Below are 139346 nucleotides of genomic sequence, written 5' to 3'. Positions count from 1 at the left end.
TGCAGCTCAGAGGAGAAGCTTGGCCTGGCCAGCAGCCAGGGGAAAAATCTGGGAGTCCTGGAAAGTAAAAGGGATGAGAAGAAAGTCCTTTTCCTGCTGCAGGCATCTGCCCTTAGCTCCCAGAACACGACATAAACAGAGCTTGTGCTCACCTCACCCTCGAGGCTGTTGATTTATGGAGGGGAAACTCTTCTGTTTAATGCATTGCCCAGAGTCCAGCCTGAAACAATGGGATAGCTGCAATTCCGGAATATCCGGACCACACGGAGCACATCAGAGGAGATTTAGCAATTCCTGGTTTGTGTGTTGTGTCAGGAAGGTTTTCCTGCTGGGGGCTGAAGGTGTCAGGGGGTGGAAGGGCCACATTAGCATTCGGTGATAAATTTCATTATTTCCAATAATGGCATTTATTATTCCTGTAGTAATCCTGTAGTAATTCCTTATAATGGCTCTGTGTGAGTGGAATCAGCGCTGCAGCTGTTTCCTCTTCCCTGAGAACTGGGAACAGCTTTGCCCTTTGAATCCCTGTCACCTCCATGGTCCATCACTCCATTTCACAGCTGAGTGCCTGGAGAGCTCCGGGAGCTCTGCAAAAGCCCAACCAACCTGTGCTGGGTTTGTGTTAAACACCACGGGGGATTAGTTCCAGCTGCAGTTTTGCTGAGATAGCCCAACTTCCACTTTAGCAGGGACACTGAATCAGAAATCCTCACACAGAAGCCTCTGACTCACAATTTTGGGATTATGGCTGAGGCAGTTGGAGATGTTGCCATCCCCAGCTGGTTTTTGCCATGATTGCCCCTCCTGTGGCAGAGTAACTCTGCAGCAGGGTTGTTGCTCCAGCTGCATTCCCAGTTTGGCATCGCAGTCTCTGGAATTACCTAATTCAGGGGGCACTGAACCCTGACAGTCTGAGCAGCCCAGCACAGCAGCTTTCAACACACAGGGAAGATTCACAGAATCCCGGAATTTCCTGAGCTGGATCCCACAGGGATCATCAGCCCAGCCCTGTCCCTGCACAGGCACCCCACCAAGCCCACCCTGAGCATCCCTGAGAGCGCTGGCCAAACGCTCCTGGAGCTCTGGCAGCCTCGGGGCCGGGACCATTCCCTGGGGAGCCTGGGCAGTGCCAGCAGCCTCGGGGGAAGAACCTTTCCCTGAGCTCCATGCCAAGCCCTGGCACAGCTCCAGCCCTTCCTGGGCTCCTGTCCCTGGCCCAGAGCAGAGCTCAGCCCCTGCCCCTCTGCCTCCCCTCGGGAGGAGCTGCAGCCCCCGAGGAGCCTCCCCTCAGTCTCCTGTGCTGCAGCTGAACGAGCCAAGTGCCCTCAGCCGCTCCTCAGACCCTTCCCCAGCTCCGTGTCCCTCCTTGGGACACTCTCCAACAGCTTTGGATCCTTCTTTATTTCTTTATTACATTGCATTTTTACAACCATTGCAAACAGAGACTCTCATCCGTCATGTTCATCCCAAATCCTGTGCAGGTGTCCTCCAACACACAAAGTCCTCCTCATTCCAGCTACCACAGCCTTCCCCTCTCCAACAACTGCATTTCCAAGGACTCTGCTAGTCCCACAGCCAGGAGCTGGTGTCAGCTCTCAGCTGCTGAGGAGCTCTCCAGAGAGCCCCAGCAGGTCCCAGTTGCTCTGTGCTCTTACCCCAAGCAGGTCACAGCAACTGGGCTGCTTGAAACCTCCTGGGAAAGAAGAATCTTGTACAGCCTGAGTTACTCAATAACCAGAGCAGTTACTGAGGAAAGGACAGCAGCACCAACAAACTGATCTCTGTTAGGGATCTAAGTTGAAATTGTTTCAGGCTGAGAAAAGCCAAGGTGTTGATTTTCCCAGATTTTCCTTTCTTAGTTTGTTTCCTTCTGCTTTTAACCCTCTTTTCACAAAAGAGGTCTCAAACAATAGTTCAGATCACCAGTCGTAATTCTTTGTCAAGCTTTTATGGGTTTTACTTTCTGAAATAGTCTGAAAGACGAGTTTATGGCAGCACAGGAAGAAAATCAGATTTAAAACTGTTGTTTTTATTAGAGCCAGAAATGGGTGTGGGATAAGTAACTGTCTTCCCTCTTCCCTGTGTTTTCAGGTGTGCAAGTGTTTGTGATCAGATAACACAAGATCAGTGCTTAGAAAGATGTTCAGGAGCTGAAACACTCATAAATCTCCCAAGGTTCTGAAATCCTGCATGTTGGAACCACAGCTCTGTAACATCATTTATTCCAAGAAGGAAAGATAAACCCTTCTGTCACTCAGGTGATTAAAGCAGGATTAAACCACACAGCTGCAAGAACTGCTGCTTCTGCCTGGTTTTCTGCCACTGGTGGAGCTGAGGCTGCTCCTGCATCCGTGTTCTAGAGGAGCAGCAAAGCTCCAGGGAGGGGGAATGGGACAAAAATCCTTTGTGACGAGTAGCAGAAAGCCCTGTGTGTTTTGTGCTTTGCTGCATCGCGCTCTCAGGGCTCTCCTGGAAGGTGGAAATGGATGTTTGTGGCATTTAGCAGCATCAGGGGAATTCATCCTGCTCCGATTTGCTGACGAGGAAAGAACATGAGAGAAAAACATGAGCTCCCTTCAAAGCATGTGCACTCCATGCATAGCATTGCCCATTTAATATCTCCCCCAAAATGGGAATAAAATACATTGATTTATTGATTTATTGGAGCAGGCTTTAAAATCAAGTAGATCTGATTGCCTTTTCTCTCCATTCCACTGCAAGAAAACTCTGCTTATTCTTCCAGTTTTGAGACGTGTCTAGAGATGCAGCCAAGCACCAAAACAGGACAGAAGCTGAGGCAGAGATGTCCATCAGGACAGGTTTTCATAGAAATCATTGTCTGTGATGACTTCACCCTCTCATTTAGCTGATTTTAGTCATGGAATAATTTAAATGTTTAATGTTGGTCAGCTCTCTGTGGAGACAAAGGACAGCAAAAACTTGTGAGGCACTGGAGAGTAATATTTCTACACTTATCAGACCTATATTTTATAAGTCTTAGTAAAAAAAAATGGCTCTTAAATCTGGCCCTCTCCTTCCTTAATACTTCTGGTTCATCTCCTCACAGGTAACAGTTAAGTACCAGTTATCTAATTTTAAATACTCCCCCACTAAATCACTATTTAGTGTGTCAGAATCTATTCTGATCTTTGTGGGACAAGTAATTAGAACACCTTTTCTAGCTGGAAAAACTCTCATTTTCATTGTCATCCCTGTGAGAATGATTTCATTTGAAGGTCAGGCTTTCTGCAGACCCACTTGTGCTGGAAGGAGACTCTGCAAAATGAAGCCAAAATTTTTAGGTGTTTACCAGCACAGGGAAGAATTTATTTTTCCAAGATCTTTGTGAGATACTGAACTAGAAGAAAACAGTCATTAGGCCAACAAAAAAAGTCTGTGCTCTCACAAAAAAAAAAAAAAAAAAAAAACCTTTGAATCTCTGTTTTTCCACTTCAAAACAGCTGGCATAGAGAGGGATTGAATGCAGATGAAGTAATAGATGTTTAAAATGCTGTAGATTCTCATTTATCTGAATTAAAGGGTGGAATCCAACATCACCTGGGCACCTGGGAAAGGCTGAGTTGTTCTTTTTGAGTTTGCAGGATCCAATGGACTAGCTTCCACATAAAAATAATGTGGAGGGAGAGGGGGGAGGTTGAAGTGGGAACAGGAAATCAGCTGGAAAGGGGCTTGGCCAAGAGCAGGAGCCACAGGGAACACTCAGAGGGCGGCACCTTATGATTTCTGGGAAGTGTGCTGGGGCACATTGATGTTATGGGTCTGCAATTTAGGGATAATGTTCCACACCACTGATTCCTGTATTGATTTTTCTCTGGCTGTTGCTGCCAGTTATGAACAAATGGCTCTGAGGAATTTGGAGGTGGTTGCAACACAATTGAGTGAAAGACGTTGCAACAGCCTCCCTTCCCCACCCCATTTTCTGTTTCGTTTCTGCTGGGCCAGAGGCAGCTCATCTCCAACCCCTCTCCCAAGTTACCCAGAGGTGATGGATGTTGGATTATGCCCTTTTCTGAGATTTTTCAGATTTTTCTGAGATTTTTCATGCCCTTTTCTCAGTTGCCCCATCTCTGGGCAACTGAGAAAAGGGCATGAAAAATCTCAGAAAAAAGTCACCCCAGAGATGGGGCAACTGAGAGGCGTTTTAAAAACTTTTATTCCATTTTCAATCTCATGAGAAGGGTGAGACAATACAGATGTTATCATTCACACCATCACAATCAGAAGCCAGCTATTTCCTAATTACAATACACTTATAAGCATTTCTTGGCCTATCAGCTTTAGGCACACCATGCTGTAAATGCCTTAAAGCCAATCATCTAAAATTACCCCTTGTGGGTAAATTTCTTCGTTTTAAGAATTTTCTACAAATCCATTTCCCACATTGGAGCTCTGGTTCTTGCTGAGGAGTCACAGAGGGGAGATAATTTGGGGAGAGGGTGAAGCCCTGTCCCTCCTGTTTGCATGGAGAGGGCATTGGGGTCCTGAGCAAACCCTTTGCAAACCCCTCACAATCAATCCCATCATAATCAGCATTTCAGCCTCCCTGGAATTCCTCCATGAACATTTTCCTTCCTCTCTCTTGCTTGCTGGAGCCTGTGTGGTGGATTTAGGAGTTTGTTTTTTGTTTCCATTCCCCTCTCCCAGAATCCAGCACCATCCCAGGTTTCCCTGCAGGACAATCCCCTTGCCCAGCCTGTGCTGGGAAGGGGAAGGGGAGTGGGACAGCCTGGCTTGTTTTCCTCCAGTTCCTCTTGTGCTTGGCTCAGACAGCCTCAGGGATGAGGAAGTGCACGGTGCAGCTCTGCTTTTGTAACCCCTAATTTCGTTTGGAAATGTTATCCAAACAAACAGCTGCCAGCAGGATGAGAGTTAAGACCTGTGCAGAGGCTGCTCTGTCAGAGCTCAGAGTGAGCTTTGCCTGCTGAAACATCTCGCACAGCAGCTCATTAACGGGGAGATACTCAGAGGAGACTTTCCCCCCCGATTAGATCCTGCCCGTGATAAGAGCATTAACGAGCATATTTTCCCATAAATAAAATGAGCAGGCCTGGAGGGCAGGGAAGGTTATTTTGCCTGGAATCAGTTCTGTCCCACACTCACCCCTTGGAGAGTTGGGGCTGAGGGAACCAGTTCACCCTGAGAGCCAGCCAGAGGCCAACGGGCAAAGGTGGATTTCTTCCAGCTCTGTGTGCTCCACACTGCTTTATTTTGGGGATAATCCACGTGGATTCTGTCACTGGCCAGAAATCCCTGTGCTCAAGGCCAAGGCAGCCCTTGGGATGCTGCAGGAGGAAGAGGAAGGTCCAGCTTTGGTGAAAAGTTTCTTTTGCCAGGCTGGTTTTTGAGCTGCAGGAGGGACAGGAAGATGCAGCCTGGGGAAAGCTGCTTTGGCCGGGCTGTTTGTTGAGCTGCAGGCGGCCTCGTGCTCTCTGCATCCATGTCTGAACCAATATTTACTCAGGGCTCTGTGTACTGGGATTGTCAGCAATCCCTGCAGTGAGAGCAGGGCTGGAACCTGCCCAACTGAGCAGCTTCTTTTGTTTACATCTTTTTTTAAAAATACTCCTGACTTCCAGGCTGGGGAGAGGTGGCAGCGTGACAGCTCTGGTGAGCACAAGCCCTCCCTGCAGCAACCTGCCCACCCCAGAGCCTCTGCAGCCAAAAATCCCCTCGGGCAGGGGGTGGGCAGCAGACCCCCAGCCTGGGCAGGCCTTGGCATCTCCCCAGGAAGTGACAAACCTGCTCTGGAAGTGACAAACCAAAGTCCAAAAACTTGGTGCTCCCTAAGGGACTGGCAGCAAACTGCCATCAAAGGAGCCCCCAGGCTGCCCCCACACTCAGGAGTGGAGGCTTTAAAATGAAAGCAGCTCTAGTTCAGTGCCAGAATTTTCCAGTTTTATTTATGGAGCTGTTCTAGATACAGATTAACTTCCCCTGCCTCCTGTTGGTCATTAAATCTGGGAGAAGCTGAGGTTTGAAGGGTTCATTGCTCAAGGAGAGGGGTGAGCAGTGCAGCGTCACAGCCACGCTCCCGTGGTGCCTGTCCTGGTGTTTCCAGAGAAACCAGACTTTAGGGAGCTGTTTATTCCCACGTGTCCTGCTCTGTGTGTCACACACAGACACCCTGACTCCTCTTTGGGAGGGCAAACCCCACTTCCAGCAGAGCTGAGCATGTGCCCCGAGCTCTTCATGAGACCAGCAGATTTCCCGAGGTGCTGGAAGATAAAGAGGTGGCATAAGGAAGGTAAAGACCCTTGAAATTATTGCTCAGGCTTGGAGCTGTGACCTACTTAGTTTGATTTCCTGCTCACAGTGACTTTTGCCAGCTACATCAGGTGATGAGCTGAAAATCTCCCTCCTCAGAGGTGTGTGGAAGACTGGGAACGGCTGTGAGTACTGGAAATAAATTGGACAGGAGCTGAGATTTCGTTGTGAAATCTTTTCATTTTCTGGGGTATTTAGCACATATCTGATTCCCCTTATAAATGTTTGTCTGGTTTTGGGTCAGAGTTTCCCTGTTGGATTGTCCAGTGAGTAAATCCTTTCAGATTCCAGTGGTGCTCTGCCTTCCTGCTCTTTTGTCCTACAGCACTTTCATTTCTCAGTTCCTTGTTCCCCTCAACATTCCTGTGTTTGTTTGGCTTCACACACAGCCTCATCCCAGGTCCAGAACCATGGATTGGGTACTCTCAGCCCATCTTCAGCCTCGTTGGCCTCTTTGGGGAGGAAAATGTTACCAGGAATCCTTGAAGGAACAGGATGTGACAGGAAGCCATGGGAGCCAGCAGGTCAGGCCTTAGCAATGTGCCCAGGGCCACCACTCTGCAGCTCTGCTAAACCCAGGATTGGGCTTAGTGTTAAACCTGATCCCTGCAGGGTGGGTCCCACAGCATCTCTGGGGCCACGGGTATTTTGTTGTTGTTGTTTGGGTTTGTTTTTTTTTTTGTTGTTTTGTTTGGGTTTTTTGTTTGTTTTCTGTGTTTTTTGGTTTTTTTTGGTTTTTTTTTTTTTTTTTTTGAAGTTGGAAGAGAATTTAAAGATCATCGAGTCCAAGGTGAGCCAGGGAGCCCAGGTTTGTGTGTTTAGGCTCCCCCTGTGGCCCCCTGCCGCCCCTTTGGAGCTGTCACTCCAGCAGGAACCGCCCCGTGTCCCTGGGGATTGGGAAGCTGAGGGTGGGAGAAGGCAGAGCTGAGGTGGGAGCTGATCTCACTCTGCTGCTCCCTCCCTTCTCTGTGGAAGATGGACCAGGGGCAGTTCAGGTCGTTTTGAAAAGTCTCCTTTGTAAGCAATGTTCCAAAGCAAAATGTTCCTTTTAACATAAATTATCTGTCCTAATCCTACCTCAACTCCCCCTTTTTTTTTTTTTTTTTTAATTGATCTCCTTGTCACCTTTAAAAGTATGGGAGATCACTTTGGCAGTGATAATCATGTTTAATTCACTTTTCTATCATACTTGGCTTATTTTCCCATGGTTTCTCTGCTGTTTGGCCTTGTCAGGTTTATGTTCTGCAATTTTAAGGTTTTAACTGTGATCAGGAATATTGCTGCTGGGGGCAACTGGATGCTTTTCCCCATGTTATGGATGTGGCTGCAGGATATCAGTTTATAGAAAACTGGATTTATTTTATCATTCTCAGGGTGATGGTGATAGACAAGAGCCACCCCTGTCATTGCCACATGACACAATGGCACCAAAATTCTGGTTATTTGTATCATTGCTCTCAGTGTCCCTGGGATTTAGAAAACTGAATTTTAACAACAAGCCTTTCCTGAGGCTTCCATGCAAAGCAATGCAAATAAAGCTAATTAATGTGATTAAGCCTTTATCATTCTGGTCCAAACTGTAATCCCAAGGCTGGGAGCAGGGTGTTCCAGCTGCTTCAGGAATGGTGTTTCCAGGTCACTGTGGGATGTGGAGGGTCCCTGCTGGCAGCCAGCAGCAGTTCTGTGTCCAGCTTTGGACAGAGGGGATCAGAGGAGCCCATTTTGGGTCACAGTTGGTGTAGTTGCCATTGTAGGATAAATAACCCAGATCCTGCCCTAAAAAAGGAAGGGATTTTCAGGAACCCTTCCTGACAAAGCTGTTCAGAAAACCCTTCAGAGAGAGGGAGGCCAACCTTTCCCTACACAATCCCTTCCAATACTTTGCTGTTTTTACTAGTACAAAGCATTTGGGGTTTTCCCCTTCAATCCATGGCTGCTGTTCGTTCATCCCTCACTTCCCACGGGCAGGAACAGTTTCTCTCCAGTCTGTCCTCACTGGATTCAGGCAGGACACATCCAAAGTCTTTTCTTTTATCCAAAATACTTACTAGTTCCAATGAGGCCTTTTTCTCCATGACTCTTTTTTTTTCCCCTGACCTCCAGGTATGACAGCTCTGACGCATTGGGAGGAAACTGGGATTTGGGAAACAAGTTGTCTTTCATTTTCCTTGGAAATCAGCTATTGTTGCAGCTCTCCCAGATCCCTGCTTGTTAGAATGTTTTGAAAAGCTCCCATTCCCAGGGCATTCCCAATCCTTGGATTGACTTTTCATCTGAGAAGGTTTCAAGAGCTCTTGCTGCAGCTTTATGAGGACATTGAGCATTCTCCACCTGCAAGGTTTGGCTTCCCAGTTTGGAGACCTGGATGTAGAATGAGTTTGCTGTTGGAGGGAGAGGGCAGGAGGGACCTCTGAGCCCAGTCCTGCTGTCCACGTGTGGTCCAAGGATTCATAAAGGCACAGAGCTCCCCCTTCAGCCCCCAGTGTGTCCCTTGCACACGCTGGGAGCTCTCAGAGTAACAAAGCTCCTTTTTAATTCCAGTTTTATTTATTTTAGCCAATTTTTTTTGCCAGTTGGTTTCATGCCAGCATTGTCCTTATGCTTAAATTGGCATCTTGGCTCTCTCTTGGTGCTTTTGTGTGTAGCAATCCAGCCCTTTTGTTTTGGTAGGCAAAGCAAACTGAGACTTTCCTCTGTAAATCTTCCTTTCTCCTTTCCCTGCTTCTTGTCAAGGAAGCCTCTCAGCCATCCAGAAGCATTCCCACACAAGTTATTTACAGAAAGCATCTCTCCACGACCACCTAAGTGCCATCACCTCTTAGGTAAAACTCAAATGTTTCTAAATTCATTTGCTGGATGTTGGAACAGAGCTAAATAAGCACAAACACCCAAGCAGAGCAAGGAGGGAAGAATTTGGCACAGCTACGTGGCAGGGAAATGATTTGACAAGGATCATGGAATCATGGAATGCTTTGAGTTGGAGGGACCTTAAAGCCCATCCAGTGCCACCCCTGCCATGGCAGGGACACCTCCCACTGTCCCAGGCTGCTCCAAGCCCGGTCCAGCCTGGCCTTGGGCACTGCCAGGGATCCAGGGGCAGCCACAGCTGCTCTGGGCACCCTGGGCCAGGGCCTGCCCACCCTGACAGCCAGGAATTCCTGCCCAATATCCCATCTAAATGTTGCTGTTGGATCTTCACACTGGATCCTGTGATCCCTGTGCATCTCTGCTTTGATGTTCTGTTGGAAGCTCCTCCAATGCTCTGGCAAAGGGATCCAAACCAGCCCTGGCTGAGCCCCTGGCTCGGGAGGATGGAGGTGGAAGGAGTTTGGTGGAAGGAAAACCAAACTCTGCACCACAAAAATGTTGCTTGGAGATCTCCCAGCAGGAGTCTGGGTCTGTTTAGCTCCTCTGCACTGATCTTTGATAAGGAACTAAGAATTCTTGTGGGGTTTTTTGTGGAAACTGAGTGCTTTTCATATTTCTTCACAGCCAGCGATAAGGGTCCTCTCAACAGGATGCCCACAAGACCAGAGGTGTTGTTCCTTCAGCCCTGAGTGCTCCCAGAGTGTTTAGCAGGCACACCCCAGGGAAGAGGAGCCAAAAAGGGCTCAGAAATGGTGCCATGATTTGATGTGCAAGAGCAGCAAAGCTGCCACACCAAGCCATGCCTCCTGCTGTCCTGCAGGCCCCAGAGATGGACATTTCAAAGTTCTTTTCGGTTCAGAAGTCTGAAGCTCTTACTTGGGGCAGGTCTGGGCTATAAAAGTTGATCTTTTCATAGGTTTGACATGTGGAGAGGGGATTTCTGAGGACCCTTCCTCTTGGGGGAGCTGGGGTGCTGCTTGGAGCCAGAGATGAAATTCCTCCCTCTGAAGAGAGACTCTTGACAAAGGCTGGAGGGACAGGGCAAGGGGGAATGGCTTTCATTGCCAGAGGGCAGGGATAGACAGGATATCAGATGGGTGAGGGTGGGCAGGCCCTGGCACAGAGTGCCCAGAGCAGCTGTGGCTGCCCCTGGATCCCTGGCAGTGCCCAAGGCCAGGCTGGACAGGGCTTGGAGCAGCTGGGACAGTGGGAGGTGTCCCTGCCAGGGCAGTGGTGGCACTGGATGGGCTTTAAGGTCCCTTCCAACACAGACCATTCCAGGATTCTTTGAAAGGAATCAGGATGAGAAGGGAATCAGGGACCAAGGGGAAAAAAGGATCCTGGCATGGCTTTGCTTGACTTGGAGTTCACCCCACTGTCCTTCAGGACTTGACCCCACTCCCAGGTCCTGCCTGCACCCCGCCATTGTCCAGCCCCCTTTGGGCTGTCAGGGGATGGTGCTGAGGCTGCCCAGGGCTCCTTGCTCCCCTCTAAAGCCTCTCCCCAGGTGGTGCCAGGATCCATCCTCAGCACCAGCACACCCTGTCCCCAGGGAGCAACCCTTGCATGGGGCAGGGGTTCTCGGTGTGAGTGGAGGGGCTGGATCCCAGGAGAAATCGGGCACAAGGCTGAAACAAAAACTGCTGTGAAGTCACAGTGGCCTCCTTCCTCCCCCAGATTCTCTCTGCATCAAAAAGATGCCTACAAACCCCAAACCCTAAACCCACGAGTGCCTTCTCGGTGTGCCAAAGCCGCCCCGTCCCCTCTCCCGTCCCTGGGCAGGGCAGGGGCCGTGCCCGGGCTGCCTGAGGCTGACTCAGAGCCGGCTTCAGCCATCCCCTGCCCGGGGAGCGGAGCTGGAGCATCTCCCCCGATCCTCCCGTCCCCCGCACCTCGGCACCGGAGGCTGGAGCAAGACGCGACCGGTCCCTGCATGTGCATCGCCTTTGTGTGCCGGGGATGAGCACGAACTGCTGCAGGGAAGCATTTGAACCAGAAAAACCATGCGGGGCTCGATTGTTCCCTGCATCCGTGGAAAATTACTCCTGTTCGCTCTCCCCTTTGCTCCAGCAGCTCCAAAACACGCGGGAAGGGGAGGGGGAGGAGGAGGAGGGAGGTGTCTGTGCCTTTGGGGTCGGAGCTGCTGCTTCTTTCTCTCTCTGCCCCTAAATGATTTATTCTGAAAGGCTCCTGCCTTGGTGTCACTGGGGCAAGCAGAGCAATCAGAAAGCGTTTAGGGCCAGCCGCTTAAATGGCACTGGGAAAAGAATGGGAAGAAATGAATCCCCGCCATCCCAGCGATGCGGCTCCATCCCCCATCCCTCCCTCCCCCCCTCCCTCCCCTGCCCATCTGGCACAAGGAAAAGCAGATGGGAGCGGTGCCCGTGGCGGAGTGTGCTGGTCCCACTCCATCCCTGAGCTGCTCTGGAGCTTCGGGGACACTTCCCTGCGCAGGGGAAGTCAGGAATGGACAGGGATAGGGACAGGGACAGGGACAGGGACACACTCCAGTTCCCAGTCGCCATCCTGCAGACTGTGGGTCCGTCCCTATTCCCCTGACTCCCGTCCTCCAAGGCTGCCCGGGCTGCCTCTTCCCCAGAGTTTTTTTTCTGGGCTGTTCCGTTTTCCGTTCATTGCCTTTTGCAGACCCTGTTTTTTTAACCCGAATTTTTGGCTCGTTTGCTCGCCCACGTCCCCGATACTTTTCCTTCTTCCTTTTGCATTCCCTCCTCCCTCTGCTCTCAGTGCTGCCCAGCTTTTCTCTTTACCTCCCGCTCTCACTCTCGTTGTATTTTCTTGGTGGTCCTGCCAACAACCTTCTGGGATGTAAGAAAAGGAAAATCTCAGGTCTACAGAGCTGAGAAGCTTCCTTAGGAATTGAGGCTGGCTGGGATGACTTTTTAGCTTCCTTTTCTTAAATTCTTTTTAAACCGTGCCTTCCCTCGCCCCTGCATTCCCAGCTCGGTCCCTGGTGCTGTGGACACACCCCGACCCCAGCTGCACTGCAGGGATGGAGGTGGGAAAGCTCAGGGCAGAAACAGGAGCTGGCTCTGTGCTGGAACTGCTTTTGTCCCTAAAAAAACAGGGAAAATCAGATATTGAAGTTTTTACTGAGCAGTTGTTGCCAAAGCCAGGCACTTCCAAAGGAGGAAGGCAGAGGCTTGGCTGGAGTGCTGTGAAAGGGATGAAGGTAAAGGAATGGAGTTACAGGCTGGGTGGATCAAGGATGATTCCTGGTTGTGGGAATGTGAAAGTGGATCACAGATGATTCCTGGTTGTGGGAATATGAAAATGGATCATGCTCAGTCTGGCTCCTGCAAGATTTTTGCACCTGAGGGACTTGGGTTGGGCTTTTTTCCTTGTATTTTTGCCTTTCTGATTTGTTTTCTTCTGCTTTGAAATCCCTCTTGTGCCCCTGGTATCTCTGAAACTTGGTGAGAACCTCTTCCCAAGGAGGTGGAACATCCCAGGCCCTCAGCTGGAGCTGCCTGTGGGATGCTCCAGGGATGTGACAGGAGCCATCTGACTGCCATGGCAATTCCCTTCACTCAAAGCTTTGTTGCAAAATCCTGACTCTGACAGTGACCAAAGGAAGGAGGAATTGTAGAATCATGGAATGTCCTGAGCTGGAAGAGACCCACAAGAATCATCCAAGGAGCTGGAAGCATCTCCTTGTACAATCAGGGAGCTGCTCCTGACATTCTTCTGTATTTGTTCACCTTTTTTTCCCAAAACCTTGAGCTTTGAGCTTCCCCTGCAGTGCCCAGGCCTGGTCAGGCCTGGTCAGGGAGTGGTGTTGAAAGTGTTTTATTTCAAGTTCTTTAAAGCATTTGTGAAACTGCTGCTGAGCTGGAGGAGCTCTGCAGTGACCTCCTCTCCCTCCTGGCCTTTGAATTGCTCACTTCCCTCTTTTTCCTGGTAGTGGGGAGCTGCTCTATTTAGTGGCTGGTGAATTCCTCATCAGAGGCATCCCCAGCAGTGGATTTCTGTGGCTCTTGGGGTCCCAATTCCTTGGTTTGCTCTGGAATGATGGTGTGGGGAGCCAGGCTCAGCTGAGCTCTCTCCAAGTCAATCTCTTTTCCCTGCAGTCTCTCACTGCAGCCTCCCTGCTCCCTTCTGCACAAACCCAGCAGCCTCTCCCTCCTCCCTTTTGGAAATTCTTCCACTCAGGGATCAAGAATCATGAGCTGAGTTCGTGGGACCAGTTAGTTCCGGGATTGAAGCAATCCCACAGCATTTTTTCCATGTGAATAACACGAGAATCCCTTTCTGGGCACACGTTGCCTCCCACCATGGGCACTGTTACACTGAGGGGCATGAGCAGGGCAGGGAAACCTCAGCAAAACTGGAGAAAGGTTCCCCTGACAATGGGTGGGGTGGAAGTGTGTCAATCCAGAGTCATCCTGTCAGTTCCACCAGAGTCAGAGCAGTGTCTGTGTCACCAACATCGCAGCCTTGACACTTTTCCATGTGGGATTCCAGCCTGAAGGACACAGGTCATTCAAGCAATGGGGAATTTCATGGCAGTGACCTTCATGCCAAGAGGCAGAACTCAGGGTAGGGGCAAAGAGCAGCTGGAGGCTGGATCTAGGCTGGATCCTCCCATCCTATGCCCAGAAGTTTATTCCCTGTTTTCTTGCTGCACTTTCACCTTTGCCTCACTTAGTTTGTAAATCCCCTTCCCTTTGCACATCTCTCTATCCCAAATTGGCAGAAGTTCCTCGACTTTACCACTTACACCATTTTCTAGTCTGTTTATGTCCCATAAATCAAGTCAGTGATGAGCTTGGCATGGGGTCAGGAAGATTTTCACAGCGAGATCAGTTTCTCCCCTTTAATTAAACATTACAGGTTCCTCATGAATCCTCCCCCTGTGAAACTTTTATGAAAAGCCTTAACAGAGTAATTTATGGGGAATCTGTTTTGATGTGCAGATCTGGGCCCCAGTTCTAACCCTGCACACAATTCCAGAGCTCCTGTAAACCTTCTGCCTTTGCTGGATCTGCCCTGAAACTGGGAGTCAGGGGTAAGGCTGGGCTGGGCAGAAGAGTGACCAACTTGCCCAGCTTTGGGCTCTGGAGTCTGAATTTTTGCTCTCAAGTATACGAATTTGGTGGTGGCTTGATGGTTGGACTTGATCTTAAAAATCTTCTCCCACCTTAATGATTCCATGCTTCTCTGGTCCTGGTTGCTGTGGGACTGAAGATCCCAATGCTGAAGGTCCCAGCAATCTGCAGACCAGATCCCAGAGTCTGATTTCACAGAGCATTTCTCCAGGTGTGTTTTTAACACTTTCCCACAGTATGGAACACTTGGCTCCAGCCACATCCCACAGCAATGAGATCCAGGAGTCCCTTCTGCAGGCACTGAACTCTCTGGGCCAGGGACAGGAGGCCAGGAAGGGCTGGAGCTGTGCCAGGGCTTGGCATGGAGCTCAGGGAAAGGTTCTTCCCCCGAGGCTGCTGGCACTGCCCAGGCTCCCCAGGGAATGGTCCCGGCCCCGAGGCTGCCAGAGCTCCAGGAGCGTTTGGCCAGCGCTCTCAGGGATGCTCAGGGTGGGCTTGGTGGGGTGCCTGTGCAGGGACAGGGCTGGGCTGATGATCCCTTCCCACTCAGGATACTCCAGGATTCTATGAAGAGACCTTTGCTGATTTCAGCCTGTGGCTTTCCAGTTACATCTGGACCCAAATTTCTGTGGATTAGAGGGAAACTGCTCCTTCTCAAGAGCTCCCTGGGGTTGTTGTTTCTCTTCCAAGTTGATTTTCCCTCTCTTCAGCCTTTCATCCTGGGGAAGTTTTGCCATTTACCCCATTTGCTCCCACACCCATCTCTTTTTCTTCCTTTTCTGTCCCTTTCTGAGGTGACCAAGAGCTGCTGGCAGAGATGTGAGGGTGCAGGGGCTTCCTGCAAACACAGCATGATCTTTCCAAGCATCAGCCCTGCACCACAGCAATTCCCTGGCAAGGCTTTTTGCTGCCTTAAGCCTCGAGCTGACATTTGCACAGTGACATCCTCTGAGGCCTCTGAGCAGCTTTGGCTCCTTTACAGCCCAGTTCTGCAGAAACTTAGTATTTTTTAAAGAACTAGGGTTTGCTTATAAATTGTGCTGTGACTTCACCCTTCCTTCTGATAACTGTAGCAGGTAAACTGGAAGGAAGGATAAAAATCCCTGGGAGGGGTGATTTTCCCATGGGAGTGGAAGAGGGAGATGCCAAGGCCTGTGCCACATTGGCAGCAAGGCTGTCCCTGCAGCCCCTTGTCCCACCCAGAGACATGGGAATGGAGGACAAAAATAGGAAAGGAAACTCCTCCAGTTCCCTTGGGCACAGCAGAAGTTGTCCCATGTGATGGAAACCCCAAATTTCACCTTCTGTCCTGCTGCTGCCTTGTCCCAGCCACAACATCCGGGGACAAATCCCACATTGCTGGGGCAGGATGGTTCCAGGCAGCTCCCAACAGGCACAAGATGCCCTCTGAGGGGTGCCCAGAAGGTGTTTTTTGATAAAACCCCAAAATGCTAACACATGTATAGGATCTGTTCTGCAGAGCCAGCCCATGTCCAATCCCACCATGGGTGTCAGATCCTTCCCAGCCCTTTTCCACGTCAAGTTTTTTCCCTGTTATTCCCACTGCTCTGCCCACTTCATCCTATTTATAGAACATCTTTCATTGGAGTCTCCAGGCTTTTAACCTTTATTCTTGGAATATTATTCACTTCTTGGACTTGCCACGGAGCAATTACTCACCCAGGCTCCTCCCCAGCCTGAGTTTAAAAGGAATTCCCACAGGGCAGCTCAGGGTGTCGAGCTCCCCACAGCCAAAATGCCAGTTCTTCCTTGTGCCACGGCCTGTCCTGGCATGTCCCAGCCTGGCTCTGTTGCTCATTCACCTGCAGAGAGGCTTTGGTGCTTCTCTGGTGAGATCATTCACCTCCCAGTGCAGGAGCAAAACACTCCCAGGGGGATTCTGGCACCGCTTTCTCCAAGTTTCTTCCTCATTCTCTTCTGTCTTGGTTTGAAAAGACAGGTGTCTGCTAAGGAAGGCAGGATCCTTCCTTGAAATGGAAAATGCAAACCCCCTCCCACCAAATTATTATAATTTTGAAATTAAGGGGCTCTCAGGCAAAGATATGGGAATAGGAATAACAGATCTTTAATAGGAAAATTAAAAATACAAATGCAATAGTACAAACAAAACCAAACCACTGCCAGGGTCAGAGCAGGCCCTGGCACCCTGTGGGTCAGGGTGTGGCAGCAGTGCCATTCCATGGGGGCTCAGCCCTCCTGCAGTGCCAGCTGTGCTTCTGCTGGAGCAGGATCCTGGACAAGGCTGGAGTTTTCCTCTGGAGCTCCAGGGCTGGTGTGGATGGGCCTGGGCTCCCTCTGGGAATGCAGTGGGCAGAAAGCTGCTCCTCTGGGAATGCAGTGGGGCAGAAAGCTGCTCCTCTGGGAATGCAGTGGGGCAGAAAGCTGCTCCTCTGGGAATGCAGTGGGGCAGAAAGCTGCTCCTCTGGGAGAGCAGTGGGGCAGAAAGCTGCTCCTCTGGGAGAGCAGTGGGCAAAGGCTGCTGTGCTGTTCCAAGGTCAGATTGGATCCAGGTAGGAATGCTTGGCTCCTCCCCTGGGTGGAGCATCTCCCATGGGATGATGGAATTTTCTCAGCCATGCAGGGGCACTTACTGGCCCATGAACAGAAGATAATTAATAATTAATGACCCATGAACAAAGGAGATCTCCTGGAGGGAGGATTGGTTGTGGGAGAGATAAAGAAAATTGCCCAATGAACAGAAGTTAACTGCCCCACCTCTGACAGACAGGGATAGAATACACACCCCCATTTCCAACCTAAGACATCTTCTTCATCACCTGCTGGGCCAGCACAGTGTCCATCTGGGAGTGTTCCAATAATGTGTGGATGTGGCATTTGGGGACATGGCTCAGTGGTGGTCATGGTGGTGGCTTGATGGTTGGACTTGATCTTAAAAATCTTCTCCCACCTTAATGATTCCATGCTTCTCTGGTCCTGGTCGCTGTGGGACAGAAGATCCCAATGCTGAAGATCCCAGCAATCTACAGACCAGATCCCGGCAATTTGTGGGGATTTTGTCCCCCAGCTGGATTTGGATTTTGTCCCAGCCATCTGGGGATGGCTTCTGTGAGTATGAAAAGGGAGAATTGCCCCTTTCCCCCCAGAATTCCTGCAGCACCTTCCTGGCATTGTGGAGGGTGGCAATAACCCACAGGCTGTTGGAGATGGGTGGTGTTTGGTATCCACCAACACCACGAGGGGCTGGTGGGGATGAAGAGATCTCATCTTCCACTTCTCTGCAGGGCAGAGGGGGGTGGGGGGAGGTGATTTCTCCTCTCCTTACTTTTGCTGTTGAAATCCTCGGATATCTAGACCAGGAAATCACCTGCTGCACTGCAGGGATCCAAGGCTGGCTCAGGGACCGTGTCCTGCAGGACCTGGCTCCTCCCTGAGCCTGGCAGATGTGGTGTTTGGATTTGGGGGATGCTGATGCCTGAGACTCCTGCTGCATTTCCTATGAAAAAGGCTCCTCGTGGATTTCAGTGTCTCATCTGGGGCCTGGCTTGGGCCTCAAGGAGGGAATTCTTTCAGGCTGTGGTGGATATTTCAGTGAAACAGTCAAAGAAAACAGCAGAAGGATCCAACTGGTTTTGGTTTGCTTCCCACCAGCTGAGGCAGGCTGGGCACAGGTGGGGAGGGGAGGGAATGGGGGAAGTGTGGGGAGTGGTGCCTAAACACTGGCCTTGGAGCTGTGATGGAGACTTAATGTCCCTTAATGTCCCCTAAAGAGCTTCACTGGAGCCCAGAGGCACCAATCAAGGGCAGCTGAGCCAAAGTGGGGCTGGGAGAGGACACAGAGCTCCTGCCACAGCCCTGCCAAAGCCCCTCCAGCTGCTCTGCCTCCATTTCCTTCCCAGGATGGAGCCTACAGCCGGATCCAGGTCCCTGCTCCTCTTGTTGGGATCTAAAAAGTCATGGAATCTTCACTGGTCACTTGAGGAGTCCGAAGACAAGAGATCACAGCAACCAAAATGGTTTGGGCTGGAAGGGACCTTAAATCCCATCTCATTCTACCCCAGCCATGGCAGGGACACCTTCCACCATCCCAGGCTGCTCCAAGCCCTGTCCAGCCTGGCCTTGGGCACTGCCAGGGATCCAGGGGCAGCCACAGCTGCTCTGGGCACCCTGGGCCAGGGCCTGCCCACCCTGCCAGGGAACAATTCCTGCCCAAGATCCCATCCAGCCCTGCCCTCTGGCACTGGGAGCCATTCCCTGGGTCCTGTCCCTCCAGGCCTTGTCCCCAGTCCCTCTCCAGCTCTCCTGGAGCCCCTTCAGGCCCTGCCAGGGGCTCTGAGCTCTCCCTGGAGCTTCTCCTCTCCAGGTGAGCACCCCCAGCTCTCCCAGCCTGGCTCCCCATGGATGTGAGGGTACACTCAGATGCTGGCAGGGACACTGAGCACCTTTCTGCTGGGAGAAGCCTTGGCAGCAGCAGCTCCTCTCCTGCTCTCCTGCCCACTCCTACACCCATGTTGCCATATTTTAATAACTCCATCATCACTTTCAGGATTGTTACCACCAGAGCCTGCAGGCTCCTGCCTCAGCTCCTGGGCACGCTGCCCTTCCCCTGCATGTCTCTGCACCTTCCTGCCCCATCCCAGGGCACATTTCATTCCTTTGTGCCTTTTTGCCAACAAATACCAGACTGGTGTCGTATCTGATCATGGGAACCACTTCAGTCTGTGTTGAACTCTGTGATCCAAGGTGTGATCACAGCCCTGCCCAAAGTGCAGCACAGGCTGTGTGGGAGTGAGGGTGTTTGGGCAGGAGGGAGAAGAGAAGGCTCAGTCCTCACTTCTCCATGTGGTGTTGGTGAGAACACAGCCTAAAAACCAGGGCAGTGCTCCAGGCTGGATGATTCCTGAACTTGGGAGCTGCCTGGGTGGAGGTGCTTGTCCCAATCCTTTGGATCACCTTCCCCCAGCCAGGTGGGCAGAGCCACTCGAGGTTCATTCCTGAAACCTCTTCTCTGTCACTCAGTGAACGATTCCACTTGATTTTGTATTAATCACAAGTTGGTGGATACAGCGTGTCTTTTGTAGGACATTTGCTTTCTCCTGGTGCTGGCAGGGAACTGAGGAGGAGGAACAGTCCTAAAGCTGGGCCTTTTTGATGCCTGTGAGCTCTGTGATTCCCTTCTAAATCTCCTGTAACCCCCTGGAGAGCTGGGGGTGCTCACCTGGCGAGGAGAAGCTCCAGGGAGAGCTCAGAGCCCCTGGCAGGGCCTGAAGGGGCTCCAGGAGAGCTGGAGAGGGACTGGGGACAAGGCCTGGAGGGACAGGACCCAGGGAATGGCTCCCACTGCCAGAGGGCAGGGCTGGATGGGATATTGGCAGGAATTGTTCCCTGGCAGGGTGGGCAGGCCCTGGCCCAGGGTGCCCAGAGCAGCTGTGGCTGCCCCTGGATCCCTGGCAGTGCCCAAGGCCAGGCTGGACAGGGCTTGGAGCTGCCTGGGACAGTGGAAGGTGTCCCTGCCATGGCAGGGCTGGAATGGGATGAGCTTTAATGTCCCTTCCAACCCAAACTTTGACTCCCTGACTCAGTGGAGCTGCCTCAGATGTACCCAGCACCAATCCAGCACCCAGAGCACAGCCCTGGCAGCTGTGGGTGTTAGAGTGACCATGACATCAGCCACAGCCACATCCCTGCCCTCAGTGCCACACGGATGGCCCTGCCCAGCTCTCCCAAGGGCTTTGTGTTTGTGCTCCAGGGTGGAGGAGACATTTCATTGCCTGGCTGCTGCTCCAGCCAAACCGTGCTGTCTCTGGTGTGCTGGAGCTGGGTCCTGATGTGGGGCCAGGCTGATGGCAATCCAGGATCCAGGGTCATGGCAAGGAGGGGTGAACCTCTGTCCATCTCTCCCTTCCCTTCCAGTCATACCCTGGCTTTCCTGCAGGTTGGTGATGCTTTGAGGAGGCTCAAACTTTATTTGAAACAAAATCTTGTTATTTGAGCAGGACGTGTCTTAGGAAGAGATGTCCAGCAAGGACATATTGGGGAAGAACTGAAAAACATTAAAGATCCTGAGCTTTGACATCTCCTTATTGCACTGGAATGGCCAGCACCGGACAAAGCCTGGTCTGCAAGGGTGGTGAGCAAAAATGAGAGAAAAATGATTCATTAGGAATGTGGCTTTGGAAGGGGAGTTTCCTGCTGTTTGGAGTCCTTACTGGTTTGGTTCTTGCTTGTTCCCATTACATAATATATTGCATTTGGCATTGCTGTGTGAAAGTAGGAAGAGGGAAAGCTGGAGCAGAAGGGGCTTCAGTGAAAAACCTCATCCCCAGGACCCAGCCCTTTCTGTCCTGCTATAAATCAGAGGAGTTTGGACGCCAGCTACAATTTTGGAGAGGTAAAGTCGTCATCAAAGTTTCCAGACCTCAGAGAGATGACAAAGCCCCCCCATGAGGACCCCAGCAAGTGCCTTAGAGGGACAAAGAGCCCCAGAGCACAGTCCTGGTCTTAGCAAGGGGATAAAGAAGGAACCCAAACCCCTCCAGCCTTCAGCCTTCCTAGACTGTCCCAAAGGAACAGAGAAATCCGTGGTGTGAGGCAGGGAGGGGACAGCAGAGGGGCCTGGCAGGGTGAAACCTCTGCTCTTGGTTTCTGGAGGCTGCTAAGTTTTAATTTGGGAATTTCTGGTCTGGTTACAGAGAGAGAAATGGGGAACAGTGTTGGAGGCACAGAGAAACTGAGAAACCCCAGCTGAGGTCTGGAGGTGGGTAGGAAATTCCTGCTATTTCTGCTGTCCCTGCAAGACTTTCTGCTGTACTTTGTAGTGGATTTTGTATTTTTATGACCCTTTTAAGACCTGAAGCCTACCTGGAACATCTCCTCCCTCCCCATGTCCCACGGCCCAGCAGCTCCCAGCACAGGGAGCATCCCTATGGCACAGAGATGTTTCTCTGGACATGGATTTGTTGCTTCAGAACTGGCTCCTCAGGCCTGTGGGGCCAACCTGGAGCCCTGGGAAAGGTGTTAAATCCACCAGGACCTGCTCTCCGGTGGGTGCCATCATCCCAAAGAGGCTGGTGGCTCTGTGGGAGGAGCTGAGGAACAGCTCCTTGTTCCCACAGGAGGCAGAGCCCTCTCATTCCTGCTGCCCTGGGTTGTTTCCAGGTCTGTTCAGAGCAGAGGGAAGCAGCTCCTTCACTGGGAATTATTTGGGATCTGCAGCCCCCAGTGCCAGAATCCATCTGGGTAAATGCACCAACAGGAAAGCCATAAAAGGGGAGGATTTGTGATCACTGGGATGTTAAATATTGCCAGGCTGTTCCACCCAAAGCTTCACTTCCCCTACATCTCCCCTTGCCTCAGTTTCCCGTGGCATGCCTGTTCCAGACTGAGTGTGCCACAGCCCCCAGCCCTTGGTGGGACAAATATCATGGCCACTTTCCCAATCCCAAATGGCACTTCCAGGAGTAATTCCTTGGAGTGGAGTCATGTCCTCCTGTTCTCCTGGGAGTGACAAACAGCTGAAAATCTTTAAAGAGAGCAGCGATCAGCCCTGAGTGGTGCTGAGCTGTGAGAAAAGGGATCATGGAACAATTACGGAAAGGAGTTGAGACTAAAAGTAGGATTTAACAGGATCTGGATCTTCTGTCCCCGCTGACCTGAATGAGCTCCTTCTGCCAGGGAAAAGGAGCGAAACCTCTGAGATTTGTGAATTGGAGTTTTTAGGGCACACGTGGATTCCAGGGTGGGCAGAGTGGCTTTAATGTGGAGCTGCTCCAGATAGCTGTGGGTCATTCCAGGGGGTGATGGGATGAGCCCATGGAAGGCTCTCCCTCCACTGTCACTGTGGTGTTCTGCCCTGGCTGGTGGCTTGGGGGTGTCCCTCACCCCTGTGTGGTCCCAGTGACATCCACAAGTTGCAGGAGATCCTGGAGCCACCCCCAGGGCAGGGTCCTGTGCTGTGCTCAGGCTCAGACACCGATGCCACAGCAGGATGTCCCTCTCTGTTGCCTCTCTGCTCTTCACAGAGCCCTGCCAAGCTCATTTCACCCAACAGCACATCCACAGCTCCTGACCGGTGACAAAGGTGTTCCATGTGTGTTTTGTGTCCCTGCCAACCCGATCTTGTCACCATGCTGGGTGCCTGAGCTCCAGCCAGTCCTGGCACTGAGATCTGCAACTGGACCACCGTGACCTTCAGGGACCAGGACCAGGGAGCAGGACCTTGTCTGCTCCTTGTCCTGCTCAGCTCTGCCAAACCTGTCCCCAGCAGGATTCCTCCATCACGGGGCGTGATTGTGAGACAGCCCCAACCCTGAAGGTGACCAGCACACCGCTGTCAGGGGTGGGTGTGTGTCCAGCAGCACTGCTCCAAGGATGGATGGAGGGAGGGATGGATGATGGATGGATTGATGGATGGATGGATGGATGATGGATGGATGGATGGATGGATGGATGGGGGATGGATGGATGGATGGATGGATGGATGGATGATGGATGGATGGGGGATGGATGGATGGATGGATGGATGGATGGATGGATGGATGGATGGATGGATGATGGATGGATGGATGATGGATGGATGGATGATGGATGATGGATGGATGGATGATGGATGGATGGATGATGGATGGATGGATGGATGGATGATGGATGGATGGATGGATGGATGGATGGATGATGGATGATGGATGGATGGATGATGGATGGATGGATGATGGATGGATGGATGGATGGATGATGGATGGATGGATGGATGGATGGATGGATGGATGATGGATGGATGGATGGATGGATGGATGATGGATGGATGATGGATGGATGGATGGATGGATGATGGATGGATGGATGGATCCATGGATGGATCCATGGATGGATCCATGGATGGATGGATTGATGATGGATGGATGGATGATGGATGGATGGATGATGGATGGATGATGGATGGATGGATGGATGGATGGATGGATGGATGGATGGATGATGGATGGATGGATGGATGGATGGATGGATGATGGATGGATGGATGGATGGATGGATGGATGATGGATGGATGGATGGATGGATGATGGATGGATGATGGATGGATGGATGGATGGATGGATGGATGGATGGATGGATGGATGGATGATGGATGGATGATGGATGGATGGATGGATGGATGATGGATGGATGATGGATGGATGGATGGATGGATGGATGGATGGATGGATGGATGGATGATGGATAGGGATGGATGGATGGATGATGGATGGATGGATGGATGGATGGATGGATGGATGGATGGATGGATGGATGGATGGATGGATGGATGGATGATGGATGGATCCAGCTTGGGGCTGGGAAGCCAGAGGTGGCATGGGAGAGTTTTTCTAAGAGATGTTTCCCCTTCTCCATGCTCAGCTGGAGGAGTGTGTTAAGCTGCAGCATCTGATCCCAAAATCCTATGGTGGGGTGTCCTCCCTGCCTGGGCCCCTTCCCTTTGAACAAAGAGCCATCATTTTTCTGGCTTGCATTCCCTCCAGGCTATAAGGATAAGAGGAAGAAGATCCTCCAAGATCCCAGAATGCCAGACTCATTTAGGTTGGAAAAGACCTCTGAGACCATTGAGTCCAACCTGTGCCCAATCCCCGCCTTGTCACCAGCCCAGAGCACTGAGCACCACCTCCAGTTGTTCCTTGGTGACTCTACCACCTCCCTGGACATCCCCTTCCAATGCCTGACCACTCTTTCCATGAAGAAATTCCTCCTAATGTCCAGCCTGAACCTCACCTGGAGCATTTTGAGGCCATTTCCTCTTGTCCCGTTGATGCTCCAAGGTGTGGTTCATTAAACCAAGGTGGTACCAGCCCAGAGAGCTCCCATCTTCCCTCACCAGCTCCACACCATCTCAAACCCAGGAGAGGAGACAGAAGATCCCCTTGGCTGTGTTTTCCAGCTTAACCAAATCCCTGAAGCCACGAGGAAGGGCCCAGGTCTGAGTTCTTGAGCAGAACTGACATCAGAAGCTTTGCAGGCCCATGATGTGCAGTCAGCTCTCCTGGGCACGTGGAGCCTGTCCAGGTATCAGCTGTGGGAATCAGCTCATGCAGAGGATGCTCCATCTCCTGCTGGCTCCCTCCAGCCCTGCTGCAACACCTGGGGATGTGGAGCCACAGGAACACCCAGCATGCAAACTGCTCCAGGCCTTCCATTATCCACACCTCTGCAAGGAGATGGCTCAGCTTGGCAGATCGGAAATCTCCATGCTGACAGATGGGATCTGACAGGAGCAGCACAGCTGCCAGAGAGGAGACATTCCTTCCCTTCCTGAAACCTCCCAAGTGCTCCTCAATAACCCCAGTGCTCAGAAAGCTCTGTGGTTCCTGCAGGAATCATCTCCCAGGTGGATGTTTGGTTCCTCAGGGGAAGGAGGCAGCAGCTGTGCATCAGCACGGCCATCACACAGCCCCCACAGCTAGAGCTGATGGATCCAGCTGAAAGAGGAATTTTGGGTCAGTGGAATATTGCTGTCAGCACTGGGCTGTGCCCTGGTTGCCATGGGGACACCTGTGCCTTTGGGGTTTGGGTTGTGCAGGGAATCAAGGTGCTCCTTCACCCCATTTCCTGGAGAATTTTGGTGTTTCTGTGATCCTCTCTCCCACCAGCCCTGCTCTGAATGCATCCCCAACCACATCTGAGGGAAGGGTGGAGGGCTGGGAGACACCAAGCTCCTCCAACAAGCCTGTGCAGCACCTGGGTGAACTCCACGTGCATCTCCAGCAGGTCTTTGGTGCCAGCAGAGGACCTGCTCTGTGCAGCTTCAGACCTGTGGCCCCCAAGGGACAATGCCAGTGTTGGGGTGACACAGCTGGAGCTGGGCATTACCTGCAGAGCTGTGCTGTGCCCAGGGCACTTGGCTTGGCAGAAAACATCCAAATTCCCATCTCTGAAATCAGGCCAAGAGCCCAACCCTGCCCAGGTTAGAGGGTAAAGACTCCAAAGGCTGGGAAGTGTTTTGGAGTCCCAAGCCTTGGAAACATGGTCAGGCAGGTTCTGATGGAGCCAGGGATGAAATCCAAGGGGAAAGCCTGCAGCCAGCCTGGTGAGCAGTGGGAAAGTCACCCGAGCAGCCAGCTCGAGCATCTGCCACCCCGTGTACCTGTGGCAGGAGGAGACAGAGTCAGGCAGGGGCTGGGAGCTCTGGGGGGGGAGGGAATTGTGAGAATTGAGAGAAGATTCATCCCCAGAACCAACCTGTGCCGAAAATACTCAGTGACTAATTTTATGCCTTTCTGATTGCCTTTTAACTGCGAGTTATTAAAAACGGGGAGAAGGGAGATGATGTCCTGGTGGGAGGAGAAGTGAGCGTTGCCATGGCAGTGAGGGGATGCTGCAGCACAGCCCGGATCACAATTCATGAGGACAGAGGCTGGGGGACAGCCCGGGAAGCCAGGGAAGAGGGGCTGTGTCATCCAGCCGAATCCAAAGTCACTGTTTGGCCTGGACGCTGCTCCACTGCCCTCCCCTGCTCTCCCACCTGGCTCTCTCCTCTGCTCTCCCAGCCGGATCGGGTTTCCCCCTCCCTAAGCTCACCCCTTCCCAGAGACACTTTTATCAGGCTCCGGGCACGAAAGAAGTCAGGATTTGGGGGGGTTCAAGAGATTAGGAAAGAATTTGCCTCCGGGAATCTCCTTCCTCCATCTGTCCGGGATAAATTGTGCGATGGAGGTGGAGGCTTTGCAGCTCCACGGGGAACTGCTCCGAGCTACACGTGTGGAGGCAAAAACGCTGCCGGTCCCTCCCCGCTGCGGGAACCGGGTGTTGAAAGGTCCTAGGAAGGGTGAGGAGAGAGCCCTCTATCCCGTGGCTCCATGTAGGGATGAAGTGGGAGGGTGTTTTGCCGGAGCTCTGCGAGTGCAGACGGTGCCTGTTCAGCCCCTGGCATCTTTCCTGGAAGGACCAGCTCACCCACGGGAGGCAGGAGCAGGGAAAAAACCCAGAGGCAGCATGGGAAACGTGATTAACTGGGAGGAAAAGGGATTTTATTTGGCCTCTTTATGATTTTCTTCTTTCATCACCTCCCTATAAAGCAAATGCCATGCCAGTGAACAACTCTTACCCTGCTGGAATGGGAATACAACCGGGAAAACTCTCCTGAGGGTGTGCCCACCGCTCTGGCCGGTGTGGGGGCTGCGTGCAGCCCCATCCCTCCTCCATCCATCCGGCTTCCACAGCACATTGTTTTTCCCTCCGTGTGCTCAGTCCTGCCCCTGCCAGAGAGGGCAAATCCCCGCCCTGGGGAGCAGCTCCATGTGCTGAGAGCTCCTAAAGCAGGACCTGGCTCCAGCCTCACCTGGGAAAGGCAGTGCCTGCTTTATTCCTCCTTTAGGTCTTGCTAAAGAAAAATGTCAACACCGCAGGTGTGGAATGTTACAATTTCAGGGACTTGGGGGGGTTTGAGCCTGAAGCCTCTCCATAAGAGCAATGTCCTCAAAGTGGGATGTGCCAGACTGGTCCCAGGCACTGTGGCACCACATCCCTGGCACAGGAGCTTCTGCCTCAGGCTGTTCCTGCCCGTGCTGAGCTGGGGGTTCGGGATAACCCCCACAGGCAGGGCCAGAGCCCGAGGGTCTTTTGCTGCTCCCCAGATGGGATTCTTCATCTGCTCCCTGTATGCTGGGAGTGGGTGGGATGGGACATCTCCTCTCCCACCTGCCCAGGAGGTGCCTGTGGCTGTGACAGGGCTCCTGGGGACAGGAACGGGGACATCAGAGGCGTGGGAGGGCAATGGACCTCTCCAAACACTGCAAATCGGGGTTTTCACTGGGGTTGTCTGAGCACTGCTGCCCCCAGGGGGATTTCTCGTCCTCTCTCTTTAACCTGTGGCTTGTTCCACCTCTGCACCCCCAGCACCCACATCCATCCATCCATCCATCCATCCATCCATCCATCCCTCCCTCCCTCCCACAGCTGGCTCAAACACCCGGGGCCGGGGGCCTGTCCCCTCCCCGTGCTCTCCGGGAGTGTCACAGAGGGACAAACCCCCTCGCAGGTGCCCCGAGAGCCGCACCCGAGCCCGGGGCAGCCCCTGCGCTCGGGGCCGGGGCTGAGCTGCCTTTTGTGGTGCTCGGGCCCCGGTGATTGGGCGCTATTTTGCTCCGGCTCCCTCCGACAGCTGTTGCTGTTCTTTACCCGGGAGAGCCGGGGCCGCCCGGGGGCTGCAGCCGAGGAGGAGGCGGCGGCCGACCCCAGGTAGGGATTTCTGTGACTTTTAAGCCCTGGTGTGGGGCAGCCCCTGGCCAGCCCTGGCCACAGCCCGGCTCTCCGTGGCCGCGAGGGAGCGGGAGCCACGGGGCTCATCCCGGGGCGAGGGTGACAGGGAGAGCGGGGCAGACGAGGGGACTATTTTGGAAGTTTCTTTGATGTGAGTCAGCGGTGAAAGCGACCTCGGGAGCCCGTGCAGGAGAGGTCCCAGCGGCAGCAGAGCGGAGCTGATTATTTGTTAAGTGCCTGCGATTTTGAGCCTTTACGGGCGGATCTGGCGTGCGGGGTGTGAGTCTCCGAGCGGGATGGGCGGGCAGGAGGGACGGATGGATGGATGGATGGATGGATGGATGGATGGATGGATGGATGGATGGATGGATGGGAGCGTTCCTGGGCAGGGGCGCTGCGAGCAAGGACTTGGGGACTGCGGGTGACCAGCCCTGCCATGGGCAAAGTGTCCCTGGCATTGGTGGCCATCCCTGGCATTGACAGCTACCCCTGGCACTGTGGCCACCCCTGCCCTGCTTGGCCAGGGCAGTGGCAGTGCCTGGATCACCAGCCCAGGACGGCTGTTCCTGCAGGTGACACGGCCCATCCTGCCTGGGGACAAGGATCCTGAGTGGGCTGTGGAGCCCTGGAGTGCATCCACCTCCTGCCAGGGCACGGAGCCCCATCTCCTGCCCAGAGGGGACAGACCTGGACATGGATCTGGTCAGCTCTGGGGCCGAGTTAATGCCTTTGGGGCACATGGCAGGGAAGGGCACCTGCCTGACCCCAGGTCTGGAGGCTCTTTGAGCTCCTCCATCAGGGTGAAGCCCAAGGGGTGGAGACGTGGAAAGAGCCTGGCACTCTGTGACAGGGCACTGGGCCCAGCTGAGGACTGGGGAGCCCAGCAGGGGTGTGCTGTGGGCACCAGTGTTTGATCCCTCTCCATTTAGTGAGGGTCCCTCGAGGAGACATGGTCCCTCTGCGGCATTGGAGAAAGACTTGGGATGCCCTGAGGCCACCAAAGGGCTGTCCAGGTGGGCAGGGAGAGCTCAGAGGTGGCCAAGGAAGGACAGGTGAAGAGGTTCCTTGTTCTCACTGTGAGCCATGGCCACTGGTGAGGTGTGTGAGAGTCTACAGGACACAGCTCAGCCTGGCAGAGATGGTTCTTCGTGGTGGTGTCCCTTCACAGGTGACCTCGGGCACTGAGGGACACCTGTGTGACACCAGCTCCATGGGAATGCGGATCATGGCCAGGGAGAAGAGGAACAGAGGCTCAGGCCCTCCTCCACCTTCCTGGTGCTCATTTGTGCCCAAAACCAGGGTGAATGATTGAGAAGCTCAAAAACAGGGCAAGCACGTGTGGGGAAAACACGTTGAGGAAAAGTTCTCCACCTTTGTGCTTCCCCTGGTCTGGAACCCCCCCAGGCACCACGAGAGTCCTGGGGCAGCTCCGTCCCTTCCCAGCACAGAAAGGACCAGACTTACATCACTTAAACAAACCAAATACTCATTTTATTTCCCCTTGAAAGCAAAGATCTTTCAGATCATGGCCAAAAGGTTTCCTCTTATTTGTGTGTTCTGCTTCCAACATTGACTTGTAGGTTTCATCCTGGGTACTGGTATCTTTTTCTCAGTGTTCCACATGGGGGAAATATGCTAAATCTGGCTCAAAGGGGGCAAAAATTCTTCCTTCTGGGGAGGATGTGGCACCTGAGGCACTGGACTCAGAGATGCCAAGAGGGCTGAGGCCAGTGCTGCTGGGACCTTGTGGTGCCTTCCCACCCCTGGAGCTCTCCCAGGGCAGAGAAACCCCAGGACCCCGAGAGCCCAAGTCCCTCCCCAGCCCTTCCTGGTGTCAGAGCCCTGGGGACCCTCAGTTTGCTCTCTCACTTCCCAGCTGGGAAAAGGCCTGGGAGTACTCCCTGAGCTCCCTTGAGCTCCTTTTGGAGGTCTGGTTGCTCCATGGTAGCTGGGACTTCTCCTGCTGCCAGGCTCTGGCCTTCCACTGTCCAGCCTTGTGTTTTCAGGGTGCCCGAGCATGCCCTGGGCTGTTGCCCCCCCACTTGCCTTGGCAGGGAGGTCACTGTCCCTTTGGCTGCCACTCCCCTGGGATATCCAGGCTGGTGACATTTTGGGGCCCAGAGCTCCCATTGCACCCCCTCGATGCCTGGGGGGTTTTGCCTGACTTGGGACACCTCTCTCCATCCACGGGTGACACAGCAACACCAACGGGGGAACCACGGCCAGATGTCCCCTCTCTGCAGGCTGGGGGTGTCACTGAGGGCCCCCCAGTCCCTGTGATTCCCACCTCCCCAGATTTGTCACCTAAGGAGCTGTGCTGTGCTTGTCTGTGACAGATGCCAACGCTCCGGTGAGCAGCGACAGCCACGGGGAGAGCAGTGGAGCCCATGTGAGTGCCCAGGGTCAGGGTGGGGGCGCCTGGGGGGATCCCTGTGCCAGGGCAGGGGGTGCTGGGGATGGATCCCTGTGCCAGGGCAGGGGGTGCTGGGGATGGATCCCTGTGCCAGGGCAGAGCAGGGGGGTGCCTGGGGGGATCCCTGTGCCAAGGGAGGGCAGGGGGGTGCCAGGGATGGATCCCTGTGCCAGAGCAGGAGATGTCAGGGATGGATCCCTGTTCAGGGCAGGGGGGTGCCAGGGATGGATCTCTGTGCCAAGGGAGGGCAGGGGGGTGCCAGGGATGGATCCCTGTGCCAAGGGAGGGCAGGGGGGTGCCAGGGATGGATCTCTGTGCCGGGTCAGGTCAGGGGGCCGGGCTGGGGCTGTCCCGCAGTGACATTCCGCCGGGCAGTGTTGCAGCACGTCCATGCCGGGCAGCCCAAGGTCCCGCAGCTGTCGCTGTCACTGATCCGTGCCGGTGGGCAGCTCTCTCTGGTGGCACTGACCAACGCCCAGCCCGGCCACCAAAGCCCCGCTCAGCACCGAGCCCGGCGCACAGCGCGGCTCCCTCCGCTCCCCACACATCGAGCCTGCGCTCAGTGGATGCTGCAGCCCCAGCCCAGCCCCGAGGGCTGCTCCGGGGGGATCCCAAGCACAGCCTGGGGGCTCTCAATCGCCAGCCCACCCGCGTGTGCCGGGGCTAACTCGTGGCTAAATCCAGCTTAAATAATGTAAAATACACCCCAGTTTTAAGGCTGTTGAGGTGAATACTCACCCCAGGTGCTGCAGGAGCCGGGTTGGTGCCTCTCACTGTGGCAGCACCGGCTCAGCCCCGGGGACCCCCGGAGCAGCGTGTCCCTGTGCCCCCAGCCACGCTCTGTGCCCTCCCGGCAGGGAATAGAGGAGGAGAGTCCCCGGCGCGGTGTCTCCGAGCAGGACCCGGACCAGCCCGAGGCAGAGACAGGAGCCGGACATGCCAGAGCCAGCCCCGCTCGGCGGGGACAGGAAAGCGGCGGAGAAGAAGCGGGTGGAGAAGGTGGGAGCCAAGGGCAGCGCTGCCGGGCCGCCAGGTGGGTGTGTGGGAAAGCCCTTCCCTGCCCCAGAATGGCCACCCTGGCCCCAGGTGGCCACAGAGGCACAATCCCGTGTTTTCGGGAGGGGCTGTCTGGCCGTGGAGCAGTGACAGGAGGAGCTGTAGGGAAATCAGTGACACGGGGATGGAGATGGGGCTCCTCAGCCGCCTGCCAGATCCCCCACCTCCTCCTCCTCCTCCTCTCCACCCTGCCCAGATTTGCTGCTGGAGGAGGAGCACGGGCAGAACTTTTCCCAGCTTGATCGCCAGGATACTCTAATGCCACCATGGCCCAAACCCCCGGGTCTCAGCCCCCGGGACACTCCTGTCCCCACTCCTGCAGTGCAAACACGTGGCAGGAGCAGCTCCTGTCCCTGTCCCTGTCCCTGTCCCTGTTTCTGTCCCTGTCCCTGTCCCTGTCCCTGTCCCTGTCCCGAGCAGGCTGTGCAGGAGGATGTTAAGAGCTCTTCCCACCCCCCAGCTCAGAGCCCTTTGCCTCTTCCCAGTTCCCTCCAGTAACATTTTTCCGTGGGGGCCCCAGTCCCCAGGACCCTCCCCGTGCAGAGCAAGGTGGAGCCGCCCAGCCTGGACCCTGCGGAGGAGCCGCTGCTCTGGGAAGGGCTCACCCTCAACAAGTGCATCCTGGTGGCCTCCGTGGTCGCCCTGCTCAGCGTCACCTTCCAGGTGCTCCAAGGTGAGTCGGGAGGCGGACGGAGCGGGAAGGGGTGGCCAGACCGTGCTGCCACCTCCTGGCTCCTGTCCCCTCCTCTCTTGCAGCGCCATGCTCCAAGGAGGGACTCGCCCGCGGCCGGCAGGAGCCTCCGCCCCCTCCCATTCCCGGTGGGTCCGACCCTCTGTCCCTCCCCGGTCCCCCGGGTCCAGCCTGAGACAGGGCCACATCCCAGGGTGGGGTGGCCCTGGGAGCCCCTGGCTGGGATATCCCACCCAAGCAGCCTCAGCTTGGCCTGTCCCTCTCCCCTCCCAGAGGCCGTGAGCCCCAAGGCGGAGATCCCAGAGGCGGTGACCGCCCAGCCTGCGCCGCCACCGGAGAGCAGCGCGGTGGAGGATGATGATGATGATGAAGAGGGTGACGATGACGATGACAGCGAAGCTGACAGCAACCTGGTACGGGTCAGGGTGGCACCTGCCGGGGCAGGGAGCATCTTGTCCCCAGGGGGAGGGATGGAGAGGGGTGCCGGTCCCCTGGGCTGCACCATCAGCTCCTGGTCCCCTCTGTCCCCACAGGCAGAACCCTGGATCTTCAAGAAGTGGTTTGGCCGCACAACACCAGAGGATGAGGACAAGGATGAGGACAAGGATGGGGACATGGATGAGGACAAGGATGAGGATGAGGACAAGGATGAAGAACCTGCAGATGTCCCCGAGGTGCCAGTGGCTGTGATGGAGGGGAAGAAGAGCCAGGAGAAGCAGGAGAAGAAAATGGAGAAGGAGGAGGAGGAGGAGGAGGAGGAAGAAAAGGAGGAGAAGGAGGAAGAAAAAGAGGAGAATGAGGAGGAGGAGGATGAGGAGGAGGAGAAGGAGGACAAGAAGAAGGAGAAGAAGGAGAAAGCCCGGGAAGGCCGTGCTGTCCATGTGGAGCGGAGCAGCCGGAGGGAGGCACGAGCCAAGGACAGGACAGCAGGGGACAAACCTGGCAGAGCCCCCAGGGCCCCCAGGGACCCCGAGCAGCAGCCCCAGAAGAAGCGAGACCGGGAGAGGAAGGAGAGGAAGGAGAGACGGCGGGAGAGGGATGAGCCCAGGAGGGAGGGGTGGAGGGGCCGTCCCGGCAGGGCTGACGGCGGCCGGGAGAGCCCGAGGCGGGACTGGAAGCAGCAGAAGGGCAGGAAGCCCTGGGAGCCGGCGCCGGGCAGGGACAGCAGGGCCAGGGAGGGCAAGCGGCGCGACTGAGGCCAGGGTGGGCGTGGGGCTCGATGGCGCTGGATCCAGGGGGATCCAATCCCATCACCGCCCCCGGCAAGGGACCCCCGGCCCTGCCAGCCCTCCAGAGACACCCCCGGGCAGGACAGCATGCCAGGACCCCCGAGCAGCAGCAGAGCAGCCCAGGAGCCTGGCACGAGCCTCCCTGGGGACTTTGGGCCACCCTGGATCAAAGGTGACCTGAAAGGACTCATGGAAGGAGCTTCTTTGAGCCTCCTTACTTCTCCATCCCCACCCAAAACCCCTCTGCAGCTCCCCTCCACTCGTGGTTCCGGGGTGAACAGAGTTGTGTCCAGACTGTGCAGCTCTTGGGTTAATGGTTTTATTGAAAGCAAATCAAGAGAGAAGAATATTCTGGGTTACGGAACCAGGCTGCAGCCATCCTCAGAGGGACATCAGGGACAGACCCCCGACCTCACCCAGCCCAGTGCCATCGCTGCAGGGTGGCCCAGAAGGTGCTGGTGACAGAGCAGGGCTGGAGCCTTTCACCCAGGGATCCCTGCGGGCCTCGCCTTCTCCGAGTCGCTTTTAGGAAGGAAACACAAGAGCAATATCACACAGCCAGAGATGCTCACAGCCCTGACCCATGGCAGGTTTCAGTATTTGCTAAATCAACAGTGGTTAAAATAAACTATTTTCATTTTTAATATGGCATTTAACTGGATGTTTTTTAAAAAATGGGGGTGGCAGGGGGAAGGAAAACGAGAAAAGCCCTTGTCCCTGGTTATGTGTTTTGTCCCTGGTTATGTGTGTGTGTTTTCAGGGTTTATCCTGCAGGGCTGTGAGATGGAACTGGTGGGTACCAACCTCCAGCCGTGCCTCCCCGTGGGGACACTGTAAAACCCGAGGAGGTGTAGCCAGGACAAGCCCAGGAGCTGCTCCCAAGGGTTTGGCTCCCCGGCTGAGGGCTGGGCTCAGCTGGAAGATGATCTGGGGCAGGCGGCCCGAGCTGACGCCGGCAGGGACGCGGAGCAGGTGCTCTGGCAGCCGTTTGCTCCCGCTCCCATTAATGGTGTGAGCAGCCCGGGAGGTGTAACGGGATCGCTCCCTCCCTCCTCCCCTCGCCCTGGCAGCGGGGTCAGCGCGGGGTGACGCAGATGTGACCTGGCCAGGAGCCCCAGGCCACGGCCAGCGGCTCCTCACAGCCACAGCTCACACAGACACGTGTCCCCAGGGCGAGGCTGGTCTCTGCGAGGGGATTTGGCCTCTCGCTCTGCTGTCACAGGTGGAGCCTTGTGGCCAGGGGGATCCCGTGATGGGCCATGGGTTGGGGAATGGCCAGAGGATGCTGCAAGGCTTGGAGGAAGCAGCAGCTGCCCTTTCCAGCCACTACAGGAGCAGAGAGTGAGGGATAAATAAGAATGGTCCTGCCTGGATCTGCCAAACTTTGTCCTCCCCCCACGGCCCTGCCGTGCCCGTACCCAGCAGAGCCAGAGCCCGCGGGCACCTCGGGCACCCTCAGCAGCGGGAGCGGCACATCCCCAGAGGAACACGGAGCAGCCCCGGGGACAGGCATGGATGAACCCAGGACCAGAGCGATGCTAACGAGCCAAACCATGGGGAAAGGACACACGGGAGCTCCCGTCTCGGGAGAAGCACCAGATCCCGAGCCGGGAGGGCAGACCGGGAGAGGGGCCGGGGTGGGGCGAGCGGGGAGGCCGGCGGGAGCCTCACCGGCAGCCGCACTCCTCTGCCACCATGTTGGGGAACTTGCGGATCTCCAGCCCGTCCGAGGAGAGGCTGATGATGAGCTGGTCCGAGTAGCGCACGGGCACGCAGCAGGGAGCCCTGCGCAGCGGCGAGCCCTGGTCCTGCATGCCCAGCAGCAGCACCGTGTGCGAGAAGTAGCTGGGGATGCGTGCGGAGAGCGGCAGCCGGCAGGGCCCCTCGCAGTTGTTGGCCGCGTACATGGTGGGCATGATGATGAAGTGGCGGTCGCGCAGGTCGATGGTGAGCTCCTGCAGCCGGCAGTGCGCCTGGTGCCGGGCGCTGCGGTTCTGCCGCTGCACCTTCCTGCGCTCCTGCCAGCGCGCCCGCACCGACTGCAGCGCCTTCAGCAGCAGCAGCGTGCGCAGCTTCCGAGAGCCCGGCCCCCGCTCGGCCGCCTCGGCCTGCCCCGGCTCTGCGGGGTAGTAGCAGAAGGTCAGGAGGTGCTGGAAAAGCGCCGCGTTGGCTTGGAAAGCCGGGATGTCCCTGAGCTCGTGGATGACCACCTGCAGTTTGCCCATCAGCAGCTGCAGCACGGTGCCCTCCGGCTGCCAGTCCCCCAGGTGCTGCTCCAGCACGGCCCCGCTGTCCTGGGGCAGCAGCAGCACCGAGGGCTCCTCCGACTGCACCAGGCGCTCCAGCGCCGCCTCCTCCGACAGGTTGAGCAGCTGGTGAGGGAGGGTCTCCATCACCTCGAAGTCCAGCCAGTGGTGGGCACTGGGCTGGGGGGGCGGCTCGCTGGAGGAGCTCAGGAGCTGCCGGATGAACCGGGTCAGGGCTGCCAGGAACTGGGCGCTGCCACCGGGCACTGGGGACGAGGCATTGCCTTGGCTCGGGGCAGTGGGGGTCGGCAGCTCCTCGGTGCCAGCCTGGGGTGGGCTGTAAGGAGAACACAGGGAGAGTCACGGGGCCCCCGTGTAGCCCGAGGGTCCCACGAGGCTGTGCCCTACAGCCATCCATGGTCCCACAGCTGGGGCTGCCCCGTCCCACTTCATCTCCCAGCCCCTGTGTTTTCCCGTGCCCACAGCGACGGCCACGGACCTGAGCTGTGGGTACGGAGCCGTGTCCACTACCCCCTCAGCAGACAGGTAGGAGGATGGGGCCAAAGCCTCCTCTTCTTCCTCTTCCTCCTCCTGCTGCCGTGACTTGGCCAGCAGCAGCAGCACCGGCGTCATCCGGGTGAAACATTTGTCATCGGAGCCGAACAGGAGCTGCTGCACCTCCGTGCGGGGCAGGGGGGCACCTGCTGCGGCCACGAGAGGGGAGAACGTCGGTCTGGGGTTTCCTGCACGTCCCCACCACCTCTCGTGGGCCTGAGAGGACCCCAAACGCCCAAGCGAGGAGACGAGGGCAGGGATGCTGCTGTCCCCAGGGTGTCCCCCCGTCCCTACCTCCCGCGCCGCCGTGGATGGCCAGGGAAGCCGAGAAGCGGAACCGCTCCGCGCTGCGGGTGACCGAGGCTGCGGCGGCTGCCAGGGCCAGGTACTGCGTGTCCCTGGAGAGGCAGAGCCTCTGCACCGAGGCAGAAACCACAGAAGCCCCGAGGGCGTGGGTAAGACATCAGTGGGGGACACACTCACCTGAGCCCCCGCTGTGGTCCCTGCGGGCTCCGGGTCACCCAGCCCGCGGTGGCCCAGGGAGCAGCGACAGGGAGGGTGGGACCGCTGTGAGCTTCGCCCTCAGCCCCAGAGCTGCTCCGGGGGCCGCGGGGTGCTGGGAACCCAGTGAACCCCCGAGGGCAGGCGGGGGATCAGGGCCCCAGACCGGGTACCCTGCGGCAGCTGCGGACAGGGTGAGAGCTCCATCTTGCGGGAGCGGGACACGGGGCGGAGCTGCTGGGAGGGGACGGCAAAAGGACTGGAGGGGTAACAAAGGGGCTGGGAGGGGATGCTGAATGGACTGGGAGGGGATTGTGAATGGACTGGGAGGAACGATGAATTAATTGGGAGGAGTTAGCAAAGGGAGCTGGAGGGGCTGTTGAATGGCCTGGGAGGGATGACAGTGGCACTGGGCAGCAGAGCCGGGACATCCCCTCCCGCCCCCTGCTCCCACCAAGGCCCGGACCCACCTGGTCCCGCGCCAGCCCCGGGCCGGTGGCCAGCAGCTCCTGCGGGTGCCCGGAGCCCCGGCCCTCCCGGCGGCCCAGGTAGAAGAGCATCACGGCCGCCTGCAGCTCTCCCACAGCCCGTCCCACCTCCGCCTGGAAAACCAGCTGGAACCGCAGCTTCACCTGCGCCTCCCACTGCACTGGAACGGGGGAGACACGGCCGTGAATCCCCCCGGGCGCCGCGGGGCTCCGGGGGGTGAGGAAGGGGCTTTGGGCCAAGCACTGTCCCCATGAAGGGAACCAGAGCACCGGGACAGGAGCCGGGGGGAGAAGGACACAGCAAATCCCCGGCTCCAGGGAGATGGCGAGCAGGACACACCCTGCACCCGGCGAGCAGGGAGATGCCTCCCCCCAGACCCCATGGAAATCTGCTCTCCAGTGGCTCGGGGAAAAGCCACTTCCCTGCTGCCCGGCACTGCTGAGTCCAGCTGAAAATACAAACCCCAGGAGAGGCGGAGGATTTCAGAATGAAAGAAACAATGACCACCCTCTCGTTATGGATTAAATTGGAGAGTGTAACTCCCTCTCCAGGACCGGGATCACAGCCCCAAGAGTGGAGATAGCACATGCCAGGCTCCTGGCACAGCAGGAGCAGCTGGGTCCGAGACCCTCCTTTCTCCCCAGAGCTGGGATGGGACCCAAACCCATCTGCCGTGTTAAGGCAGAAAGTGAGAAACACTGATGAGAACGGAGCAGAAGCCACCAAGAATCATAGAATGTCCTGAGCTGGAAGGGACCCTCAAGAATCACCAGTCCCACCCCTGGCCCTGCACAGGCACCCCAACAATCCCACCCTGTGCACCCTGAGAGCGTTGCCCAAACGCTGCTGGAATGTGGCACCTGGGTGTTGGTCAGAGGTGGGGACAGATGGCAGAGCCACGCTGCCATCCTCATCTCCTTAAAAACATGCCCAGAAACATTTCACTCCATCACTTCGCTGTTTTAAAGGGAACCCAACCTCCACATTTAATTCTGTGTTTAAATCCCGGACTTCGGGCCAGCAAACAGCATCACCACCCCAAGCCCTGCATCCTTCCCCTCCCTGTTCCACCTCGGAGCCCCCAGGGCTCTCCCACCAACCTTCCTCCAGGTGCAGGACGAGGAATCTCTCCAGCCCCGGCTCCAGCACGTGCTCGTGGATCCTCTGCAGGGGATGGGGAGCAGCCCCTGCCTCCCCGGGCCGGCACAGCCCGAAGGTCCCCGGGAAGGTCCCGTCCCAGCTCCGGCGCCGTCTCAGCAGTTTGATGAAGCTGCTCTCGTAGTGGCTGAGCACACCCACCACCTCCAGCTGCCTCGGGGTGGCCCCGTCCTGCTCCATCCTCACCCTGCACACGGGCCCTTCCAGGCCTCCGAGGGGCCAGGGCTGCGGGCTAGAGCGGGACCAGCCCGGGCCCCCCTCCTCAGCCACCCCCTGCGGGCATTTGGCTCCCGGCTCAGGTGTGGAGAAGAGGCGAGTGGCAGCAGCCCTCCTGGACCTGAGTGTCTCCTGTAAACTTCCATTTCCCACCCTTCTCCCTTCTGCTTCCAGCAGGCTCAGCTCTATCCGGGCATCCCTTCCCTCTTTCCTGGGCAGAGCTGCAGAGGGGAGCAGCAGCACCAGGCACAGCAGGAGCCCCCTGAGAGCGCTCATGGTCCCACCTCAGCTCTTCCCTGGAGCAGCTCAGGCATGCCAAGCCCTCGGCAGGAAGAGGGAGGACAGCTCTCCCTTTTAACCACGGGTGGCCTTGAGTGGCCGAGGCACAACCACCTCCCCTGAGCCGCCCTGGGGCTGTCGCGCTGCAGAGGAGGAGGGAGGTGGCAAAGAAACTTTTTTTGTTCTATTTTTGGGTCTGCAGCTCGTTTTGGAAACGTGCAAAGATCGAAGCTGTTGCACTCGCTCGTAGGGATGCACGGCCTTGACTTTGGATGTTTTCTAAAGGAGGATGAGTGTCTGGAATGGGATCCTCATGGGGACTGGCACGTACGACCCCATCAGCACTGAAACACCGGGAGGGGAGAGCGAGCCAGAGCAGGAGGAGGGGGACAGGGGCAGATAATGGGCTGAAAGAAGGAAACGTATGGAAAGCATTCCTTCTTCTGGCTGGAAAACCTTCACCCTGCAGCTCAACAGGCTGCCCTGGAATAGGGCTTCATTCTGGGAATGAGAATCATGAGGGGCAGCAGCAGCCTGAGGACTTTGAGCACTCAGTACCTCCCTTAGACAGTCCCACACACAGCATTGTAAAGACTTTTCCCTCCATGAGATGCCTGCACTCACTGGAACAGCTGGAATTGCCAGTGCCACCTGCCTAAACCATCCTGGAAACCCATCCCAAGAGAGTTCCTGATTTTGGAAAAGGGAAAGGTCCCGACAAAAAAGTTCCAGACCCTTCCCTGAGTCTCCAAGTATTTGCAGCCTGGAGCTCAGGATCATCAGAAAAGGATGGAGCACCCAAACTGGAGCAGGACATGGACACCACTGCAAGGGCTGGAGGAACCTGAGGTCACTTCTACAGGAGCTGACAGAGGCCACAGAGCTGCTCCAGGGCTGGAGCCAGGCTGGGAGAGCTGGGGGTGCTCACCTGGAGAGGAGAAGGCTCCAGGGAGAGCTCAGAGCCCCTGGCAGGGCCTGAAGGGGCTCCAGGAGAGCTGGAGAGGGACTGGGGACAAGGCCTGGAGGGACAGGACCCAGGGAATGGCTCCCACTGCCAGAGGGCAGGGCTGGATGGGATATTGGGCAGGAATTGTTCCCTTTGAGGGTGGGCAGGCCCTGGCCCAGGATGCCCAGAGCAGCTGTGGCTGCCCCTGGATCCCTGGCAGTGCCCAAGGCCAGGCTGGACATTGGGGCTTGGAGCAGTGGAAGGTGTCCCTGCCATGGCAGGGTGGCACAAGATGGGATTTCATATCCCTCCCAAGCAAACCAGTCTGGGATTCTGTGACTGAGTGGGACCATCTCAACCCAGCAGCAGAGAGGAAGGCTTTGATTCCCCCATCAAGGGGGTGCAGCTGCAGGGCTCCCATGGCCCCTCAAACAACCAGAACAGGAACCCCAGCCCTGGCCATGCCCTCACCCACTGAGCCCCCCAGGATCACCCACTGACCCCCCAGTTCAGGGACAGGAACCTGGGAAAGGACGGAGAAATGGTAGAACTGGTGCTGCTTTTTTATGGGAACCAAGTGATGGCTGGAAGGAAACATTCAGGATAAACAAACCCAGAGAACTCAAAACTTGCCTGACCAGAGCTCTCAGTGGGAGGAGGGCACACAATAAAATCATGTGACAGCAGGTGCTACTCCATGGTACTGACACTTAATGAATTATAATAATAAACTAAGATTTAATATCAGTAACAGGAGCCTTTCCATGTCCCCCCTCAGTGAATGAACAGAGATGAAGGGCTTTGGTTGAATCAAAACTGATTAATGAGGGGTAATTAATGGGACACTCATCAGGCAGCCTGAGGGGGATAAGCAAGCCAGCTGATGGAGATACCCAGTCAGGAGGGGGTGCCTTGAGATTCCCAATCCTTTGCCTGCTATTTGGAGCATTTCCAAAATATAACCAACCTGGGAATGTTTCCTGTATCTAAGGGGTAGAGGAAAGTGAACCCCTTAGAAACAGCACAGGGAAACTGAGGGAAAGGAGAATCAAAAGCCTTTTAATGAACCTCCAGAATTCAGTCAGGTTTCCAGACATACAAAAAGGATCTGTTCCCTGAATCGGGGGTGAGCTGCAGTTAAAAAGACACAAATCCCACGGGATGGAGTCCAGGAGGGGCTTCAGTTGGAGGGAGGGGGAGGGGGGATGGTGCCCGGCCCCTCCGTGGGGAGCGGTGGCCTCATCATGGGGGGCAGGGGAGCAGGGGGGGGCACCCCGGGTGCCGGGGGCAGCTGGGGGGGCACTGGCGGGGGTGGCACCGGCCCGGAGGGGGGCATGGGGGGCAGGGCCATGCCCCCAGGGGGAGGAGGGGGCATGGAGTCGGGCAGGGGGGGCCGCGGGGGCAGCCCGTTCATCAGGGGAGGGGGCGGCGGCCGCTTGACGGTCGGGGGCCCTGGGGGGAGGTTGGGGGGGGCCGGGGGCTTCTCCATCTTGAAGTGGAATTGAAGGAAGAACTGGGAATGGGAGGAAAGCAGAGAAAAGGGAACAATTAATCAGAGATTGGCAGAATCCTGGAGTATCCTGAGCTGGGAGGGACCCTCAGGGACCATCAGCCCAGCCCTGTCCCTGCACAGGCACCCCAACAACCCCACCCTGAGCATCCCTGAGAGCTCCTGGAGCTCTGGCAGCCTTGGGGCTGGGACCATTCCCTGGGGAGCCTGGGCAGTGCCAGCAGCCTGGTGACAGCTCTGCCAGCACACAAGAGCTGCTCTCAGCCCCAGAGCACAGCTCAGGCCCCTCCTGTTACCTTCAGATGTCCCAGCCCTGGCAGCATCTGTGACTGGCACCAGCCTTGCCCCAGATTTTAACTCCTCTGGACTCTGAGCACTGAGGTTCCTGTGAGGGGTGGGAACCCCCCCCAGGCACTGTCCCCTGGATACAGGGGAGCACTCCCAGCCCCAGGCTCCCTCAGCCAGGTGTGTGCAGGAAACACAAGGCACAGAGCCGTGGAGAGGACACGGTGCTGCACATTTATCATGGAATCATTAGGGTGGGAAAAGCCAAACCTAACCCTAAGATCAACAAGTCCAACCATCAGCCCAGCAGCACCACCACATTCACCACTAAATCATGTCCACAAATGCCACATCCACATGTTTTTGAACACTTCCAGAGGTGGTCACTTCACCACTGCCCTGGGCAGTCTGTTCCAATGCCTGACAATGTTTCAGTAAAGGAGTTTTCCCAATATCCAACCTAAACCTCCCCTAGCACAGCTTGAGGCTGTTCCCTCTTTTCTCCTGTTCTCTAGGAGCAGAGCCTGACCCCCCTCTGGCTGCACACTCCTGTCAGGGCAAGAAGGTTCCCCCTGAGCCTCCTTTTCTCTGGGTATTTATGCCCCATCCTGCTGCTGCTGCCAGAAACTGAATCCTCTCCAAGATCCCACACAGGAGGATCTCTGTCAGGAGCTCTCACTGCACAGGTGCATTGAGGGAATGGAGATTTGAACAGCAGAGGCAGCAGGACAGAACTGATGTCACTGTCTCAAGTTGCTCTGCTCTCCTTAAGGACAGACATTACAAAACCTCAGTTACCTGTTTGGTTTCTCTGTTCCAGTGAGTCCAAAACTTTCCCTCTGCTTTATCAATTTCCCTGCTTGGCACCTGCACCAAAAGAGAACATAGAGCTATTCTCAGCAGCACCAGATTAGCTCAAAGGCCCTTTTTAGCCCCAGAGCCTGTGAGATAAGCACAGTTATTCCAGGCCTTGCAGGGTTGTTATTAGACAGAGGTGGGGGCAGGAAAGAATTAAGTTACTTCCCTATCGGTCAAGGACAACCAGCAAAAATCCCTCCCTGAACATCTGCACAGAGGCTGAGGAGTGAAGCCCAGGAGGCTCCTGTCTGTGCCAGACACTGGGAATTCACAGCTCCCCAGAGCTCAGCAGTCTGGTTTTCATGCCAGAGTCCTCCACCAAACCTCAGTGGGGTTTAATGACTTCCAGCCATGGCTTCCTGACCCCCCTTCCACTCCATTAACCCATGAGGGTTAGCAGAGACATCAGAGAGTTCATTAGAAATTAATTACAAAATGTCCTGAGTTGGAAGGGACCCTCAGGGATCATCAGTGCAGCCCCTGTCCCTGCACAGGCACCCCACCAAGCCCACCCTGAGCATCCCTGAGAGCTCCTGGAGCTCTGGCAGCCTTGGGGCCAGGACCATTCCCTGGGGAGCCTGGGTAGTGCCAGCAGCCTCGGGGGGAAGAACCTTTCCCTGAGCTCCATGCCAACCATGTCAGTGATTTGGTTTTGTTTGTACTATTGCATTTGTATTTTCAGTTTTCCTATTAAAGAACTGTTAGTCCTATTCCCATATCTTTGCCTGAGAGCCCCTTAATTTCAAAGTTATAATAATTCAGAGGGAGGGGGTTTGCATTTTCCATTTCAGAGGAGGCTGCTGCCTTCCTTAGCAGACACCTGGCTTTCCAAACCAAGACACTCTGCCAGGTTTCTTGTCCCAGGGGTTTGCCAGGTCTCACCTTGAAGGCGATGGTCTCGTAGGGCTCTGCTGCCATCAGCAGGTACTGCCAGCGCCGGTCCGGGGGCTCGATGCGCTGCTCGTAGGCCGACATGAAGCGGTGCCGGGGCATGATGCTCTCAGCTATCTCAGGGTAATCGATCTGGGGGGGCAGGGCAGCATTTACAACCCCCTCTCTGCACCCCCACCACTGCTCCAAACACATCCCCCAGTGTGGAGCACTCCCAGAGCAATCCACAATACAAAGGAAACAAACAGCGGAGGAAAGGGCTGAGAATCCCAGAATGGTGTGGGATTAAAATCCCAAAGTGAAATAGGGGAAATTTAGGAGAGATGTTGGGAAGGAATTGTTCCCTGTGAGGGTGGGGAGGCCATGGCAGAGGTTGTCCAGAGAAGTTGTGGCTACTCCATCCCTGCAAGTGTTCCAGGCCAGGTTAGAGCAACCTGGTCTCATGGAAGGTGTCCCTGCCCATCACAGGGCGTTGGAGATAGATAATTTTTAAGGTCCCTTCCAGCCCAAACTATCCTGTGATTCTCATCTTATTCCACCTCAGACTCCACATTCCTCTCCCACTACACAGCCTGATAGCTGAGCTCAGGGATTTGCTCAACACAATCAGCTGCAGCAATTAGGAAGATAAGGCCTCCTTATTATCACTGATTTCATGGATCCTGCAAAGAACTGCTCATTTAGCAGCAGTGTTACCTGGAAAACCCTGACAAGGAGAGTTTTAACCCTGCCCTTACCTGGAAGAGAAGGCTCTGCTGGCCTGTTTCTGGGTCTCTCTGTTTGGTCACTGTAAAAAGAAATAAGAAATCTGAGAACATGCCCCAGCAGGGTGAAAGCAGCATTAATCTGCCCTGGGAAATGCACAAAGTTTCCAGGAATTAAATATTACAAGCCTTTTCTTCTATTTATCAAACAAAATGTCATATTATCTTTAACCAAAGCTACTTCTGTGAGGGTGGGCAGGCCCTGGCACAGGGTGCCCAGAGCAGCTGTGGCTGCCCCTGGATCCCTGGAAGTGTCCAAGGCCAGGCTGGGCAGGGCTTGGAGTGACCTGGGATGGTGGAAGGTGTCCCTGCCATGGCAGGGGTGAGATGGGATGGGAGTTAAGGTCCCTCCCAACCCAAACCGTTCTGGGATTGTGTCACTGCCATGGGCAGGTTTGAGCTCCTCACCCCAAGAAGGACACTGAGGGGCTGGAGTGTGTCCAGAGAAGGGATCAGAGCTGGATCTGAAGCACCAGGAGCAGCTGAGGGAGCTGGAAAGGGGCTCAGCCTGGAGAAAAGGAGGCTCAGGGGGGACCTTGTGGCTCTGCACAACTCCTGACAGGAGGGGACAGCCGGGGGGGTCGGGCTCTGCTCCAGGGAACAGGGACAGGAGGAGAGGGAAGGGCCTCAGGCTGGGCCAGATTTAGGTTGGATATTGGGAAAATTCCTTCCCTGAAAGGGCTGTAAAGCATTGGAAGAGGCTGTCCAGGAATCACCATCCCTGGAAGTGTTAAAACACCTGTGGATGTGGCACCTGGGGACATGGTTTAGTTATGGCCTTGTCAGTGCTAAGTTTACTGTTAGACTCAATGATTTTAGAGGTATTTTCCAACCTAAAGTATTCCATGATTCTCCTCTACTGAAGTTCAGCTGCTGTGGGGCAAAGCACTGGTGAGATTAAAAAGCCAAATTTTGCACTGAAGGCCAAAAAAACATTAAAAACAGAAAAAAAACCCCTTGAGTTCTGCATGGAGTGAGTGATTTACAGCATCAATGAAAGGTGCTGCAGCATAAGAGAAGGAGGAGAGATGAAATGCCATCATCTTCCTGGCAGCCTGAGACACACCCATCTATTATTGAAGTGGCTCTCCCTGCCTGTCAGCCATGAAGAGATGTTCCATGAGCAATTTAAACAATAAAAAGACTCCAGGAGAGAGCCCTTATCTTATTCATGGGCAGAGCTGTGGTATTCACATGCCCTCTGAACAGAGACTTGGCTTTCTCAGGATTTCTCCTGAGAAGCTGTGAGAGAAGCAGAAAAAAGAGAATCAAAACAATTCTTATCTCATTTGCTACTCTTGTGTTTATGCACATGTAGAATGTGTTAAAAAATTGTTACCCAATGTGATTTCTTCATTAAATACTAGTAATACTGTTTTAAATTAATTAACCAATTAAAACACAGCTGTGTCAGGACTCAACAGAGTCACAAGTTTTCTAGTTAGTTAGTTAGTAATAGTTCTTATTAGTGTAATGCAGTGTAATATAGTTTTAGTATAATATAGTATCATAAAGTAATTAATTAACCTTCTAATATCATTAAGTGCTACACATCATTCTTCCTGCACTGGGGATCACAACACCGATTCAGAGCTGCTCAAAAGATTAATGAATAATTCACATCCCAGCCAGGCAGGCACTGCCCATCAGGGCCCCCTGACTCACCTTTGTAGCCTGGGCGCCCAATTTTCACAAATTTCTTCACTTCCACTTTGACCTTCTCTGGGGCAGGCTGGGCAGGGGCTTCCTTGGCTTCCTTGGCAGCTCGTCGGGCCCTGGGGATTAATTTAGAATGTAAGGGTTACCTGCCCTTGCTTCTGAAGAAAAGCCAGCAGCAGTTTGGATCCCTCAGCACAGCATTCCACAGGAATCATGCCAGGAAGTCCTATTTCCCTTCCCCAGCTGCATCCATCCTCCCCCCAGCTAAAGGCTGCCACTCAACCATCTGATCCACCCTCACGATGACCTTGAGGCCAGGCTCCACAGATGGATTTGAAAAGACTTTAATTCTTGAAATCAAAATGAAAAAAAAAAAAAGAAGAAAAAGGAAAAAAAAAAAAAAGAAGGCCAAACCCATAGATCAAGCAAAGCAAACTGGATCCCTTAAAACTTACAAACTTCTCCAAACCTGTACTGACAAATCCAGATCACAGAATTTTGGAATCTCCTGAGTTGGAAGGACCCAGAGGGATCATCAAATCCAACCCCTGGCCCTGGACAGAGACCCCAACAATCCCACCCTGAGCATTCCTGAGAGCATTGTCCAAATGCTCCTGCAGCTCTGGCAGGCAGAGGTCCTTCTAATTAGACTCAGACAATTTGCTTTTAAAACTCTCTCTCTCTCTTCCTTCAGCAATTTCACAACTGGATTTGAACTTTAGCTTAAAATGGAGATCTTCAGCACCATTTTTCAAGCAGATCCAGGCTGTGCATCCTGGCTGCATGAGGAACCACAGTAAAATAACAATCAAGCAGAGTGCAATAGAGTTAAAGGACTACAGACACCCAACATCATAATATTAAAGTGCTTCAGTAATGGAGAACAAAGTTATGGTAGAGGATAACTTACAAATTGGTCTGATGCTTCTTCCCCTGGGTATGTGCTAAGTAACTCCCCTGAAATAAAAACCAAGGTAGAAGTTAAATAAATCTGTGACTGAAACATTCCTGTCACAGGGAGACTGCATCACTCCCTGACAAGGGTGTTTTAATCCCCAGCACAGAGGAATCTCACTCCAAAAGTGCAGATTGCTCTCAGCTGCTGAGCTGTCATCATGTCTTGGGTTATAAGATATGTGTTTATTGTATTTCTTATATGGGGCAGTTATTTTTTGTTAATTGGGCAGTTGACTTTACCTCTTCTACAACTAATCTTCTCTCTGGGGAGATATTTTTGTTAATGGGCTATTGAATCTCACTACATAACTGATAAATTTACATCATCTCATTGTGAGAGGTTCTGCTCAGGGGGAGGAGCCAAGTATTCTTACTTAGATATAATCTGAGATTTATAACACTAGAAGCAGTGTTTCTCTACTAGATTCTAAGAAGAACAGCTTTCTTTTTTACTAGATTCTCAGAAGAAGATTAAGCTCTGAACCTTCAAAAGAAAACTACACTCTTCAACAAGATCACAGTGCACACTGTCAGGTTTAACCACCCTTCACGTCTCAGCAGTCACTGCCCAGCTGCTGAAGCTCCTGTTATTCCCAAATTGCTGCTGCTGGGGTCAGGACAGGCAGGTGCTCCCCTCACCTCATTGTTGTGGAGCGTCAGGCAAAGCTTGCACTCGTAGGAGCCCAAATGGTTTTTCATAAAATAGGGGTCCTGGGAAAAGAATGATGGACAAGTTATCAGCAAAATCCATTGGCAAAGTAAGAGAATAACCAAAATACTGCAGAGTTCTGCACTGGAGGAAAGGTTCTTCCCCCCGAGGCTGCTGGCACTGCCCAGGCTCCCCAGGGAATGGTCCCGGCCCCGAGGCTGCCAGAGCTCCAGGAGCTCTCAGGGCTGCTCAGGGTGGGGTTGTTGGGGTGGCTGTGCAGGGACAGGGGCTGGACTGATGATCCCCGAGGGTCTCTCCCAGCTCAGGATACCCTAGGATCCTGTAGCTGAGTTCAGATTTTAAATTAACAGTACAAGAGAGGTTTAGGAGGAGGAAACAGAGAGGACCAACAGCAGCTGTGTGCATTGGTGACAGAATTCCCAACTTCAGCAGGAAACACCACAACCCAAACCAGCCCTGGGGAGACTGGAAATAGATGGACACACAAGAGCTGGCACTTCCCTGTCACTCTGTCCCAAATATTCCTTATTCAACCCCCACATCCCCACAAACAGAAGTATTTAAACCCAATGCACACCTCAGCCTGGGCACAAGGAGGCTCTGGGGTGACCATGGAGCCTAAAGGGGCTCCAAGAGAACTGGAGGATAACTTTGGAAAAGGGCCTGGGGGGACAGGACAAGGGTGAATGGCTTCAAATAGACCAAGAGTAGGTTTAGATGGGAAAGAAATTCTTGGCTGGGAGGGTGGGGAGGCCCTGGCATGGATTTCCCAGAGCAGCTGTGGCTCTCCCTGGATCCCTGGAAGTGTCCAAGGCCAGGTTGGACGGGGCTTGGAGCAGCCTGCGATAGCGGCACGTGTCCCTGGATGAGCTTTAATGCTCCTTTCAACCCAAACCACTCATGATGCCACGGATGTGATGTGCCCTGTGTCCCCGGGGGCTGTGGGAGGTGCCCTGTACCTTGTTGATGTCGATGGTCTCCAGGGCCAGCTGCCGCAGCCGCTCCCGCCGGTCCCGGTTGCTCTCGGAGGCCGAGGCCACGCCCCCGCTGCCCGTTTTACCCCCGGGGCGGTGCTGGAAATCCATGGCGGCGATTCCTGGGCTTCAGCTCCTCCTGGAGAAACGCAGAGCCTGGCAAAAGAATCACAGAATAATGAGGTTGGAAGAGACCTCCAAGATCATCAAGTCCAACCTGTGCCCTAACACCTCAACTAGACAACAGCACCAAGTGCCATGTCCAGTCTTTTTTTAAACACATCCAGAGATGGTGATTCCACCACCTCCCTGGGAAGACAATTCCAGTACTTTATTATTCTTTCGGTGAAAATTTTTTCCTAATATCCAACCTGTACCTCCCCTGATGTAGCTTGAGGCTGTGTCCTCTTGTGTCAGTGCTGCCCTCCCTTCAGGGAGTTGTAGAGAGCAATGAGGTCACCTCTAAGCCTCCTTTTCTCCAGGCTAAACAACCCCAGCTCCTTCAAATGTTCCTCACAGGGTTTGTGTTCCCAGCCCCTCACCAGCCTTGTTGTCCTTCTCTGGACACGCTCAAGCATCTCAATGTCCTTCCTTCCCAAACCGAGGGGCCCAGAACTGGGCACAGCACTCAAAAGGAAGGAGTGTCAGTGATAATGAGCCACAGGAACCCTTCAGCCCCGGCAGTGAGGATGGGGGTGACACCCCAGACATGCCCTGGGCACACCTCACGGGATGCAATCCCACATGGAGCACATCTGGTACCCCCAACTCGGGAAAGCCGAGTAAACGGATCCGGAAAATCCCCCCGGAGCCCTTCCCATCTCCTCAGCCACTCCCAAGCCCAGCTGGGCCCCAGCGAGGCCAAGCAGCCCCTCCAGAGGGGCTTTTCCCCCTCACCTGAGGCACCAAGAGCCCCAGAGCTCCTCCCTGTCCACCACCAGGTCTGCTGCTCCCCACCACCCCAACGCCCCCCAAAGCCCCAGGGCCACCCCCACCAGCCCCAACTCTGAGGGAGGGTCAGAGCCCCCCACGCCCCCCAACAAGGTCAGGCGCTCTGAGCAGTGTCCCCAAGCCCCAGGTGAGGTCCTGGAGTCCCCCCTGCCCTCAGCAAGGTCAGAGGCCCCCCTAGACCTCCCCACAGGGAGCCCAAACACTGGAAAGACCTTTGAGAAACGCCAAATCCTTCCCCACAGAGCACCCAGTTCTCCCAGTGTCTCTCCCCCAGTCCCTCTCCAGCCACATCCCCCAGTAGCTCCAGTCCTGATTCAGTCAAGGCCCACTGACTCCCACTCAGGTGCTCTTCCCCATCCTCCCCACACTCCCAGTCCTCCCCTGGCCCTACCCCAGCTTCCCACTCGTGATTCTCCAGTTCCCCCAGCCCCAGATTTCCCAGTCCCTCCTCACTCAGTACTCCCAGTCCTGTCCTGATCCTACCCCTGGCTTCCCAGCCTGGATTCCTCCGAGTGCCCAGCTCTCCCAATGCCTCTTCCCCAGTCCCTCTGCTCTAACTAATCCTCATTCTGCCGTCAAAGCCCCCCAGATACCCCCAGTCCTGCTTCTGCTGATCCTCCCAGTCCTACCCCCATTTTCCCTGTCCTGATTCTTCAGTACCCCCAGTCCTCCCACCCAGTTCTCCCAGTCCCCCTCCAGCAACTCCAGTCCTGATTCTGCAGCCAGGGGCCCCAGGTACCCCCAGTCCTGCTCTGCTCCTACCCCAGTTTCTCACTCGTCATTCTCCAGTTCCCCCAGCCCCACCACCCCAGTTCTCCTAGTCCCTCCTTTTCCAGCACCCTCAGTTTCTCCAGCACCCCCAGTCCTCCCACCCAGGGCAATCAGTACTTTTCCAGTAACTCCATCCCAGTTCTGCACTCGGGGACCCCCAGGTACCCCCGCTCCTGCTCCGCTGATCTTCCCAGTAGCCCAAATCCTGCCCTGGTCCTACCCCAGTTTCCCACTCGTGGTTCTCCAGTTCCCCCAGCCCCACCACGCAGACCGCCCAGCACTCCCAGTCCCTCTTTCCCAGTCCCTCCATACCCAGCACTCCCAATCCCTCCTTTCCCAGCTCTCCCAGCCCCTCCTTCCCAGTTATCCCAGTCCTTCCTTCCCAGTTATCCCAGCCCTCCTCACCCAGCTCTCCCAGTTCCTCCTTCCCAGTTCTCCCAGTCTCTCCATACCCAGCATTCCCAGTCCCTCCTTTCCCAGTTCTCCCAGTCTCTCCGTACCCAGCATTCCCAGTCCCTCCTCACCCAGCTCTCCCAGTTTCCCAGCTCCGACTCCCCAGTTCCCCCAGTCCTGCCCATTCCCCCTCTCCCCTCAGGGCCCCCTCCCCCCGCTCCGTACCTGCGCGCGGCCCCGCTCCCGCCCCGGCGCCTGCGCGCTCCCGCCGCCCCGCGAGCGCTTCCGGGCCCGCTGAGGGCGTTTCCGGGCCCGCTGAGGGCATTTCCGGGCCCGCTGAGGGCGTTTCCGGGCCCGCTGAGGGCATTTCCGGGCCCGCTGAGGGCGCTTCCGGCGGCGCTGGCGGCGGCCCGGGCGGGGCCATGGGCCGGGGCGGGCCCGCCATGCGCTACAACGAGCGGGAGCTGCTGTCCCTGGCCCGGCAGCCCGCCGAGAAAGCGGCCGAGATCCGCATGAGCGTCCCCAAGAAGGGCAGCGGTGAGGGGGGGTCCGCGGAGGGGCCTGAGTGGAGAGTCGGGCTGGGGTTAGTGGGGTGGGAGCAGGGCAGGACCGGGAGTGCCGGGAGGATCGGGGGGCAGGACCGGGGGTGCCGGGGGGATCGGGGGGCAGGACCGGGAGTGCCGGGGGGATCGGGGGGCAGGACCGGGAGTGCCCCGAGGTGGGGAATCAGGGCTGGGGTTACTGGGACTGGGAGTGCCGGGGGTACTGGAGAATCCGGGCTGGGAAAGTGGGAGTAGAGTGCGAGGAGGGACTGGGAGAGCCGGGGGGTGGGACTGAGGATACTGGAGAGCCGCGAGGGAGAAACTGGGGTAGGGCCGAGTCGGGACTGGGCGAACTGGGAGTGCTGGGGGAGCAAGGTTGGAGGGCAGTGTGGGGAGGCAGGGGAAGGTGGGTCAGGACCGGGGGTACCTGGGGGGCCCCGGCTGCAGAGTCGGGACTGGGGATACTGGGGAGGGACTGGGAGGGTGCCGTGGGTGGCGGGGCTGGGGGAACTGGAGAATCACAAGTGGGAAACTGGGGGTAGGACCAGGGAAGGACTGGGGGTACTTGAGGGGCCCCGACTGCAGAATCAGAACTGGAGCTGCTGGGGGAAAAGGCTGGAGAGGGTCTGGGGGAGCTGGGTGGGAGGATTGAGGGTACTGGAGAATCCAGGCTGGGAAACCAGGGCAGGACTGGGAGCACTGGGCAGAGGGGGAGGGTGGGTCTGGCTGTTTTGGTGGGCAGCACTGGGAGTGCTGGGAGGCAGGACTGGGGACAGGCAGACTGGGAGGGCTGGAGTGTGGGAATGGGGAGCATGAGTGGTGGGATCCAGTCTGGGCATGGAGGGAGGTTCTGGGGCCAGGGAGATCCCCAGCTTCCAGGGGATCTGGGGAAGAAGCTCTTCCCTGAAATCTCCCAACAAATTCCCTTGCAAACCAGCACTGGAGTGTTGTGCTCACTCCCTTGTCCCGAGCCTTTCCTCCTCTGAGGTCCTGCTGGACTTTGTCCCGTGGAGGTGACGCCCGTGCTGGCAGCTCCAGGCAGGGCTCCCGGGATGTGGAGCTTTTCCTGGAGTGCCTGAGGCCCTGTGGTGCTGCTGTTGTGAGCTCTGACTGCCCGGGAGCTGCTCGGGGGCTTTGTCACCCTGAGGCCACTCAGACACTGTCACCCCGAGGCAGCTGTTTGGGGGAGCAGCCTCGGGGTGTGTGCAGGGGGTGCCTTGGTGGGGTCGGTGCCATGGCAGGGCTCCCCTGCTCGCCGTGCCCTGCCTCAGCCCTGCCCTGCTCCCTCGTGTCCCTGCAGTGCTCAAGAAGCGCCTGGTGAAGCTCGTGGTGAACTTTCTCTTCTACTTCCGCACCGATGAGGCCGAGGTAGGGATTGGGCCTCTGGGTGGGGTTTGTTCCCTTCCTCCTTTCTTCTTTTTCTGTGCCTGGATTGTGTGGGCTGGGAAATGGTGCAGGGACGGAGCTGGAGCAGGGTCCACCTTCCCTCTTCCACCAGCTCAGCTCAGCAGGGCTCCAGGAGAGCTGGAGAGGGACTGGGGACAAGGCCTGGAGGGACAGGACCCAGGGAATGGCTCCCACTGCCAGAGGGCAGGGCTGGATGGGATCTTGGGCAGGAATTGTTCCCTGGCAGGGTGGGCAGGCCCTGGCCCAGGGTGCCCAGAGCAGCTGTGGCTGCCCCTGGATCCCTGGCAGTGCCCAAGGCCAGGCTGGATGATCTTGGAGCAGCCTGGGACAGTGGAAGGTGTCCAGGAATGAGATGGGCTTTGAGGTCCCTTCCAACCCAAAGAGTTCTATGAAATGCAAGATAAATCAGGTTTGCAATCCCTTCCCTGCTGCCTGATTTGCTTCTGACACATTGGTTCACTTGGACAAGCACTTCTTGTGGTTGCTCTTGTTCGTGGCCAATGTCACCTGCTGTCCCCACGTCCCTGAGTAGTACCAGGTGGTTTTTTGTCCATCCTGAGCTGCTGCAGCTCTGCTCACACTGTTGAACCCCTTGCAAAGCTCCAGGACAGCCCTTTGCACAGCTCAGTGTCGATTATTCCGGGTGTCACAGGAAATGTTTCATCTTTGATTTTAAAATAAATGTTCTTCTCTGGTATCACAGAGAAGAGACCAGGCTGAATCTAAGCCAATAGAGCTGATTAACACCTAATTAACAAATGCAAAGTGCTACAGGTGAGACTGGCATGGAAAGGTTGATTAAAGGAACATGAAATGTGGTGCAATCAGACTGAATTATTTAAAAGCAGCACCAGCTTGTGAAAGTTGCTAAAAGGGCTCCAAGGAAGCACTGTGGGTTCAGCCCTCGTGGTGTTGGGGGCACTGTGGGTTAAACCCTCTCTCCATGTGTTTTCCAGCCCATTGGAGCTCTGCTGCTGGAGCACTGCAAGATCACCAAAGAGGAGGAGAACGTTTTCTCCATCAGTGAGTGCTGCCTGTGCACCCCTTTGCCTTCCCACGTGGCACGTGGGAAAGGGAATGTTGAATGCTCAGTTCCTGCTTTCCCCTGTTTCCCTGGTGGCAGTGGGCTCAGCTCAGCCCTTCCCCTCCTCAGTGGGGTCACTGCCCCCAGCCCTTCTCCTCTCCCTCAGTGGGGTCAGGGCCCTTCAGGTGGGGGTCAGGCTCTGCTCCCAGGGAACAGAGGACAAGACAAGAGGCAATGACCTCCACTTGTGCCCAGGAGAGGTTTAGGTTGGCTGTTGGGGAAAATTTACTCAGCAAAAAGGATTGGAAGTACTGGCACAGGCTGCCCAGGGCAGTGGTGGAGTCACCATCCCTGGGAGTGTTCAGAAGATCTGTGGGTGTGGCACCTGGGACAGGGGTGAGTGGTGAACCTGGTGGTGCTGAGCTGATGGTTGGACTTGATGATCTTAAAGGCCTTTTCCAATTTCACCAATTCCTCAGCCTTTCCCCTCCTCAGCTGCCAGCTGTTCCTCACTCTTCCTGTGGCCATCCCAAGGAGATCTCAGGGATATTCCATGGCACAGCCTGTGGGATTTGCACAGCTGCACGTGCAGAGCAGCACTAAGAGCAGCCAGGCCTCGCTGGCTGCCTGTGGAATCTCTGGCAGGGGGAGCTTGGTTATTGACAGATCTGCTCTGTGCTGCTACATTTTATCCAAAAACAGCCTGGAGAGGCTCAGATAAAGCTGCTCCAGCCCCATCCTCCCCTCTGTGTGTCCTTGTGCAGCGGCAGCTGGGCCAGCTCCCCTGGGAGCAGCCTTTCATCCCACAGCTCTCCCCTGTGCCAGAGGTATGTGGCCACAATAACAGGATGTTTCTCCAAGGCCATCCCTGTATCTTTTGGCCTGGCTGCCAGGCACAGCTGTGGCTCTGCTCTGTGCTTCCAAAGGACCCTCAGAGTGCCTGAACACACTGAGCCTGGAGCACCACGTGCTGGATTTTGGGGCTTTGGGGATGTTGGGAGCTCTGGTGGGGGAGGATTCCTGAGCAGGGTTAAACCCAGCAGTACCTGGTGCTGGGATGTGTCCACAGCACGTCCCGAGGTGCTGGTGCAGCCTGACCCAGGTGTTTGGCAGCAGCAGCCCTGAAGGTCTGCTCAGCAGAGCTCTGGGGACAGGAACTGGTGGCATGTCCTGGTCAAGAACTGGAGTGGCACCAGGACCTGCTCTCCATGGTGGGAGTACCATGTGAGTACCACATTCCCAAAAGCCTCCAGCAAAGGCAGCTCAGGGCCTTCTCCCAGTGCAGTTTAACTCGGTTGGCTGCTCCCTGCAGGTATCCCAGTTCCCCTCTCAGGGCTGTTTCCCACTTGGATTTAAATCTCTGGTGTCTTTGCAAGAGGCCTCAGGGAGTCAGTCCTGGATCTGGCCATGCTGGTCCAGTTCAGTTCACCCTCAGCTTGGGAAGCTGCTCTTCCCAAGGTCTCTGGCTGCTGTAAGCTGGGAAATGCTGTGGGCAGCTGCCCCAGGCACCCAGAGCCACCCAGGCAATGGGAGAGGGGCTGGAGGTGGGGGCTGCAGACTCATTCCCAGCTCATCTTCGTTAACAGAGCTGCTACTTTTGGCCTGGCAGAGTCTGGGGCGGGAGTCAGGAGAGCATCAGCAGCTCTGCCAGGACCTGCCTGGAGCCTTTTCCTTGTCCCTGGCAGGTTTCATCGAGGAGCCAGAGAGGAAATACTGCTTCGAGTGTGCCACGGAGGAGCAGTGCCAGGAGTGGGTCGAGGCACTCAGGAGAGCCAGGTGGGCTGAGCCCTCGGAGCCAGGGCAGTGCTGGGGGCTCTGGGCTGTGTTCTGGGATCAGGAACTGGGAGGGCAGTGCTTGTCTCCTCCCAGACAAGCTTCCCTCCAGCTCTAAATAGCATCTGAAACTTCCCCACATCCTTCTCTGCTCAGCCCTTCCCGTGCTCTGTTCCTGTCTTGCAGCTACGAGTTCCTGAGGAGGAGCCTGATTTTCTACAGGAACGAGATCCAGAAGATGACAGGGAAGGTGAGTGAGTCCCTGCAGGGCACTGCTCAGGTGTGACTGATGGCTTTGGGTGGCAGCAGGGGCTGTTGCTGCCAGTCCTGCCCAGGCTGTGTGTGGGAAGGAGATCCCAGATCCCATAGGGAGCCATGGTCTCCACAGCCAGACCTGAGCACCTTCTCCTGGGTGCTCACTCCAACCCTGATGCACACAGTCCGGTGCTGGAGTGGCCCAAGGTTTGGAGCTGGGCAGGTCCAGAGCTGGCCTGGCCTCCCAGGGGGTCTCTGGAACAGTTCACACCAGCCCTGGGCAGATCCATGGGTGGAGATGCTGCTCACCCTCTGCCAGGTGCCAGGAGCATCCCTGCTCCAGGGAGGGAGGTGGCTGTGGCTCCCCTGGACCTTGGCTCTGTGCTGTGTCCTGTGTGTCCCAGGGGCTGCTGGGCTTTGTCTGCATCTCACTGGTGCCTCCCTGTGCTCCCCCACAGGACCCCCTGGAGCAGTATGGAATCTCTGAGGAAGCTCGTTTCCAGCTGGGAGCACACAGGCAGTAACCCTCACCTGGCTGCAACTGGCTCCTGGCTCCACCCCAGCTCCCCACAGTGACCACGTGACTTTTTTATTTATTACCAATGTTTTGTATTTTTTTTTTAAGGGAATTCATTGCACATTCCCAGTGCCCCAGCTGGGGGGGCTGAGCTGCTCCAAGGATGCTGCAGTGGGAGCAGAGCCCCCAGCCCTGGCATGGGCAGAGGCAGGGGCTGACAGAGCTCCCAGCACCTGCTCTCCTCCAGGCCATGCTGGGGCCCCCCGGGCCAGCTCCACCCTTCTGCTCAGCTTCCCTGGCTCAGGATCCTCCTGCAGTCTCCCAGGAGCCATCCCAGGCTCATCCCTGGCTGTAGGAGAATGTAACTGATGCATTTCTGGGCTCCAAATTAACCCCCTCCTGCCTCTCCAGAGAGGAGTGGGAATTCCTCCAGCCCAGCCACAGCTCCAGCTGATGGAGAGGGACATCAGCCCTGTGCAGCCACGGCCTTTTGGGCTCTTCTTTTCCCTCCCCTGGGCAGGTGCTGTCATTCCTGGGGGCTGGATAAGCCCATCCAAAAGAACAAAGCTGCAGAGCACAAGGGAACAAAGACAGGGAGAGATCCCTGTGTGATCCTGCCTGTCTGCAGAGCTCTGCAGTGATCCAGCTTCCCAGGGAGGAGAGGCAGATGGAGAAGCTGGCAAAGGCAGGAGCTGCTCCCTTTGGCTGGAGGATGGAGCTGCAGGACATGCACCAGCTCAGCCAGGCATTAACCCTTCCTTCCCTGAGCCACTGCTGCAGCTTTTCTCCTCTCTGTGTCCCCTTTGTCCAAAGGGACAGACCAAAAAACTCTGCCAAGGTCACAGTGAGCTGCCAGGGAACCAGGGCTGCCTGTCCTGGAGCTCCTGCAGGGAAGAGATAAGGATTAGGAACAACACCCCCATAGGATCAGCCCTGGCTCTGGCTGCACCGAGGAAAACTGCCCAGACATGAGGGATGGAGGACACTCCCCACACCCAGGGCTGCAGCAGACCCAGATTCTTGACTGCCAGAGCAGCTTCCTTGGAACCAGCCTGGGAGAACTCCCAGGAAAGGCCTCTGGGAAGGTCCCAGGAGTCACTGTCAGAGGCTGCTGGCAGCAGGAACAGGGCTGGGGCTGGGGCAGGGCAGGGGCTTGGCCCAGGCTTTGGGGGCTGAAGCTCTGGGTGTTGTTCCCCTCCAGCTGCCCAGCCCAAGGAGGGGGTGGAGCAGCCTCTGAGCTGGGTTTGAAGGGAATTTTGGGGTCTTTTCCTCCTTGGCTGGGAACTAATGCCCAGACCAGAGGCTACACTGCAGCCTTTGGTATCCTGGTGTTCCCTCTTTACCTCATGCAGCTGAGTAGCAGGAGTGACACCTGTCACTGATGCTTTAGTTTTTATCTCAAAGCTGAGATTTTCCCCTTTTCCCTCCCCAGATACTCCCTTTCCCTTTAAACATTCCAGGTGCTTGCTCCAGAAATTACCAAAATCAGCTGCCCTGGGGGATCAGCTGGGGGCAGCAGGGAGGGAGCAGAATCCAGGGGGGGTTGCAGACAGATGGCAGCTCCAGGGGAAGCAGTAGCAAGGGATCAAGAGCAGGAACACATGGGAACTGTGCTTGAGGGAATCAGTATCCTTAGATGACTCCAAAGGGCATTTTAATCCTGCCCAGCCTGCAATTTTACAAACCAGAGTTCTCAGCTGGGCCTGCCACCACTGTAGCAAATGTGTCACCTGTGCCTTGCAGGACTCGGTGGCCTCCTCACTGGACACCTTTCCCCAGGTGGAGCTGCCACCCTCCAGTGTCACTGTGCAGAAAATGGTGTTTTATTTGCTGTTCCAGGGAACAGTTGGGTGAGCAAGAGCAAAGCCCAACACTGATTTGAATGTTCATCACCAATGACATTTCTTAACTGAATGTACAACAAAAGCTGTGAAGAGTTGCCAGGGCCAGGCCAGGCCCAGGGACTCAGATCCGTTGTAGGGCAGGGCTGGGACACGGGGTGGGATTTAGGGAGGGAGGATGGTACTTTGTAGATACTTTGAAATTTGCATCAACTGCTGGTGATTTACAGACAATTGCTCATTTTTCACATTCTGATGACTTTGCTTGTTGTGTTTCAGCTAGAGCCAGCTCCAGGCTCCCTGGGAGCCATTTCTGTGTTGTACAGTGAACATTCCCAATAAATCCTGTTTTAATCTTTGTCATGGTCAGAACTGTTCTACAACACCAAAACCTCCCTGGGAGGGGTGGCTGGAGCCAGCTCAGGGCCTGCCCAGGGGCCCCAGGTGTGGTTCCTGCTCAGGACCCAGCTGGGGATGGCTCCACCAGAAGCTTTGGAGAGGCTTTTTCAGACAATCAGAGAATAATCTGGGTTGGAAGGAACCTTTAAAGGTCAGCTAATCCAACTGGTGCTGGAGCCAGGCCAGTGGCAGGTGACAAACCTGTGTAGTTAGAGGAGCTGGGTCAGGCTGTGGCTGTGGCCCAGCAGAGCCAGGGGCTGGGGGCTCTGGGTGAACCTGGGGCTGTGTCTCGTTTTAAACCCAGCAGGGAATTGGCTCAGGAAGTGTTTGTGGCCTCCAGCTCCGAGGTTTAAACACATCCCTGGCTTCCTGTGGGGTTGTTGCACTGGTGCCACTGCTGGCTAAAAGGGAACAAAGCTTGGATGGGTTGGGAATCATGGAAGGGTTTAGGTTGGAAAAGATCTCTAAAAAAACCACGTCTGACCATGACCCAGCACTGCCATGGCCACCACTGCCCTTGTCCCCAAGTGCCACATCCACACTTTGCTCCAACACTCCCAGGGCTGGTGACTCCATCACTGCCCTGGGCAGCCCCTTCCAATGCCCCACAACCCTTTCTGTGAGGAAATTTTCCCATTATCCATCTAAACCTCCCCTGGCCCAGCCTGAGGCTGTTCCCTCTCCTCCTGTCCCTGTTCCCTGGAGCAGAGCCCGACCCCCCCGGCTGTCCCCTCCTGTCAGGAGTTGTGCAGAGACACAAGGTCCCCCCTGAGCCTCCTTTTCTCCAGACTGAGCCCCTTCCCAGCTCCCTCAGCTGCTCCTGGTGCTCCAAACCCTTCCCCAGCTCTGCTCCCTTCCCTGGACACGCTCCAGCCCCTCAGTGTCCCTTGATGGGCCCAGAGCTGTCCCCAGGCCCTGCTGTCCCCCCCAGTGCCCAGCACAGGATCCCCAAACCCTCAGGTGCTGCCTGGTTCAGGGATCTCTGTTCCTCTGTGCCCCCACGAAATCCCCAAATCCCATTTCCCTCCTGATTCCCGCTGAGGCAGTGAAAGTCCACACGAGCTCGGTGTATTAAAATACAGACACTTTAATATAAAGACAAAACTTCAAAGCATCGTTTCAATTACAAATCAAGGGAGACACAAGAAATTAAGTGGAGGGAGGGGAGCAAAAACTAACTCTTACATTGTGGAGAATTAGAAAGGCCGGGTGGAAATATATATATTATACATACATATATACACACCAGAATTCACACTACTGCTAGGCAGGAATGAAAGGAATGACAGAACAACTTACCAGTATATATATAAAAAAAAAAGAAACCAAAAACAAACCAACCAAAAACAAACAAACAAAAAAAAAAGATAAATTAGGGGAAGTTTGAATTTTAAATAATTCAGTTTAATAGGCTAAACTATATAAACTAATTCCTATTCACTAGGAAACATCCCATATCACTGTCCTAAGAAAATGGGTTTTTCTAAAAATCCATTGAAAAATGGATTTTTATTAGTAGTTAAAAGTTTACTAATCAATTCCTGAGCAACAGCAACCTCATCATCTACTGCTTTCCCCATCCAAGTCCCACTCAGCGAGGGCAGGCTCTCACTCCTAAAAAGTTTAAGTAGAACAGAGACCTAAAAAGTTGGGTTTTAATTGGAAATCGATCACTTCAAATATTAATAGATTAAAAAAGCCAAGCAGGATGGATCAACCCATTCCACCTTTTCCTCAATAACTCCAGAGACAAAACCTTTTAAAAAATTATTTGACTGCACCAGAAAAGCAACCAGATGTACCTCGAGAAAACCAAAGGATCACAAACCTGAGAACTTCAGGGTTAGCACTGTCAAACTTGGAATTTTCGGATTTTGTTTTTACACCATAAAGAACTCAAGGAGCCTCTTCAGGAAGAAGGTCCCAAACAGTAAAAGTACTGGAGAATTATTTCCCAATTTTTTTTTTTGTCTCAAGTTTAAACCCTGAAGTTCCCAATAACAGCATCTTTCAATGCAATATTCAGTCTAAATATATATTTATATATTTATAATGTATAAGGATAAATAAAATATGGCACAACAACATTTTGAAACAGCTTTTAGTGAAAACCTGATCTGCAAATGGAGCGGAAAATGGAAATGGAGCAAAAAAAAAAAAAAAAAAGAAAAAAAAAAAAAAAAAGAAAAAAACCCTTTAAAACCAGTAAGATTTCAAATATTCATACACTGACTGCACATCTCTACTCCCAAAACTCCAATTCCTGTGATTTTTCCTCAGTGCTGCAAAGATAGTTCACAAAAACACTGTGTAGTTTCTGCTCCCCAAAAGCATTTTGGGTTCACAGCCCTGTCCAAGCCCTCCCCTGCTCCCAGTCCTTAATCCTCTCTGTGCTTTTGGCTCAGGCAAAACAAGAAAAGCAGAATTTTCCACGCCAGCCACGCCTGGGAGTCGGGATCATTCCAGGGTGGATTTATCCAGGACAAAACACAGAGACCCCTCAGGTTTCCAGGCCCTGGACCAGAGGGTGAATTCCAGCACCGGGTGGAACGGGTCACACAGGACGCGACCGAGCGGAGCCACCTCGGGAACGGCTGCTCCAGGAGCAGCTCCCTGGGGACAGGGACCCTGGGCCAGGCAGTCCCAGGGGAGCTCCAGCCCCGCTGAGGAGGGAAGGAAGGGCCCAGGGAAGGCTGAGCAGGGAGGGGAATCGCCAGCAGCAGCCTGAGAGCAGCTCCCAGCCCTGGGAGTCTCCTCTGCCAGCAATCAGCTGGAGTGGGGCAGGGGAGCCAGAGCATCCCGAGGGCACAGGTGGCACAGGTGGCACAGGTGGCACGGGCCCCCAGTGCCAAGGTGGGCCCTGAAGGACTCGGAGGAGCTGGAAGCACTGGCTGTCCCCTCCCTGAGCCAGGGCTGGGTGTCCCCAGCAGCTCTGCACCACCAACCTGTCCCTGCCACCACTCCCTCGGCCTCTCCTCTGCCTGGACTCTCCTCCAAATGGAAAAATACCAAGTGGGGGTAGCAGATGCTGCTTTCTGAACACACAATCGCAGCAAGAACCAAACCCCAGGGCTGCCTGTCCATGGCCACAGGAAAAGACCTGGAAGAGGCAGCCCAGCAGAGCAGGAAGATCCAGGTCCTTCTTCCAAGGGAAGGCTGGGATGAGATGGAAACAACGACCACAGGCAGCAAATCCACTGTGATGGGGAGCACCTGAGCTGCCAACTGTTGTACCCCACAGGGCTGGGGTGAAGGTGCAGGAGCAGCAGGTGAGGCAGGTCTGGCTCTCACCCACCTCCTCCCAGATGTGTCTGTGCAGGGAATCAGAAGAGTTTGGGAACATTGGAAAGCACCTTTAAAGGCCATTTAGTCCAACCCCAAAGAAGGCTGAAGAAGTGACCCCAGCACACGTCTCAGAAGGAAACTTGTCCCCAGGGGTGAGGGCAGGCACACAGCCCCAAGCAGCCCTGGAGCAATGCTGCAGCTGGATGTTTCCAGGTGGGATGGAAGAGCTGATCAGACTGGAAACCTCTCCACTCCCAGGCTGCAATAGCTCAAGTGACTTCCTCAAGGATCAAATTTGACTAAAGAAAGAAGAAAGTGACTCTGCTGAACTGAGTGTGACCCAGAGCTGGGCGAGTTTCACACTAAGGAGTGTCAAGTCCTGGGGATTTGGAATCTCTGGATTCAAGAAGAGATGAACAAATCCATTCATGACCAAGGGATGTCACCTTCCTGCCTGCAGGACTTCAGGGACTGTGGGTGTGATCCCAGACTCAGACCCTCCAAGCTCAGCTTGATCCCAGCAGTGAGTGGGAATCCCACTTCCCTGGCAGGCTGAGCCCAGGGCCCAACCCCAGCCAAGAGCAAAGGGAGCACAAAGGCTGCACTGGAAGATAAAGTGCTGTCCCCAACAGCAAGGAAAGTAAAGAGATGGAAGCACAAGAATTTCTGGTCTGTGTGGCCAAGGAGACACAAATTCCTGGTGATCAGAAGGAGCTGGAGATGAGCTCATCCCAGAATGCCAGGGCAGTGAGGATGTGCTGCACTCCCTGCTGCTTCCCTAAAAAGCTGCTTCCCTCCTCCTCTCTCCCACTGCATCCACAACTGCACTGAGGTGAAGATGCTCCCTGGTTGTCCAGACTGATCCACACCTTCCTGCAGGGAAGAGCCTCGTTTGTGCCAAGCCAAGAGGGGATGGAGGGACACCTCCAATGCCCCTCACCCCCTGCACCAGCTCGGATCCAGCCTCTACAGCCTCAGCTTTCCCACTCTCTCCCTCAGCAATCCAACTTCTGGGTGTCCCCACATCCCTGCCTGATGGAAGAAGAATTGCTGCTGAATTACTCATCTGCAGCAAATCCCAAATTTAGGTCCGGTGCCTTTGGAGCCCTCCCAGCACCGTGGGTCCCAGGGGACTGGGCCTGGCGAGCCAGAGGTGGCAAATGCCCAAGAAAGGAAGAGCCCATGCAAGTCTTGTTCCTCAAGGCTGACATTCAGCAGCAGGGACAGGTTTTCCTCAGCACAGCACTCAGGAAGTTCCATTTTTTTGGCAGCAGACTTGCTCCAAGATGTGTTTTTGCTTCCTGGCGAGTCCTTTGCTGGCAGCAGGGGCGTGGAGGAGGGGGAATTGTGTGACAGCCCCGGAAGGACTGGACCTGGCACCAGCAGGAGAAATTCTCTTTTTTGGAACTGTTTGCCTTTGATTGCTCCAGAGGATCTTCAATTATTGCAAACAGGTTGCAGCTCCTGGCTCAGTGTTCCAGCAGCAGGGTCACAGCTGTGGCCACATGGATCAGATCCCAGCAGCTCCAAGGTCTGCCTTCAGCCAGGTGAGAGCTCTTCCCAATGTGCAGACAGAGCAGTAGGAGACTGGCCAGGAGCTGGACTCAATGATCCTCCAGGTCCCTTCCAACTCAGGATGTTCTGTGAGTCCACGATTTTAAGCTGATCTTGCCCCAGATCATGGCAAAGCAATAAAAGGTCAGGGAGAGGGAAGACAAAACCAGGAATCTCTTGGCAAAAACATCTCCCAGCTCAGCCCCAAACTGCCCCCTTGGCTTCCCAGCTCAGTGCCGAGCAGGGCCCCTCTGGAAGCACAATCTGGGAATCACGACCAGGAGCAGTTACAGTGCAGGGCCTGGGGTGGGGGAAGACACCAGCAAGGCCAGAGCAGCTCCAGAGCCCAGCAGTGTGGGATGGCAGGGGGGAACAGCAGGCACTGGGATGCCAGCAGGCAGTGGTGCACAGGCAGGGGAAGGCTGATGCTCAGGTAGACTGGATCCCTTTCCAGGAGCCCCAAAGATTCACTCCTGGGTCTGCTTCCCTTGAGCCTTCCTGGATAACATCTGGAGAGTCAGAGACTCAAAAATCCTGGGGGTGGCAGGGCTCAGTCACAGGTGAGTGCTGAGCTCCAGGGCTTGTGCTGCCCGTTGCCAAGGCTGCTCCTGAGCCAGCCCTGCCTTGGACACTGGCTGGCCACCAAGGCAGTGACCAAAGGTGACACCGAGGCACAGACAGGCTTTGCTTTTCCACAGCACCCAGCAAAGAGCAGGGGACAAACTCCTCACCCAAGGCCTCTGCTCCAAAGGGTCCTGGAATCAGAATTGTTCAGGTTGGAAAAGATCTTTCAGATCAGCGAGTCCAGCTGGGAGGAGACAGTGGCCAGGCCACCCTGACCTCCCTGACAGCTCAGCCTGGCTCCCCAGAACTCCTGAGCTGCTGGATGCAGAGCACATCATTCCCACAGGGATCTGTCCCTCCTCACCATCCAGGGAGTGTCAGGTGCCAGCAGGGTGGGTGACACAGGAGACCCAGGCCTGGAGCACGGCTGGGAGCTGAGGGTTCCATGGGATCTGTGGGTTGGTTCCTTCTCCAGCAGGAATCCTGGGAGTGCCTTGGGCACCACCCAAACCAGGACAGGGATGGCAGCTGAGTTTTCTTCCTGGATCTCTGTGGCTGGAGGTGAAGGGAGGCACAAGAGCTCCAAGGGGCACCATTTGCTGGTCCCTCTGCAGGAAAGGCTCTGATAAAATCAGGGGGATGAAAAGCTTCTACTTGAATTTCCTCCTCTCTCTCTTTCACCAGAGATATAAACGATGGGGGAGAGGTAATTAGGAAATTAATTAAGGCTGCTGCCCCTCCAGCAATCACTCATTTACAGTCTCCAGAGGCCCCAGCACTCTGCTGTGTGCTGGGGAAGAAGCTGGAGCTGCCCAACTCCCAGCTGCAAAACATCTGGGTTACTGTGCTCCTGGATTCCAGGACATACACTGTGTTTGGCTCCTACGAGAAGCTACTGGATGTTCCTCTCACCCTCTGAGCATTCCTGCCCTTTTCCAGGTTTTCCTCGTGCTGCCAGTCCCTCAGTAGGACACACCCTGTCCCAAACAAAGCAGAAAACATTCCAAAATACCCCCAACTCCCAGGGCTTTCAGTCCCTTCCCAGTGGATAAGGAGGCAAAGCCAGACCCCAGAGGCTGCACACAGAGGCTCCCATGGAAGACACACTCAGGAATCCACAGAACAACTGCACTTGGTCCTAAATCCCTCTAAGACTGCCCGGGATGAGGCACAGAGCTGAGCCCTGCAGAGGGTGGGAGCTGCTGCAGCCACTGACCCCCTCTCCAAACACTTCCAACCCTGCTGGATCCAGGCAGGAGAGCCCAGGAGGGCACAGGGACCTCACTGACCCCAAACCCAGAGCAGCTGTTTGTGACCCCGGGGTGCTCCCTGGAGCTCCTGCCAGGGCCTGACTTCTGCAGTGGGAGACTCACCAGAAGGGATTTAAAGACAGTGCTGCCCCTCTGAGCACCAGGGTCAGCAGGGAGGTGTTTTCCAAAGCCTGAATGTGATTTTTTTTCCAGTCATTTTGCTGTTGCAATCCCCTTTCTACTGTAGTTTTCTTTATTGGTGCTTGGCCCGGCCTGAACTCAGACCAGCCTGATCCTCCTGAAATGGATCCTCCTTCTCCTCCTCATTTTGTGCACTTAAATAAATAAGTTTTTACAGGTTCATTGTGCATTGTACAAACTAAAACCAAAGGAAATAAAGCATAGGAAACTTAGAAGTTTTCATCACAGCTCTATAAAATCGGCCCTTCCTGCACACACGACGCAAGTGCCTGCCCCAGGGGGCAGTGACAGCACAGGCAGCCAGGTCAGGGTGTTTTTGTGAACTACCATTCAAGAACCTACTCAAAAGCAAAGGAACACAAAAGCAAAATGCACCTTGTTAATCCACGTACACGGCCAAGCCGGGTCGGAGTCAAGTATCAAAACCCTACCAACGAAACACGTCGTGCTTGGAACGAAAAAACGACGAGCTGAGCAAACTCTGCAGCCTGCAGCAGGACAGAAACACAACGTTCAGCCTTCCCAAGGCTGGGGAAAGAAAGGGCTGCACCAGCACACACCCTGTTCAAACACCAAAGCGAGTTGCCAGACCAGCTACCAAAATTCACAGTGACCCCAGCGCCACCAGCAACTGCAAATGGCCCAGGGAAGTAGTTTGGATGGGGCAGGACTTGGATTTCTCCTGTTCCAGCTGTGCCTGCCCAGGCGGCCCCAGAGGGGAGCACAGAGCCCTCGTTAGTCACAAACTCAATTAAAACCCACCCAGTTAAAAGCGCCTGGCTCAGTCTGAACCAAACCCCCAAGGGGGAGAATTCCTTCCTCTGTCAGCCCCGGCTGCCAACCAAGAGGATTTTGGGATATGAACAACAGTCAGGGGAATAAATAATCTGCAGACCTTTAAAAACTGGGTTTGGCATTGGTCAACCCCCCAAAATCAGCACCAAGGATTCAAACCAGAGGCACAGTTCTGACGGACAAAATAGCACCGAGGAGGCTCTTTTACATCTCTGCTGGTGTGCCAGTCCTTTAGTATTCAGAGAATTTCATAATAATAACTTGTATTTATGAATCTAGGTGGAATAAAATAAGTCAAAATTGTTTTCACTTTAAAAAAAAGATAAATACTTTATCTAAACTATCAACAATACAAACTGGAGCTTTAAGCATTTCTTTTGCCTTTTTTTTTTTTTTTTTGCCTTTTTTCCTTTTTTTTTTAGTCAGATTCACAGTAAATGTTTGCTCTGTTGTTTAGGTCTTTTTTATGGTTTTTATTTTGTCCAGTAGTAAGAGTAGAAACCCCTGCACAGGCCAGGTGAGCACCTTTCAGTGGAAGCCGAGTGAAGTTGGTCCACGTTGTCCTTGCATAGGTCACATTGGGTTGAGGTAGAAATCCTAGTTACCTGCACAACAGGAGGAGAGGAAGAGACTCATCTAAATAAAAGGCAAAAATCTGCTGTGTTGTTAGATGTGTCAATCATTCCTACATTGCTCCAAGACCTCCTCAGATGAAGCAAATCTTGACCCAATGCCAATTAGAGGAAAGGATGGATGTTCCAAGGGACGTGAGGCCCCTCCAAATGCTGCGGTTTTTCAAGCTGTGGCTGTGTTGAACTCTGGTCTATGGGACTGAAATCAAGTGAGGGGAAAAGAGTAAAAAAGGTATTTCCCCCCTCAGTATTTCACCTTTTTATAGTAAAAGTTAATCTGCTTTGAGTTTTGTTATTATTGGGGGGGGACATTATGAATCATAGAAAGGTTTGGGTTGGAGGGACCTTAAAGCCCATCCACCCCTGCCATGGCAGGGACACCTCCCACTGTCCCAGGCTGCTCCAAGCCCTGTCCAAGCTTGGGCACTGCCAGGGATCCAGGGGCAGCCACAGCTGCTCTGGGCACCCTGGGCCAGGGCCTGCCCACCCTCAAAGGGAGGAGTTTCTTCCAAATATCCCACAAAAATCTCCCCTTTCCCAGTGGGAGCCATTCCCTGGGTCCTGTCCCTCCAGGCCTTGTCCCCAGTCCCTCTCCAGCTCTCCTGGAGCCCCTTCAGGCCCTGCCAGGGGCTCTGAGCTCTGCCTGGAGCCTTCTCCTCTCCAGGTGAGCACCCCCAGCTCTCCCAGCCTGGCTCCAGAGCAGAGAAGCAAAGCAGATTATTTCAGTCTCAATTCCTGGTTCCAGCCCTGGTTCCCCAAGGACTGAACACATCTGAACACATTTCTGTTCTCACTGAAATCAAGGGCACTGCTCAAACACCTTGGCTTCAAGTCACAGGGCTTGGGATCACAACCACCTCTGGTACCATCAGTTCTGCTCCTGTGCTCCACAACCCAGCTTTGACACCCAGCTATTTTTCTACAAGTCCCTTGTGTGCTTTGCCTCTATTTTCAGTATTTTTCAGTGACAGGGACTGTCACACCTGATGGATCCTAGTTCAGCATGGTCTCAGTTCCAGGTAATTCCAACAGAGAATCTCACACCCAGACCCCAAACTGACCCTCCTCACCATCCCCATCCTCTCTCTGTTTGGAGTTTTCCAAGCCCACCTCTCTGCTGGCACTCAAAGCCCTTCCTCAGCTTCCCTTTCCTGCAGGGAAGGACCTGGCAATACTTACGTGCCTCCCAAAAGCCTAACCAGGGGTTTGTGGTGTCTGAGGAGGAATTTGATGAGGAAGACACTACACACAATGCACAGAGGCTCTCTCAGGTATGTTGTAATCGAGTTTTATAAGCAGCAAAGTGTGTTCAACCATGTTTGTAGCTTTGGTACCAGTGGACAGCAACAACATCACAGACCTACAAGGAAAGCACGGAGCCAGCTCTGGGGCTGGGCACGCTGGATGCACTTGGCAAGCACGAGTTGGTACAGCAGGATTGCCACAGAGTGTTTGCATGAACCACAGGACCCAGCTCTGTGGTGGTACAGTTTATTCTGGAGTAGCTCTAGAGACAGTTCAATAAATACCTGCTGCAGGAGAAATGCACACAGCCTCCAGAACCCTCCTCTCCTACAGCCTTTGTGGAGAGTGGAGCCCACTTCCCCCTGCACATCCCCTGTGCTCTCAGGGCTTGTGAGCAAAAATAAAACATCTGCTGGGGCTGTTCCTGCTGGCCCCCTGGCAGCAAGTCCAGCACGGGGAAGTGACAGGGAGTCACAGCCCTTCTCTGCTACCTGTGGTTGTGTTTCCAGTGATGCAGGGGACACTGACTGCACTGCAGGCCCAGGGATTTTACTCTCCAAGCAAGGCTGAAGCTTATAACCTAGAGATTTTTAACTTTATGACTATTTAGAGCAGCTGTTGTTGACTGGCAGTTTTTACTGACCACTACGTTGTCACACAGAGTCACAAAGAGGCACCTTTGGGCACCTCAGTGCTATGGACAAGGACTGGTTTGGGATAAACAGGCTGTGCAAGAGAGGAGAGGGATCAGATGGGCAACACCCACTTCCCAACAATTGTATAAAACCACATGGAAAATAGACATTTCCTCCTTTTACTACCTCCAGAAAGAATACTTTCTCTTTCTATGAAGAGATCTCAGCTGAACATAATCCTGAGCCAGAGCAGAGTTGCCCCCGTGAGCACTCCTTGTCGAGAAATCCTGACTCCCAGAACAGAGAGCACCAACACTTCCCTTCCTCTGCCACCAACTGATTTGCTCCCCACATTTTAGAGATTTCTCTCCCCATTTTAGAGGTTTCTCTCCCCCATTTTAGGGCTCATTTTCCCCGTTTCAGAGGTTTCTGTTTCACAGAGCCCGGCCCTGACCTCTCTCTGCAAAGGAAGAAGCGTCAGTGAGCATCTCGCACGCAAACTCCTCTGGTTTTGTGTCTGGCCTTACCTTACAAAACAAGAACTGTTAGCTAAGCAAGCTCTTTATCGTGGCTTAACCCCCGAAAGGTGCGAAGCATAAGGAGGCTGCATGCCAAGGGTCACCCACATAGCGGCCGTGCCAGCGGCGTTGGGCTGCGGGAGCACGCGGGGCAGGGGCGGGTGATGGACTGTAAAGGACGGGCGGGAGGGTTTGTGCTGGAGAGAAGCCAGTTTAATAGACAAAGAAGAGTTAGACTGGACAGGAGCAGAGGAGGAGGGCAGGAACGTCTCGCCAGGAGGGATGGAGGGCAGGTTCTGCAGGAGAGCAGGCTCGGAGTTAGAAGCGAGTAAAGGAGGAGGGGGAGGCAAGGACACGTTAGGAGGGGGCGGAGGGGGATGGAAGACAGATTGCACTGGAGCTCTGTTGAGGTGCTGAGCAGGTCTACTCTCACTAGATGTTACTAAATTAGAGGAAGAGGGTGGGAATGATGAGGATGAGGTGCTGGCAACAGCCTGCAGAGGGTTTAAGCTTAGCACGGTGCTGCTAGAGACAGCACTGCTGCTGAAACTGGCTCCAAATTGATGAGGAGAGGAGGCAGAAGGCACCGCATGGTTAAAAATACCTGCAAACAGGAGAGAAAAACTCAGCTTCAACAGACGGGCTTTGTACAGTCTCAAGTGACAAGAGAAACAAAACAAAAAAGACAAAAAAAAAAAAAAAAAAAAAAAAACAAACAAACAAAAGCAAAATTATAATAGTTACAGCCCCATACAAAAATATGCAGCGTGAGAAGGCAGCAAGCAATGAAGAGATAATGGTGCAGGCCAGGAGGTACAAAAGGTTCCACTTACCTTTCCTACTGCCAACCTCTAAATGCCACGAGGAAAAATGGTCAGACCCAAGAACTGTCAGTTCTATACCACACGGGCAGAGTTTTGATGAGATTAGAAGTGATCTTTAGAGTTGCTTATCTGAAGACTCAAAGTGCTGCTCTTCCCTCCCCACCCTCCTGCTCCCCCACTTACAGGGCAGCAGAGGGGAGGTGTAATTCCAGCAAATCTATGTGCTGAGAGATGTGAGAGTTAGGATTTCCCGACATGGTGCCTGAATGATTATGGACAGGTAAGAAAAACTGCCCTAGACACTTAGAAATGGCAGGTTCAGCCTGTCTTCTGGTCCTGCCAGCTTGTCCCCGGTGTGGGCCACAGAAGCCAAGCCTGTGCAGAATCCCAGAAGTGCAAGGTGCATATGGCATTGCCCTTCCTGGCCAAGAAATGCTCTTCATGTCCATTCAAGGGCCAGAATGCTACAGAACTCCCAACACCAGCTCCTCTGATGTTCTGCTCCTCCTGGATCACGCTAAATCCATTCAAGGCCTAAACTCAACCTTTACTCAAGTTGACAAGTTAGAGATCCTTAACATGGTACCAGGACAAGTCAAATCTGTTACCTGCAGGCAGACCTAAGTTGGTTCCAACACAGCAACATCTGAACAAGCAAACATTATCAATCACAAAGTCTGGGTGTATTGTTTCATTAAGGTGGTACAACAAGCTCATCTAGCAGACAAAGCTCATGAGATTTCACTGTAGGGAACTGAAATCATCCTAGCAATTCCAAGAGAGAGAAAGAGAGAGAGAGAGGAGACTGGTTATGTGGGACAGATCTGCTTCACATCCTGTAGAAATGAAAGGGTTTCACCCCTGGAGAGGCAGTGTCAGATTTTCCTTTAGGCCCTGTCTTATACCAGAGAAAGAGTTCTGCCTACCTCCAACTGTTCCACCTGTAACCCCAGGAGAGAAGTTCCCCATAGTGTGAGAATTAGTCAGTCTGGTTGCAGCTGATGACACGTGGACCAGACTGGCAGCAGCTGGCATTGAATTAAATAAGGACTGCAATACTGAGGAATTTGTCACCGAGTTGAGGTTTGCTTGCAAGGCCATGGGGCCGAGGGGGAACTGTGATCCAGTGGTCAGAGTGTTGAGGAAAGGATGGTGCGTCGGGACAGACGGCGCTGGGTTCCCTGCTGAGGAAACAGCAGTAGAAAGGCTTTTACCATTCAGAAGGCCACCAGACGAAACAGCAGCAGAAATGAAAAGGTTGTGGCCATTTTTAAACTCCACGTCTCGGTCCCTTCCCTTGCCGACCTTCCCGTTGTGCTGCACAGAGTTTTTCTCCACAGACCCCCCCGCTCGGGCGCTCAGCTCGCTGAGCTCTTTGCCCTTCACCCCCGGCCGGCTCAGCTCTTCTCCCTTGGCGCCCAGAGCTTCCAGCTGCCTCTTGTTCAGGAACAGGTTCGTGTCCGACACCCCCAGGTCCTTGCCTCGCTGCGAGGGGAAGCCCAGGGAGCAGTTGGGAGCAGAACCATCCCCAGCTTTGTGTGGGAGAGCAGCGCCGTCCATGAAGCCGTGCAGGCCCAGCTCGGAGGGCAGGCCCCCGTTGTAGCTGAAGCCATTGGGGGGGTTTGTGCCAGGGCTCAGCCCATCCGAGGGCACTGCCAGGCTCTTCCTGGGGTGTCCCGGGACCTTGGTGTCCATGGGCAGCCCGTCCTCGGGGGGCGGCCTGAAGGCAAACAGGGAGTTCTGGCTCAGAGCTGACACGGCCTGCAAGGGGCTGTCTGTGGTTTTGGTCAGGTTGATGTCAGATATCGGTGAAAAAGTTGATTTCCATTTGCTGCTGTTCATGTTCTCGTTGCTTTGTGCTTGTTTCCTCCCCGATATGCTGCCACCTGGTTGGGGGGGAAGGTTTACAAATGTCAATAAACAGCATTCACTAAATCTGCCCCTTGAGAAGGGGGTTCTATAGAATCACAGAGTCTTTAAGGCTGGAAAAGACCTTTAAGATCATCAGCCAGCACCACCACCATGGTTAACACTAAATCATGTCCTCAAGTGCCACATCCATTGGTTTTTTGAACACCTCCAGGGATGGGGAATCCACCACTGCCCTGAGCAGCCCCTTCCAATGCTTGACAATCCTTGTAGTGAAGAAATTCTTACAATATCCAATATAAACCACCCTTGGCACACCTTGAGGCCATTTCTTTCTGTCCTGTGCCTTGTTTCCTGGAAGCCAAGCCTGATTCCCCCTGGCTGCACCCTCCTGTCAGGGAGTTGTAGAGAGTGAGGACTCCCCAAGCCTCCTTTTGTCCAGGCTGAGCTCACCCTGCTCCCTCAGCTGCTCCTGGTGCTCCAGACCTTTCTCTGGGCAGCACCCACATTTCTTATCCTTCAAAACCCACCTTTTATCAGTCTGTAATTCTATTTCTGAACCAAAGGCTGAAAGGTTTGTGAAGTCACTTAAAAGTACTCAAAATTCAGTTTAACACTCTGGAAAATCTAAGAATACTGATCTCCTTTTCCCCATCTTTGTACTACAGATCCCTCCTCAAACCCTGAGTCAGTGAAAACACTCATCAGATCTTTGCTGACCTGTGACTACAGAAAGAAGTGACCCAAAATCTGTAATTAGGAGCCACCTGGCTTAATGATGATTAAGAATGACACTTGGTTGAGCAGCAGAGAGAAACATCCCCCTGACTGTCAGCTTCACCCATCCCCAGGCCCAGTCATTACCACAAACAATTCCCATTCCTCACACGTACCATTTTCAACAGTCTTCTGTGGAGATTTGCTTTCCAATGATATTGTTGCAATTTTCCTCTCAATTCTAGTGGGAAAATAGAAAGGTTATAGCACCTATAGCAAACCTTCTGTTGCACATTTCCCCTCACAATCTATACTCCTCATGATCATGAGGAGAGTATAAAAAAAAATAACTCAGTCTCACAGTCTTGTGTCACTAAAGGAATTTATAAGCATCAAAAAACCCACCACAAACTTCAGGCAGGAGCTATTACAAGAATTACTGCTCTTTGACAGGATTAGTGCATGTTCAGAGAACTTTGTTGTTTTTCTTTCAAAACAAGAGGTAGAACCACATTAGTATAGTGGTTATTTTCCACAGAACCATAGGATGGTTTGATTGGGAGGGACCTCAAAGCTCATCTCATTCCAGCCCTGCCCTGGCAGGGACACCTTCCACTGTCCCAGGCTGCTCCAAGCCCTGTCCAGCCTGGCCTTGGGCACTGCCAGGGTTCCAGGGGCAGCCACAGCTGCTCTGGGCACCCTGGGCCAGGGCCCTCTCGAGCTCCTGCCAACCCTGGGCTGAGCCCCCTCCTGATTCCTACTGAATTGAGGGGAGGAGAGGGGCAAACCGGGCTGGTCTGGGGGCTGCCAGCTGGACTCGGGGTGCAGGAGGTGCAGCTAGGGGTGGGGGTGGTGGCTGGCATGTGTCACTGTGTCCTGACACATCAGCCCAGCCCTGTCCCTGCACAGCCACCCCACCAAGCCCACCCTGAGCATCCCTGAGAGCGCTGGCCAAACGCTCCTGGAGCTCTGGCAGCCTCGGGGCCGGGACCATTCCCTGGGGAGCCTGGGCAGTGCCAGCAGCCTCGGGGGGCAGAACCTTTCCCTGAGCTCCATGCCAAGCCCTGGCACAGCTCCAGCCCTTCCTGGCCTCCTGTCCCTGGCCCAGAGCAGAGCTCAGCCCCTGCCCCTCTGCCTCCCCTCGGGAGGAGCTGCAGCCCCCGAGGAGCCTCCCCTCAGTCTCCTCCATTTTTCAGTCATTTCTCCAGCAGTTATCTCCAAGGCCAGACCCTGGCAGCCTTGCAAACACAGCAGCAGCAGGTTCCCACATTCTACTGCCTGAATACCTTCCCTGTTCACAGCTTCAGCCACATAAGAGGTTTGGGATAATGGGATGGGCCTTCAAGCAAGGAGAACAAAGAGGCTTAAACACACCCCTCCTGCTGAGAGCAGTGTCATCAGCCCTGAGAGAAACCCTACCCTGAAACTGTGCCTGTGCATTCACCTGCTGCTATTGTGCTCATCCTCAGAGCCCTGCTCGTCATCCGATGTCAGGGGGGAGTAATGGACACCGTTGCTCTGAACGAGGGGCTTCTCTTTTTTCAGCACTGGGGGCTGGTCATTGTCCTGGTAAGGAACAGGAGAGTTCTTCAGGGAGTTTTCAGGAGAGGAAATGGCTGTTATTTCTAAGGGCTGGTTAATGTTATTGACCTGGGTGAGAAGGAAAGAAAGCAGTTACACATGAGAGTATCCCTGGAAAAGCATTTTGTTAAGGATTTTAATGCAGGTTTCACTTGCTCTGGGACATCCAACAGCTGCTTGTTTGGCACTGCTGCTGCTGTCTTCCACCTCCTGCATTAGAACCTGGGGTGAAAGTTCAAATGTAACTTGGTAAAATTGCTAATTTTCATTCTTTGATTTCGTGTTTGACATCAGAAATGACGACCTGGGATAAACCTTTTCCTCTCAAACTACACTGCAGGATCACACGCACACAACTCTCTAGCTGGCTTCATTAGCAAGAATGCCATATGCTTCTGGCACTCCTCTGCTGTTTAGTCAATCTTAGCTTAAACTATTTTCAAAATATTGAATTTACAGCCTCAAAAATCAACTTCACTGCAGAAACAAGCTCTTTGTCATGAGGGAAGAGATTAATTTTTAATCCTCTGACAGCAAAAAGCTCTTTGAAGACGTTCTGCTTATACACAAACTGTTCACCAACTTAGTGAAAATGAGAGGCAGGAGAATTGCTGCAAAGAGCCTTCATGGCAATTATCCCTTGTGGAATCCTCTGATTCCTTCCCCCTCATGGAAATCCCCAGAGCCTTGCCTTGGAGAGACTTACCACAGTCTTTCCATAGTCTTACCATAGAGACTTTCCCCACCTGAGTGGACAGAAAAGACTTCCCCATGGAGTCTTGCACAACACTGATCCATCCCAGTTCCTTCCCCCATATGTCCCAACTTCCCCTGTTGGTTGTGGTATCCCTGGTGGCCAGCCCATCTTCCCTGAAAGCCAATGCCCTCTGCCCTGCCCCCAGTACCACCCCTGTGCCCTCCCCTACTTAAACGTTGTGCAGTGCACATCGTTTGTCTTTTGTCCCTGGTTTCCCTCCAGCATGCTGAAATGAACCTTGCTGGAACTGACCATATGTTATAGATACATATTCTAATATTGGCTTTTTACAAATATTAAAATGGATTTTTAATGTGTGATGTTGTAGTAAATGTGTTATAAATATATAGTCTTCATTTCTGTTACTAATTAAGCTTAGACATAGTAGTGAAATAGCTGATATAAGTGTGCTTGTGTTAAAATGCCTGCTGGGATGGGCTAACATCCAATGAACACAGGATCAGGACACCTGTACAGATCTGCCAATTATCAGCACTCACTGTCTGAAGAAAGTGTGGACCAAGGCCTGAACTGGAAGTGATAAAATGATAAAGTGATAAAGAAAAGGAACCAAAGGAACCAAAACCATAGCCAAGAAACACAAATGCTCTAAAAAGGCGAACCCAAGGAGAGGCCATGTTCCTGGAATATGCAAACTAGTTTATGGATATGCATAATGGTCTATGAATTTGCAATGGGCTGATGGAAGGGAAAAGGTATTTAAGGGGTATCCCCAAAAATAACAGGGTGCTCTTGGCTGAGTGCCAAGATGCACCTGCCCGTAGTAACCTTTGCTCCATGGTCCTTGTCTCCTATTGTCCTTTATTAAACTTCTTAAATTTTCACATCATACAAAAGGCCCTTCTGCCTCTCTTTGCTGAGCTTGCCATGGTGAGTGTGGTGTGTGTGGACCTGACTGCCTTGCCTGAATGCTTTCCCAAACAGCTTTTCCACAGGGAAAGGGGAACAGGTAACAGCAAGCACCCTCTAAACCCCCTGCTGCTACGATCCCAAATTCCAAGAGCTCTCCCACAGCCCAGCTGGTGCCGTGGGCCCTTACCATGGAGTTGATATTGAGCGGTGACCCCGAGGGCTGCGTAAAGAGCCCGGCCACCGAGGGCAGGGGTTTGCGTTTCGGGGAGACGGCGGCGTTCCCGCTGGCATTCCCAGTGGAGGATCTCTTCCGCCGGCCCCGCTTCTTCCCGTCCTGCGCGTGGGCCTGGCCGCCCTCCGGCCGGGCGCTGCCGGGCACGGGGCTGTGCTTGCTGGAAGGGGATTGTTTTACATGTCCTGTATTAGGAGAGATTGTAAAGATGATTCTCCTCTTGGCCTCGTTCTCAGGATCTGAAAACGCTGCATCAGACTGCAGGTCCCCCTTTGTTCCTTCGGCAAAGATCTTCTGAGCCTCTGCACTCTGCAGTCCCCCTGCCAGGCTCTGGGCCGGGCCACTTAAGCGGGGGCTCGAGTGCTGCTGAGCAGGGGAGTTCTGCCCAGAGTTCCTCATCATTAGCAAAGGATGTTGTGGAGTGGAACTCCGAGACCCTACAGAGTTAAAGAGACTCCCAGAGTCGTCCAGAGCTGCCTGATCAACACTATGGTTAAGATGGGCTGGGCTGTTTGTAAGATTTCCATTGACTGCCACGGAGCCAGAAGAGTAAGAAAAACCTGTTGAGAGGGAAAGTATAGATCATTGCTGGGGCTGAGCGAGAGAGAGGTCACTGAGTACAGGGCTGGGAGGGCCAGGAGGGATTCCAGCTCTGCCTGGAGAACAGCCAGTGGCCCTGGATTACACGGGAAACACACAGCTGCTTTTCCACGGGGCAGTGAGAACGTGGCTCTCTGGGTGCTGAGGTGCCAGCTGGGACTTAGGGACTTCCACTGTTCTCTTGCCAGTTCAGGAAAATTCACCTGGTATATGGAGGTATCCCATAGAACATGTGTTCCTCCCAGTTTTACATGGAATTCAAGTTTAAGCTTTGTTTGAACTATTACCCCTTTTGAAATCAGGGCTCCTCTACTCTTAACTCCTTCCTTTCATCAAGGAAATGGATGGCCAGACTCGGTCCTTCCCTTCCCCAAAAAGAGAAGGACTTTGCCATCCACACAGCCCACCTCCTCCAAATTCAACAAAAGGCTGGGACTTAGGAAGTGACAGAGGACCTTCAAAGACATAGTGGCAGAAAAATTCCACAAGGGAGGAATCTTGGGAAGGGAATTCAGTATTTGTCATAAGGTATCATAAATGGGTTTAGGGCTCTAGGATGGCCTGGGCTCTCTAAATGAAAAGGGCAGAAGGGAAAAACATGGTAATGGTTTACAACAAGTGTTTTTATATACTTCATTTGCTTTATAGAAAACTGCAGCCAAGCCTTTTGCAAAGCAGATACTGAAACAACCCAAGCCCCTCAGGAATGGTAAACACTGAGAACAAAAGCACTCTTTGGTGAGGGATCAGCTGTAGAACCTACTTTTCCTGGCCCACAAGATTCCCAGAGTAGCTAGAGACCATGATTTCCACAGATGAGTGAGTCAGAAGCAATGTCTGCACCTAAAGGGATCCCCATCCTCTCCCATTTGAGCTTTTCCCACCCAGGTTGTTGTGCCTTTACAGCTGCTCACAAGGCACCTCCATATCATGTCCCCAAAAATTCATTCTGCTATTTAAAGGCCCTGTAAAATAAAACTTCTAGAGCCAGATCATCAGCTCAGCTCACAGCTGTGCAACACTCTGCAGGTTTGCCACACTGTAAACCTGTGGGAATCTCTGGATCCCCACAGAATTTACAGAGCAATTGTTTAATTACAAGTAAAGACACATTAATCCAACCCTTTATGCCAGATGCACCCAAGCTGGAGGCACATCAGAGCATCATCCATGAGTTTCTGGTCTCACCCACAGTTATCCAGCACTCCAGAGCCTCCAGAATCTGGCAAGAAGTGCTTGGAAAACTCAGCTGGGCGCATTTGGGTGCTGCCCCAACAGAGGAGCAGCTGTGCACAGGTGAGGCTGTTACCTGAGGTAGCCAAAGCCAGAGGCTTGTTTCCAGCAGCATTGCTTATGCCATTATGAGAACTAGCACCAATCTGCTTTTCAAGTGTCGATGAGTCTCTGCTCTGGTGAACTGGGCTGGGTGTGCTTCTCTGGGGAGAGAAACAGGCATTTCAGGAGACAGCATCAGAAATCTCCAGCTTAAACCAAATTCACATGCATTAGTACATGTGCCTGGGAAGGGGCTCTGCTTCCTGTATGCCCTAGATGCAGCTTGTTTTGAGAAAAGCACGGATCAGCACGTCATGGCCCCAGATGTAGTGATTAACTATACTGCAGTAGTATCTCACACACAGCAGGCACCATGCAGAGAGAGGCTCCTCATCACAGGATATTTGACTCAGGACAGCTCTTCCAGGAGCAGGAATGGCTCAGCCCACTGCTGCAGCACGGAGGAGACTGATGGTTCTATCATGTCCCCAGGCCTGTGCTCACAAAGCTCCCCAAAACAACCCCAAAGGGAACATGAAGTGCATCCAGCCATGTTCTCTGGGACATTCTCTGAGGATGTTCTCCTAAATATGGAAAACACCTGAAATGGCAGCCTGAACAAACAGGGAGGTGCCACCCAGGGCTGGCACTGCCCTAAGGACACCCAGAGCTGAGCAGACTCTGGTTCTGCTAAAGCCAGAAGTCTTCAGCTGGAAAAATGCAACGGATTCAATATTGTGAACCAACTCCAGCTTTCCCAATCTGGGATTGAAAGACAAGCCATGGATGGATTCTAACTCAGAGCTCTCAAAAAAGCAGCAAATGCTTCTCAGTTCTCTGCTGCAGCACTTCTGTGACAAACTGGTGTGAGAGACTGGACCAGGCTTTTTTGAACTCCTCCTCCACTCAGAAAGGCAAGGACTTGTCACATCTTAAAAAGAGATGGCCCCAGAAGATTTCCGCTACAGAGCAGCCACTCACATGTGAGTATCACAGCCCCAAGGGGCTGCTCAAGCTCACCCTGCACACGTGTGAGGAGAACAGGCAGCTTTGAGGTGACTGACACAGAAGAATCCTCTCCCAGGTTCCTGCAGAAAGCAGGGCTAAGAACTAATTGACACATGCAATTCTCTGCTTCCACTGCCACAAACTCTCAGGCTTTTCACCAGACACACATTCCAGACTAGGCTCTCCTTCCTGGCTGACCCCCCCTCCACCCCACAGAGAAAGGAGAGGAAAAATCTACAGGATCCAAGAGCCAAGAGGATGCATCCCCCAGCAGCCTCCCCCAAGGAGCAGACCTCCAGGATTAGCAGCCCATGGAGGATCCTGGGGCACAGCACCCCATTCCTGCCCACTAGGATTTTAGTTAGGGATGGAAAGTGTTTGACAATCCCTTACTCACCACCTTCTCAACACGGCTAGGTAGGACTACGCTGGCCAGAGGGATACTAACAGGGAGTTTATTGGGCTGCACTGTGCTCAGAGGAATACTGATAGGGAGGCTGGTGATAGTTTCTCCATTACTCACAGAGGTTCTCTCTCTCAAAACCTGTAAAACCAAAAGAGAAAGCAAAGTTCTTACACAGGATACTGAAAAGGTTTTTTTAGGTAATGATAACCAGCTCGTTTCTTTGTGTGTGTTATTCCCCCACTCCTTTATTTTTAAAGGAATTTTTTAAGGAATGACTGTACATCAGACAGGGCAGGCGTGGAGCAGCTTGGTTACCAGCACCAGGCTCCTGGGACAGCAACATCCCACAGCACAGAAATGGGTAAATTAATGCCACTGCTGGCCCCCAGCATCAGGAAAAGGAAGCCTTAGGCAAGCTCATTTCCCTGTGTTTTGGTTCGAGCTCTATGAAAAGCACTCAGATGTCAGATTTTGTATCTTGAGGCCCTCTGTAGCAGCCAGATGCATTTCCATAGCAACCTGCTACTGCAGGGCACCTGCTGCTCTGTGAGCCCCAATATGCTCCATGGCTGCACCAATTACATGGACCATATTTTTTACTCTTTATTTTTATAACTATGAAAGAGCCTCCTTTCCCAGTCCAAGCAGACATGTGCCAGATCAAACAGCAGTCCCACTGCATTACTGGTGCTCAGAAAGGAGCACATCTTTCTCTCCCTCTGACCAGCTCTGATTTATTGCATCACTGTATTTTGTGTCATTTCCCATGCCAAGCTGGCCACAGAACGCAGTATTCCTGTATTTTCCAGCCTGGTCAACCCTGCATTTTCCAGGCCATTGCTGCTTTTTCCAGTCTGCCCTTTGTTGCCCCAGGGGCAGCACTGAGCAGCAGCAGATCCTTTACCTTCTCTCCTGCACTGGGTAAGGCCGCGGGGGAGGAGGGCCGAGTTTCCTGAGGACTCAGCTTTATGCCATTTGCAATTCCAGGGCTTGGATATGTAAGGCCATTCTCTTTGACATGTTCAGCTCTGGAAGAGAGATGTACAATTGTCAGGTTCCAAAAGCCAGTGACAAGGAATTCCTGTACCACACTCAAGGCGCTGCCCCACCTTATTTACTCCATTAGCTCTCACTGCTCATTTTTGTGAAACAAAAGCTTTTAAAAACAGATCAACCTCTACTTTGAAAAATATCTTTTCCCAATCTAAATTACCAGTGCTATTACTACTACCTGTTGCAGTAAGGTAGAAAAATTATAAAGAAAGGCCTGCTCTCCTGGAATCAGTGGCTGGCCTTGTCAAACCAGCACTTTCCAAGTTCCCATGTGAAAGCAATCCTGGTGTGAGCATTTCGTTAACATAACAATCTGTTCCTGGGTAAAAACAACCAGCACCTGTAAAAACTGGTTTTAGATAGAAAAATGAAAACTATCTCTCACAAACAACTTTTCTTGCACATACACACAGGGGTTTGAGTCACCAATCAATACAGAGTAACAACTTGTTAATAACTAATAAAGTAATTGGTAAGAAAGCTACTGTCTAATTGGAGTCACACACGAGGTCTGTATAAAAATGGATAGAACTGTATAAAAATGAGTGATGTGAATAAAGAAGGGGCTTTTCCCAGCATGAAGAAAATGGAGTCCATGTGATTAATTCTGATATCTACCCTCCCTCCCCACCCCTCTCACCTCTGTATCTCATTAGCTGTTGCTCTTCCATTGACGCCGTGGTCCTGATTCAAGTGTCTGCGCAGGGCGATTTTAGCAGGGGAGAACCTGGTGTAATCAGGGAGGGACAGGCTGGTCACCTTGTCTGCCTTCTGCCTGCTGCTGTGGTTGGGGGTGCAGGGCACGATGTCTTGGTCCAGGTGGGAGTTGGGGTACTGGGGGGTGTTCTGCTTGGACGAGGGCCGGCTGAAGGCGTGCTGGAGCTCGTAGGGGGTGGCGTGGCCGTTCATGGACAGCTCGGGGCTCATGCCATTGATGTGGGGCATGGGGAACTTGGAGCACTCCAGCTCCAGCTGGAACCTGCCGTGCTCAGCCTCGGGGTCACGGCTCAGGTGGCTTTTGCTGTGCAGCTGCACTGACAGGGGCTCCTCTGAGGGCGTGTAGGACTTGAGCTGCAGCAGCTCCTGCTGCCGCTGACTCTTCTCAAGTTCCACGATGCTGATCTTTAAATGAAGGGGAAAACAAATATTAAATACTATACCTAATAATTCTATCACATTATGGAGTTTTGATTCCAAATTCTTCCAAGTAAAGGTGTTTCTGCTTCTGGGAACAATGCAGAACAAGGGACCCAAAGTTTGAGAGAAAATTTCTGCTCTGAGCTTAAGACCAAAAGGCCCAGGTGAGGGGATTGGCTCAGAGACCCTGAGAAAGAACATTTCAGATCTTAAAAGCAAAAGGAAAATATCTCCAACTTACAGAGAGAGTCTGCAGTACCTCAGTACTGCACAGTCACTCCGTGCCAAGGCATCCAGCAAAAGAATGGCATAGTTCTGGAGCCAATCTCACAGGGAAAGAAAAGCTCTTCACACAAAGGAGTTCAATTTCTTGTCACTATGAGAAATGTCACTCTGGGGGAAATGATATCCACCCTATCCCTGGGAGTGTCCAAGGCCAGGTTGGATGGGGCTTGGAAGAACCCGGAATGGTGGAAGGTGTCTCTGCCCATGGCAGGGATGGAATGAGATGAGCTTTAAGGTCTCTTCCAACCCAAACCAGTCTGGGACTCTGTGATTCCTGAACTGAGACATCAGAGAACACACAAAAATCATCAGCTTGTGATTTTTAATTATATGTAGTGATAAACCATGATTCCTCCTTCCACAGCATCACCAAGGAATCAGGTCATGGTATCTAGTGTCTTTACAAGCTATCCACATCCTTATTTACTAAAATCCTCTAATAGAAAGCTCAATCTCTGGGGGAATAAAAAAAGAATAAACAAAAAAGCAGCACCTGGCTCATCCTTTCCCATCATATTTAGTGTAACACCCATAACTGGCCCATTGCCCAGGGGCTACCCCAAACTGGTGACTCTGCATTTGTTTTTTGATCCCTACCTGCAGTTCCAAACAGTGCTTTTGCTTCTCAGAAATCTGATTCTTCAAGGCCTGCTTCTCTTTCAGTAAGTTCTCCAGTGACAGTGTTGACCAATCCAGCTTCAGTTCTTCACACCGAGCCTTCAGCTGCGGGGACACACAGGGACAGGGACAAAGAGGTCAGAACACAGCTCTCACCTCTGCACCCCACCTGGGGTCCCAGCTGAAAGCAGGAACTTTGCACTGAATGTACAAGAACCTCTTAGCTCATTGAAAAGTCCTGCCAGCTTTGTGCAAGGGAGTGTGGCTGGAGGTGGCCTGGCTCTTTTCTAAGACTACTCCCACATCCAGATAGTCCCCTCACCTTCCTTCTGAGGAGGCTCAGCCTGGAGAAAAGGAGGCTCAGAGGGGACCTTGTGGCTCTGCACAACTCCTGACAGGAGGGGACAGCTGGGGGGTCAGGCTCTGCTCCAGAGAACAGGGACAGGAGGAGAGGGAACAGCCTCAGGCTGGGCCAGGGGGAGTTTAGATGGATAAAATTTCCTCACTGAAAGGGTGGTCAGGAATTGGCACAGGGCAGTGGTGGAGTCCCCACCCCTGGCAGTGTTCAAACAAGTGGCTGTAACACTTGAGGACGTGGTGTTTTGGTGACCATGGTGGTGGTGCTGCTTGATGGTTGGACTCGAAGATCTTTCAGGTCTTTTCCCACATTAATCTCTAAGTTTGAGTTACCAAGATGAGCAGCACAGAGCAAGCCCTGCACAAACTCCCTGCCCAGCCAGATCCAGACCCAGTGACATCCAGAGCTGTCTGGGGACATAGCTGAGCCAGAGCCAACTGCCACCTCAGGATTTGCTATGGGGTCAATCAAAGGTAAAAAAGGACTCCTGCAGGTTTGCCCCCATCATCCCTCTGTTTCAAAGGACCCTGAGCAGCTGGGTGATGTTTCAGCCCCCAGCTTGTGCCCTGTCCTCAGCCCAAGGGCAGCATCCCCTGTTCCCAGCCCAGGAGCTGGACCCACCAGCTGCAAGCTCTGGTTCCTGAGTTCACTGTTGTCCTTCTCCAGCTGTTTTGTCTGTTCTTTCAGCTGCTGGTTGTGAGCAGAGATTTCCTTCTGAGCCTGGATCAGGTCGTTGTATGTCAGAGCTTTAACTCCCAGCTAAAAGGTGAAGGATGAGATCAGTCAATGAGGTCCTGACACCCTCATTCCTGGTGATTGTCCCATTCCCAAGTGACACTGAGGAGATCTGCAGAACTCTGCAGCTCTCAGGACCACCCCTAGCATTGTCCAAGGCACTTTGTGGCTGCTGGGGGATAACAAGGAAGGACACAAGGACCTTGGAGCTGCTGTTCCATCCCTTCACCTGTAAAACTGGCATTTAGGCTTTGCCAGCCAACACAAGTGTCTGTGGAGAGCCCCCACATTTGCCTCCTGTGCTCCTGAGCTAGGTTGGCAGCACAGAGTTAGTTTGAGCAGCAGAGGATGAATCCTTCACCAAACCCCACATGGCTGTGGTTTGTCCCCTTCCTTGGGCACCAGGCACACACAATTTCAACAGCAAACACAAAACATCACCAAAGAGTGACACAGATTGCACCTTTCTGAGCCTGATCTGCTGCAAAGCAGAAGCTGAAGAGCTGAGACTGCTCTGGACCAGAAATGCTTGCATGCAGCTGACTCAGAAACATCCCCCCCAGCACAGAGGTACCTCATCAAGCTTCTGCTGGAACAGGCGTTTGATTTCCTCTTTCTGGGCCTGGCAGTGGGTGAATAACTGCTGGGCTGTCCCCAGCAGCTGAGCATTCTTCTCCTGCAAGAGGGAAAAACCACACTTTTAGCACCAGCTGCAGCATGGGCCATCTCAAGAAGATTTGTGGAGCACTTTAGGAGTGAACCTGGATGCAGGAGAGCTCATCCAGCCCTGCCCCAGACTCCTGAGAGCCTGGATTTGTTGGGGTGTGATACTGGTGAAGTTACCTGAAAAGAGCTTTTAAGTTGGTTTTTTTGTCCTGTATGGTAAAATACAATCAAGATAGTCTTAGAAACTCATTTTTATCCTCCTAGTGCATCGTGAAGCAGCAGCAATAATCACATCCCACAGAGCAGAAATAGAACTGGAAAAGATTATCTGCATGAAATCTGCTCCCAACCAGGGAACTGGCTCTAAATCCCCAGAGCCCCAGTTCAGAGTTTCCCTGTGCAATACTCATGGAAGAGATGCAGTAAATGAAAATACAACGGAGCAGGGAGGCAGGAACATAGTCCTAAATAAGCCAAACCAGTTTTCCTACGTGTGCCACCATTATTTCAGCAGGTCAGCTGAGCCACTCACAGCACGTTCCCTGCCCAGAACACTCCTTAACCAGGCCCCTGCTCCCTCAATCCGTGGCCATGCACAGCAAAGGGCAGGGTAGGACTGGCTGAAGAGCCTCATTTACCCAGCCCAAATGCAGGATTAGTGCAGCAAGCACAGGGAGCTTTGGGATTATTCCGTTCTCCACCTTGTGCTGCTGAGGCCGAGCAGGGATTGCACAGACTGAGCCATTGCTCCAGGAGAAGTGGGGAACAAGGGCAAAAAGCACCATGATCCTTTTAACCTTAATAATTCCATGACTGATCTTCCAAGCAGGGAAGCAGCAATTGGAAATTCCCCATCTGCAGGAACACACAGACCTGGCTTGGGAAAACAGTCCCTGCAATGCTAAAGGGGCTGCTCTGGGGGATGCTGGAAAATCATTTCTGTTTTCAACACGAGGCATTTCATTCAGGCTTCCCAGACACTGCAGGGGCTGACAGCTCCATCTAAGGGCACTCTGGGAAGCAGCAGCTGATTTCAAAATCATTATCACAGAGATTTTATTGTACTTAAAAACCTTCCTGTAAGAGGGAGTTACTGAACAGACCATACCCAGCCCCTCACCCAGCCAAGTTCTGCCTCTGTGAGGTTTAATTTGTCATGTAACACTCCATAAAAAATATTTTCATACTGAATTCCTTTTTTAACGTTTAAAAGTGTGGAGCAGCTGTTGGACACCATCACCAAGTGATGACTTTTCCACACTCCTCATTCATTCTCTGTGCAGGGCACAACCCTTGCACACCATAATTTCATTTGTGCAGGAGACAAGTTCACTTCATGTTGACTTTCCTGACAAGTGCAGAACAAGCAGAAAAATCTGCTGCTTAAGGAAAAAGATGAAAGTTCTAAGTGCTGATTGACTGTGAAAGCAAATGGAAATAAGCACGGAGAAAGAGGTTTCCATGAACACCAGACCAGCACCAACTATTTCTCAGTAAGGAATAGGGTGGCAAAAGTTAATCTCTCTCCTCTGGAGAGTTCCCAATGTGGAAAACACAATAAAAAAGCCCTGTGGCTTTTTTCTGACACTCTCACAAAGACTACAGAGTGAAGGAAAGCTCTCACAGGGAAGGCCAAAAGCTGGACCTGGACAGAATTCCAGACTGCTTTGGATTGGAAGGACATTAAGTCCCATCCAGTGCCACCCCTGCCATGGCAGGGACACCTTCCACTGTCCCAGGCTGCTCCAAGCCCTGTCCAGCCTGGCCTTGGGCACTGCCAGGGATCCAGGGGCAGCCCCAGCTGCTCTGGGCACCCTGGGCCAGGGCCTGCCCACCCTCACAGGGAACAATTCCTGCCCAATATCCCATCCAGCCCTGCCCTCTGGCAGTGGGAGCCATTCCCTGGGTCCTGTCCCTCCAGGCCTTGTCCCCAGTCCCTCTCCAGCTCTCCTGGAGCCCCTTTAGGACCTGGAAGGTTTTAAGTGGAAGTTCAAGTTTAATTCTGAGCATTTTCTGAGGGAAAGCTTCTCCACAGAAGAAGCAGAACAGACTCATCAGGGCTAATTGATACAGCAGTGAAATCATTCATAACTGAGACAAAGCAAGACAAGGAGGTGCTCAGGCAGGAGATCTCCTCCCTCTGCTGGTGGCTTCATGGCAGACAAACATCCCAGTGCACAGCTCCAGGACTCTCCTTGCCTTTCCACGTCTCCCAGTCCCTGATTTGGGACACTTACACTTTGCCCATCAGTGCAATCCAACACATTCTGATATCAATACCAAGGGTGCTGTGCTAGCTCCCCACAACCAGTGATGACACTTCGGGTTTCTTAATCCAATTTCTATCAACTATGGCTCACAGAATCCTGGAATTGGTTTGGCTTGGGAGGGACCCATCCCTGGCAGTGTCCAAGGCAGCTTGGACAGGGCTTGGAGCAGCCTGGGACAGTGGAAGGTGTCCCTGCCATGGCAGGGGTGGCACTGGATGGGCTCTGAGGTCTCTTCCAAGCCAAACCATCGAGGCATTCTGTGATTCTGTGTCAGCATTGCCAGCTGGGGGCACACAGGGAACAGGGGAGGTGCAGCTCTCTCGTTGTGCAGATTTGAACACACAAAAAGTGACTTTAGCAGCAAAATCCCCTGCCAGTTGTTCAGCCTAAGCAGGACTGGTGTAAATGCACACGATTCCCATCTCCAGCACTCTTCCCCACATCCAAGGAACTTCAGAGTCTGGTAATTTTGTTTAGAAATGTTAAAAAGTGAGACCCACCTTTTCCTGCTCCAGTAACTGTTGCAGACTTGCTTTGTACTGAGGAGTTTTCATGTATGCCATGAACTGCATGTATTGGATCTTAAAGGAGTCTGCAAAATAAATCAGATGAGGAATTCAGCAGGGGGTAAATGCCATGGCCCTGTTCACCCTTATTTCCTCCCTGGCCACCTCTCCTCACTTGTCTCTCCCTTGCTTTCGATTTGGACTCAAAGTCAGACTAAGCCATTAAAAATGAAAATAAACTAATAAATTTTAAAAAATAGATAAAATAAAAATGAATCAGATGAGGAATTTCAGCAGGGGTAAATGCCATCCCCTTGTTTACCCCTGTTTCCTCCCTGGAAAATTGTCTCTCCCTTGCTTTTGATTTGGACTCTAAGTCAGACTAAGCCACTGAGGATGGATTTAGGAACATACTGAAAATGCCTCTCCTGGCACAGAAGGAACTCTTGGATCCATCAGGTCCAATGAAAGTCATGACCTCATCCACCCTGCCTTAAAACATTCCTCAAAATCACTGCTTTGCCACAAAATACCCCTCAAAATCTCTCTTTTACCAAAAAAATCACTCTTTTGCCACAAAATATTCCATAAAATATCCCTCAAAAAAAAAAAAATCATTTTTTTTTCAGAAAATATTCCTCAAAAAAAATCACTCTTTTGCTACGAAATACCCCTCAAAATCATTCTTCTGCCACAAAATATCCCTCAAAATCACTCTTTGGCCACAAAACAGGCCTCAGAAATCCCTCTTTTGCCACAAAACATCCCTGAAAAAAATCACTCTTGCCACAAAACATCCCTCAAAAAAAAATTTTAAAAAATCATTCATTTGCCACAAAATATCCTTCAAAAATCCCTCTTTTGCCACAAAATATCCCTCAAAATCACTCTTTTGCCACAAAATATCCCTCTAAAATCACTCTTTTTCTCTCTCTTCCACAAGGAATCAGCCATAACTGGCACAACAGCAGGAGAGCACAAGATGAGGACACCTCTGATACACACAGGACCACTCTGCCAGATGCCCAGAACATCCTGGACTGGCTCATGCCCAATGCCAGAAACAGCTGGGAGGGGACAGGCAGCAGAAGATAAACAAAAAAAAAAGCCTCCAGGTTTTCCCTTCAATCACCTCTTGCATTTTCCAACCACACCTTTGTGACCTCAGCCTCTCAGACAGGACCTCATTTATTGGCTCTGAGCTCAGCAGAGGAAATGGAGTGGTGTTCCCCAGGATTAAGAGAATGGCTTTATTTCAAATAAAGCTATTTTTGACTATTCCTGCTCAATCCAGGCTGGCTGCCTGTTGTGCCAAAGGAGAGCTGAACCAACATCAGAGAACAAAGAGTGAAACACCAGCTTCAGCAGGAGGGGGGACCTTGTGGTGCTGCCAAAGGATGTGGGGCAGGCAGGGGAAGGTGGGGAGGAGATAATCCCCCTTCTGCCCCATGCAAAAGCCCAAAGGGGAGGTGGGCAGGCCTTACCTAGCAGCTTCTGTAGTGCAGGGGGGGTGGGTGTCACCAGGAGCTGGTTGGACGAATGCCGTTGCACTTTAGGAGGTAGTTGGTAATATGGGCTATGAGGTGACTTGTAGGCATCTGGAGAGACACAAACACAACCTCAGGTCAGCACTCAGCATTTGGGACAAGGACAGGAGCTTTACCACTGAAAACATGGCACAGAATCCTGGAATTGGTTTGGCTTGGGAGGGACCCATCCCTGGAAGTGTCCAAGGCAGCTTGGACAGGGCTGGGAGCAGCCTGGGACAGTGGAAGGTGTCCCTGCCATGGCAGGGGTGGCACTGGATGGGCTTTGAGGTCTCTTCCAAGCCAAACCATCGTGGTATTCTATGATTCTATGTCAGCATTGCCAGCTGGGGGCACACAGGGAGATTTGTAAGGAGATCCAGCAGCTTAGTCCATCAACACACAGCTCCAAACACGTCCACACACTGCTCCACACTGTTTGGAAGGGTGTCTGTGATCCATCCTAAGGGCAGCAGCTCAGAGAAGGCAACAGCCCCAGCTCCTGGCTGAGTACCCACAGCCAGATCCCACCCCCAGCCCCATCAATAGATTAATCACCATCAATCACCATGAATCCCACCCCCAAACCATCAACACGTGAACACCATCACCATTAACACATTAATCACCATCAACACATTCATCCCACCCACATCCCCATAAGCACATCCATCAATCCCATCACCACCACCACCTCAAGGGCAGCTTTGCTCTGGTGGCAAGAGGGAGGCCATGCCACAGAATCCAACTCAACCTGGCAACAAAGGAAAAACCAGCACGTCCAGAGCTTCAGAGATTATCCAGGCTCTTGCAGCCCCCCTGCACTCACCCTGAGGAGAGGATGAAGATGTCTGGGAGACAGTCTGAGCATGCAGAAGTTCTAGTGCAGTTTGGTTCTTCTTGGTCTTGCGCTCAGTACTCGCCGTGTTCATTTTCTTGGGCCGCCCTCGTTTCCTCCCTGCCATTTTCCTGCCTTTCTTACTCAGCTTCTTCTTCCGGGCCTTGGAGGGAGATGGCTTTTTAACAGAATTCGCTGCAGCTTTTTCTTCTTCAGCACCAGAATCCTGAGATTTTGAAAAACTTTGGTCATTTCTACCTCCATATGCAGCATTCCTTTTCAGCCAACATTAATAATGGTGTTCCATTTTTAATAATGAAGCATATTTCTGATATGATATATATATCATATCAGAAATAATAGTGTTTCATTGTTATTAATGAAATATATTTCTGATAGGATATATATATTATATATGATACATCAGGTCAGAAATAATGCTGTTTCATTGTTATTAATGAAATATATTTCTGATATTATATATATGATATATATGATATATAAGAAATAATGTTTCATTGTTATTAATGAAATATATTTCTGATATTATATATATCATATATATCAGAAATAATGGTGTTTCATTATTATTAATGAAATATATTTCTGATATTTTATATATATATCATATCAGAAATAATGGTGCTTCATTTTTATGAAATATGTTTCTGATATTATATATATATAATATATCATATCAGAAATAATGTTTCTGAAAGGAAACTGATGCATTGTAGTTCAATAACTTGCCAGGGAAGTGGACTTGCTTGGGATAAGAGTTGTTCCCAAGGGCTTGGGCTCATTCTCTTCTGGACTTACTCATTGAGGGAAATGGATTTATAGAAAATTTTTAAAGTTTGACAGAAGGCTCACATAGTGTGTATCTGTATGTAAACTTTGAAATAAGAAATGCTGACTTAGAAATGCCAGGGAATAGGACAGACTTATTGAGAGAAATAGAAGCAGAAAGAAGTTTTAAAAGGTTGCCTTACAAAAAGGACTAGATACTTTGGAGAAATAGAACTATGAAAGATGCATTGGAGTAGAACCCACGAGGGGTAATTTTAGATTATTGGCTTGAAGGCATCTACAGCATGGTGTAGCTCAAACTGATAAGCCAAAAAATGTTTATAATGTATTGTAATTAGGAAATAAGTTGGCTTCTGATTGTGATGGTGTGAATGATAACATCTGTATTGTCTCACCCGTCACATGAGACTGAAAATGCAATAAAAGTTTTTAAAGCACCTCTCAGTTGCCACATCTAAGTCAGAAAAAAGTCTAGTCCAACAATTCATTAAAGAAAAGAAAATGCTGAGGGAGGGGAACTTCAGGTAGGAGTAGATGGGTATTGGACAGGAATTGTTCCCTGGCAGGGTGGGCAGGCCCTGGCCCAGGGTGCCCAGAGCAGCTGTGGCTGCCCCTGGATCCCTGGCAGTGCCCAAGGCCAGGCTGGACAGGGCTGGGAGCAGCCTGGCACAGTGGAAGGTGTCCCTGCCATGGCAGGGGTGGCACTGGATGGGCTTTGAGGTCCCTTCAAGATAAACTGTTCAGTGATTCTGTTAAATCTGTAGCTGCTGTCTAACAAAAGCTGATTTTTCATCCTTCCCTGACTACATTCTTCAAATGAATTTCACTCAAAACTCAGAGTACCATCAATGCTTTATATTTTTGGGCATGAACAGGCAGTGCATTTCTCACAGCATTACCCCAGAAAGGAAATGAGTCTTTGCAGAAGAGACCCAGCACACTCTGAACTCCATTCAGTGGGCTGTGACTCAGGGACAGCTCTGCAAACTCCTGCTGGATGCAAGCGAGGGTGGACAACCAACTATTCATCTTGCAACACCTTTTTTTCCTTTCCAAAATTAGTGGTGCAACTCCCAAGTGCAGCTTTTATTAACTCACTCCATCATATTTTTGGGCACAGCAACAGCTCCAGCAGTTTGTGTGCTCAGAGTAAAACCCAGCAGCCTTCCCACAGAGCCAGGCTTCTCCTGACTCAGAGCACGAGCTGGTGCTCAGCCACAGGAAGCACACTCAGCACACAGAAATGCAGGATGGTCACCTTGTTTTCTTGGACCTTCGTTGGAGTCGTTGTGTTACTTTTGTTTTCTCGTTGTTGACGACGTCTAGCTGCCTCTTGTTCCTCCTGGGGAGAAGGGATGGGACATTTCACCATTTGCTCATGTGTTTATCACTTTTTCATACGCATCACCTTCTTTCCCAGCTTTGTTTTCCACAAGGGAACAAAATTCCCCTTGGCTCAGGTGAGAACAAATCCTTTTCCACCTCCAGAGGAAATTAAATCTCAGCCTCTTCCTATATTCTCCCCTCCCAGCCCCATCCTGCTGTATCAGGTTTCATCTGTACTATTATTATTATTATTATTATTATTATTATTATTATTATTATTATTATTATTATTATTATGTTTAATTATTTAATATACAAATAATAATATATAAATAATATAGTGAGTATATATAAAAATATAGTGTCTATAAATAATAATTAGTATTAATAGAACTATTGAATAATAATAATAATAACAATAACAACAACAACATTTCAATAGCTTCCCCACATCCCTAACATTTCATGGTAACACTCCAAAAATCTTCCATGACTGGAAATGGCAAAGCCATTAATCATCATCTCATTCAACTTCAGCCAAGTTTATTGAGGTGACTAATAGAAAAATAACACAGCAACTTTCCAGGCTGATTTTCTCCCAGGCTGACAGGAAATTTCCCTGTTCAGGGAAAATCTCACTTCTTTCAGACAGGAAATTTCCAAGAGCTCAGTCAAATTCTTTCCTGCACCTTCCAGGTGAGGTTTAATCTGCATAAGATTTCTGGCAATTCTAACACTCCTTTGATTTAAGCACATTATCAGTGGAAAGGTTTAATTGTGAAAAGCAGGGAAGGTCAGAAGTACCCTGTTTTTTTTTTTCTCTAACAAGTCTTTTTTATCCCAAATTTGAGTGGGGCAATCTGAAATAATTCCCTTTCAGAGCCCCCATGAGTCTGTTCTTACAGAGCCAGTCAGCCTGAGGATGAACATTCAACTGAAATTTTAAATTAAGTGGCCTCACTTAATTCTCTTCCTGGGAATCCATTGATTATTTCAGGTTAACACAGCCCTGCACAGTCCCAAAAACTCTCTGGCATTTTAATTCCATGTGAAACAGCCCAGACTGCAGCAAATGACAACTCACTCTGTGCCTCCAATGGCACATCCCAAAAGGAACATTTCAGAGCTTCATTTCAGGAGCTGAGCACTGGGACAGATTCAAACCATCATTCCCTTCTTTAATTCCAGTTCTTTAAGGAAGAAATAGCTCATTACAGACCTCCAGTGCAAGGTAAAAGCACCTTGGGGCTGCCCCATTAATTCTCTATTAGAAATCCCTTGGACACGATTGAATTAGTGCTTGATGGCATCTGAGACTTCCCTTCAATTAGCTCCATGTTCTTTGCCTACCAAGAAAATCTGATTTCCAATCAATTCTGTCCACCTGTGATTAAATTCCTCACAGTGGCTGCTCCCTTACTTTGAGTTTTCTACAGAAAATGATTGAAACTTACCCTGAGTTTTGGATTTTTGAGACTAGAAAAATAGTTTTCAAGCTGAAAATAGAAAGAGAAGAGAGTCATTCTCAAAGCCATGACAGATGAACACAGAAGAATAAAATATTAGCTTAAAACAAGTGCAGAACTGCAGAAATTCTGACTGCTTTGCTTCTGATAAGCTACATCAAGAAGCCATTTACATTCATTCTTTTCAGGCACCCAGCCTGTTGTGTAACAGGGCATAATCCAACCTCTACAAGGTTTTATCATCCCCACCACTGCCTGGCCTTGTTTTAAAGCTTTGTGTCACATATCTCCCCTCAGCAGAGGCTGATTTTCAATGAAGTTATTTTCACTGAAGCTGCTGCACCCTCGTACTCCACCATTTATCTGCACTCTGGCACATTCCTGAACAAAAGCTTTATTAGACACAGCAGAGTAAGGAAAACAGCATTACTGTCCCACTGCAAAAACCTCGGGGTGGGACAAAATATTTGTCCACAAATTTTTTCATTTCCAAAGGGTTTGTTGGGTTTTATGAGGAGCTTGGGGGATTTTTTTTTGGGGGGGTGGTGTTTTTTGGTGGGGGAGGGGGCTGTTGCATGGGTTATTTATTGTTGTTGGTTGGTTTGGGGTTTTTTTTGTTTGTTTTCTTTAATAAAAAAAACAGTGAATGCATCATCATTGTTATGGAGCTTGGGTTGCTTCTACAGCAGCTGAGACTTTTAGTAAAATTGAGATTTGCTGGTTGAATATGACTGAATGAAATGGTCTGTGCACCACAGAGGAATCAAAGCCCCACTGAGTCTTTGCCTGTGAGGAAATGACAGCAGGAGAGCTCAAATCTGAGCAGCTGCAGGAGGAATTTTATCAGTGAATCTCTGCAGCTTCAGTAAATCAGCTCTGCCCTTAACCCCAGGGTGTGTGCAACCCTGGAGCAGCCAGTTTGCACACTCAGGTGTGTAAATCCACAAAGGGACAGGAACACAAGCCGCAGGCAGAAGGATGTGGAGCTGGAAAATGCTGCCCTGGAGCAGGGCACAGGCTCCTGGCCCCATGGCAGCCCTGGTACTCACTATGGTTCTGTCAATCGTGTGCAGGTAGTAGGAGACTGGTTTCCCCGTCCAGGACACGGAGCCCTTCAGTGGTGACAGCTCCACAACCCTCATGATAGTGCCAATATCTGTGGGAGGAGAGCAGGGGAGGGGAAAGCTCAGCTGAGACCAGCCAGGCACCAACACAGAGAAATCTGGTTTGCAGATCCTGCAGGAAAACACTGCTGGGAGTTTAAAGGGAATTTCTTTTACTCTCTTGCTACGTGCACCCCACAGGAAACCAACATGTGGGACATGTACCTTTCAGCCAGCCACCCCAGAGTGAGTCAGTTCTGGCCAGCAGAACTGTGTCCCAGACAACTTTTCCAAGGAACAACACATGTTGTGTGACAGGAATGAACACATGTGTGTGACAGGAATGAATTAAACAGCCCCAGAATGTCACCAGCCCAGCCCCTGTCAGCTGCAGCTGCCCCATATTTGGACTGGGCACAAACATGTTTTGGGTTTGCTTTCTTGTCTATATTTATTTTGTTCTCCAGAATTAATAGCTAGGGGATGTGCCTTAAACATTCCCACAACCACTGAGCGAGTGGCAGGGCTGCAGGAGAAATTATGGCTCGTTTCTAATTAAACAAAAATGACCCAGAAGAGGCCAAAAGCAAGGTTTGGGATTCAGCAACCTCAACCACTATTTTAACCACATTTTAATACTTGTTTTCATTTGTCCCAACTCTTTCCACATTTCCCCTTCTTCCTACAGATGGAACTACTAAGGACAAAAGTGCTATTGAGGGAACTGGTGCCTCCTTCTTAAAGCTTGATCTTTTCCAGTGTTTTGTATAAATTATTTAAATGTTCATACTCCAGATCAGAGTATTTGACAGACAGGTGAGACGTGACTCAAGGCATGCTCAGGCACCAAAAAAAGCCTTGATAAATAAAAGTATTATGGAAAACCTCGTGGGGCAGCACAGAGGCAGCAGAGCAGGGACATTCCCTGCTCCACGTGCAGGACACTGGCCATGGCTGGGGCTGGCATTCCCTGGGAGTGTCACTTGGAACAGGCCACTGGAACAAGCCCCACGCCCAGCACATCCCACACAAGCTCATTTGATGTTGGTATTTCCCAGCATAACATGGTCTCAGAAAGGGATTAAGCCCTAAAATTTATTCACATAATTCTCCCTGTTTGTAGCAGAGTAAGGTAATTTTTTTTTTTCAGGGCCTTTTTTCTGAATCCCTGGGAGTTTCCTACTGGTGGAAGCTGTTTGCTCTCCTTTTGCTAAGCCTCTCACTCATCCAAACTCCAATTAATCATCTCAATATAATTTTAACATCAGCATTTCCATTCAGCATTGAATAACAGCTGAGATCTGAAACTTCAGCATTCTAGAAAACATTCCCAATGAATCCAGGCTGGGCTGGGATAAAAATCTGGCTCAACTGGCAGAGGTAGCCAGGGCTGTTCTGAGGTGAAAGAGCAGCACATGCTGGCCTCAGTCTCCCAAATGCAGCAGAGAGAATAGGGAATGGGAAAAATCCAGGAAAGAAAATGCTTGAAAGGCCAAAGCCCTGTATTTTTGTGGGCAGGTCTAATTGAAACATCTCCAAAGGCATTCTTGGATTTCCTCAAGCTCTGGTGGGCTCTGCAAGAGGGCCCAAGCTTCACTCAGGCTCTCTTTGCCTCATCAGCAAACTGACAGCCTGGTCCCAGCTCTCCTGAGGCTTGAGGAGTTCCAGCAGCATCATTCCACCCTTTTTCCCTTTTATTTTCAAGCCCATGCCTCCAAAGAATTGGCAGTCCAGCACTCAAGGTTCAACAAGGTTCCAAACCACCAGAGGCCCCAGAAGAGAATTTCAAACAGGGAAAGAAAAGTGCAGGTTTGGGTGCCTGATGTGTGGGACATCCACAAGAATTTCAGCTTAAAAATAACTCCCAAAGGCACAATTTACTTCATGACAGCCCAAAAATGACTATTCTTCAAAAGCAGTTTAGGCCAAAATTAGACAGCACAGCTTGAGATTTGGAACTCAGTGAGTTGCTCCCCACATTTGCACAGGGAGGGAATGAGAGGGGTTTGATTTAAGGAAAATTTAGCACTGGACACAGTAAACACATGTAAATCCCAGCTTGGACTGCTCTTCTGCTTGAGAAATTTCATTTAAAAACCTGAACTGGAAGGGACCCACAAAGAACATCAGTCCAACTTCTGCACAGACACCCCAGTTTCAACAGTGAAAGTCTGAAAAAGGTCAAAACCATAACCAACCATGTGGAATGTGCCAAAACCTCCTTAAACTGTAGCTCATGTCCTTGCAAAGGACAAGGCTGCCAAACATCGAGTCTGGCCTGTTCAGAGAAGGAAACCACGACCCTGTGTTGGCAATGAACCAGACCCAGGGCTGGGGTGTGCCTGGGAGAGGTTTGTTTGCTCAATGCACAGCACAGGAGATGTTCAAAGTTGAACATTTCACAGAATCCTGGAATGGTTTGGGTTGGGAGGGACCTCAAAGCCTATCCAGTGCCATGGGCAGGGACACCTTCCACCATCCCAGGCTGCTCCAAGCCCTGCCCAGCCTGGCCTTGGGCACTGCCAGGGATCCAGGGGCAGCCACAGCTGCTCTGGACACCCTGTGCCAGGGCCTGCCCACCCTGCCAGGGAACAATTCCTGCCCAATATCCCATCCAGCCCTGCCCTCTGGCAGTGGCAGCCATTCCCTGGGTCCTGTCCCTCCAGGCCTTGTCCCCAGTCCCTCTCCAGCTCTCCTGGAGCCCCTTCAGGCCCTGCCAGGGGCTCTGAGCTCTCCCCAGAGCCTTTTCTTGTCCAGGTGAGCACCCCCAGCTCTGCCAGCCTGGCTCCATAACCTCTAAGCCTTAGGAATCCTGCCTGGTGGGATTTACCTGCCTGGATTTGGTGTAGGGAACTCCCCTGTGAGTCAGGGCTGCTCTTTGTGGCTGAAGAAATGAATCACACCCTTGAAGTCCTGATTTCTCTGCAGCTCAGGGACACATTGATGGAACCAGCACCAAAACACAGCAGCACAAACCCCATCAGAAGTGTCTGCTCCTCTCTTTAAATAGAGTCTAAATTGATTTTAAACTGTCCTCGCCTCATTTTAAATTGATTTTAAGTACCTGTCACTTGGTGTGCCCTAATAATGCAGCAGCATTTTCTACTTAAACAACTCTAAAAAACAGTAACACCCCCCAGACATTTTCAGATAATGAACATCCACAACTGTAATGAACAATAAAAAGGGCAATCATACCACTCAAGTTTCGACTGTTAATTCTAAAATTTAGAGGTGCAAAAGGTTTTGAGGACACAATTCTCCCACCTGGAAAAAGGAGAAAAAAAACAAAGAGCACAGTCAGCTCCTTTATTTGTTCTAGAAGTAACTACTTATTAAATATAATCCAGTACAGAGCCCTAATGAGCAGTCCTATAAAACTGCCCCTTGTATGGCATTAAAAAATAAATAAATCCTTTCATTCTCATTCTGACAGCCCCAAGAAAGCCAATCCATGATTCCTGCCAGGTGACACCTCAAGGATCACTTTAAAATGACAGATTTGAAACACTTGGGAAAAAAAGCATGTTAATTCTCAGTGCCAATTTAAAGAAATTTCAATTATGTCAATCCTACTTGGGATCTTTTATACACAAGCTCCCAAAGCCCTTTAATTTAGAGGCCACTAATGTCCATTTCATGGGTATTTGGGGTCATTCAGCAGAACCTGAAGAATACCCTGGGAACAGAAATCAGGTTTCATCACTGTAAAGGGCTCTTGAAACATCTCCACCTTCCCACTGCTCTCAAGCCATCATTAAACAAGTTTGAAAACTAAAAAATAATCGAGTTAAATTAAAGAAAACAGCTTAAGTTTGGGTTTTTATGGTTTGCAGCAGAGCCCAAAACTCACATTATTTATTTCAGCACAAAGCTGTGCCATGGGAAGCCACAGCTGCTTTGTTCACACCACATATTTTTCTTTTCAGAAATTGTTATTTCTGTCATTTCTGCCACAACCAAGTAAAATTGTTACTTATCCCAGTGGTAAAGAGCAATGAAAAGACCCCCAGGGCAATGGAGAGGCCACGATGGGGTGTAGGGGTGTCCCCAGTCTGCAGTGTGGCTTCTCAGGAGCACCCAGTGACTGTGGCCCAGTTTTTATGGCATTGTGGAACCATTAAGGTTGGAAAAGACCTTTAAGACCATCCAACCATCAAAGTCCATCCCACTAAACCCTGTCCCCAGGTGCCACATCCCCACAGGTTTGGAGCATTTCCAAAATCAGGAGGTAACAGCCAGCTCTAAATGAGCCAGCTCCGAACAGGAGAAGCAGGAAGTGAATTCTGTATGGAATTAGAGATTGGCCTTCCAAAGCTGTGCCTCTGCAGCCAGGAATCATGGAATGGGTTGGGTTGGAAGGACTTCAAAGCTCACCCAGTGCCACCCCTGCCATGGGCAGGGACACCCTCACTGTCCCAGGCTGCTCCAAGCCCTGCCCAGCCTGGCCTTGGGCACTGCCAGGGATCCAGGAAGTTTGGCCTTGGCTGTTGGGTGTTTTGTGGGCTCCCAAAAGAGGGAAGGATGGACCAGCAGCTCCTCCCATCCCAACCCCACTCCAGAGTTTTCCCAGCAGAGGGGATGCTCCAAGGAGGCAGGCAGGTGTGGGCAGACACAAAGGGGGAAGTAGAAATCCCACTGTGGTGCAGATACTTGGCCCCAAGGCACAGAACAAACCCCAAGGCCTGGCTTTGCCAGCTGGAACTGAAACCCCCTCCCACGCCAGCTCCCACAGGAATCAGGAAAGAAGGGGAAAAACATTCCCAGTTGGATTTACCTTCCTTCATGTTCGCAAAGCGCTCCTTCAGCTGGTGATCCACCTCAGGCCCGAAGGCAAAATTATTCACAAAAATAACACTGCAAAACAATGATCCAGTTAAAGATCAGGGAGACAGGAACACCCCACATGGACCCCCAGTCACACCACAGCCACTTGGAGCCTTCCCAGCCACTCCTGCCATGGACAAACCTGCTTGTCCCCAACTCTACAGCTCCTGTCACCCAACACATGGAGAGCAACACTCAGCACTTCATCCTGGCACTTCTTGGTGGGGACTTAAAATATTACAGCAAAATATCAAAATGTATTTTAGAATCATAAAATTGTTTGGGATGGAAGGGTCCTTAAAGCTCACCCAGTGCCCTGCCATGGCAGGGACACCTTCCACAGTCCCAGGCTGCTCCAAGCCCTGTCCAGCCTGGCCTTGGGCACTGCCAGGGATCCTGAAGCAGCCACAGCTGCTCTGGGCAATCTGTTTCTCTTCCAGCTCCAAATTCCCCATAATGCCAGAAGACAGTGACAGCTTAGCACATTTTCTCTGTCCTAAACCCAGCACTTCAGCCCTACCCACAACAGAGGAGCTGCATTTTTCTTTCTGGGTTAAGAAATTAAACAAGGGAAGGGGTTGTTCATGGAAAAAAACAATCATATGGAAACAAAGAAATCTGCACAGAGGTAGAATCTCACAAATGATAAAAGGGCTTGGGAAAGAAATAGAACATGCCACAGATTAAAAAAGAAACAGCCCTTTAGTTTAAAGGTCTAATCAGCCTGGTCTAAATGTCCCTGGTGCCCATTTGGTGCCCAGGCTGCCACAAGAGTCCTCAACACCTCCTGGAAGTGGTTGAGCTCTCTGCTGAATGAACATGCCAGGGGAGGTTTGGCATGGAGCTCAGGGAAAGGTTCTTCCCCCCGAGGCTGCTGGCACTGCCCAGGCTCCCCAGGGAATGGTCCCAGCCCCGAGGCTGCCAGAGCTCCAGGAGCTCTCAGGGATGCTCAGGGTGGGGTTGGTGGGGTGGCTGTGCAGGGACAGGGCTGGGCTGATGGTCCCTGAGGGTTCCTCCCAGCTCAGGATATTCCAGGATTCTATGAAGTGTAAAAGCCATCCTGACCTATTGTTCCCATATGAAGAACTGATTTCTTTGCAGGAAAACTCCCTTCCCAGTGCCTCCACACATGAAACATGTTCAACAAGGACACGGGGAGTTTAAGAGCAGCACTCAAAGCTATTAAAAACCACAAATGAAAAAAATGTTTATGCAGTAAGGGAAAAAAAAAAGTTATTCTTGCTACGCCTTGCTCTTGGAAATTTGGGAAACCCTGCCTGGCAAGTAAAGCTAGCAGGGGTTTCTTCCTGCCCCTTCCCATGTGCCAAAAAAAAAAAAAAAAAAAAAAAAAAAAAAGGCCTTGCAAAAGAGCCAAACATATTAATGGGATTAGAAAACATCCAGGAGAGGAAGGGAAAAAGCCAGAGCCTGCAGATGTGTTTTTATAGTGTTCACTCTGGCACAGGATTTTGTGTGTGCGTGCAGGGCACAGGAACCCCGAATCCCCTCGGGCTCAGCCCTCGTTGCAGGAGGTTTTGCCAAGCCACAGGCACAGGGATCCCCTGGAACACACAGGGAATCATGTCCTGGTAGCAGCCCCATCCCTGGAAGTGTCCACAGCCAGACTGAACAGGGCCTGAGATACAGGAAACTGTCCCTGCCCATGGCAGAGGTGGCACTGGATGGAATTTAAGGTCCCTTCCAACCCAAAGCATTCCAGAATTCCCTGATCCTGCACCAGAACGAGGTGGAGCGGCCCTTAGACACACAGTGAGTGCCATGCCACACAAACCAAACATCTCCCAGCACTTCTGGGTGCAGCCAGAGCTCCTGCAGCCAAAAATTTCTCTAAAAAATTTAAATTAATTCCGAGGACAGTTGCCCAGGCAGCAGAGGATTGTGCACTTGGAGTAACAAGCAACAAAGCCAAACCCAAGTGTGCTGCAAGGCTGGGACAAGTCTGTCCACAAATTAAAAGGCACCTCCAGAAGAAAGTGAGGGACAGAATCCTGCAGGAGTCACCAGCCTGGCAGACGCCTCCTCCAGGCTCTCAAAACCAGAGCTTTGGGAGCAATCCAGAAATTGCCACAACTCTGAAGGCTTTCAGAGCTCTCTTTGACAACTGCCTTCCATTCCCCCACATAACAGGGTGGCCCAGAAGGTCATATAAAAATAAAGCGGTTTTTTTCTACCCATAAGGCTGAAAGAATGCAAAGCTTTAAAAATACAGACGACTTTTATTGCTTTTAACAAATTTACTCCCTTTCTGCTCCCTCAGAAAGGAGCCCAACCCTCTGTGCAGTACTCCACATAAATAAATCTTCAAGACAATTAGTTTAAATGAACTTTCTATTTGAGCTGAAACAAACTCACTTGGTACTTTTCCTTTTTATTAAAGGGAAAGTGAGCCTGTGTGCCCCAATAGCCAAGAGAATGAGTGTTTTGCCAGAATCCCTGACATGAACTATAGGGATATGCAAAACAAATGGAGGTTTGTGCTCCTCTTATAAGCAGAATTTATCTTGGATACACCCTTGTATGGAATATCATGGGACGTGCACTCAAAGCCATTCTTCTAGTCAGAAAACAGGATCTAAAGAGGCCAGTGTAAGAGTTGGCAGATAGACTTTGGGTATTTGCTATGGAAATTCTATATAAAAAGCTGGCCAGCCTCCCAATTTCCATTATACAAACTCCCAAGTATCCAGCTCAGAAAGCAGCATTCAACTGCTGTACTGTACCTTGTGTTTGCAATCCTCTCCCTCCATTCTTCTGAGAGGAAGTCACCTCTTTCCAGCTGAAAACAAGACAAAGAACACAGAAATACAGAGGGGTTAACAGGGCTCCCTCCTGCTCCCTTCAGAGAGGGACAGACAGGCTGCACCAGCTCCCTGATCCCACAAGAACCAGGGACAAGTGAAACCTTTTGGAAAGCCAGAGGTGGAGCAGGGAGAGCTGACCCTGAGGTTTCTCCCCACCTGCTCCCACCCTCGGCCGCTCTCCTGCGTGGAAAGAACAGGGAAGGGTCCCTGGCTGCTCCATGGAGAAGCCAAAAGTGCTGGCACTCATTACAAAACTCAGCAGTAACTGCCTCCTGAAGGCCCCCAGGGCTGGTGATCCCCCCTCAGCACAGGGAGCTGAGCATGGATTGGGAACAGCTCCTGCTGTTTATATATATTTATATATATAAAATATATTTCTATATTTATTTATATTTAGCACCACAAAAATGAGATTCTTGTTTATGCAGGCTCTTGCTGCACTGCATAAACAACAATCTGATTTTTGTGGTGCTAAATATAAACCCTGAGCACTTCTAACACTTTCAAGTTGGAAATGAAGTAACATAAAAAGGCCTTGTTTGCAAATAAGTGCAGTTATGACTTCAGTGGTTGTGGAGCACCTTTCTGATGACACCACATCCCAGGTGAGCACAGAGCTCTGGCACAGACTGATGTTTCCTCAGTCGTGTCCTGGAAATGAGAGAGGAGCCCATGGGCCACACTCTTCTGCTGTGCCACAAGCCAGGCAGGAGGAGGGTTGGGGGAGGAAGATAAAAGAAGGAGAGACAAATAAGGTGCAAGTCTCTAATTAATGCTGATGACACCCTTTGAAGATGATGGTTTGTGCCAGAACCTCAGGAACATCAAAGCAATGGCAGCGACTGCTGAGGATCCTTTTCCTGCACTGATTTCTCTGTCTGGGAAGGAGTGAGGATTTCACATGGCAGCACTAATCCTCATTAGTGACAACTCCAAAGTGCCAGCACTGCAGTGCAGGCACTGGAACAACTTCCATCTCTCAGGGCTGGGAACATCCAACGGGAGCTCCTGGTGCCACACAGGGACACGGGGGTGACAAACCTGCCTGAGCCACTGTAAGGACAAAGCCACAGGTGCCAACAGGAATGGGGCTGCTTCCAGGAGGAAAGGAAGGGGAAAACCACCAAAATGTCCTGCTGCTACACAAGAGGGCTGAGAAAAGTGGACATCCAGGGGTCTCGGGCAAGAGATCAAGAACTTTGTCAAGAGCCTGAAGTGCTAGAAACTGAAGAGAGCAGGTAAGATTAGCTCAAGTTATTCAGAAATACCTGTTCCACCAGCTGGGCTGAAAACAGAGTTAAACCAGAATTACTACCTGTGATCTCCCACCTGCTGGGAGGGGAAGCACCTTTGACATCCCTGCTGTAATAAAAACAAAGGATAAGCTGGAAGCTGAACTCAAAGATCCAACCCAAGGACACCTTGCTGGGTACTGTCACAATCTAAACCAGAGACTCAACATCAAAAAAGTTCTAAGAGTGTTTCTCATCTCATATAAGGAAAGATTTTTTTCTGGGTGCCTATATGTGGACACCACCTCTAGACTGATTTTAAGAGATAGTTTTGTCTCAGCCTTATCTATTCTTGTAGTGAACGGTTCCGTGGTTGAGTAACCAAGACAAAGTCAAAGAAAACCCACATGACAAACAACGGTGTTTATTTTCTAACTTTTGCAAGTCAGCTTCTCTATGGCATCCTCCACACCACCAGTTTCTAAAGTCTCCACAGGGTTTTCCTACACTAACAGGGAAAGAAAAACATTGGGAAAACCAGGAACCACAAATGTCACAGTCTGCAAGAGAACAGAGAAGCAGCGTAACATGAAACTATTTTGAAATGCTAAACTTCATATAAAGGCCTTGAAATCCAACCTATGTGGCTGTTAGGTCTCACTTGGGTCCAGTTTCACTGTGAGTTTGCCCTGCCTGTGTGGTTAGAAGAGCACTTATAAACAAAAATCTCCAGGTTTTAACCTGATATCACCCATGCAGGATGAACACTTGGCAAGCCAGAGCCATTTAACAATTCAAATGAACCACAGCCCAGCTTAAACACATCTATTTTTGTGTGGCACTGCTTCCCCAGCTCATGCTTAGCCAAGAGTCAAGGGGAAAACTTCACCAGGAAAAACACAGGAGTACAGAAATAATCAGATGAACAACTGTGGCTGGGAGGAAATGGATTGGTTTTTTTCCCTCTGGAAGCAAGGCAGTGATTCCTGGATGCTCCCCTCCAACAGGGACTGAGCTGCCTGACCCTGTAACCAGCTCCTTACCCACTGTGCTGGGGCAGGGACCAATAAATGATGCCCTAAAAGATGAAAAGGAGCTCTTTACCCATCAGCTGACACAGAGAATTCAAAAAAAAAAATCCCCCCAAAATCCCACTCAGCTCAGTGGTTTGCAGTAATTTTGAGAGTGAAACAAGAACTGGGAAGGAAAATCCAGCTGATTAAGGAAAGTCCATTCTTCTGAAGCAGCAGAACTGGTCCTTGCTGGTCACTCAGGGAGAAGGGGACACATCCACACGGTGACAGCCACAGGGCCACACTCAATCTCTTCCTCCACTGTCCCCTCCCTCACCCTGTCCCCTCCTCTCTCAGAAACTTAATCTCCTTAGTGAATAATGAATGGAAGGGACCATCTGTAACACAGATATTTTCATCTGATGAGACAATGCAGGAGATGCTTTATCTAACAGGATAATTAGCTCAGCAAAATCGCCTCCAGAGCTGCTGCCTGCATTGCTTCTAAATTTAGAAGCCAGAGCAGGTTTTTATTCAGGTTTTTCAAACAGACACTGCAGGAATACACTCAGCAGCATCTGATTCCTGTAACACTTCCTGCAAGTGGATGGAAAGCAGCAGGTCCCAGCCTGGGGGAGGCAGCCAGAGGTACACAGAGCGTGTGAGTTCAAGTGGCTACAGAACAAATGAAGCTGCAATTTTGTGTGGAAACATGGCTCAAGAAGTTGTTTTTTTATATATATAATTGTGGACAAAATAGGATGGAAATACACCTGGACAATTGGGGTTTATCTTAAATGTTGGCACTGGGCCTTGCTCTCCAGAATTCATCTCCAAGCTCAGAACTTCCAGCAGTAACAAGAACAATCCAATAGGGAAGGCCAGAAGGTGAATTTGAAGGCTGCAGAACAATTTAGTGAGGTGACAGTGACTGCCCTTCTCTCCAAGGCATCTCAAACACAACTGTACTGTTTGGAGAGTTTTGGGGGTCATGGGGTTTTGTTTGTTTACATTCCAAGCAACTTGCTTTTAATGGCAAATCCTGAAAAAAAAATCTGAAAAAAATCCTGTTGGGAGGATTTGGGGCAGGATACAAAAACATCATGAGGTTCTGAGTCCCTTGGACTGCTGCAATAGGCAAAAAGGACAGCAAATATTTCTCAGGAAGATTCTACCAGGTGGGAAGGCTGGAGATGGTGAAAAGCTACAGAAGTAATAATTTCTCCAGTAAGAGGAACTGTTGAGATGCACAAACCCTAACAAGCATGGAACACTTGTTCATGCACTTGTTGATTTGTTGACTCTGCAAAAGTCAACTTTTCAGCAGATCACTTTTCAGGGACAACCCTAAATCCATTTGAATTGGAAACCTCTAACTGTACTGGCATCTTGGCTGTTAAAATAACCTAAAAACTCAGCACCACCCTGCAGGGCCATCTCCAGGATTTATTGCTGCCTTATCCACCACACTTTTTACTTTTACAGCAAGAGAGAAACACCATCCACAAAATTCAGCCAGAGCTGCAGGTGAAATTCTTCCCACTGAACTCCCACCAAGCCCTCTTCTCCTGCACTTGATTATTCTCAAAACACAAAAACATCATGAGGTTCTGAGTCCCTTGGACTGCTGCAATAGGCAAGAAGGACAGAAAATATTTCTCAGGAAGATTCTACCAGGTGGGAAGGCTGGAGATGGTGAAAAGCTACAGAGATAATACTTTCCCAAGTAAGAAGGAGCAGAGCAGGATTTTGGGAAGGTCAGGCCCCCGTGCTGGGGAGGAGGGCTGGGTTCTCAGCCCAGTGCTGGACAGGGAGGCTCTCTGAGAGCTGCTGGAGCCATAAATTCACAGGCAGGATGCCTCACTGCAGCCGCCTCCGTGCAAACACTTGGCTCCCAAAATCCCAGCATTTCTGCCTGGAAAAGTACACATGGTTATTTTTAGGTCCTTGTTCTTTTCAAAAATAACCAGAGGCACGAATCCAAACCTCCAAAATGTGGCATCATTTCAAAGCCACAGGGGATGTTTGGAGGGATATTCAAACACCAAAACAGCAAATTTCCTGCTAAAATGTGGAGGTCAAAAATGCCAGGAGCAAACTTCTGGCTCATCCTGCCCTAAGAGCAGCTCCTAGAGAAGGAGGTTTGCAGGGGCAAGTGATGTCAGTCACCATCACAAAGCAGCTCCTGGGCACTGAACTCCCACACAGTTCCCTGCTTGTGCTCAGAACAGGAAAAGCAGTGAGAAAGGCACTCCAAACCTTGCACTGATCCATGCCCAAAAGTCACCCCTGATCCTCAGGGCTGAACCACCTGCGGCCACCAGAAACTCCTGGGGTTCCCTGGGAGCAGACAGAGGCATCTATCCAGCCCAAATCCCAGCTTTAGGAATGCTGACTTTCATAGTCATTGCCACCCCCTGCTAAAGAAGCTTTTCTGGAGCAGGGCAGGAATTCTGTTATAACAACCCTGAGTAAATAAACACAAAACTAAACCTGGTTCTCAGCAGAGTCCAATGTGGGACTGCACCAACTCCCAACTGCTCTGAGCGCAGCCTGGGATCCTTCAAGTTGTGCTTATTTTGTCTCAAACATTTGGAATTTTGGGACCTCACAAAGCATTTTGCAGGGACAAAGTTTCCAGAAAGACAAAGATGCCAGGCTTTCCATTCCACATCTCCCTGTGTCCTCCAGGTACAGCATGAGCAAGTCTGCTCTGTGTTTTCTTCTCTCAGGAAAAGGGAACAACAGGTCACGGGCACTGAGAACTCAACAAAAACCAAACAAATAACAAAAACTTTCTCCAAGGGAAACCCAGGAAGAGAAGAACTTTGTGCTACTCAGCAATCTCAGCCTCCTGCCCCAGATACCTGAAATGGCTCTGATTCTGAGGCCACATGAGGATATTTACAGTCAGAAACCATGAAAACCCATCTGCCTCTTAATTTTCATGCTGGGTTTTAATTGGATGGCTGCACATATGAAGGAAATTCCCCAAGAAAGACTCGTTAATTAGCCAGGCCTAATGACCTTCCCAAAGTCTCCAGATTCCTTCAGACAAGTTTACTTGAAAAGAGTGGGGTAAAGTTAATCTTGGAAACTTGTCAGTTCCATGGGAAGAGAAAGGAAATAAAAGGAGTTGGAACAAAGGGACATGTGGTGGAAATGGGACATTCTAGGCCAACAAGCTGAAGCTGCTGATGATGAAAAGCTCTAGAGGAGGATCCTCCCCTTGGAATGCAGGAGAGAAGAGCAGCAATGAATCTGATTTTCCCTAAGTAAGCAGGAATTGCACATTCCCAAGCAGAGCAGAGGATGTAAATATTCATTTAAGAGGATTATGAGACTCAGTGACCAACAACAGCTGGAGATCAGGAGCCTCTCAAGGCAATACATGAGGAGCAAATCCCTCCCACTCCTCTCATGCCCACATGGATCTTCCCCCTCTCCAGCTGTGGCTCTGCAACCTTGGGCATCCAACACCCCCAGGACACTTTGCCACCTGCAGCTGGGGAAATTTAATGTGCTTTTATCAACAAGTGGCTACAGAACAAATGAAGCTGCAATTTTGTGTGGAAACATGGCTCAAGAAGGTTTTTTCTTATATATAATTGTGGACAAAATAGGATGGAAATACACCTGGACAATTGGGGTTTATCTTAAATGTTGGCACTGGGCCTTGCTCTCCAGAATTCATCTCCAAGCTCAGAACTTCCAGCAGTAACAAGAACAATCCAATGGGGAAGGCCAGAAGGTGAATTTGAAGGCTGCAGAACAATTTAGTGAGGTGACAGTGACTGCCCTTCTCTCCAAGGCATCTCAAACACAACTGTACTGTTTGGAGAGTTTTGGGGGTCGTGGGGTTTTGTTTGTTTACATTCCAAGCAACTTGCTTTTAATGGCAAATCCTGAAAAAAAAATCTGAAAAAAATCCTGTTGGGAGGATTTGGGGCAGGATACAAAAACATCATGAGGTTCTGAGTCCCTTGGACTGCTGCAATAGGCAAAAAGGACAGCAAATATTTCTCAGGAAGATTCTACCAGGTGGGAAGGCTGGAGATGGTGAAAAGCTACAGGAGTAATAATTTCCCCAGTAAGAAGGAACTGTTGAGATGCCCAAACCCTAACAAGCATGGAACACTTGTTCATGCACTTGTTGATTTGTTGACTCTGCAAAAGTCAACTTTTCAGCAGATCACTTTTCAGGGACAACCCTAAATCCATTTGAATTGGAAACCTCTAACTGTACTGGCATCTTGGCTGTTAAAATAACCTAAAAACTCAGCACCACCCTGCAGGGCCATCTCCAGGATTTATTGCTGCCTTATCCACCACACTTTTTACTTTTACAGCAAGAGAGAAACACCATCCACAAAATTCAGCCAGAGCTGCAGGTGGGATCTGAAATTCTTCCCACTGAACTCCCACCAAGCCCTCTTCTCCAGCACTTGATTATTCTCAAAATACTGATTTTTCATATGACTGCCTGTAACACTGGAGTGGAATTCACAAGTTGAGCTCTGCTGATGACAGATTATTTCAATTTGTGCTTATTTTGTCTCCAACATTTGGAATTTTGGGACCTCACAAAGCATTTTGCAGGAACAAAGCTGTTTTCCAGAAAGACAAAGATACCAGGCTTTCAATTCCACATCTTCCTGTGTCCTCCAGCTGCATCTGGAGCAAGTTTGCTCTGTTTAACAGTCACCTATAGCAGATGCTGCTAAGGAGTTCCTAATGAAAATAAACTGCTTGGCAAAAGTCTTTTTGATGAATAAAAACTAAATAAAATCTGCCCTGTGTGCCTCCTGTAAAAGCCCAAAATCTCTGTTCAAGCATCACTCCAAGGTGACAGGAAACCAACTCTCCTTCAGACAAGAAGTGCTGCAAGTGTTTAATTCCTCCCAAAAAAACCTCAGATTGCATATTCAGGGAGATTTTACTCTAAACACTGCAGAAAACAGAGTTATAAAAGCCAAAGAACCTGGCAAAAATAAATAGCTTTGTTTCAATATAGCACCAGACTCTGTCACTTGGAATGCTCAATAAGGAAATGCTGCCTAAGGCAAGCAATATGCTTCCAATATTTTAGTCCAAGTTCCTCTCCTATTCCTTAAATTACCCAGCCCAGAAGCAGAGCATCCTCAGGAACAATTCCTTTCAAGTCATGCCAGCTGGGTGACACAATGGAAAAATGCCATATGGCCACTTCAGGAAAAGTAAAGCATTGCCAGTGCTTCCACAGCAGGAAGGAATTATCAATCCTGCTGCAGAGCAGGCCCAGCATCCCCTGGAAGGGAATCCCTCTGCCCAGAACAGGAATTGCAGGAGGGAGGTGTTAGGGGCAGGTGGGACCATCACCTTCCCAGCCTGCTTCCCAAAGGGAGAGCTGGAGCAGCTTCACTGCAGCATGAGGGCACCAAGGGTCCCAGCAGACAGAAAATTGGGAAATAAAGGCTGGTCAGCTCCAAGCTGCCATTGACCCCACAGTGCTGGGATCCACATGGATCACACCATCCCAGAACATGGCAGGGAGGGAAGAAGGGAAGAAGAAGAAGGGAAGATGGAAAAGGCAGTTTCCCAATCCTTGCTCACACCTGGATGCAGGACACACGGCCAGCTGCAACCTCTGAGCAGTGACCTAGCTTCCCTGGGATATTTGGGAATACCCCTGATCCACCCAGGCTCTTCCCTGACCATAGGAAAGTGGCAGAAGCAGAAGTAGATGTGGTTTCAAAACCCCCAGTGGGTTCCTGTTGTACATCATCTCCTGACTGGAAAGCTATTAAGCAGAGAGCAATTTGCTTACAGACAATTACAAAGGAGAAGAAAGGGAAAAGGGAAGGAATGGACAGGACAGTGCATGGATTTGCACATTCCTCACACCATCCTTGGAGTGCAAAACATCCTCAGACATAAAGAAACATGAGGAGGAAGATAAAGGATTTTCAACACAACCCTTGCCCCAGGCAGGAAGACCCCCCCATGATGACCCATTTACTGTTTCTGCTCCAGCTCCACCTTCAGAGCATCCAATTCCAAACCCTTCCCAACCAGAACTAACCACCCACCACCCTCCCCTGAGAACCATCCAGCCTGCTACCTGTCCCTGGAGCTTCATGCTCCAATCTCCACCCACCCAGAACCTCCCCCCTGCCACCCCATCCCCTCCAGAATTGGGCCCACACCTTCCCCTGCCTGCAGAACCAAAGCTTCAGCTTTTATTTCCAGCAGGAGAATTCAGAAGCCCAAGGAGGAGCTGCCATACCTGGCAAAAACCCCAATCCATGGAGAGAGGGAGGGAAAGGGAAAGGGGGTTTAACACAAACAGAAGACTCATGGCAGCCCCAATCAGAACAACATTTTAGAAGAATAAATCTTCTAGAAGTTTCTGGAAAGACCTGGAAGTGCTCCCAATAACACCATGCCCCACATGAGGCAAGACAAAGAGAGGATGTACTGGAAACACCATCCCCAGGATCAATACAAGAACCAGGGAGCAGCTGGGCCTCAGCTGCTGGTGCCTGAGGAAAGGCTGGAGGGGACTTTACAAACTCTGCACATGGGTGTGGATCCCAATCTGCAGCTGAGAGGCACTCACTGTGTATTCTGCATGTTTCTTCCCATACCATTTCATCCATTTTCTGAACTCTCTGTCCATCGTCTGCAAGAGGGAAGAAAACCAAAACCAGCTATTAGGACATCTCACATTTCCAATTTCATCACAGCAATGGACACACAGCTTTGAAGCCCTCATTGATCCCCCAGAATTCTGTCTGCTTGGAGGTTTTTTGCCATTAACATTCCAAGGACAGGCAAACACAGAGCTCCTGCTGTTCCATTTCCTTAAAAAAACCAAACCCTCACTTCCTTAGGGCCAAGGCAAAGCTGGCATCTTCACCCCTCCCTTTCCTCGGAAGTTCCACGTTCTAAGAAAAGCCTTTGCACTGCCCAGCACTAAAAATAGCCCTGCCTTAAGTTGTGGTGCATAATCCCACAAGGAGGAGGGGGGTGAGCCCAGCCTAAGCCCAGGGAGCAAAAGGACAACCAGGACAAGGCCAGGTCTGCTGGGTCACTGAGGAGGCAGAAAGCAGCAGGAAAAGCATCCTAGCAGCAAACAGGGAGAATCCTGCAGCAAATCCTGCTTCCCACAGCAACTGAGAGTGCTTCAAACTGCACCCAAACACAGCAAGGCTGCTGGTTTTTATTGTCCAAAGAAGGGAGAAAGGAACAAAATCCCATATCCAGACAGCTCAGTGCCTCACACATCCCCACACCACCCTGCCAGCAGCCTGGCCCCAGCTGATCTTTAGAATTTAACCCAAATTTGGAGGGTTAAATCCAAATTTAACCTCCCTGAAGACATTCCAAACTCACCTGGACACATTCCTGTGTCACCTGCTCCAGGTGACCCTGCCAGAGGTCCCTTCCTCTATCACACCAACTATTCCTAAACCACACCAACTATTCTGTGATTCTGTGAGAGAAGGCCAGCAGAAATTCTGATCCCACTGAAAACTCAAGCTGATGGTTGATCAGCTGCTCAACAAAACTCTGCGTGTGGACAGGCATGTTTTATGCTCAAAAGCACTCCAAAGCTGAGCAGGATAACTCAAAAATCCCCAGTATTTTTATGTAGGAACTTCCATTTTAATTTATTAAGGCAACTTCACTAAAATAAATCTGTAACATTCTTCCTCTTTAGGTGAAGCTTTTCAAATTTTATTATCCACCTATGATCTGGGTACAATTATCATGGTACCCACAGATGTGGTGCCACAGCCAATTTAACTGGAAACTCAACCCAACATCTTCCACAAATATTTGGAGGAAAACTGGGCCCTAACAGAGGCACGAGGCAGCTCCAAACACTCTGACATTGCAGCAGCTCTTTGGTTGTTAAATCTGACAGGATTTAACCGGGGAAATAATGCAGAACATTTTGTTCACCCAGTAATCTCATGGAAGACTGAAGGTACCCCAGCAGCGATTACCCTGAATTCTGCATTTGTGGCTCATTCTTTTGTTTGCTGTTTTCACCAAAGCCTTGTGTTTGCACAGTGACAGGAAGGAGTATTAGTGAAAGTGAGAATTTCACTTTTCCTTATAAAGCTGATCTCTAATTTAATGGTAAACACAGAGGGGATTCCTGGTCTTGTAAATGCTCCAAATCAAAGCCAGGATGTTCACACAGAGGGACTGCAGAGCCCTCCAGGTAAAAACTTCCACTTAGTCCTAGCAGGGGAAATAAAGTGGATTTTTAGGTGCTTGACTGATGGTCCTCACCACTGTATTTATGCATTTTTGCCCACATCACTGAAAAGAAGGATCAAGGAGTTTTATTTATTCCCTCTCTCTATGAGGGATAATTGTCCAGCCTGTTCAGGCTGAATCTGTGTTTTGACAATTCAGAAGGATCAGTTTCTGTTCAGGCTACTGAAGAAAGCAAACTTCTTGTGGTAAGTCAGGACTGAGCTTCCCTGTTTGCTTGTGGCCTCCCAGGTTTGCCTTGAACTCATCATCTGTGTGTGTCCCATTGGCACAGAATTAGAAATACAAAGAAACCTGACTAAAGAAGCCTGACTAAACATTACCAAACAATCAAAACATTATCAAAAAATGGAATGGTTTGGGTTGCAAGGGACCTTAAATATCATCCAGTTCCACCCTCTGCCATGGGACGCCCCCCACTATCCCAGGCTGCTCCAAACCCTTTCCAACCTGGCCTTGGACATTTCCAGGGATCCAGGGGCAGCCACAGCTCCTCTGGGCACCCTGTGCCACCCTCACAGCCAAGAATTCCTTCCTAATCTCTAATCTAAATCTCCCCTCCTGCAGCTTCAGGCCATTTTATGGTTTTCCTCACTAAGGTGCCTCCTAAGCAGTTACACGCCAGACACCCAGCACAGGCCTCAGGCTGGTGGTTTCATCACTGAAAAGGGGCATCACCACCACAGGCAGAGACATGGCCTTCAAAATACTTTAAAACTAATTGTTTGGTGAATTTATTCCTGGATTTGCTGCATGCTCTGGCCTCTGGGAGTGGCATTAGGGCCATTCCAGACAGGGAATGGTATTTGGGAGAAGCTTACACTGCACTCCCTTTTGAACAGGCCCTGGCATTGTTGTTAAAAGAGCTTTTGGGGCCTGAAATAACTCTGGAAAGATGCCAGTGCTCCTTGTGAACACTCCAGACTGGACACACGTCTCTCCTCAAGCCCATCCTTGCACGGCAGGCTGCTATTTTGCTGCTCCAGGAGTGGCTGAGCAGAGAAGCAGCCATCAGCAGGGCTGCAGCTGTGCTTTTCCTGCAGCAGCGAGTTCTGCAGGCCAGGCAGCGCAGCCCAGCTCACTCACCTCGGCGTACTTGGCTGGAATATCAGCTTTCTCCACTCCGTAGTGATGTTTGCAGTTTGTGGCTGCAGCCACTTGAAGCACCACCTGCCCCACACCTGCAGGGAACAAAAACCCCAGGGCTGAGAGCAGCTGCAGGGAAAGCACTGCCAGGGGAGAGAAGCTCTCAGAGCAAAGAGCACACAAAGGCAGCGGGTGAACTGTGGCACTGGGCATGGTCTGACAGTCCCACTGGAGGCACGGGGCATTCCCAAAGTCATTCCCACTGCCCTGGTGCTGCTCAGCCCCAAGATCAGAGTGAGGAACACCTGGTTTATTTCTGGGGATAGCAGATTAAAGTATCTGACATGGGCCTGGGACCCAACCTGCAGCACTCCCAGATATGATCTTCTTTAACCTTCCTGGACAAACAATTGTGAGAATCTGTGGGGATTTTGTTTCCCTCCAGATGGAAAAGAGTTTCTCAGCTCGGATGTCTTTCTAAAGGTCTCATCTGAGCAGCAGTCCCTGACAGGAAATTTCAGGCAGTCCCACTGACAGAGGAAGCAGAGGTAAGAAAATCACTGAAGAGCCTGTATATATTTTTTTAATAATTTTATGTTTAAATATATATATTATATTATATTATATATAATATATAATATGATATGTAATTATATATTATATATTATATATTATATAACATAAAATATCTATTTTTATATATTATATATATTTTTATATTATCAATATATTGTATATATCTTATATATATAATATAATTAGATCTATTATATCTAATGATATAATAGATATAATATCATAATGTATATGACATCTATATTACATATACTGTGTATATTTATTATATATTACATATATTATTTAATATATATTACATATATTGTGTATGTTTATTATATATATGAATATATTTTATATTTTTATCATATATGTTAATATATTCTTATACTTTTAATAGTATACTATTTGATATTTAATTATTCTACAATCTATTGTTTTACTATGCATACCATATGTAAATATTGAATATTTATATATAATTGTTTAATATTTAAAATATACTTTCAATTTTAATATATGATTTTTTTGAAAAATCTATTTTTCCCCAGAAGTCCTGTATCACACATACTTGTTTGGGTTTATATGTGTTAAAACTTCAGAACACATCAGGCAAGAGGGGAAATTCTTATTACTCCTTTCCTGTTCTGAACCAGATTTACCAAGAAAAAGAACATTTTCTTACTCGGTGTCTCTGTTGCACATGTGCTTGAGTCATACCTGGTTTCCTCACCAACTAGACACATCAATTTCCTTTTAAAACTCGACTCTGTTGCCGATGTTAGATGTGGGGTTTCACAACTGTTCAAGTAAACTATAAAAGCTTTTTTGACATACTGACAAGTCAGAGGCAAAAAATCCCTTCATTTTCAGACTCTACACCAAGTGTTTCACATGGGAAGGGTCAAGAAATCCAGTTTTCAGATACAAAGGGCATAAAACAAATCCAGTGAAAACAGATGAATCTTTAGGAATGCAACTTTATGGGTCAAACATCATTTTTAACATTGCTTCTTCTTCACAAGTGTATCCAACAATCCCAACACAAACAAAGGGGTTTGTAACAAGGGTTTATTCCATTGCAGGCTGATGTTTCACTGCCACCAGAAAAGAGGTCTGGGGTGTTTGTCTGCTCCATTTAATCCTAGCATAAAAAGCAGGAGCATCTTTGGGGATTAGCTAGAAAAGATTACACAACCCCCAGTCCTGGTTGGCTTCCCAAATATGGGGGTTTTAAAGTATAAAGAAAAAGAGAAAGCAAAGCAAAGCAAAGGAGAAAAAGGAGTTATTGGTCACTTACCACTGCCCAAGTCAACGAACAAATCATCCTCCGTCATTTTAATCTCATCGATCATTTGGGCCACCAAGTCAAAGGAAGTTTCTCCGTAGACCTCGGGGGAGAAGGGCTCGTAGTTGTTGAGTTTCTCGGGGTCTGTGACCGAGTGGTTGTAGACCTGCTGCAGGATGTGCCTCAGGAGCCCGTTGGAGGGACGCGTGTTCAGCTTCATGGGCTGCGTCGTCCCCTTCCACTGCAGGGGACAGCAGGGACGGGGGTGAACCCACTGTGGGGACAAGGAACTGCCACCAAAGCCACTGAGGAATGAGGGACAGTCCCCTCCCAGCCCCTCACCCTCAGCTTGGGCTGCAGGTGCTGCTTAAAGATAAAAACAGTGAACGGAACTGGGCAGGCTGGGAGAGCTGGGGGTGCTCCCCTGGAGAGGAGAAGGCTCCAGGGAGAGCTCAGAGCCCCTGGCAGGGCCTGAAGGGGCTCCAGGAGAGCTGGAGAGGGACTGGGGACAAGGCCTGGAGGGACAGGACCCAGGGAATGGCTCCCACTGCCAGAGGGCAGGGCTGGATGGGATATTGGGCAGGAATTGTTCCCTGGCAGGGTGGGCAGGCCCTGGCCCAGGGTGCCCAGAGCAGCTGTGGCTGCCCCTGGATCCCTGGCAGTGCCCAAGGCCAGGCTGGGCAGGGCTTGGAGCAGCCTGGCACAGTGGAAGGTGTCCCTGCCATGGCACTGGATGGGCTTTAAGGTCCCTCCCACCCCAAATCATTCTGTGATACTGCAGAAATTGCACACCAGCAGTTGCTCTGCACTTTGTCACACCTCAGTTAACAGGTAATTTCATAGGTGATACAGGGGAATTTAAAGAGATGCCAGAAACAATTGTTAATGTAAAGCACAACACTTTGGGGTGGGTGTAAAGCTTTGTTCACTCCTTTTTTCTTTGCTATCCCCACTGAATTGATGTTGACAACACAAGAACAGGTTAATTTTGCTCCAGGAGCTGTCACATGGGAGAGATCAGATGCACTCAGACAGGGAGTGGCAGGAAAGAGATGGAAATCAAGCTTCCTTTCTTCTTCAGAAAAAAAAAAAACCCATCTTAAGCATAAAAGTTGTTAAGTTTTAAAAATGTCTATCTCTCCCTTTGATAAAAACAAACCAAAAAAGGGCAATTCCATTACCCCTCCTAAACTTTCCTGTGAGATTCAGTTGGGAAGGAAAAAATTAAACCCATCAGGTTTGCCAGTTCAGATAGCAGCTGCAAATGCTGGATAGCTGGTAATACGTAGCTATTAACCAACACAGACATGAAGGTGCCTGAATCCGAATAAGCACAAGTTTTTAAGGCCCAAAATATTAAGGAAATCCCAGCAAAAAAGGCTTGTTGCAATAATACTGCATATTTCAAATAATTCCCATAAGCACAGCAGAGGAAAAAATCCACCTATGCTTTCAAATTAAGCAGAATAGTAACATTATTCATTGTTCAGGTTTTGCTTCCTCCAGTTCAACCTTTTCTGGGGGTAAGAGAACCAAAAAGCTCATTAAATTGGCCTGAAAAGAGATTACATTCTACTTTAGCCAGTGATCCCACAGGCCAGAGCAGCTGAACTGTGGCAAGGAAATTCCTAAGCCATGGATCACTTCCACAACACACAGGAGACTTCATATGGATTATTTAAGTACCCATAAGTCACAGATTTCCCTGCGCAAAAGTCAATCTATATGAGAAATCCCTGTGTTAAATGTAGATAAACCTTTCCTTCTCCTTGAAGACAAGTCAGCTGTTTCCATGTGCCAAAATAACAGTGCCAGAAGTGCACAAGGAAGAGCAGCAGCTCTGAATTTGGGAACAAAAAGTGGTGTTTCATTCCCTTTCTTTCTGTAGGAATATCCCTCCAATACTGGAACAAAAAGTGGTGTTTCATTTCCTTTCTTTCTGTAGGAATATGCCTCCAATACTACCTCCTTGACTGCCCAGGTGTGATCAAGAAAAGAAGTTTAATACCAAGCTCAAGCCCCTCAAAAACTGGAAGTGCTGGATATTGCTGATGTTCCAGGCTGTTCCTGGAACATCACATTTGTCACACCTCAATTAACAGGTAATTTCATAGGTGATAAAGGGGAATTTAAAGAGATGCAAAAAACAATTGGCAATGTAAAGCACAACACTGAATAGAGTTGGGGTGGGTGTAAAGGTTGTTCACTCCTTTTTTCTTTGCTATCCCCACTGAACTGATGTTGAAGTGAGTAATGATGCAGAACTGAGTCAGTCCCAGCTTTCTGCTGTTGTTCACTACCTGAATCCAAAGGGCACACAAAACCCATGGCAGGTTTTTGCCAGATTCAATACTTACCAACTGGTGGATGCTGTCGATGGCTCGGTTGTACTTGTCACACAGTCTCTGCATGCTCTCAAAGCTGGGGGAGAACACAAGGGCAGCTCAAAACAGGCAGGTTTAAGGTAAAACCTTGTGCTTTTCCATCCTCTCCGCCAGTAGGTATTTAGGTTTTGCTTCTCTCAGGATATGTAATTACATACATAGATTTAAGACTTTGTTTCCTTGAAATAAAATCCCCAGTAGACCAGGAGTACATGACAAATAATATTAGTTCCTTTATTATAAGTCATACTTTGAGTACAGCCCTTTTCCTGGTAAAGTTCTGTATTCTCAGAACCTCTTCTCCATATTTTCAGCTGCACAGAAAATTAAGAGCCCTGTGCATTTTTCTCCTTTTTGTTATTATCTCTCCACAATAATCAGTTCTGAGACAAGCAGATGCTTTTCCAGAAATTCACCCTGGGACTGAAAATGCAGACAGAGCCAGAACACAGACAACATCACCCATCAGGAAAGTCTGGGGATTGCTCCATGGGATTATGGTCAGCCCAGGCAGATGCCCTAATGACACAAACTGAGAGGATTAAATGAATTCAGCTCAGGCCAGCAAAGAAAGTATATTCCTGGGAACATCAATCGTTATGTAATCAGACCCACAGAGCAGCAGCAAAACCAATACAAGGAGTTACAGGAGAGACTTCATTAAATCACAGCCATTCCCAAAGCTGGGAAGGGAGTAGGGGCCAAGGGACATCAGAAGGGACAGTTCAGTCTCTTGTGATCCTCAGGGTCACTACACTGGCCAGGACACCTCGCCCATGAGTTCTCCCAGCTGCCTGTGCTTGTTTCCACGCTGGGAAAAGCGAGGCTGCAGTGGGGTTTGTCTGCATTTCCATAACCTGCTGCTTCTCCTTCACATCCTTGGCTCAGCCCATCTGCTGCCAGTGATTTTTCCAACAAATTTTTTTCAAAGGAAGAAAAAAGACTGAAATCATTACCAGAATGATTCCAGTTCATGACTTTATTGAAAAGCTTCAGGAAGATAGTGGGGGGTGACTTTGGGGAACAGAGGGGTTTCACTTTTATTCAGCAGTGCTGCCAACCACACTGATGGTCCCCAGTGAAACCCAGTGAGGATGCCAGAACCACAAAAATACAGTAATGCAGCTGCTAGGACTAATCCACAAACCCAAATTAATGGATTTTAATGTCAAGGGATGCTTGACCTTGATTACTCCTTTTGAATTTTCCAGGAGGAAGGCAGGGATTAACAAGTCTTTCAATGAAACAATTGAAAATTGAGAGAAGAGGAAGCAGATCATGACAGAAATGTCTGGTGCTGGGAAGGTTTAGGTTGGGAAAGGTTCTTCCCCCCGAGGCTGCTGGCACTGCCCAGGCTCCCCAGGGAATGGTCCCGGCCCCGAGGCTGCCAGAGCTCCAGGAGCGTTTGGCCAGCGCTCTCAGGGATGCTCAGGGTGGGCTTGGTGGGGTGCCTGTGCAGGGACAGGGGCTGCACTGATGATCCCTGTGGGATCCAACTCAGGATATTCTGGGTTTCTACTCACAGCAATACAGTTTCATCAGTAAACTTTCTTCTAACAGTTTAGTCATTCCGTGGACTTGGATAAATTCAGTCTTTCCCATGAAGGCAACCAGGGAGGTTTTTGTAAACTGCAGCTTGAGCATCCTCCCTTTTCCCAGTGTCAGTAGAGCCAAGTCCATGCACAGAACCTCAGAAGTCTCCACAGACACACCACAGGTCAGGATCTGCCTCTCCCAGCCAGGAGGGGAATATCCCATAAGAGACATTCATTCTGAACTCTCGTGGGTATGAACTCCACGGAACTGAGGCGCCTCAGAACCTCTCCAACTGCCCATAACCCTCCTGGGAATTTCACCTTTGAATTCAGCCCCCAGCCAGCAGGAAGGGGAGGAGGGGAAGGTGCAGCTCCCACTGCCACCCAGCTTTGCCATGGCCTGCTGAGAACAGGAATTCCTGGTTACTACAGGAGCAGGAACCATTGAGATTCCCACCCTGGCTGTGCTCCAAGGGCACAGATACCGATCATTGTTTCACAGTGAGTAATTCAACGTACAGCAGAGCTGTGCTGGAGCTTGTGGAGTTTCCAATTATGTCCTTAATCCAACTGCCTTTGCCAATGTTGCTGTTACACATTTCCTACCAAAATAACTCCAGCAGAGCCTGAAGCCAGTTCTGAGAGAAAACTTCAGTTGGTAGTGTCTAAGAATAACCAGTTACACACTGGTTCACTACACCCTGAACTCCTGCTGGGAACAAAAACATTCCTCTCACCTTTTTGTATCATAGTCAATTAAAACATAGTTTTCCATGGCAAGCTTGAGATCTGGGATTTCTTCACAGACCCACCTAGAAGGAGAGAAGAAATAATGAATAGAGGTATTGCCAATTAAGTGTAGTAAGGTGGTTTGTTTCAATTTGGACTGCTTTACATGGAGAGAGGACACTGCAGCAGCCCTGGGAGCTCACAGTATTGTTGGGAATAAGGCAGACATCATAGGAAACTGCAACAGTTCACATTTGTACTGAATAAACAGCAAGATGCCTGTAGACACTGGCAGGAGCATAAAGCTTCAAAATGAGGTGATAAATGTATTCCACGTGTCTAAAAATACTCAAAGTCATGGCTGATGTTAATCTAACATAAAATGCAGAAGTGCAGCATTTCCAAAGAATTCTGATGCTGCAGGAAGCTTTGACAAGGCTGAATGTGGAGAAGAGATTTCTCACAGCAGCCCAAAAACCCTGTCACCAACCACTCAGTGCCAGGATATGCTCCTCTGGGGAGTGTCTAAACTGCTCTTACACCTTAAACACCAAATCAGATTTTTATAAGTTATTTTGATAAAAACCCATTTGATACTCTGAATTAGCAGCCCAGTGTGTTGTGGCCATCAGAAAGAGGAAGCACATGCCCACTTTGCAGTGCATCCAACAATGGCAGCTCACAGGAGAGAGCTTCGCTTGTGGAGGGAATGGAGGAAGATTAATTCCCTTCAAAGGCAATTTAAAAGCCACAGAAGCTTTGCACACAAATTTCCTCCACAAATATCAAATTGGAAAGCACTGTCAGCATCAGAAAAACCCACATCACAGGATGAATTCCAATAGGAATCACGGAATTTCTTCCTCATGAACTTTGCTCCATTCTTCACTATTAAAATGGTGGAAAAAAAATACTAAAGATCCAACAGTTCTGTTCCTTCTGGCTGATTCACACATGGTTAATAACTACACAGGCCAGTGTAAACCAGAACTTGGACATGTATGGCTGGCCCTCTTCTGGTATCTCACATCTCCCCTAAAAGCACCAGGGCTCTCCCTGCAAACTTCTTAAATCCCAGGAAGAGGCAGTCAGCAGCTGCCTACCAGCTGCTTGATCCTTGGGTCCATTCCAGCTTGGGCTATTCCCTGACTGCACTCCTGATGAGATAAAGGCTCCCCTGCATTCCCTCACCACCACTTTCACAACACCATGGGCACTTTGCACAAGGCAAAGGCAGCACGAGAGCTTCTGACACTCAGTTCACTCCAACCTTGCTGAAACCAGTTGTGAAACATGACTTGACCCAACTGCTTCCTAAGACAGCTTCCCTTTGCCTCCAGCACAGAAAGCACCAACCACGCCAGCCACCCCCTCTGAGCCCCTTGGAAAGGGCCTTCTCCACACCCCAAAAATGATACCACAAAACCCCAAAACACAGGATCTTATCCCCACCAGTCCAAGCAAACTGGTAGCATCAGTGGCAGTGTTTTGTAGATAGAAAAAGAAACTCCTTTAGGAGAAAAATGTTCAGCTCCAGCCTCATTCCACATCCTCTGCCACCCCAGACCATGGGAAATGCTCTGATTTCATGCATGTGAGTGATGTTATCAAGCACTTGGCTCTTTCACACTGACACTGGGAGCACACAAGGCTCACTACTACCTTTGCCATCTGTGACCAGATTTTGAGCTCAGGTGGTTGTGCAAGTAAAACACCTCCTCCCTCACCTGTACCTGCACCACCCAAGCACTAAAACCTGCTGCAGACACAGCCCCGAGCTGAGCCAAGGGCAGCCTGTAAGGATCTAAAACATTTAACAAGAGCAGCTTTGTAATGGGGATAACTCATCCTCATCCCTCAGGTGTTTGGGGAATTCATGTAGCATTTATTAAAAGTTGTTCTTTGGCAAGTCCCCTCCTAATCCTGCTGAAATAACAGCAAGTCACGTCCTGAGAGCCTGTGTTGGGAAATCCTCTGACTTCCTGCTCCTCACAGTTGTCTTTCACCTTTATCCTCCCATTTTCCCCACGCTGCTCCAACTCTATCAGCAGGATTAAGAGCAATGCTACAGGGAGATCATTGCCAAACAACCCAAATGCTGCAAGATCACAGCAACAGGGGAAACGGAGAGGGTGGGCAGAGGCAAGATCAGGACATAACACGTCAAACCAAGGATGTTTCCTTAACCTTCTCTGTCCACAGCTCAAATACAAACTGCCACAAGTATTAAAGCTGAACACCACCACTCATTTTTAACTCTGTTCACAACAGAATGGAATATGGCAAGATAAAACAAAATCTCTTTGGCAGGGAGCTCTGTATGGCAGCAAATTCAGCTTAGAAAACAACTCAGAGCTGCTAAATGGTAACTGCTGCCCTCCTGCATGTCCTGACTCCAGCCATCCCTTCCCAGAGCTGCAGTTGAGGCACAGGAAGGGTCTCAGGCAGGCTGAACTGAGCACTTACCGAATTGTCTCAATAATTTCATGAGCAGCATCGTGGTGTTTGTCCTGAAATTAAACAGAAAAAAAAAAAAAAAAAGACACGTCAGGTGCTGTTTGTCAGGAGTTTACAGGAATCACAGTGCTTTTAGGATACAGGTGCCAAGCATACAGGGAAAGGAGCCTTTCAATTCCACCCATTAAAGCCATCAAAATGAGCCCTCTAAGAAAAAGTAAGGCTTAAGGAAATAAATTTTTCAAGTGTCTCTGATTGATATGAAGGAACTGTCATTCTACTTATTTCTTTGTCCTTCCCTGAAGTCAGGGACTGTGTGGCTGGGGATTATGGGACTGAAGCCTTTGGGATTGTTGGGATGCAGCAGGTACTTGACTGCGAGTTCCCAATGAACAGCTGATTCCCTTGGCCCAGCATCTGGCACAGGCTCCCAGCTCCAGATGGGCAGTGAGATTCTTGCACAGGGAATGGCTTTCCAAAATAAAGCATCCAATAAACAGTGGGAGCAGATGTCAGTGCAGGAAAAACAGCCTCAGAGCACACAGAAACAGGCCTGGATATGCAGCCCTGCTGATGAACTGAAAGCCAAAACACACTGAACCCTGAGCATCACACATCCACACTAGGGTGGGACATGGAGGTTTGCTCACTTCATTTGGGAGTTTATTCAGGAGCAACAGAAGCACAAGTGGATTTAGCAAATGATTACAAATTCACGCTAAAAAGAGCTCTTGGAGCTGCATTTATATGCACCATTGTACTAAAAAAGTTCTATTTTAGGGAAGCCACAGGAGTTCCTTATACACATTGATGTATCCAGCTTGTGAAGCCTTGGTTACCAGAGTCCATCTGCACAAAGCTGGGGTTATATTTAGACATTTGTTTCTGCAAGTGGCTTTGACCTTTTAATTAGGAGTCTTGTACCTATAGCCTTTCCAGAAATACAAGTGCAAAGGCTCCCTCAAATCATTTCCCTTGCTTTGTGCTGCAGAAATGTCATTTCTGTAGTTACCAGGGGAAATTCTGTAGCAAAGGGCAGAGACAGGTGACAAAGCAGAGGATTGGGGGCAGGGGAAGGAAGGGAAGGCAAGAAGAAAACCACTGATAGTTGATAACAGAAAATGGTTGGATTATCTCATTTTCAAGACAGGGAAGGACATGATCTGAGTGAAATGGAAGCATTTTCCATCAGTATCTCAGTTTTCCTATTTTCAGGAGGAAGCACATTTTTCCTTGTATAACCACTTCATGCACTTGGGGTCAGCCAGGCCTGCAGAATTTCTCAATCCAAGAAATTTGTACACAGCCCTTTCAATGCCTAGTTAAATATCTCAGGACAAATAGGCAAGAATTTCTGAGGTCTGCCATCCTTCCAGTGCCTTAAAGGGGCTCATAAACAGAAGGGAGAGGGAATTTTAATTTGGGGAGTTAGTGACAAGACACAGGGAATGGCTCCCACTGCCAGAGGGCAGGGATGGATGGGATATTGGGCAGAAATTGTTCCCTTTGAGGGTGGGCAGGCCCTGGCCCAGGGTGCCCAGAGCAGCTGTGGCTGCCCCTGGATCCCTGGCAGTGCCCAAGGCCAGGCTGGAGGGCATTTGGAGCAGCCTGGGATGGTGGAAAATGGAACTAAATTATATTTAAGTTGCCTTCTAACCCAAACTAGTCTGGGATTCTGTACTAAAGCTATGAGAGAACACCATTTCACCAGAAAAAAAGCTCTTCTTTTCAGATGACAAAAAGTTAACCTCAAATCTAGAAGTCACAAGGAAAACTAAGCCAAGGAAACCAAATTATTCCAGTTACAACACGGAGAAGGTAAAACAGCCAACAGCAGTAGCCAGGACACTTGGGATGGAACACACAGAGCCTGGAGCTGAGCACTGCCCTGGCCACTTGCTGGTGCCACAGCAGCACCCCAAACATCACAGAATAGATTTGGGGTTGTGCTTCCTCCAGTCTCCTGGGCTGGGACAGCCCAAACCCTACAAAAAACAGCAGCATCCATAATCCCAGGAATGTCAGGTAATTCTTTTGGTAAATGTTGGCCCAGAAACCAGGGAAGCAACCAAACTAAAACCTGCTCCTGCCTCTCAGTGCACAAATAAGAGAGAATGTGTTCTCTCCTCTTTTCTCTGTGCACTGAAAGGAGGGGACAAGGAGGGAGGAGAACTTCTCTTTCTTGCCATTTCTTAGCTGCCAAGTGTAAGAATAACCCAGGACAGCAGCTCATCCATAAACATCTGCCAGAAGTGTTCATGTTTCACTCCATGCAGAATTATCCCAGCAGAGCTCCCCTGGGCTGATCCAGCTCTCCCAGTAAACTGTGTTCCTGCAGAGTCACAATTTGCTTTATCAACATAAGCACATTATACAGGAAAAGTGAATTCAGGCTTATTCTGACATAACCATTTCCTGGGAGGAAGTTCTATTTCCCACTGCTGGAGTTGGACACTTGCAGTGTGAGCAGAGCACATGAGAGACCCCTTGTTCCTGCAGCTGTTCATGGAAACACCCCTATAAGTGACAAAAATTGTCTAATTAACAGATTCATCTGTCTTGGGTTAAAAAGTAAAAAAATCAGTCTAAAAATAATAATAATAAATCACAATTCACATCTACAACTACAGATCAGCCAGTTTAAGTGACTTTGCACAACCTCATGTGGAAACTCCAGGCAGAAGGGGCCTTTGAGCTTAATTAGTGACATTATTTAGGAATAAAGAAATCCAAAGCAGTTCCACATCCACTGCTGCTGAAATCCCCGTGCTGAAACACTTCCCAAGTTTACTTTGCTCTCTAACAGACCTTGGCTGAGCAGAGAAGCCCCCAAGGTCTCAAGCAAATCTCGCAAAAAAAAATTAAAAATTTTAAAAATCCAGTAGGATCTCCTACATTTCTTCAAAGCAGAGCTAGCTGTGGAAAAATGAGGGAAGGGGGAAACATATCTATCTGAAGGGAGTACAGAGCAGCTTCTCTTTTCTTAGAGAAACTTCCAGTTCCATTTCATCATTAGGGTTGTATTTAATCAGAAAAACGTTGAACAGCAACAGGCATCACATCTGTGTTCAGGCAAGTGGTTATGGCACTGGCAGAGTCTGAGGCAACCAAAAGGCAAATGGAATAGAAACTGTAGGATTATGCTCTTTTCTGATGCAGAGATGAGACAACTGAGAGGTGTTTTATAAACCCTTATTCTATTTTTAGTCTCATGTGAAGGTTGAGACAATACAGATGTTATAATTTATCACAATTAGAAACTATTTTCTAATTACAATACATTATAAACATTTCTTATCAGTTTTTGTCACACCAAGCTGTAAATGCCTTAAAGCAAATAATCTAAAACTACCCCTCGTAAGTCCCACCACAATGCATCTTTCATAGTTCTATTTCTCTAAAGTATCTAATTTTATTTGTAAAGCCATCCTTTGAAAATTATTTCTAGTTCCATTTCTCTCTCAACAATATCTGTCTCATTCCATTGCATTTCTAAGTCAGCATTTATCTCAAAGTGTACATACAAATACATACTATATAAACCTTCTATAAAACTTTAAAAGGTCTCTACAAATCCATTTCCCAGAGAACCCCCCCCAAATCCTGACCCTGCTCCATCAGCACCCCAAGCAGATGCAGTGGTGCAGGTCAGACACACACCAGAGCTGGGAGCAGCAGCTTTAACCCAGATCCTTGGGAGCCCCAGGGGATGGATGAACACAACCCAGCAGCTTGGGAGGATGGATGGTGACTCCTGCTCTGCTGCACACCAGCACCTGATCAACCTCACCCTGCTCAGCCAACAGGCAACCCTGCACCCCCAAAGGTGGCCTGAAGCTTCTCCCATTCAGCCAGGGGTCTGAGTTTGGGGGTTTTGGCTCAGTTCAGGGGGTTTATATTATTTTTCCCAGCTGCAGTGCCCATGACTCAGGTTGCAGGCAGGTTGTGCTCGTGTGTCATGCTGGAGTCTGACACCCACAGGGCTTTGGCAGTGGAAGCTCCTGGGGAAGAGCCTCCCACACACTCCATCAATCCTGGAATCCCGCGGGCAGGAGCCTTTTGGCCGAGGCTCAAGCAGCCTCTGTGTTCTGTTCCCAGTCACGAGATGAGATGATGCCACCATGGTGCTCCCTGTCACAAAGAGCAGCTCCATTCACCCTCCTCCCGCTCCAGGCTGCTCTCCCTCCCTCCCTCCCTCCTCCCTGCACTGGAGGGGATGGAGCACACTACGTGCTGCTCCTGTCCTGCATGTACTTTCCAATGTTCCTGTACTTATGTTGTCTGAGAGGCCCTTGGAATCTTCTGAGCCACATAAATGGAAGCTTTTCACAATCAACCTTATCTCTTTAACGTGGAAAGTATTTAAAGTAAAGAGTTGCAGTCTGCAGTAATTATTGAGACTGCCCAAAGCTCTTCACAAGTTTTAAATAAACCAAACTTAAACACACATTGAGTTGTTGCAGCCAACCCTCTCCAGCTGAACTTTCCACAGAGTTCTGATCTTCAACCTAAAAGCTGAATTTTAAATTAAAACATGAGTTCCCAGAGAAAGTTCAATAGTTTTTGCCAAGATATTTCATTGGGAAAAATAACAGAAAGAAAGCAGACACTTTGTCAAAAATCACATCAAAGAGCATCCAACATATTCTATGAAAAACAGTGGAGCAGTCTCAGCCAGCAGGACTGAACAGCTTCACCCTTGTGATTCTTACAACAGGTTTCTCCAGCCACACATTCCTACAACTCTGAGCACAGGAGTTTGGGGCCAGGAACAGCCCCACTGCTGTAACTGAGCACACAGAGCTCCTGTCCCACACACACAGAGCTGAGTTCTCCTACAGACACCAACTCCTGTCGCCCTTCAGGCCATGCAGGTTGAACCACAGAGCAATTTCTAAGAGTTCAGTCTTTCCCTTCACCTCTTCATAAAAAAGACATTTTGTATCTTGCAGATATGAGAAGCTCTAAAGTCAAATAAGAGTGCCCAAAAGCTTTTTCTGAATATGTATATTGAAGCAATCATTATCCTTTTCTATAATCACATTTTTTGTTTGTTAAATTAAATTTTAAAATCATCAACATGAGCAGAACTCAGTGTGCTGGGCACTGCCCAGGCTCCCCAGGGAATGGTCCCGGCCCCGAGGCTGCCAGAGCTCCAGGAGCGTTTGGCCAGCGCTCTCAGGGATGCTCAGGGTGGGCTTGGTGGGGTTTCTGTGCAGGGTCAGGGGCTGGGCTGATGATCCCTGTGAGTCCCTTCTCACTCAGGATATTCCAGGACTCAGCAGCACTCACAGCTCCTCCTCTGCCACCAGGGTGAGAAAACTAAAGCAGCCCCAAGAGATCACAGTGTGCATGACATGGTCAGCACCAGCCCCAGCTCAGTTACCTGTACACAACTTTCTCCTACAAAGCACCAAATTCCTACTAAAAACAGCCAAATAAGACATTTCTACAGAACACTCTTCAAGAGCAAGGGAAGGTATAAATTAGAGCTGGAAACATTTTTGCCACAAGTTGGCTGTTGGAAGAGTTTGTAATTCTCCCTGAACACAAAGCCCTACACCCCTCCTCCAGGTGTGGCTGCTTCGGTTACATCAAATCTTCAAACTAGCATCCCTTAAAATACTTAAATGGCAAGATTTTGATTTAATCCCGTGTTCCAGTACCATATCCCAGACTCCTGGGTGTGTTTGTACAGAACAGTTAACCCCCAGTGCAACAATCCATAGTCTAAAGTCAATCTGTAACCTAAAGCAAGAGTTTTAACTGTTCTAGTTTCCATCCTCAAACACAAAGAATTTGTTCAGTTAAATTGGGCAGCCAGCACTGCCTGGAGGGAAGAAACACCACTCCAGTGCCCTTCCAAATTTACATCTTCTTTTATTTGAGTTCTTCTTATGAAACTGTGCTTAGCCTTGGGGTAAGCCTAACTGGGGCTTGAGGGTGAACACCATATTTTTCTAAATTTTATTTCCCCACATGCCAAGCTACGCTGCATCCAGGCTGGACAGGGCTTGGAGCACCCTGGGACAGTGGAAGGTGTCCCTGCCCATGGCATGGGTGGCACTGGATGAGTTTAAGATGCCTTCCAACCCAAATCCATGATTTGAATTCCATGATTCTCTGAAATTTGAATTCCATGATTCTCTGAAAGAGGCATCTTTGTGGGATTATCTTTACAGGTAGCCTTTTTACCCAAAAAGGCTGCAGACCCGAGCAGCAAACAAATGGTTTGAAAACCTGGAGAAAATAAATAAATAATTAAATAAATACAGCTCAGGCCCCTTCAATCTTTCACTCTCCCAGCACCATACAGAGACTTTTATGACTCCTTATCTCCTCTTCATTGGCAGGAACATTTCTGGGCATAGCTTTGGCTGCCCAGACTAAACTGTCCCACAGCAAAGCAACCCTTGCCCTTTCAGAGCCAGTTCTTGCTCACCAGACCATGTTTCCTCCCCTAAGAACAGGCCAGGTGACCAAAGCAGCTCTTCAGAAATGTGAAAAGCAGCTGTGGTCAAGGAGGGGCAGAGCAGGAGGGACAGATCTCCGACAGCTTCCCCCTGTCTGCCAGATGTGTTAAACCAAAGCTGAAACAAGTCAGTCACAAATAATTCAGTGGCAACTTGGTGTATCTTCTAATGACCTGCCTGGATACACTTCCAGCCCTCCAACGTACCACCAGCTCCTTCCAAATCCTGGACACTGACCCCACTCATGGATTAACAGAAGTCACTGGGATTTGTCAAATTCTGATCTCCACATGACCCATTTAACTTGCAAAACAAAAGAGGTCAGTCCCACCAGCCCCTGGGTTTAAACAACAGCTTGCTTGCCTGCAGTGGCAGCTCTCTCTCCCCAGGCAGCAGTCCATAAATCCAAAGGAGAGGATGTTACAGCTGCAGACAAGATGGTTAGCAGAGATCAAAAAGATGGATTAGGAAAAGCCAATCAATCTTGCAGAAGGCTGGTGGGACAAGTGCCTCTTTCAAGCCCCTTGCTTCCTTCCATCTGGGGAGGATGATAAGGGTTTCTCTGGACACCAGGAAAGGCAACATGAGCCACTGCAGCTGCAGCTTCCCTGGGAGATCCAGCATTCTGCATGGCACACGGATGCTCTCACAAATCAGGGATTTCAGCCTGTCACAAGTTTGTGTTCCTCCTCCCACAGGGTTTAATTTCACTCAACCCACCTGGAGAGACCCACCAGCACAGTTCCCCTGGCCAGGGCACGTCCATGGCCAACACACCTGAACACAAAAGGGGTCACAAGAGTCTCTGAAAAGCCAAAGCACTTCCAGCCACTGCAGCAGCCAGGAGCTGCTCAAGAAGGGAGGATCTCAGGCTCCATGTCCTGCCAGCTCTGCCTCCTACCACTTAGCATTTTCAGGTGTTTGCCTTGTGTTTAAATGCCAGTTAAGCCTTGAGTAAGGGAAAGGGAAAGCCTGCTCCATGCAGTATTCCACATTGGATAGCAGGACTCAGTTTAATGTTACCAGATTTTATCCCAAATCAAGATTGTGCCCTTTTAGCTTCCATAGCAACAACCATAGCACAATTTTTCTTACCAAGAGAGACAAGGACCAAAAGTCTTCTCTGAACCATCCAATTACTGTCATTCCCTTAATCAAGAAAGCATAAGGACATTCACAAGAATACATTTTTATTAGAATGTATAAAAAGAGATCTCCTGCAGAGAACACCTTGTATGTATCTTTTCCTCCCAGTTTCAGGGAAGAAAAGACAAGGGAAGGAAGAGCTTCCAAGACTGCATGTTGAAGCCCATCTCCCACACAGCAGGAGGCAGAAAAGCCTGAGGTAGTTTCAGTAGTTTCTAGGTTACTGTCACACAAAACCAGCTGGAAAACATAGTGGTCACTATGGCCTCCTTAATGGCTACATAAGGACATTTAAATGAAAAGGTTGGTCCAAGATCCAAAATAAACTAACAAAGGAAACAGGCATTGAGAAAGAAGATCCAAACTGCTCTGGATAATCATTTAGCATGGTTGCAACAGGGATTGCACTTTCACTGCTGCTGCTTCAAGCACAGTAACACGGTTTTGCCTTTCCACACAGCAATCCCAACTGTTGCTACGGACACTGCACAGATGCAGGAGGGAATGGTTCCCCTGGTACGTGCAGGAGGGGCTGGGTCAATCCATTAACATGCAACAGCCTGCAGGAGTGTTGGAGGCACACAGGACAGCCACAGAAGGATGAGCCAGACAGAAGTAATTCCACTATGCAAAAAAAAAAAACAGCTTAAAATAATGTTTATGTTAGAATACATAATGTATTCTAACATAAACAGAATGCATAGAGGAATGCAATTATTTTGGTAAAACAGCAATCCACTGGTGTGTCCTACTGCCCTCCCAGGTGTGTTTTAGGCAGTGACACACCCTGCCCACACCAAGGCAGCTGCAGGCAGGGGGCAGATGCTGTGCTGATCCAATGTGCACATGCACGAGAACCCAGTCCTGCTTGTTCTGGGACTGAGGGAACTGCTGGGCTTTCACTCCCTGGAACAGAGGAAGGCAGCCCTGCCACCATTTCACAGACAGTTTAACCCCACCCAGCCACCTGCCCTGCCACCACTTCCCCCAAAGTCACCTCTTGCTCTGGGCCAGCAGTGCCTGTGCTCGCACATAGCAAAGGCAGGGGAGGCCTGAAACCCCAGAAACCTTTGTGGGGTTTTGGCTCAGTTCCCTTCAACACAGCCCAGTTCACAAACACTGCTCCAAGGGTGAGAGCAGCTCAGCACAAGGGAACAGAGATGACAAGAGTAATTTCTGCCTGCAGATGTCCCAGCTGCAAACCTGCACCCCCCAGGTGCTAGCAGGGAAATACCCCACCCGTGCAGGACAGGAGAGCACAAGACAACTCTGACCATCCACACTGCCAGAAACAAACCTGCATACAGAACCCAAGGGAAGAAATCAACACACAGTCCCAAAATTGTTGGTGCTGAAAGCAGCCACCATCTCCCTCTCAAGCCCAGGGTCTTCCCACACCCTTGGTGGGAGCTGGGAGGAAGCTCATGGCACAGCCTGAGCCCCATCTCCTGCAGGGAAAACTGGTGAGACAACAGCTTAAACAACCACTTTATATTCTGTAAAGATAACTCAGTCTTGGACAGCTCAGAAATTCTGCTCCTACTTAACACACATAAATATTCCACATAACAGAAATTAGCAGTAAAATCTGGTACTCTTTCAGAAGCTCACTGGGCGTGGAGTTTTGTTAGGTACAAAAAAAAAAAAAAAAAGGAAGAATATATATGGGTTTTCCTTTATAAGCTTCAACTTGTGGAGCAGAGCAGTGATCCAGTGAAGGTTCTGAACAGCAGGCATCAACTTCCAGCCACCAACCATTTCCACAAGCTTTTACTTTAAAGACTTATAAATGACCCTACAATATTACAATGCATTCTTCACAGATTGCAGAATTTCAAATGACTGTTTGCTGTAATGAGCAGGAGTGGAAGCCAAGGTAAATCCACAAAGACTCCAAACTCAGCTCCAGAGGTTAGAGGCCACCCTGAGCCAGCACCTGATCTCCCAGGTCTGGTTGCCAACAGATGTGGGAACCAGAGAGAACCACCTGCAGCTCAGTGGGAATCCAGCTAAGGAATGAACGAGAAGCCTCAAAAGCTCACAGTTGTTAGAATTTTACAAGTGTCAAATATAAATAATATTGCTGAGTTCCAAGAAGTAAATGAGACATTAATGACAAAATCTCAGGAAGCTGCCCTTCACAGTACACAGAAAATAACAAACACTGTTAAAACCCATTCATTTTTACTAAGAAACTTAATTCAGAACTTTCTGCAGGATTTGGTTCAGAAAAGTTTTCCAATGCTTCATTTTCTCTTCAGTAGTTCCTTAGACTTTTCATCCAACCCTACAAAGTCCTTTCAGTGTAAATTTTTAGAAAACTCTCATTCACTCGTGAAATGAAACAAACCAAAATACTCTGAACAAGAACTTTTTCGTTATTCACTGATCTGCTCCTATCTATGAAACCATCATTTCCTGCTGTAAAATATACTCACCCTCTTCCTATGCTCTAAAAATAGTCCCTACTTCATTCGATAGCATGTGGCCAACTTTTCTACTCAGTTTTATTTCTTGTTCCTCTTCAGAGTTAGTTTTGTCTTTAATAATTACCATGAAAGTAAATATGTTCACAATTCCTAACATGAACTTTTCCTCCTTCTGTTAGGAAGGAGAAAATAATTTAAGCAAAAATATGTTGAGACACTTTATGATTATCAATCTGTGATTATAGACACTGCAAGGGACAAAAAAATTCACCCCACCCTTGGTCCTTGTGTTGATCATTACAGTGCAAAACTTTAATCAGACAGTTAAAGGTTAACTCAAAGCAGGAAGAAAAAAAAGCAAATAAATGAGAAAGGGGGAAAAGAAAGAAGGAAGAGTACAAAAGTAGACATATGGATGTCTGGGGAGAAGGGTGATTAAATCCCCCATAAATCTCACATACCAAGAGGTAAGATATTTTGCCTAAATTCCCAGAGGCAACACAATTCAGTCCTGTATCTGAGACTTGAAAGGATAATCATCTCCATATATAATAAGGCTGCCATGAAGGACAAGAGCTGGAGCTGCATGTGGGGACATGGATTTCCCTTGGCACACTGAAAGCTTTCAGTGCTGTGTCCAACTGGAGCTGATGGGTGAATTTTTAGGTAGATAAATTTGAATTGCCTGGGCTGGAACTTTGGCCTGGACAGGAACATTAATCCTCACTCATCTGCTGACGAATGAAAGGGAGAAAACAAGCAATCTTGGACAGCTACTCTGTCTTTCAACAGCTGCCTTTCAGATAAATCAGTTATATAAACAAATAAACACTAGTGTGGTCTTTAAGATGCAAGACAAGAGACCAACTTTCACTTTTCAAACTGGGCAAAAAAATGTCTGCTAACTGAACTCATGATTTATCTTGTATCCAACGGGTCAGGGCTTGGAACAAAGGAGTTTGAGAACTGAACAAGCACCGATTGTCACTCAGGGCAAGTTCTACTTCAAAGGGTAAAGCCCAGAAGGAAACTGCTCTTCTGTGCTGCCCACGTGCTGCACAATTAACGCTGTAGGGCTCTTGTGCCCCCCAAGAGTACATCCCTGAGTCCCTCTGGCACTGCGGGGCAGAAAAAATGATGTAACTGTGCCAGCTGTGTGATGTGCTGGGCAGTAGAGAAACCCGAGTGCTTTTGAAATGACTGAGTCAGTACTTCCCAGCTTCACGCTGCGTGCTCTCCCCACTCCAGGTGTTTTTTCAACTGGGGAGGGCAGGCAAAGAGAGAGAGGCGCTGAGAAATCGGAACTGTGCTCAAGTGTTCAAACCTTTCCTTCACTAGACAAGCTTTTTCTAAGTGATTAGTCATCCCCACAAGCATTTCCCAACAAGCTGCAGCAACAGGGAAAACCCCCCCGGACTCAGCCGAATTTCTGGGCGATTACTCAGGGGGTGAGGAGGTTTTTGCCTGGCAAAGGCAGAGCAACAGTTTCCTCCTCTGCCTCCTTTGTAGGGGCCGGCTGCCCCGGGCAGAACCTGATTCACATTTCACAGAGCAGGGCGGGGGGCCGCCTCTGAAAACACTGCAACATTTTTTTCCAGCCCAGATCATTCCAACGATCCTGTTCCCAGAGCCGCCCCACACACAGCTCCACAGGAACCAACACTCCCAACCGCAGGGAGGATCAGGGGGGCTTCACCTTCCCCCTCCAGCTCAGGCTGATCCCAGGGAAAAACCAGGAGCACGTGCAAAACGTGTTTTCCATCAGCTCATCCCACAGGAGGGCGGTGGGTATGGAATAAGGACCCCATGGGATGGATCTGTGGCAGAGGGCAGGATGCACAGGACCACCCTCAGCAGCAGGGCAGCTCCAACCCCAAGGGAACAATTTAGCTCCTCTTTAGCTCCTTCCCAAAATCACCTACAGCACCATTCTATGGCACTCCCACACCTGCCTGGATGCCTGGGAAGTCGAAGCCAGGCATCACAGAAACTCTTCCCAGGAAAGCTGAGTGACAGGCACAAAAAAGAGGATTACATTCTCAGACAAGGTTTGTTATTCATCTCCACCGTTGATCTTTAATTTCAAAGGTGACAATCCCCGCTGGGCTGTGATTTTCATTAACACTCCCTGCCCTTGAGGTCTCCCTGCACAGCACATTCCTTTGGTGACAGAATGGTATCAGCTGGATCTCAACAGTAGAGAGAAAATAAACCAAAACCCACACTCTGCACCCTCCCACCTGTACAAAATCTAGTAGTAAGAAGCTTGTGTCCCATTACTCCCAGTAGCAGCCACACACACACCTCCAGGTGCAGGGTGATGCTCTGACAACACTCAATTAGAAAGAGAATTTTCTTGCCATCACAGCTGAGTGGAAAGTCAGCAGTAATGATGAGGAGCACAAACAAATAAATTAATTATTCAAGCCAGACTTTTCTTCACAGGTGCTGGCTGATTTTTATGTTTAAGCTCCAGCAGCTCAGGGCAGCGGCACGTCACCCTGGTAAGACACAACCAGGACTGTCCCCTCCTGGGACAGAGTCAAAGGCTGGAAGAAGGGAATAAAATTGGTAGATGGAAAAAAAAAAAAAAAAGGTATTTCCATATGGTAAATAGAACAGAAGATAATTTTTTCCCTCTCAGGGTGGTGAGGCCCTGGCACAGGTTGCCCAGAGCAGCTGTGGCTGCCCCATACCTGAAAGTGTCCAGCTTGGACAGGGCTTGGAGCAACCTGAAATCGTGGAAGGGGGTGGAGATGAATAACATCTTTAAGGTTCCTTCCCAGCCAAACCAGTCCATGATTCTGTGATCCTACACCCAGAGTACAACCCTACTGGGATTCCCAGGGGCTGTCACAACCCAGCCCCGGGTCCAACAGGGGGAGGGGAACACAACCCACAACAACCTGATGCACACAGATGCTTGCAGGGCCTTCCACGGGAATGCCACCCAGCAGGGAACAGAGCACAACAGGCAGATGGCTCATTCTGGACCTGGAAGGGACTTGCACCCTATTGAACACGGCAGGCAGTGAGCACCTGCAGCCAGCGGGGCCCAGGACACGATGCCACAGGAGCCCTGCACAGGCAGGGCCTCCCTCAGCACCTGGCTGTGCCTCCTGTCCCCCTCACACCGACACTAATCACTCTGCAGGCCTTAAAGAGAGCAAATGAATGAAGCACAGTGTCCTTCCTCTCTTTGACAGACTGCAAACAGGCTTTTCCATTCACCAACTCTCTGCTGCACTAGGGTGCAGCCCAGCAAACATGGATTTTGGGGACAATTATCAGCTTCAGCAGCTCTGAACTTCCTGTTGCTCAGCTCTCTGTGCAAACAATCCCTCTCTGGTGCCACAGATATATCAGCAGAACCCTGCCAGACCACACTGTAACGCTGATCCACCCCATGACACCCCAACCCTTTCTCTCTCCTGCACACACAGCAGCCTGCAATTTTACACAGGAACTTGTCAGGAGTTCAAAGGACAACCTGAGACACCTCACAGAGCAGGCAGGCCTTACTGTGGTATAAAACGAAAAATCTCTACATTTAAACCTAATCCATACTCAAATTTAACTATAGTAGAAGTCAGAGACAAGAGAAAGAACCATTTTAAGAAAAATTCTCAGGGGAAAAAAACTGAATATCTGCAAGTCTTAAAACTACACAAGAGGACTTCACCCCTTAAACTCTTCAGATCTAAATGATGAGTACCAAGTTCTGCTTAGCAACACTTGAAGTATGACTGCAAATGCCATCCTCCACCAGCAGTAGACTATTTAAGACCGGTTAGATCCAATAACCCTGGTCTCTCACCCAAATACTTCCTTTATCCAGGCCTGTATCTTTCGTAGTATCAAAATTAAAATTTTAACAACATATCCCTGGGTCTCTTGACAACCTGGCACCAGCAAAAAGTGGGGCAGATACGTGGGAGCCGAGGAGTTAACCAGCACACAAAAGAGTACACTCACTTCAGCTCTGATTAAGCGGGGCAGTCACAAAAACAGAGGTCAACATCAGAAAATATTTAGTGAGTCATGAGGAGAGATTACTCACCATGCACTATTCAACTTACTCATCACAGTGTGGCACGGCCAGCACGGCTCACCACGGCTTCATTAGGGCACCGTGGCCTTTCCTTTGAGGCGGCGGAAGGCGGGGGAAGGAGCCGCACTTTCAGTTTTGTGTGGAAGCCAGTGGGAGGCTGGAGCTGCACCACCGCCGCCGCTCTCTCTCCTCCCACGGCCCTAATTAGACTCGGAGGGAAATACATGTTTCACATCAGCCTCCCCGGCTCTTTTAGCATCCCAACAAGCGCCGGGTTGTCAGCCGGGCTATTATCCGGACTCAGCAGTCTGGAGAGACCCCACTTTTCCTATTATACACGAAATAAGCCGCAGCCCAGTAATAAAGAAGACACGGTATTAAGCCAGACGTCCATTAATAGGAGAGACCAGCCTTCAACGCAGCAACACTGACGCCGCTAATTTAAGATGTAGTAAGAGCATAAAAATAGCCAAGTCACTCAAGGCAGGGTTACATCACACCATGGAGCCCGCAGCAGGTTGACACTACAGAGCCTCGGATGTTGGGAAAGATGACTCCCTGCCACTGCTGCTGCTCTCACCAAAAATAACCTGCCGGGACCGTGAGCTTCCCGTTCGCTTTCCCTACAACCCTCCTCGGAAAACACATCTCACAGAGTACAACAGGAAGCAACCAGAACGCTGCTAAATAAAACTCCTTGAATCAGCGTGGTGTGGCTTTTTTTTTTTTCCCTTCCCCTCAGCTATCCCACCTTGCTTCCTCGGAACCACGGGCGGTGAAACTAAGAAATGTTCTGCTTACGTCAAAGCGAGCCGAGCCCTCCCGGCAGCTCGGGGCCGCGCCAGCGCGGGGAAAGCGCGGCTGCAGTTCAGCAGAGCACGATGTCAGCAGGCCAAGCGCTGCCACGGACACAGGGATTTGTTTGCAGAGCCGCAGGGTTCAGCCGGAGCCGCGGCCAGCGCCGGGGCGTGCGTGTGTGCGAGCACGCCGTGACCGCGCCGCTGCGCTCCGCTCCCCGGAGCTCCCCGGGGCGCGATGCTGCCCGGCTCCGGCTGAAACATCCACTCGGGAATTACTCTGGAAAAGCTGGCAATGCCAAGCGAACGGTTTAAGGGCAGGATGTTTGGGGTTTGTGGTATTTTTCAGTACGTGGGGGGATCACACACCCCCCCCCCCCCGCCCACCACCACCACCACCATCCGCATTTCTGATTAACTGAGAAGAAATTCGATTTATTCTGCCATCCTCAAAAACAACTGCTCAGGTTTTCCCAAATCAACTAAATCCTTATTTCCAATGCTGCAAAACACACGTTTCACCCTTAAAATAAAGGGCGGGGGTTGGTCGGTTTTTCGGTTTTTAAGCCCGTAGGAATCTCTGTGAACAGACATAAAACCATCTCTCCCTCCCAGAACAATCCCTATCCCGCGTAATCTTTAACCTCCGTTTCATACAACCCGCTCGGAGAGGGGGGTGGAGAGGGGGGGACACGAGTTAATATTTGGCGAGGAAAACCGAACCCGGTCATCGCTTGTACTTTCAGTTTCTGACAATTTGAGCAGAGCGCGCGCCCGCCAACACTGACAGAGCTGCCCAAACAGGAAAGGCTGCGTTTAACCAGTGTGTGCTGGGAGACACGCCGGGAACAGCACTGCATGGAGGATGTTTTGGAAAGGCACGGCTACAGCAGCAGCCCCGAAAGGCAGGCGGCAGATAGGAGCAGGCAGCCGTCTCCCCCTGCCACGAGCGATATATTCCTAATCACTCACACACAAGCGATTGCCAAAGCGAGCAACAACATCAGCAGTATCAGCTGCCCCAGCCTGTGCGTCCCAGCGTGTTCTCGCCGGGAAACGGCTCACGTACAACAGCACAGCCTGGAACGCAGGGATAATCAACAGTGCCTGCGCCAAGTAAACATATAGAGAGACGTTTTGCCTTTGCAAACTGTGCTCCGAGGGGCTACACGCAGCTAGGGAGAGAAATTGCTCAAGGGTTGATAGGAAACCTACACACATCCAAAAATACCCTCCCCGGAGCCTTTCGCCTCTCGTGGGATTGTCGCTAATTTGAACATGGACATTGTTATCAAGGTCACACATCGCTCGTCCGGGCTCCGGAGAAAGTCAGGCAAGTTAAGGAAAAACGCCGCTCGGTAGCTAAGCAAGGACAAGTGACATTTTATTTGGAAGCACGAGGATTGCGGCTGGCTCGAATTCTGCTCGGGATAAATAAAAGGGGAGCTCCAAGGGCACGGCTGGAGGGGAACTGGCGGCAGCCCCAGACACCGGCGCTGCCTCGAGACCCACAACCGCCGCTGGCCGCGGTTTATTCCCACTCTGCGGCCGGTCCTGGGGTCCCCACGACCACCCGAGGCCATTCATAATTTAAGCACTATTCCCTCCTCCAGAATCCCTGGATTCCACCCTGCTCGCAGCAGCACCGGTTATTAACCAGTTACACGAGCCCAGCGCGAGGAAAACACGAAAACTTTTCATTAACCAGTCCTCCTCCTCCCCGCCCTTCGGTTTAGTCAACCAATTATAAAATGAAATTGGGGATTTGACTTCCAGGCGAGCAGCGGCGGCACCCGGGGCCGGGGCTCCGGGAGGGTTCCCGCACGGGGGGCGATCATCCCGACGGATCCCGGGAAGGGCCGGCGCTGAGGGCTCGCCCGGCGGGTGCCAGGGCCGGGGCAGGGCCGGGGGCGCTGACAGGGCGCGGGGCAGGTGCGGGGCCGGGCCATACTCACGTAGACGGGCAGCGGCCAGGGGTACACGGCGGGCTCGGCTCCCACGGGCGACTTCAGCCGCAGCTCCAGCCTCTCGCCCATGTCGGCAGCCGGAGGACGAGGCGGCGGCGGCCCCGCACCATGCTAGAGGGGCCGGCCGGGGCGGGGTGCGGCGGCCGGGCCGGGCCGGGGGCGTGGGCGCGGTGCGGCGGGCGGGGGGCGGCGGGAGCGGCGGGGAGGGGCGGCCGGTGCCGGGGGGGCGGCGGGTCCCGTCCCTCCCTCTATTGTCGTTGGCGGCTCGCGGGGCTCTCGGGCGCCGCCGCCATCTTGGGCCGGCGTGAGGCGAAGCACAATGAGGCGCCGGGGCCGGGCCGGGCCGGGCCCGAGCGACGCGACAGACGCGGGGAGGGGGCGGGCGGGGAGAGGGGCGGGCGCGGCCCCGCGGTCCCTCCCCCCTTCCCTTCCCTCCCCTCCCTCCCCCCTGTCCTCAGCTGCCCCCGCACCGCGCGCGCTCCCGCGGCCCTCTCGCGCGCGCGCGCCCGCAGCCGCCCCCCCCACCCCCCCCCCGCGCGCGCGGGATGCGGGCGGGGGTCGCGCGCGGGCGGGGGGGGGAGGGTCGCGAGCGGCGCGCGCGGGGACGGGACCCCCGGACAGGGCGGTGGGACACGGGGTGGGACACAGGGTGGGAGACAGGGTGGGACACAGGGGTGGGACACAGGGTGGGACACAGGGGTGGCACCCGGCACGGGCTGCGGCGTCACACGCGTGTGACAGGGCCAGGGTGGCACATGGCACACAAGAGCAGGATGGGCTGCAGTGTGACACACGTGTGACAAGGACAAGGGTGGCACATGGCACACGGGAGCAGGACAGGCCGTGGTGTCACACGCGTGTGACAGGGCCAGGGTGGCACCTGGCACATGGGGAGCAGGACAGGCCGTGGTGTCACACGCGTGTGACAGGGCCAGGGTGGCACATGGCACACAAGAGCAGGACGGGCTGCAGTGTGACACGCATGTGACAAGGACAAGGGTGGCACATGACACAGAGGAGCAGGATGGGCTGCAGTGTCACATGTGTGTGATGGGGCGAAGGTGGCACATGGGCACAGGAAGGGACAGGCCACATTGTCA

General features: G+C 51.0%; 5 protein-coding genes across 10 annotated transcripts; 2 read left to right on the top strand and 3 right to left on the bottom strand.

The window, feature by feature from the left end:
• Positions 1-20625: 20625 nt before the first annotated feature.
• Positions 20626-33479, top strand: LOC128800795 (cilia- and flagella-associated protein 251-like). The gene is made up of 8 exons (XM_053966247.1): positions 20626-20657; positions 20891-20955; positions 29783-29835; positions 30717-30858; positions 31436-31588; positions 31672-31734; positions 31880-32019; positions 32140-33479. The coding sequence occupies exons 1-8, from the start codon at positions 20626-20628 to the stop codon at positions 32800-32802; spliced, it is 1311 nt and encodes a 436-aa protein (XP_053822222.1). The 3' UTR covers positions 32803-33479.
• A 935-nt stretch (positions 33480-34414) lies between these two features.
• AMH (anti-Mullerian hormone) lies at positions 34415-38616 on the bottom strand. 2 transcript variants are annotated; one of them, XM_053965732.1, is made up of 5 exons: positions 37727-38616; positions 36608-36786; positions 35931-36051; positions 35581-35782; positions 34415-35418 (listed from the first exon to the last, which is right to left on the bottom strand). In XM_053965732.1, the coding sequence occupies exons 1-5, from the start codon at positions 38274-38276 to the stop codon at positions 34503-34505; spliced, it is 1968 nt and encodes a 655-aa protein (XP_053821707.1). In that variant the 5' UTR covers positions 38277-38616; the 3' UTR covers positions 34415-34502. The 2 variants fall into 2 exon arrangements, with proteins under 2 accessions (XP_053821707.1, XP_053821706.1); XM_053965731.1 differs by having other exon boundaries at positions 35581-35785; positions 37727-38615.
• Positions 38617-40263: 1647 nt separating this feature from the next.
• On the bottom strand, positions 40264-50225 carry SF3A2 (splicing factor 3a subunit 2). 2 transcript variants are annotated; one of them, XM_053965733.1, is made up of 9 exons: positions 50134-50225; positions 47779-47949; positions 46789-46860; positions 46103-46149; positions 45199-45308; positions 43507-43556; positions 42761-42901; positions 41819-41887; positions 40264-40738 (listed from the first exon to the last, which is right to left on the bottom strand). In XM_053965733.1, the coding sequence occupies exons 2-9, from the start codon at positions 47902-47904 to the stop codon at positions 40406-40408; spliced, it is 948 nt and encodes a 315-aa protein (XP_053821708.1). In that variant the 5' UTR covers positions 47905-47949; positions 50134-50225; the 3' UTR covers positions 40264-40405. The 2 variants fall into 2 exon arrangements, with proteins under 2 accessions (XP_053821708.1, XP_053821709.1); XM_053965734.1 differs by lacking the exon at positions 50134-50225 and adding an exon at positions 48336-48682.
• Positions 50226-50248: 23 nt separating this feature from the next.
• Positions 50249-57625, top strand: PLEKHJ1 (pleckstrin homology domain containing J1). Its single transcript, XM_053965735.1, has 6 exons — positions 50249-50445; positions 51751-51818; positions 52814-52880; positions 54567-54657; positions 54841-54904; positions 55368-57625. Exons 1-6 carry the CDS (start codon positions 50331-50333, stop codon positions 55431-55433), a joined length of 471 nt encoding a protein of 156 aa, XP_053821710.1. The 5' UTR covers positions 50249-50330; the 3' UTR covers positions 55434-57625.
• Positions 57626-58729: 1104 nt separating this feature from the next.
• On the bottom strand, positions 58730-138431 carry DOT1L (DOT1 like histone lysine methyltransferase). 4 transcript variants are annotated; one of them, XM_053965567.1, is made up of 29 exons: positions 138235-138431; positions 121393-121436; positions 118935-119009; positions 116636-116699; positions 114291-114519; positions 112433-112527; positions 109677-109739; positions 100753-100808; positions 97962-98041; positions 96383-96451; positions 93131-93237; positions 92070-92111; positions 90548-90631; positions 88471-88705; positions 87600-87713; positions 86110-86201; positions 83248-83349; positions 82560-82697; positions 81560-81685; positions 80181-80662; positions 79392-79515; positions 78479-78625; positions 77108-77234; positions 75154-75758; positions 73200-73405; positions 71932-71996; positions 70096-71055; positions 68355-68949; positions 58730-65920 (listed from the first exon to the last, which is right to left on the bottom strand). In XM_053965567.1, the coding sequence occupies exons 1-28, from the start codon at positions 138313-138315 to the stop codon at positions 68390-68392; spliced, it is 5172 nt and encodes a 1723-aa protein (XP_053821542.1). In that variant the 5' UTR covers positions 138316-138431; the 3' UTR covers positions 58730-65920; positions 68355-68389. The 4 variants fall into 4 exon arrangements, with proteins under 4 accessions (XP_053821542.1, XP_053821543.1, XP_053821545.1 ...); XM_053965568.1 differs by having other exon boundaries at positions 73200-73321; XM_053965570.1 differs by having other exon boundaries at positions 75154-75383; positions 138235-138430.
• Between the last annotated feature and the right edge of the window lie 915 nt (positions 138432-139346).

Source organism: Vidua chalybeata, chromosome 27 (genome assembly GCF_026979565.1).
Source record: "Vidua chalybeata isolate OUT-0048 chromosome 27, bVidCha1 merged haplotype, whole genome shotgun sequence".
NCBI lineage: Eukaryota > Metazoa > Chordata > Aves > Passeriformes > Viduidae > Vidua > Vidua chalybeata.
The sequence above is the reverse complement of the archived record's forward strand: the minus strand, read 5'-3'. Positions and strand labels throughout refer to the sequence as shown.

Coding starts and splice junctions, on each gene's coding strand:
- LOC128800795 (XM_053966247.1), top strand. CDS start 20,626: ATGACAAAGCCCCCCCATGAGGACCCCAGCAA. Junction 29,836..30,716: donor GGGAGAGCAGTGGAGCCCAT/GTGAGTGCCCAG, acceptor CCCTCCCGGCAG/GGAATAGAGGAGGAGAGTCC. Junction 31,735..31,879: donor TCCGCCCCCTCCCATTCCCG/GTGGGTCCGACC, acceptor CTCCCCTCCCAG/AGGCCGTGAGCCCCAAGGCG.
- AMH (XM_053965731.1), bottom strand. CDS start 38,276: ATGAGCGCTCTCAGGGGGCTCCTGCTGTGCCTGGTGCTGCTGCTCCCC. Junction 36,787..37,726: donor CGTCCTGCACCTGGAGGAAG/GTTGGTGGGAGA, acceptor CCCCCGTTCCAG/TGCAGTGGGAGGCGCAGGTG. Junction 35,786..35,930: donor CATCCACGGCGGCGCGGGAG/GTAGGGACGGGG, acceptor TCGTGGCCGCAG/CAGGTGCCCCCCTGCCCCGC.
- SF3A2 (XM_053965733.1), bottom strand. CDS start 47,904: ATGGATTTCCAGCACCGCCCCGGGGGTAAAACGGGCAGCGGGGGCGTG. Junction 46,150..46,788: donor TGACGCTCCACAACAATGAG/GTGAGGGGAGCA, acceptor TTTTTATTTCAG/GGGAGTTACTTAGCACATAC. Junction 42,902..43,506: donor AGCAGAGCCTTCTCTTCCAG/GTAAGGGCAGGG, acceptor CTGCCCCCCCAG/ATCGATTACCCTGAGATAGC.
- PLEKHJ1 (XM_053965735.1), top strand. CDS start 50,331: ATGGGCCGGGGCGGGCCCGCCATGCGCTACAACGAGCGGGAGCTGCTG. Junction 50,446..51,750: donor CGTCCCCAAGAAGGGCAGCG/GTGAGGGGGGGT, acceptor GTGTCCCTGCAG/TGCTCAAGAAGCGCCTGGTG. Junction 54,905..55,367: donor TCCAGAAGATGACAGGGAAG/GTGAGTGAGTCC, acceptor GCTCCCCCACAG/GACCCCCTGGAGCAGTATGG.
- DOT1L (XM_053965567.1), bottom strand. CDS start 138,315: ATGGGCGAGAGGCTGGAGCTGCGGCTGAAGTCGCCCGTGGGAGCCGAG. Junction 92,112..93,130: donor ACACGATTGACAGAACCATA/GTGAGTACCAGG, acceptor TTCTATTTTCAG/CTTGAAAACTATTTTTCTAG. Junction 68,950..70,095: donor TACAGGTGGAACAGTTGGAG/GTAGGCAGAACT, acceptor TCCTGTTTGCAG/GTATTTTTAACCATGCGGTG.